Source organism: Pinus tabuliformis, chromosome X (genome assembly GCF_031772625.1).
Source record: "Pinus tabuliformis cultivar Carrire ecotype Pingquan chromosome X, CPIR1, whole genome shotgun sequence".
Lineage (NCBI taxonomy): Eukaryota > Viridiplantae > Streptophyta > Pinopsida > Pinales > Pinaceae > Pinus > Pinus tabuliformis.
The window spans coordinates 1,145,238,417-1,145,382,595 of NC_142308.1; the positions used below are offsets into that span (position 1 = coordinate 1,145,238,417).

At 34.2% G+C, this 144,179-nt stretch overlaps 1 non-coding gene across 1 annotated transcript; it reads right to left on the reverse strand.

Moving 5' to 3' along the window:
- Nucleotides 1-140,004: 140,004 nt before the first annotated feature.
- Nucleotides 140,005-140,197, reverse strand: LOC149143925 (U2 spliceosomal RNA). The gene has a single exon (XR_016265352.1). It is a non-coding gene; the product is annotated as a U2 spliceosomal RNA (small nuclear RNA).
- Between the last annotated feature and the right edge of the window lie 3,982 nt (nucleotides 140,198-144,179).

Sequence of the window (144,179 nt, forward strand, 5' to 3'; positions counted from 1 at the left end):
AACTAATATTCCAAAACCAACAACATTAAATGCACAACAACTGGCTTAGTGGAACAAATACACAACAAAAGGCAGGAGGATTATCCTTGAGGGAGTCAGAGATCATGTGGTTTCAAATTTATATGGAAAACACTCACAAATCTATTCCAAATAAATAATGACACTAGGAAGTTAGCATTGAGAGATAATATCAAGAACATTCAAATGGGAAAAAATGAAATTGTTGTTCATTACCTATCCAGATTTACTCAGGTCAGAGATGAACTTGGAGGAGTTGGAGAGAATGTGCAATCATCTGAACATGTGAGCTTATCACTCCTTGGTCTTCTGAAATCCTAGCACAACTATTAGGATTCCATTAATGGAAGAGATAAGATCCTATATTGGGGGAGACTTTGATATAACTTGGTGCAGAAGGAGATTAAAAGAAACACTAGAGATGGTGTCACATCTAGAGTTGACAAGGAAGAAAACTTTGCTTTAGAAGGCAAAGAAAAGAAAGCCAAAGGAAAGAAAGCCAAAGGAAAGAAGGCCCAAGGAAAGGTAGACTCCAGCCAAAATCATGGAAAGAAGAAATACCTCAATAAAATTAAATGCTTTCATTTCCACGAGTATGGACACTATGCAACCAAGTTTCCACATAAGAAATCGAATAAGAAGCCTATAGGAGAGGAAGGAGGGGATGCTCTCACATCAAAAATGAGTTGGATTTCACCCTCATTGCATGCATAATAAGTACTGTATGAGGTATTGTATGGTACATAGACTTTGGTGCTTCATTTCATATGAAAAGAAATAAGGAGTTCTTCTATATCTTAGAGGAGAATGACCTACAATTACACATAGAGCTTGGGATGATGGGAGGTATAGTACCAAAGGGATTGGAACTGTCACCTTCAACAGGGATCCAGACTCCCATATTCACCTATAAAATCTAATGTATGTTCCTGGTTTGAAGAAAAATCTAATTTTTGTAGCTTTTATTGAAGATAGAGGATATGATGCGGTGTTTAGTAGAGGGAAGGCATATCTGAAGCATGTTGCTACTGGACAAGTAAAAAAAATTGGTTTTCAGGTTAAAAATATCTACAAGCTATAGTTGGATCATGCACTACATTGAGTATCAAGGGAGAGAATGTTCAGGGCCCATATGTTGGAGAGCTCTGGCATAGGCGTATGGGATGCCTACAAGATGAAGCTTTGAAAATAATGTAGCAAATATACAATGGTCTTCCAAAATGAACCCTTGATCAGCATGATGTCTACAAGGGATGCACTCTTAGGAAATATGTTAAATCCTCCTTCCAGGGTCGAGATAGAAGAGTTGGATACATATTGGAGTGAGTTCACTCAGATGTGTGTGGACCATTTCCCATAGTCTCAATTATAAAGCAAATGTATTATGTGATATTCATAGATGATTTTTCTCATATATGTTGGATCTATTTTATGAAGAATAAATATGAGGTTTATTCAAAGTTTGTTGAATTTAAAGCCTTAGTTGAAAATGAGACTGGAAAGAAAATTAAATCCCCGAGAAGTGATAATGGAGGAGAATATGTGTCTAATGCCTTCACATAATTATGTGCCAAGGAGGGTATTAGAAGGGATATGATTCCACCCCACAACCCACAAAAAAATGGGGTTGCAGAGAGGAAAAATGGAAGCATTGTAGGAGTTGCATGACCAGGGATTGCCACTATCCTTGTGGGTAGAAGCTTGCAATACAACTATTTATTTGCAAAACACGAATTATCAAAAAATTCTTGGAATGGTTACACTTGAAGAGGCTTTCACTGGGAGGAAGCCAAATGTCTCCCAATTGCACATTTTTGGATCCATAATCTATTGTAATGTCTCCAAAGATAGCACACAAATGCTGGAGCCCACTGTAGAGAGGGGGATATTTGTAGGATATACTGAGACACCTCATGTTTACCAGGCGTACATTCCCTCACTCAAGATGAATGTTATGATGAGGGATTTGAGATCTGATGAGGAGGTCTTTAAAGTGAGAGTTGAGCATTCCACCAGAGGAGGAGATTATAGTTACAAAGGAGGAGCATCATTCAGATCCATAAAGTCATATCTTTCTCAAAGGAAAGAGGACATTCTAGGAGGATGATGTGGAGTAGCCACATGTGGAGGAGAAGAGAGCAGGCCAAGTGGAGGCACCCAATCATAGAGAGCCTTCCAGAGAAGGGAGGAAGAGAACTAGGGAGGTAGAAATCTTGGTGCAGGAAGCTCAAGAGCAGGTTGGAGCTCCTATCTCCTTGCATAGACATAAGAGATAACCACAAAAATATACCAGATATATGGCACTCATGCCAAAGTTGATTGATTATGATCCATCTTATTTTGAAGAGGGTGTTTCCTAGAAGGTGTGGGTAGATGCCATGGTGGAGGCATATGACTCCATAATGAAGAATGATGCTTGGGAGGTTGTGCCTAAACTTGAGGAAAAATCTGTTATTAGCTCTAGGTGGATGTGTAAGGTGAAACATGCAGTTGATGGTAGTATTGAGAAGTACAAGGCCAGATTTGTGGCAAAAGGATTCTCACAGGTGGAGGGGATTGATTATGAGGAGACATTTGCCCCTGTGGCAAGATACTCATATATAAAAACCATACGTGTATTGGAAACATAGTTTGGGTGGGGCATCCACCTAATGTATGTTAAAACTAACTTCCTCAATGGAGTGGTTGAGGAAGAAATTTACAAAGCAACCTGAGGGGTTTGAGACAATTGATATGGAGACACATGTGTGTAGACTTAAGAGAGCCCTCTATCTTATCAAGTAGGAACCTCGTGCTTTGTACACTCACATTGATTAGTATCTCAGTGGATTAGGCTTCACTAAGAGTGAAGCAGATGCAAATATCTACTACATTTTGGTTGATGGCAGTCTTCTCATCTTAATCATGTACGTAGATTATTTGAAATTGACAGGATATGAGAGGTTGATCCAATATTACAAGAGGACCTTGCAAGAGAGTTCAAGATGAAGGACATGGGTTTGATACACGACCTCCTAGGCTTGGAGGTGTGGCAGGGAGATGGAGAGATATTTGTTGGTAAGGGGAAGTACACCTCTAAAATCCTTCAGATATTTCAGATGCAGGATTACAAGTCCATGGACACTCCTATAGCTACTAACTAGAGAAAAGATGATGGTTCTATAGGAGAGGAAGTAGATGCCACTATATATAGACAATTGGTAGGGTCCTTGATGTACTTAGTGAACACACGGCCCAACATTTGTTTTACAATTAATCAACTTAGTCAGTTTATGGTGGAGCCTACCAAGATTCACTGGAAAGAAGCAAAACATGTTCTTAGAAATCTCAGAGTCACAACAAATTTTGGTTTATGTTACAAGAAAATAGATGGAGTGAAGCACCAAGGCTTCATAGATGTAGTTTGGTTAGGGAGTCCCTTAGATAGGAAGAGCACATCGAGAGAAATCTTTAGTGCTGGGTCAATAGTAGTTTCTTACTACAACATGAAATAGAGATATGTAGCACTCAGCTTAGTAGGGTCCGAGTATATGGATGCTCTTCAAGAAACATGTGAGGCCATTTGGATGAGGAAGATCCTGGTTGGTCTCTTTAGTCATGGGATGGAGCCTACTTTGATCCACTATGACAATCAAAGTTGTATCAAACTCTTTGAAAATCAATCGGCAAGTTCAGTTTCGACAGGATTAGGATAGGAGTTGTTTAGAACCCTTTTCTTACTAAGAGGGAGTATTAAATTGTAGCAAGAAAATGCTTAATTTGACTTGTAACTTAGTCAAATGGAGAAATTTGATTTTCCACATCAGGAGGATGACTTGAGTTGTAGTTAGTAGGAGTGGCATTGCCAAGTCACTTAGTTAAGTCAATCAATTTGAGTTTGTGGGTGAGAAGTAGAGTTGTGCATGAGTTGATCTCTAAGATCTAGAAATATAGAGGAGTATAGTTAGTGAAACTCATTTATCTGAGCTCTAGTCATGAATAGAGTTAGCATGATTTTAGTTGAGTAGTTGTAACTATTGCTAACTCACTAATCTCTCAGTTAACTAGTCAATTTACTAAGAATAGCCCTAGTCATGCATACAATTCAAATTGCCTAGTTGAGTGGAGGAAAAATGCATCAATGTAATTATTATTGTATACTAGTGAGTGTACAGAGTTTGCATGTAGTAGGTGAGCTAATTTCCTTGGTAATTGCACAAGGAAATAGGAGTTTCCTATTATTTAGGAGCAAGAATTGCGCAAGGAAATAAGAGGAAGTTGGAGGCCTATTTTGGCTAAGTGTTGGCCAGAGTAGGAGATCAATATTGCAATGCAAGTTGAGCTTCCATTAGGGGATTTTTGAGGTCTAAAATGGGCCTCCTAATAAAAATTTACAACCAAAATAAACTTTATAAGAACCAATAGGATTCAAGATGATGATGTCAACCATGGGGGATGATTCACCATTTTCGGAGTAAAAAAATAAAAATATTAAAAAATAATAAAATCATAAAACTACTTTTTCAATTCGCATTTTCAACTAATATCCCTAAGGTTTTACTCAAATTTTGAGTGGGAGTACTTGTTGGATGCAAATTTAATTCCTCATCCAAGGAGTACCCATGTTGCATACTTTTGATGGACCTTGCTACACGAAAAATGAGAAATACATGAAACTACGCCATTGCAATCACATTTTTCATATATTTCTAATTTTTCATGTAGCAGGGTCCATCGAAAGTATGCAACATGGGTACTCCTTGGATGAGGAATCAAATTATGCATCCAACAAGTTTTTCTGCTCGAAATTTGAGGAAACCCATGGGGAGATAAGTTGAAAACACGAGTTGAAAAAATATTTTTTTCATTTTTCCCTCCAAAATTTGATGATGTAATCTAATCTTATTTTATTATTTCCACTATTATTTTATAATATCCTTAGGAGGCCCATTTTAGACCTAAAAATTCCCCTAATGAAGGATTGAAGTTGTCATTGTAACTGATCATTGTCTTATATGTATAATATGAACAGGGGATAGGTTTTTTCCCAGTTGGGTTCCCCAATAAAAATACTATGTTCATTACGATTGAATGATTGCATGTGTTTCTATTGTATGTTTTCCCTTCCACAGATTGAGTAGAAGAAATTTGTGTCTATTGATTTCAATTTGATTCCATTAACAACTGCAAATTTCAAGTTATTTCTATATTTTTTCCATCTTATTTTGTAATTAAGTTTTTTTAAATTCACTTAGTGTATATTTAGCCTCTCTTCTACGTTCGTTTATGTACATATGATATCATATTTTTTCTTTGAAATTTTTATTATAAATAAAATGTAATAATCCAATTTAGTCCAGTTGACATCCCATTAACATCCCTTATATACCAATTAATTAAGTTAGTCATTTTACGTTATGTTAGTACAATTAAGTTCCATATGTATGTCCATTTGAATTTTCACATTAATTTACATTACTTATGTGTTAATAAAAATCTATAAGGAATTGTTGGAATACATAAATAGGTTCACTCTTCATAAATCTTATGTATTCTCGATTTTATGTATTTGGCATAAAAGAGAAAAGAAATTTATTATTGTGATTTTATAGCATGGGCTTCATGCCCTAGGTCAATTTATTTTTAGGTCAAGCACCTATTAGCATCACATTTACACTTGCATTTCAAGGCAATGTTATCAACCCATCTTTTGCAAGGTCATAACTATGTAAATGAGGTATTGTATTTTTTTTATTTTAGTAGTTAAGCATAGGAATATGTGTCATTAAACTTCTTTCACCTATCCCTAAGCTTATGCTAAATTTTTCGCAACGCTTTGCCCTATAGTAAAAGTTCAGCTGATGCTACGAAATGTTTTCGTATCATGTTTCGAAAAAATTTAAAAATCACTTTTCGACTCTTTAATCCAATTATTTTGAGTGCATAATTGTTTATTAATAAAGTATTATCCCTCCTCCATAATGATATGCAAACTGCAAAATTTTCATTTCCAATAATGTCATTAAAGAACAAACCCTAATCTGTCATGTTTTCCCTAAAACAAACTTTTCCAGCAAACCCAGATTTGCAGTTTTCATGTGTAGGAAGGTTACTGAGTGTCTTGTAGCTTTTAGTTAGAGTATTTCAAGGTTAGTGAAAGTCTTTGCAGGTATAGGAATTTTGCAAGATGGTTCAGTCTGGTCATGCAAAGAGGTTTGAACCTGATGGCATGTATTTTGAAGTATACCCCTAAATGTTGGATCTTTTCAGAAAAGCAGGTTGGGAGCCAGTATTTCAGTGTTTCAATGGGCATAATCTTAGTTGGTGCCATGATTTTATCTTCTCCTTCAATGGAAACACAACTAGAATCAGGACATTCCAATTCCTAGTCACATAGGAATCCATTGCAGAGGCCAAAAGTTTTCCAATTGAGGGTGAGAGATGGTTTAAAAAACATAAAATAGAACAAATTAAAAAAGGGAAAACAAAATATGGTAACAGAGGATGAAGAAGCAAAGATGAAACCTAGGGTTTATTGCAAAAAACCTCACAATCGCCCCAAAAATAAGCTGAGATTAAATTTCAAGGATAAAATGAAACCTATGCTAAAGGAAACAATGATTATTGATGTAGAAGAGGAGATTATGAAAAATTCAAAGAGAAGAAAGAGACAGAGGAAAACAAAGCATGTTGATAGAAAGAAGAAAAAACCCTAAAAGCTAACAAAAGTACACAAAAACTCACTAGAAGGGTGACAAGGAGACAAAACAAGCTAGACATCCTTACTCAAGTTGCAGAAGACATAGAGAAATGATCAGTTGACTTCAGGGGCAGAGTATGACATAAACCCTAATTTTGTTGCATCAAACCCTTTTTTTGCACAAACCCTAATGGTCCCTCAACATTTTGTCCTACTCAATTTAATCTTTAAGTAATAATTTTTTTTGATATACTGTGGTCATATATCAGAAGTTTTTGTGGCTGAGGAAGTGCATAGAATACAAGTCAACATAAGGAAAAACAACCTTGAAAGGGAACAAATTTACCAACTAAAGGAGAGAAGTGATTTAAGAAGAAATGACAACACTATGTTTTTTCCTGTTTTAGTTACCATGTTCAAAGAAATTTTCCAAGCAGGTGGTGATGAATTAAAACAAAAGTGTTTTTCTTGGGAACGAGCGGATTTCAAAAATCCTCTTTAATATTTTAGCAAGACATCATGGTTTAAAGACTACAGAGCAATGTTTGAGGCCTATTTTTACAGATTTTGTAATTCTATATTTTCTTGGTTTAGTCACTATTTTCAAAAGAAGTTTCTGAACACATGGAGATTAATTTTGGAAAACCACAAGAATTTTTTTGAGATAATGGATCAATTAAAAAAAACCTCACTCCATTTCCTAACATGTGTCATGGTTTGGAATATACGAATGCACCTTTGGATCCTATTTTTAGGAGTTTGCCAAATTTTTCGAAATTCTGTTTCCTATAAAAATGCCAAGTCAACAATTGAAGGCCACCTCATCAAATTCAACTTGGAGAGAAGATTAAAGATGGATCAAGAGTTTTTCAGATCCATTTATTTTGGATCTTGAGGATTATTGTAATTAATACTTTCCACAAATTGTGGATCTGAAACCTATTGTATTTTTCCTATATATTACATGAGAAATATGGAAAAAGGGTTGGTTTTTAAAAAATAAATAGTCACTGTCTGTGTGTTTTGAGAGCTTTATTCATTTCAATTTTCCAAGATCAGTAGATTATGACTAGTGATACAAATATCCATGCGATAGTAGGTTTTAGTATGTATTCTCTGTGTGTTTTTACAGTTTCCTCTATATAATCTCATGAATGTATGTCTTCTGAGTATTTGAAAAAGTAATTGATTCAGAATTCATCTCTTTTTTGATGCATGAGTTGAGTTTTTCAAATTTTCTCATTTTGATCCTATAAATATACTATTGGATTCACTGTTTATTCCCTATTGTAGTGGATTGTTCTTCTTTTTCTTCATCCATCTACAACAAATGGCAAAGGTCTATGATCTAATATCCACCTTTCCTTTATCAATCTTGATCAGACAACCAATTATCTTGGTAAATTAATCTAAACCCTAGCTATTTGACTCCATCACCCAATGAACTATTGATTTCAGGTCCAACCAAACCCTACATCAACACAACCTATCTAAAGATTTAGCCACAATGTAAAGGTTAGAGATATCCCTCTCTAGATTGAAGGGTCTAACCTTCAATCTATAAGTTGGATTACAATAGTTACATTGGAAATTTCTCTCCTACAACCAAGAGAAACTTTTTGGGTGCTAAAAACAACCATTGTGTGCTTCTAGGGTTTTTTTCATAGAGTAAAGAAGTCAAAGAGTCATTATTATATGTAATAGACCCCATTAGGAATCTTGTAAAAAGTCAAAAGAATTTATTTGAGTCAAATTTGTGTCAAAAGTCCCTCCAAGACCAAGTTGGCCTGCAAGAGAACAAGTCAACCTCATTAAAGGTAATTCATACTCCTAGAAAGCCTATTTATAATAAGAACTCAATCTCATTTGAAGATCATCCAAGAAGTTTGGTCACTAGAAGAAGAAGAAGTAGAATAACAAGAAAAGAATAACGAAGGACAAGACAAGGACTAGAAGATGACAAAATTTGAAGTTTCTGCATCAATATCTCTCACACGTGAAAATAGGAAGCTAGGGTTTCTGTAGCTACATAGGACAAAATTTTAGATCTCCAAGAAAGGTCAAAATCCATAATCAAAAGATATAAAGACGTATCATCGATTTTTTCAAGAAATAATAAGCAAGCCAAGTAAAGGAGTAAGGAGGCCTAAAATTAGCCTATTTATCCCACACATGCAAATTTGTAGCTACGGTTACAATAGATCTGAAAAGTTGCAGACCTACAGTAAAGGACAAATTGTTGCTAGAGGTCGAAGTTGCAGAAAGTTGCTAAAGTTACTTGAAGGAAAAAAATTGTTTCTCATCTATAAGGAAGGTTGACTTGGTATTGGAGGTGTATTTGTCTTGGGTCTAAAGGTCTTGGAATTCATCATTTGAAGATTCTATAAGAAGAGAAGAATTCTTGGCCTTAGATAACAACCTATATTTTGTGTCCACGTTTTCTATTGATCTTCATGCTTTGGTATCTATTTGATGATAAGACCACTATAATAATCAAGAGAAGAAGAAGCTAATTATAAATTCTACAAGTTGAAGTTAAAGAATTGTTGAAAAATGCAACTAGGTTTGGTCTTCATAATTGCATATGTAATGTTTATTTTATGTATTCAATGAAAAGAGAAAAATAATTTTATTATTATTGTTCTTGAGGCATGGGTTTCATGCTCAAGGGAAATTTATTTTTAGGTCAAGCTCCCATTGACAGTTTCTAGGATTTGTCATTGAGTCTATAAAGTCATAAGAGTCATTGTCATGTATCAATAACCCATCTTGGGCATGTTACATATTGTAAGAAAACATTATTTGAGTCAAAGACAAAGTACAATAACCCTCCAAGACTTTGTCAAATGAAAAGGATCAAGTTGGCCTACAAAAGTGCATTCAACCTCTCTAGAAGGAAAAGTCGACCTATTTGAGGGCTTAAGAAGGGCTGTATAAAGAAGAGCTCAATCTCAATGAAGACACATTCACTCAAGCACACAAGAGTTCGATCAAGGAAGATAAAGAAGCCTAATCAAGGAGAAGCAAGAGAAAATGAAGATCAAAGCAATTATAGGTCTATTTTGGGTCATTCTCCTCCACACGTGCGAAGTGTCAGGGAATCATTTATGCAGTCGTAATCATGAAGTTGTAATCATCTTCAAGAGATATATTTTTTGGACTAAGAAAAGTCTCTCTAGCAAGCCAAGTTGACAAAGAAGGGAAGCCAAGTAGATCGAAGAAGAGAAAAAGTAAATTCGTCCATTTTTCAAGCCTCTTATGTAACCTAAGGTTTATGCAGAAGAAGATGTAATTGCATATTTGCAACAACTAGCTAAGATTCTGAGGTAAGGGGTCAAAATTTGAATCAGTAGATAATTATGAACAACGTTGAATTCAAGGAAGAAAATCTCACCAAGGAGAAACTTTGACTTGGTCTTGGAGGGGGTTTTGGTCAAGGGTATAGGTCTTAGAATTCGTCGACTTAAAATTATATAAGAAGAGGAATTATGTAGGTTTTCCTCTCAATATTGGAGAGGTTTCTTCCCTGACTTATTTCTTATATATTATGTCCTTCATCTCATTGTTCTTTATGTTTTGATAACTATTTGATGAAGTGAACACTATAATAATCAAGATAAAAGAAGAACCTAATCAAGATAATTAAAAAACATTCACAAGAAGTGATCATAAGCTAGATAAATCACCTTGTCTTTCCGCCCTAGATTTATCAACATGGCATCAGAGCTAAGGTGACAAATCAAGGAAGGGTAGCTTAAGAAAGGACACTCAATCACTCAAGGATCAAATTTCTAGAAAGGTATCAAGGGCATCGAAGCATCAAAAAGATACTATCATATCCAAGGATTTTCAAAGACAAGGACTACACCATCATCTTGAAGAAAGTATCAATACCCTAGATTTTTCAAGGAAAGAGTCTATATTTAAAGCATTCTTGGGAATCTTTCTCAAATCATCATCACAAGGAAGGAGACCACAAAAGACCCTACCTCTACTCAAATTGAAGATATACATAAATCAAAGTAACTTGAAGCCTTATCATCCAAGGGAAGCAAGATCAAGGACATTGTCATCATCATCAAGGATTCAAGGTGATATCCCTCTCTTTGGATCACTTTTGAGAGAAGACACCTTCTTCAAGAAGAAATAATCTACTTCCATATCATCATCAATATCAAGAAGGAAAAAAATTGAAGATATTTTCATCAAGGAATATCTTCTCAAGTAATTATTTTTATAACCTCACATGAATCTATCAAAATGTCTTATGCAAGGACAACAACAATTTGGTTGGGTCTACAAACTTTCCTGCATGGAAAAAGAGTACTGATTTGATCCTGATATAGAATGAATTAGTAGATCATGTTAAGGGATCAATCACTAAACCTACAAAAGAAGATGCTAAAGTACTTGAAAGGTATATTAAAGGGGAATTAAGGTCTCACAATATTCTCATAAAATCCATCAATGATCCCCTCATTCCCTATGTATAAAAATTAGAAACATAAAAAGAAATATATGACAAGCTTGTAGAATTTTTCTCCATAAGCACCGCAGGAGAAGTAATCTCATTAATGAAATAACTATACAAGATGAAGATATCAAAAGAACAAGGAATATCCTCATACTTTATGAGGGTGTCTGAAATAAGGGACCAACTACAAGAGTTGGGAGAAATAATTCCTAACAAGGAGATGACTACCATAGTGCTCAATGCACTACCGAAAGAATGGGGAAACTTCACATCAAGAATCTATGGGAAGAAAGAATCTAATACATTAAATGATCTATGGTCACTATGAAAAATTGAATAAACTAGGTTGAAGGCAAAGACAAATGTAGTATCAGACGAGAAAAGCTAAGCATATGCTGCCATGGCAAAGAGGAAAGGTAAATTTGGGAAATTTGGTCCTTAGAAAAGGAAGAGGAATATAGAAAAGGTTCAATGCTATGGATGCCAGGAATATGGGCACTACAAGAGAGATTGTCCTAAGCTCAAGAAGGAAAAAAACAAAAGAGTAATGGAAGAAGCCCATATCACTGAAGAAGTGGAGGAAGATGAAAATAAGAAATCTAAGAAAGAGGAAGTAAAAGATCTCTACTATGATTGAGATAGTTTTCCACACCTAGTTCTTTTCAAGTTTTATATTGTATAACTATCATGGTAGGAATCACTAAGAAGCATGATAGGATGCATTGTGGCATCATAGAAGCATACAATTAAAAGAAATAGCTCATCACATCATCTTAGAAAAGCATGAAAGATATATGAAATAGAAGTCTATGGCAGCTACCTATAAAAGGATGTAGCTCTTGGTAACCTCAATAGAAGCATAAGTAGTACTTATGAGACTAAGAAAGTCATCTAGTATAAATCTCATCATACATCATTCAAGTGAAGAATTTGATGGATAAGGATGACCAAGATCCTCTGTTGGAATATTCATTGGAAGGTTCACCCATTGGAAGAAGCAAGTATCTAGCCAAGAATTCCATCTTGTATGGGATTCATAGAATAATGGTATTATGTCCTAAGAAGCAAATAAAGTCAAGGTGATTGAAGTTCTTTCAATCAAGGAGGCTCCTAAAGGAAGTCTAGATGGCCTAAAGGAAGAGATGAGATATGTATGCATGTATTTAATTGAGTCATGTCATATGGTTGCAGATAACATGGATGAATACTCTACCTTAAGAGCATGATAAAAAGAAATGATCTCCTCCTTTGGAAGGATGCATGAAGGTATGGTTCAGACATTGACTAGATGAAATCAACAAAATATGTCGACATATGAAATATGAGGTGGTTGAAAAAGTTGAAGGAATTATGAATGGAAGTTCCTAAGAAGAAATATGTGAATAAAGAAAGGATGATATCATGAAAAATGAAACTATGGATAAGGCTATCAACATCCACGGACTAAAATATTTGACTATGATATCTCCATGGGAAAGATATGAAGATTTAATGAATTCTGAAAAAGAAAGGGATCCTTGACATTGTATATATTTTTGGAGATGTGTCAATATGTATGCAGGTTATTGATGAAAACAAGGAGATGTCATGATGAAATACCATCACAAAGGTAATTTTTATTTAATGCTAATTTTCTATTTTTGAACAATATATGGATGGGCTAATGTAGGGCTACCAAGGGAAGAGATGTAGATGTCATCTACAACTGATACTCATGTGGTAGGATGAAATATCCCGAAGGAAACATGACATGAATAAGGTAGCAAGGTATGAAGGAAGGCCATATATGGACTAATGGACCAATTTATGATGAAATGAAGGATGACATGACTGAAATGATTCATAAATGAAAGTGATGGATGGTCTATGCCCTACAAGAAGTCCCAACAATATGTAGGCTACATAGAAAAGAAGAAATTCATGACATCGAAAGAGGGAGTCCTACAAGCAGTTTTTTGTCCCATGATCTCCACCTAGAGAACTGCATGAAGCAAGTCCCTAGTCAAGTCCCTGGTTAAGAGGGAGCTTGGGTACATTCCTTTTGTAGGAATGGGTACATTAATTCATTGGAATAGGTATATCCTCCCTCGTTGAGAGGGAGAGATACACACATCATTCTTGTCTTCATTTGTGAAGAAAGAATGTAGGCTTGAGTAAGTATTTGACATCTGATACTCTTTAAGGATGTGGTAGGGCATAGTCATAGAGGGCTAATTTTCTTTGAGGACTGGGAATCCAAGATAAGTATAGTCCTAATGGAACATACTCTAAGAGAACCCGAGTGGGGTATTTTCTAAGAGAGACAACGATGAGGGTGTCTATAAATCATTGGTCTCACCAACATTATGCTCTGATCTTGTGGAGAGATAGAGTTGTTAGTTAAGGCCTTGCTATATGAAAATGTTGGATTATATGATGCTATACAAATGGATTACCAATCCAGATCTTCTTATGAGAATTCTTCAGATTGAGAATGTCCAAGTACCTTGTATGGATTATGAATACCTCCCTAGTTAAGAGGGAGTGTTGAAAAATGTAACTAGTTTTGGTCTTCATAATGGCATATGTAATGTTGATTTTATGTATTCAATGAAAAGAGAAAAAATAATTAATTATTATTATTCTTGAAGCATGGGTTTCATGCTCAAGGGAAATTTATTTTAAGATCAAGCTCCCATTGAGAACTTCTAGAATTTTTCATTGAGTCTATAAAATCAAATGAGTCATTGTCATGTACGAATAGCCCTTCTTGGGCATGTTACATATTGTAATAAAAAAAATTGAGCCAAAGACAAACTAAAATACCCCTCCAAGACCTTGTCAAATGCAAAGGATCAAGTCGGCCTACAAAAGTGCATTCAACCTCTCTAGAAGGAAAAATCAGCCTATTTGGAGGCTCAAGAAGGGCTATATAAAGAGGAAATCGACCTCACTCAAGACACATTCAATCAAGCATACAAGAGTTCAATCAAGGAATATAAAGAAGCCTAATCAAGGAGAAGCAAGAGAACATGAAGATCGAATCAATTATAGATATGTTTTGGGTCATTCTCCTCCACATGTGCGAAGTGTCAGGGCATTGTTTCTATAGTAGTAAGGACAAAGTTGCATTCATATTCAAGAGCTATATTTTGGACTAAGAAAAGTATCTCTAGCAAGCCAAGTTGACAAATAAGGGAGCCAAGTAGAGCAAACAAGAGAAAAGGGGAATTCATCCATTTTTCAAGCCTCTTATGTAATCTAGGGTTTCTGCAGAAGAAGTTGTAATTGCAGATCTGCAACAACTTGCCTAGATTCTAATGTAAGGGGTTGAAATATGAAGTAGTAGATAAGTATGACCAACGTTGACTTCAAGGAAAAAAATCTTGTCAAGGAGAAACTTTTACTTGGTCTTGGAGGGGGTTTTGGTCAAGGGTCTAGGTCTTAGAATTCATCAATTTAAGATTCTATAAGCAGAATAATTTTGTGGGTTTTCCTCTCAATATTGGAGATGTTTTGACCCTGGCTTATTGCCTATATATTGTGTCCTTTATCTCATTGTTATTTATGTTTTGATAGTTGTTTGATGAAGTGAACACTATAATAATCAAGCTAAAAGAAGAACCTAATCAATATATGTAAAAATCATTCACAAGCAGTTATAATAAGCTAGGAAAATCACCTTCTCTTTCTGCCCTAAATTTATCAACAAGAACATCACAAGCAGTTATCAACTTAAGAGAAATATCATCTAATTTAACTGCCCGAGATTTCTCAACATGGTATCAGAGTTAAGGTAACAAGGAAACTTGAAGATAACTCAATTGAAAAATGACACATAAGGGCTTAATATAAGAGGAAGAGCATCAAGAAAGAACTAGTCATTACTTCACGAAGACTCTATCATATAGAAATAAGAAATTTTGGAAGAAGGAAAGAAGACCTCAAGTACCCCACCTCCATCTCAAAGAAGGAAGGATTTTACATATTGAAGTATCTTGGGAAGCCTCCACAGTCTACATCATCATTCAAAGGAATCCAGAATATATATTCATCATCATCAAAGGAATCAAAGTGATTTACCTCATATTGAATAAAATATCACATCTCATGCATCTTTGAAGGAATAAGAACATCTCTCCTCATCTTGAAGAAAAAGGAATCATCATTTTGAAGAAGGTAGATTATTCCTACCTCATTCTAAATCTCATAGTCTAGTTGAAGACATCATAAACAAGGAGGAATATTTATTTTTCAAGTAAGTACTTTATTTTTATGCCTCAACCTAAAAATAAAATGACTATTTTTTGCAAGGAGAACAATAAACTTGTTGGTACATCAAAGTACCTTACATGGAAGAAGGGAATATATTTTATTCTCATAGAAAACGAAGTTTTTGATTATTTCAAAGGCTTCATCACAAGCCTCCTCAAGAATAATCTCAAGCATTATAAAAATATATGAAAGGAGAAATACGCGCTCAAATAATCCTCATTGAATCTATCAAGGATTCTCTCATTGAAGACATCAAAGTGAGATCTATGACAAGTTGGTAGAGTTGTACTCTATAAGTACAACTGGGGAAATAATATCTTTAAGAACTGAATTATACAAGATGAAAGTATGAAAATAAGAAGGGATAGCTTCATATCTCATGAAGGTATCTCAAATTAGAGATCAACTACAAGAGTTATGAGAAATAATGTCAGATCTAGATTTGACCACTTGTGTACTCAATGCACTACCAGATGAATGGGGAAAATTTGTATCAAGCATCTATGGAAAGAAGGAAGGTACATCATTCAATGATTAATGGGAATGATATAAGATTGAATAAACTAGATTAAAAGAAAAGAATGCTGATGGATCAAATGAGAAAACAAAATCATTTGCAAATATGACAAGGAAGAAAGGAAAGCTTGGGAATTTCGATCCTCGAAAGAAGTTTCGAAATAAAATTGAGATGTATAAGATTTAATGGTATGAATGTAATAAATATGGTCACTTCAAAAGGAATTATCCTAAATGACACAACAAAATCGCATCTTTACATAATTCGTGTGGACCTATAGGTTATGGGCCCACGTATACATCAAAAGCATTTTTAACCAGCGGGCTTCACAACAAAACCCGAACAATCAACCAAAAAATGATCTTGATGGTTGGAACTCAACGAGGTTTTAATCCCATTGAACAAAATATTACCGCGTCCGAATCAAATATTAACCTGCGTGCAATTTCAGAAGCGATATGCATTTGATCACCCATTCAACGGACGGTCCGATCACTCAGAACTATAAACTCTTTGTAATGAGTTTATCGGGTCCGTTAGTCGAAGTAACTTGATTGTAAGTTCCCGTGCGATCATCGTGGATCTTCTCCCATCGGACGGTTATCGCATTGTCGCTTGCCAACTTTCCCGGACAATCTCTACCATCGACCTGCCCCTACTTGATCTAACGAATATCACACAATCTCGCGATCCAACTAGCATGACAGTTAATACTTTGAAAGCACACGAGAAAAGTGGTTTTCCTGTGCTACGTGTCAACCACTAAGGTTAGTCGCGTAGAATTTAGAAATACATCTTCCCACCTTTAGGGCGCGCGAGATACCACTTCCCGTCTTTGAAAACTGCCCACATGCTCAATACAGAATTTACAGAAACTCGACTTAATAAAGGGTTAGCGCTTAATCTCTGCCATTCGTCTTCCGTCATTATGATCCGTCGATCAGGCCAATCCGACGGTTTCCGTTGTGTTGTTCAATCGACTCCAGTTTCAATTGAACACCTCTCATTCGTTGATCTGTTCTCAATCCAACGACTCTCCCATTTGCTTATCGATGAAACTCGTATTACAATACACTTTATCTCTGCCATACTTTATCTAAGTCAAAGTTCATAGGAACTTCGTCCTTTACACTCACACTTGCAATTTATCAAATTATAGTAAATAACGTATATGTAAACAATACATAGACACACGAAATCTAGATAACACATATTCCAATTATATACATAATTCGATTACAGGCTAAGGCCTCACGGCCCGAACTCACAAATTGCCGTGTGGCTACATTGTGTACTCTCTATATCTCTTTCACACAACACAGACTCTCTTATAAAGGATATTACAAAGGCATGGATCATCTAGGATCCACGATTTCCTCCCACAAATCGCTCAATAAAACCCCTAAATCTCTCTATTTGCATAAATGGCAAATAATTACATTTAATCAAGCCTTCTAGAGACTTATCAATTCCATCAATTTAGCTCTGTTTAAACAAAAATTTTCCCATTTTACCATGATTATCCACATTTCCCCTTTCATAGCTTTAAATTTAAATTTGTATAAAGCATGCTCTGATGCTCCTACATCAGACTCTCGAGGTACAAAAATTTTATGACCTCCTGGTCATATGGCTTCTTCATCCCTTAACAATTCTACCCACATCCTCTGTGGAATTTCCTTTATGATTTTTCTGTGAGCTACAACAAAACCTCTACAGTAACAAGTCCTCCCTGCTACATGATACCTCACCAAGCTTCTCTCCTTTGAGCTTAGTCTTTTGTCATCTCTTTGGTTCACTCTTCTTTGGAACCATTTGAGAACTCCTAGCTCTAGGTTGCTGCAATCTTCTCACCTTCTTCTACCGTTACCTGTACGACAATATAAAGACCATAAACTCTCCAATATTCAACATAACTGTACCTACTTCTTTTTCACACAAACTCTTTCTCGCAGGAAACCTTTCTCTGCTTTGATACCACTGTGATGCAGCAAAACTGCATCTTTACATAATTCGCGTGGACCTATGGGTTATGGGCCCATGTATACATCAGAAGAATTTTTAACCAGCGAGCTTCATAACAAAACCCAACAATCAACCAACAAACGGTCTTGATGGCCGGAACTCAATGAGGTTTTAATCCCGTTGAACAAAACCTTATCGCGTCTAAATCAAATGTTAACCTACGCGCACTTTTGGAAGCGATATGCATCCGATCACCCATTCAATGGACAGTTCGATCACTCAGAACTGTAAACTCTTTTTAATGAGTTTATCGGGTCTAGTAGTCGAAGTAACTTGCTTTCAAGTCCTCGCGTGATCACCATGGATCTTCTCCCATCGGACGGTTATCGTGTCGCCGCTCACAAACTAGCCTGGACAATCTCTATCGTCGACCTGCCCCTGCTTGATCTAACATATATTGCACAATCTCGCACTCCAACTAGCACGATGGTTAATACTCCAAAAGCATGTGAGAAAAGTGGTTTTCCCATCCTACATTCAACTGCTAAGGTTAATCGTGTAGAATTTAGAAATACAACTTCCCACCTTTAGGGCGCATGAGATACCACTCCCCGTCTTTGGAAACTGCACACGTGCTCAATACAGAATTTAAAGAAACTCAGCTTAATAAAGGGTTAGTGCTTAATCTCCGCCATTCCTTCATTATTATCCGTTGATCAGGCTGATCTGACGGTTTCCACTGTGCTCTTCAATTGACTCCAGTTTCAATTGAACACCTCTCATCCATTGATCTGTTCTCAATCCAACAGCTCTCCCGTTTCCTTATCGACAAAACTCATATTACAACACACTTTATCTCTACCATACTTTATCTAAGGCGAAGTTCATAGGAACTTTGTCCCTTACACTCACACATGCAATTATCAACTTTACAATAAAGAATGTATATGTAAAAAATACACAGACGCATGAAATCCATATAACACGCATATTCCAATTATATACATAATTCAATTACAGGCTAAGGCCTCACGGCCCGAACTCACGAATTTCCCTGTGGCTACATTGTGTACTCTCTATCTCTCTTTCACACAACACAAACTCTCTTATATAGGAAATTACAAAGGTGTGGATCATCTAGGATCCACGATTTCCTCCCACAAATCGCTCAATCAAACCCCTAAATCTCTCTATTTGCATACATGGCAGATAATTACATTTAATCAAGCCTTCTAGAGACTTATCAATTCCATCAATTTAGCTCTGTTTAAACAGAATTTTCCCCGTTTTACCATGATTGTCCACATTTCCCCTTTCACAGCTTTAAATTTAAATTTTTATTAAGCGTGCTCCGATGCTCCTGCGTCAATAAACCTAAGAAGGGCAACAATAAAAGGAAGGAAATAAGTGAAGCCCATGTGACCAAAGGAGTAGAAGAACTAGAAGAGAAGAAAATAGAGAAGGAAGCAGTAAAAGACCTCTACTATTAAAGGTATCTCATATATTAATTTTATTTTCAAGAGAACAATCATGGTAGGAATTATAATATAAGATGCATTATGGTAGCAATTGAGATGACATCATACTAGAAGCATGAAAGGATAGAAGAAACAAAAATTTGCATGGTTGAAGCGAGTCATCTAGCAAGATAGGAAGATACGAGATCATCACACCTCATCATCACTAAAAATAAGCATTTACAAAATAAGTATCATCAAGATCATCCATTGGAATATTTGTTGAAAAGGTTCACCTCTACATAGATAATCTACATTCCACTTGGCATGCGATCCACAATTTATAAGGATGGAGGTATGGTGACAAAAATGTGCAACATGACAATCTAGTTGAAGCATTTTCATATTCAAGCAAGAAAAAGGAAGTTGTTGAAGGAAGCCTGGATGGTTACATGAAGGAAGATAATAAATGAAGGCATAAGTTTGGCATACTACATAATGACATGATGGAATCAACATATCATATGACCTCATAAAGAATTAGGAAACAACTGTGCCTACACAACATGAATTATGTATATATATCCTGAAGAAGCAGTATAAAGAAGAGTTCATGAAGATGTGTCTATAACTGCATAGATAGTATGGATAATCAAAATATTATGTTAAAATAGATTGGCTATGACATATTCATAAGGAAATTATGAAAAACCTGATAAGTATGAGAAAGAATGAAAACATCGGTAATGGAAGCCCTGGAGATGGATTCGTATAGAAAAGGATGTTGATGTTGCAAAAATATATGATTTGATAAATGGTCATCATAAAGAGGTAATTTTGGTTTGATATTCACTTTTGATTTTTGAATGCAAGCATATGGTTGGATTGGAACAGGGCTATCGACAGAAGATTGTAGAAATTCACTTACAAGTAGAAAACATAAATTTGGATGAATGATTTTGAGAGGAACATGACTTGGAAGAGGTAACAGTATGAAGGAAAACCAAATTATGACAATGAATGTCACTCTTTGATGATAAGGGGGATGACATGAAAAATTTCACTACTATGTTTCATTGAAGGGAAAGTGATATAGAAGATGGTCGAAGCCCTACTGAGAAGTTATGGAATAATATGGCTTCATGATGAAGAAGTTGAAGTTTGTTCATGACCTAATGATGCAAAAAGAGGAGCCCTACAAGAAGCTAATAGTACCACGATATTCACAGAAGAACAAATAACCGTTGTTGGAAACAAGTCCCTAGTTAAGAGGGAGCTTGGGTATATTTCTTTCATGTAAAGGAATGAGTATATCCTCCCTAGTTAAGAGGGAGATATAAACACATCATTCTTGTCTTCATATCATGAAGAAAGAATGGAGGATTGGTTAGGCATCTGAGAATGATATCGATACTCTTTAAGGATGAGGAAGGGCATCCAATAGGCAAGAGTAGTTGAATAGGAATTTCCTTGAGGATGTGTAAATCAAACATAGGAATGGTCCTAAAAGGAGATACCTTGTGAACATCCAGATGGGGTATGTGCCTTGAAAGACAATGATGAGGATGTTTATAAATCATTGTCTCCCCAAGATTGTGCTATAATATAGTGGAGAAATAGAGTTGTTAGTCAAGGCCTTTTTATATGACAATGTTGGTTGATATGATGAGATGTACTGATATAAGATGAAATATAGCTTATGATATGGTTTAGCAATCCGACTCTTCTTATGAGAATTTCCATTTACTTTCAATGTATTATGAATACCTCCCTAGTTAAGATGGAGTGTTGGAATATGTAACTAGGTTCCATATTCATAGTATCTTATGTAGTCTTGATTTTATGTATTTGATGTAAAAGAGAAAGAAAAATTAATATTTTAATTTTATAGCATGGGTTTCATACTCTAGGTCAATTTTTTTTTAGCTCAAGCACTCATTGTGTGCTTCTATGGTTTTGTCATAGAGTAAAGAAGTCAAAAGAGTCATTTTTATATGTAATAGACCCCATTGGATGTCTTGTAAAAAGTTAGAAGAATTTATTTGAGTCAAAAGTGTGTTAAAAGTCCCTCCAAGGCCAAGTCATTCAGCAAGAGAAAAAGTTAAACTGCAAGAGAAGAAGTTAACCCCATTAAAGGTAATTCATGCTCCTAGAAAGCCCAATTTATAAGAATAGCTCGACCTCGTTTGAAGATCATCCAAGAAGTTCGATCACTAGAAGAAGAAGTGGAAGAGAAAGAAAGAAGAGCGAAGGAAAGGGACTGGAAGATGACAAAATTTGAAGTGTTTGGGTGAATATCTCTCACATGTGTGAAGAGGAAGCTAGGGTTTCTACAACTACATAGGACAAAATTTCAGATCTCCAAGGAAGGTCAAAATCTCTGATCAAAAGACAAGACATATCATTTATCTATTCAAGAAAGAAGAAGTGAGCCAAGTAAAGGATAAAGGAGGCCTAAAATTAGCATATCTATCACAAACGTGTGAAGTTGTAGCGGCTATAGTGGGGATGAAAATTTGTAGACGTACACAAAAGGGCAAAGTTATTACTCGGGGTTGAAGTTGCAAAAAGTTGCTAAAGTTGTTGGCAAATTTGTTTCTCATCGACTAGGAAGGTTGGCTTGGTCTTGGAGAGGTCTTTGTTTTGGAATTCATCATTTGAATTTTCTATAAGAATAGAAGAATTCTTGTGGGTTTTCCTCTCTTGGAGAGGTTTTGGCCCTAGCTAGTAGCCTATATCTTGTGTCCACTTATTCTATTGATCTTCATGTTTTGGTAGTTGTTTGATGATAAAAACACTATAATAATCAAGAGAAAAATAAGCTAATTATAAATTCTACAAATTGAATTTAGTGAACATCACAAACAATTATCAAATAAAGAAAAATCTACCTTATATTTATCACCAAAAACAAATTTAAGATATCATTTTTTGTTATTAAAATATACAAACATACTAGAACATAAAATTATGTTAATACAATTATTATTATACTTTTAACCAAATAAACGAAATTCCATCTATAAATAAACTCAATAATACCATTTCAACATATATTAGAACAACCTAATAATTATTCTCTGCCTATAATAAATGATTTACGGCCAATCTAAGAAGATGAGATAAAATGTTTATATACGATAGGAATTAATCCAAAATAATAAAAATGAAAATATATGTGAAATTTTCGATCATCTAAATTTGAATGAAAATGAACATTCAAACTTATATACAATAGTATTTAAGTCAAAATGATAAAAATAAAAATATAAGTGGCATTTTCATCCTCCAAAGTTAATTGAAAATCAACATTTGTATCCATCCTCATAGTCATCACTATGAAAAATTAATGAAAAGATAAATACTTATTCTTTATGGAATTTTTGTAGAGTTTTACTTTATTTATAACCATATTATATCTGCTATCTTAGATATATTATGGTATAATGTGACCATGTTCTCCCTATTGCATTTAAGAATTTATATTACCATGTAAACATTTCTAGAATTCCCATTAAAAAGAAAATATCATATCTCCATCTTGTGTTTAGGGAAGACAAACTAATGCATTATAATGGTAAGTTGGAGGAAATAAAACTCCTAGTTTAATTTTTAGATATTTTTAAAAATCCCATTAAAATAAAAATGGAAAATCTACGCTTTTCATTAAAAGAAAAGTAATTAGTGTATAAAAAACGTAGTCTTTGCAAATATTTCATAAAATCCTTAATCATTTCTGGTAAAATACTTGGCTCTCTTAATTTGATCAATGATATTAATGATGTCGAGGAGTGGGTAATGGTTCTTTAACATTAATTTCTTCATGGCTTTATAATTTGCACAAAATTTCCATTTATGTTGTCGATTTATTTGGAATTATGAGATGGGGAATCACATGGTGAAGCATTGGTATTGACCCTTCTTCCAACAATTTATTGATATTTCTCATGATTTTTCAATCTCTACAATTGCAGTTTGTTATGGAGGACAATTTTGCAAGTGAAAACTTAGGACTAATATAATAGGGTGTTGAGTAGCTTAAAGGGTGATATCATATTGGATTATTCAAAGATATCATTATAGGTTGACTGAAGAGTGCATTGTGGCCCTTGATTTTTTTATATCACACGATTGTGTATTTGTTTAAATTATCATGTTTGATAGCTTGAGGACTAGAAAGTAAAGAGCTAATCAGGGATATTGCAAGTTTTTCTGTAATACATTCTATAATACTATATTTATACATCATTATGTTTTAAAAAATTCATAGATTATTATATGGATAAAATATTAGGCCTTATTAATAATCATGTCAAACAAATCAATTAGAGTGACATCAAATTAAACATCATCTTGGAAAAGGCTTGATGATAGTGGCTATGGCTGGACATGTTTATGAGTTTATCATTTTTTTCCCTAAATTATTAACTTATTCAAGATTTTATAACTATATATGAGATCACTTTGGTAGTAAGAGTTCCCCTACCAACCATTTAGGGCTATATGTTTTCTATATTCTATTGTCCATGGCTTGATATGCTAGTTTATAGCTAATTCGATAGTTTTATGTGAAAGGAGTTTCCTTTTAATGCTAGAATAATCATTGGCCATAAGAATTGAGTTAAGGAGCTCGTATCATTGACCTCAATTTTATATTCTCCAATCTCTTGGTTCTTATCCAGTAAGTAGTTCTTTTTCCTTTTTATCATGTATTGTACAATGATCTTCATTTGTGTAGGTAATATTGTTGTGATATTTGCAATATTTATTATTTGTGTTACCAATATAGAAGGTGGAAATATATTCCAATTCATTCTATTAATTATTCTTGGGTGGTGTAATAGGAAAGAGAAGAAGATGAAGAGGATATATTTTTTGAGAGGGATGAGTGGAATTTTATTAAGTGGTATTGTATATTGTTTAGATAATCTTCGGCGAAATCACATAACCAATCTTTTGTCGACGTGTTTCGAACCAACCAGTGTGGTTCATCGTCAGGACAAGTTGAAGAACCAATCTGGCTTAGCTTGTTTAAATAGAGTGTGCAGAGACTCCAACGGCTATATTGCCAACGACTAATTTTGACCTAATGACCCTAGTCAAACCACTAATATTCTTGTTATATTAAATTATTATTATTCTTAGAAAATAGCTAAATCACGTAAATATATTAAAAGAATTCATTTGTTAATTTAAATAAATGTATATGTATATCTAAAAACAAATAATATATAATATATTATTTTTAGAAATAAGCTAAATCAGGTAACTTATATATTAAAAGAATTCATTAGTTAATTTAACTAAATGTATTCGTTTAATAATAAAGGTATATGTATATCTAAAAATGAATAATATATAATATCTATATAATCCATATTTATTATTTAAATATAATGGTCATTGAAATTAAATCAATAAATTATAATAATTCATATTTATTGAATAATCTCTATTTATTATTATTCCAATCCTAAGGAGAGGGAAGACAGAAACCCTAAGACCTTAGAACAGGGGAATGAGGAGGCTAGGAAGACAAGGCTGGGACCCAGCAACTGCTAATCTTCCAGCCATCATCCCTATTAAGATTGTTCGGCCTTTTCTCAATCTCCAGGGCCTCTCTAAATTTGCGATGGTGAAACTGCGCAACTTTGGCAATGACTCGAGCCTCTTCTATACATACATGATGCATAGTCTTCCCCGCATGCTCAGCCAGGGCTGAGGACTTGGTCCTACCATGTCTTAAGTCAGCCGAATGCTCGCTAATCCGTTGATTGATAGAGCGACCAGTCTCACCAATATAAGGGGTCCCACAGGAACAAGGAATGATATAGACACCCTTCATGTCCTTAGGGTCAATAGGGTCTTTCACAGACCTGAGGGAGCCACGGATAGTGTTGAGAGGTCTAAAAGTTGCGGGCACATCGTACTTCCTCAGAATCCTCGCAATCCTATCCGTGGTCCCTTGGATGTAAGGAAGGTTCACACCCATGATATGATCTTTAGGAACCCTTCGGATTGAAGGCTCCTTCTTGGACTTGAGGAAGGCTTTTTGACCGAGGTGCCTATTGTAACCATTCTTCTCGAAGACATCAAGGACATGAGCTTTCTCCATTTCCAGGCTCTCCTCATAAGAAATTCTTACAACACGGGTGGCAAGCGTGCTAAGAACCCCTAACTTCTGAGCGGGGAAATGATGTGAAGAAGCATGCAAGTATTGATCAGTATGCATCTTCTTTCTAAACACCTGATGAGAAAAGGAACCATCCACCTTCTTAGAGATGAGAACATCCAAGAATGGAAGACAACCATTATCTTCTTTTTCCATCGTGAATTTAATGGCGGCGGATTGGTTATTGAGGTGACAGAAGAAACGATCCAGCTCATCAGGACCATGAGACCAGACAACACCAGTGTCATCAACGAATGGTCTTGTATATCTTTGGCTCATTATTGCATGCACATTGAAAGGCATGCTATAAAGAGGAAATGAGGAAATGAGGAATACATCTAGTTCATTTATAAGATTAGGAGACAATTACAAATAACTTGATTTTAAGACTTATTTTTGTTACTTCAATTCATGTAACTCAACTATGATGGAGAGATATATGATAACCTAGTATATTATGGTAAAATATGATTGGATGGTTTTTGTAGTTTATCTCAATAGAGGCTATTAGCTTATTTTTTGGTTAGTAGGAAAAAAATCAAAACACTTTGTGATTCATTCTCGATACATATTTGGTTTTATTATGAAAAAAATAAAATCTCAAGTCTAAAATTCCCATACTATTTAGTTTGATTATGATTCCATGTCACAATGATAACTTATTAAAAAAGGAGATCCCATCACCTCCACTTCACTAGATGCATAAGGTTATAACATTGGAGAGCATGAAAATATACTGATTTTTTTGTTTTTGTTTTGTGACACTTATGGTTTAAAGGACAAGGTTTTTACTTCTTGTGTGTCAAATCCATTACTAACTATATTGATAAGAATGAAAAATAATATGTGGTTCAATTTTCCTATTCCCCCCTATGTATTGTGAATGTGTGAAAATACCCTCTCTATGACAACATGTGTGAGAGAGGTGTGTGTAGGAGAAGCATGTGAGACAATTGTGTGTGGGATAATAGCAAGCTTGCATCTATGAGAGTGAAAAACTCATGATGAGAACATTTAGAGCTTATCAAAGCATTATCATTAGGGCTTTTCATTCAACATTAGTGCATACATAGATTGCCTAGGGCTTTTTGATAGAAATGGATGAGAATGGAATTCCATAGGCACAATAAAGACCTTCATCTATCCTTAATTTAGCTAAAATAGAGTGCAGGAGGATGGCCCACATGTAGATGCACATTATTGTTTTCATCATACTTATAGGAAAACGTTGGCATATGTCATTGATGTTGATGTTAAAATATTTCTGTTTGTATACCTAGTAATGAATACTCTTTCCCATCTTATTCTTGTAATTATGAATATTTAGATCACAAGTTGAAATACTATGAACTAGTATACAAACACATAAATATTATGTTTAACCATAGACATCTAAATTATAAATATATAATAAAATATCCATGATATTATATATATATATATATAATTTGAGAAATTATGAAAAAGAAAAAATAAGAAGAGGAGAAAATGAAAACCCAAAGTTCTCTTAGTTAAGCATGCAAAAACACAATTACTACGAGAAACACAATACATTTTTTTTTTTAAATTACTTTTTGGTATATTCCCAATTACAAAGGATTAAACATAGTTCCATTTTTATTTTCAATTTTTTTTTACTTATATACTATATTTATATATATAGAATTTTTTTTATATTATTTTCGATATCTAGGAAAAATATATAAAAAAAATATTATTATTGTTATTTTTGTTTTTTATTTTTTATTTTTTTAAACATTAGAATTATAAATATAGAACATAATTTCTTATTAAAAATTTATTGTTAATTAAATTTATCTAAAATAGATGGAGAATGGATAATTATCCGTATTTTTCTTACATAAATTCAATTTCAACTCATAATACATTAAAATCATATCTAATTTCAATAATAATCTAATCATATCTAATTTCAATAATAATCTTATTTATATTTGATAAAATAAAAATTAATATTACTTATATCTATTTAATGAGAAATTGAACAATTTTTTTGTGGGGTAAATGGATCCTTTCATTAATAAGAAGAAAATTTCATATAGCTTGGATTTCCAAACTAGGACTAAAATCTAGGAGATTATTCAGACTAGAAAGTTACCTATAAATAAAAAACAATCAGAAATTGGCTACAACAATCATGGCTACATAGAAAACTCCTTGAAGATTTGAGATTTCAAGGGGGGAATGTCTCTGACATTGGCATGATTTTCCTTGAGTTGACTAATTTTTCACCATATTCTTGGATCAATGCCTTATTTCTCTTGCAAACCTATTTTTGGCTTCTTTGTCTCGTGTGGATATCACCTTGAAAATATTCATTTGAACCTCAAGATTGAATTGTGAATAAATTGAGCCCAATTGTTTTTTTTCCTTGTTTCAAAGATATGTGTTGTACAAAATCCTATCTTGATGAGATGGCATGTCCTTCATATATTTTCCACACCATTCTTTTGCAAGGGAAATTAGTCATGGGTCATCTAGATCCATATCTTCTAGTAGGGCTTCAAATTTAAATTCTTCCAATAGGGTAATAACCATTTCCTATGGTAATGGATTTTACTGGTTATCTTCAAGTGACTTTTGCATGAACTCTATAGGAATGAACATAGAGTTATGGGATTTTTCTTCTACTGATTGCATGCTTGATTGAATGTTGTCTTGCTCTGGATACTCCTTTGGAGAGGAGAGAGATTAAAACCTATTTCTATATCTAAGGATTAGGTTAGGATTTGAGGTACACTGAGAACTCAAATTTATTCTTCTTTGTGGGACTTTTCCCAAATCATCTTTCTCTTTTTTAGAAGCATGTTCTTCAAGAAATTCCTTGGTATTCAATGGGCAATAACTAATAATAAGCCCATATTCATGATAATACCTACATCTAAAGGGGACATGTTCATAATGTAGATATTGCTTCCAAGCACTATCTTGATAATAAATATATATGGATACTGGAAGAAGTCAGGAGATATTCACGGAAACATAGATTCAAGCATATGATGCATACCTCCATCTCTTAGTAGCCTTTGATACTTTGAAAAAAATTATGTTGGAATTTTAAATACCTTCAAAGATTTCCTTCTTCTAATATTCCTTGGGAAGAGAAAAGAGGTGTACCCACATCGAGGCAACAAGGAAGTCTTCCATCTTCGGACTATGCTACTCCTTCCAAAATTGCATGAAGAGCCCTGCATTGTTAAAAATTTATGGACCTCCTTCAAAAACCCTCAATTTTTCTTCCAAGTTGGAGAAAATGAATCCGAAAAATATTTTTTCCCCTAGCTCCAATTCTATTTGACCTTGGAGGTTCCATTTGTTTTGGATCCTCCCAATCAAACACTTTTCAGGGGGCTATAATCTAATTAATTTGTAGATTAGAGTGTGATCATGCATATATTGGATATATTCTCTAAAATTTCTATATTTAACCTAATATTTTGGATATTTCATCGCTTTTGGTAGGAAACACCCTAGACTTCTAGCTTGCTAAGATGCATCCAATGAAGGTTTCACTGTAAAACTAGAAACCCCACTTCACCTAGTTACTCTATGAAAATGATATGGAAGATGAGGAGATTGAAGGGGAATACTAGTAGATCAAAAATTGTTATAAACTCCTGAAGCAATTTGGCTAGAGGGGGCAGAGGCCCCTCTCACAAAACTGAGAATGGATGGTTATGCAGAAAAAACCCTAAAATTTGTGGAAACTCAAACCAAACCTATGTTTTTTGCGAAAGTGAACATTATGAGTTTAAAAAGAATGGATTTCTCTTATATATATATATATATTCAATAACAATAAATAAATATTTGTAGATATAAGCTAAATTATAATCTAAATTATAATATATTAAATAAAATATATATATATATGTATTTATAAATTATATATGAGCATGAAAATTGTTTAATTAAGTCGGAGAATTAACATATTTATGAAGTTTGATAAATTTGTTTAATTTATCCATTTTGACAAATAAGGCATGTAAGACAAACAACTATCAAAGTCTCAAGTGAGAGACATCATTCTAATTTCATATATTTGTTATATTTATAATGCTTTGGATAATTGTTTGTCTTATGTTTCATTCTCTTGCTATAGAAAAATTCAATTTCTAATTTTCTCTAGAGATAGGAAAAAATCATGACATGTATAATTAAAATTAATGATATTTTAATCTACCACCATCTATCCATATCATGGCTAAAATATTTAACGATTATAGCACTGATTGAGTGAGGCCCTCTTTGCATTGTGTTTAATATTTGCATGGGATTTCTACCCTTGTAGCATCATGGTTTCAAACTCCAGGGTATTGCCTTGAAAATGTAGACACTAGTTATTTGAACATGTGCTTTTTTAAGTTTGGTTTGAGGCTTATAATTGGTACTTCTTACAATTGGAAGTATGTTTTAACTTGTGATATTAGGGTACCTTAGAAGTTTTTGGTTGTATTTTGGCATCTATTCATGTTTTAAAAGCATCCATACCACTCCTGGTCCAAAAAAAGGGAAATAGGAAATTTACCTCAAATCTATATCTAATGTTTGAATTTACAAGTCAAGGTCACTTTTGACTTTCTTAGGTCAAAACCTCATTTACCAAGGGAGTTGGTTCCCTAATTTAGTTTCGAAGGGAAGTTGAGTTCCCTTTGTTATTTGATTTTGTAATATTTGATATAGTCTAGAAGGAGTGAATTTTTTAGGAAGTTAGACAAATGTCGTTTAGTTCCTACATAAAAGAGGAATTGAGATATAATTGAGATTTTGTTATAAAAGATAGTAATTGGATTTGGGTTTCTAAATTAAATGAACGAAAACTATATTAGAAAAAGTATCATATGTACTTAAATAGAAATGTACTTAAATAGAAATGTACTTAAATAGAATAATAGAGAAATGAGATATAGTTAGAGAGTTTGGAGAGCCAAGAGAAAGAGGTTTGTGTATGCAAAGGGATTGTGTGTGACTATAACTATTATTTTCCCTTTTAATTCCAGGATCAATAGATCTTTGTTAATTTTATGTGTACATGTCATTCTCTGTGCATGTATTTTAGTTCTGGGTTATCGCATTCTTAATCATATGTAGTTGTTGCAGAATTTAATTGTGTTACTTGCAGTATAACTAGGTTGAAAATCTCTGTACACAACATCCAAACCGAACTATATCCATATTTAAAACAATTTGGTTTTTGATGAAGGAACTCAATGTATAAATGTTCTGAACCTTTGAACTGGAGTTGTAAATGGTTCCAAGACATATCCAGTGTGGGACCTTACAAGAATAGATCTAGGCATCCAAATCATTGTATATAATAACATTTTCAATGTCCCCTGGACCACTGAATTTAGCCATATACTTGGGCTAATCCAACTCTATGTAGGAGTGTCACTTGTCAATTTTTCTAGATCACTGAATTATCCTAGACTAGACTCATATACTTTGTGGACCCCATTGTAGTGTGGAGTAAGAGCTACATTTTATTTAATTAAATTTTGGCATTATTACCAAAATTCAAGCATATAGACATTTGACCTAAAAATTTTTTGTAGACCCCCAGAGACAACAATGTTTTAGAAAAGCATTTAGCCCCAAAAACCTGAATATAATACCAATACCTCATTGATAAAGAGAAAAATTTGTAAAAGTCTCTGGATATTAAAACAAAAATAGAGGATCCGCTTGTGTTAAACCAAAATCAAGAAAAAGGAAAGGATCTAGGCGACTGATCGACATCAAGAAATGACTAAGTATGGAAAATGGTAAAAGAATATTCTAAAATGACTTTTAGAATGATGAGTACTAATTCAGACATTCTAAGTGTTAAGGAGAAAATGACTATTGAGATGTGAGTAGGTAAAGGGATGTGGAATATTATAATGTTTCTCTGCATCCATATTCATGAAAAATGGTAAAATTCCACTAAAATGACGAAATCCATAAAAATAACTAAGTATGGGAATGTGAAAATTGAGTTACACTTGAAGGGGAAGGTAAAGTCGTAGAACATTATAATGGGAAAGGGGAAGGTAAAGTGATGATAATATTATAATGTGGGAAGGAGAAAGTAAGATGATGTAGAAAATTATAATGTGGATCATACACTAAAATTACTAAGTATAAAGTGATATTGTGGAGTGGAAAATCAGTAAAAATGGCTAGGTATAAGAGGTTGCAAATGTGTTAGATAATTTTAGTGTTGTAGAAATGCACTGTAAATTGAGTGTTGCAATAATGTGGGTGTAATTTAAGGATTGTGGAAATGTGGGTTGTAGGATACATGAAGTTCTTTTGAAGTTTAAATTCCAACAAATGAAAATTTGACTAAATATATAAAGGTGAGGAGATAAGGCGATATAGGGATAGAATAATGTGGTGAGGTGACAAGAGTTCTTTAGCATCAAGAATCTGTTAAAATGATTAAGTAAAGAATTTTAGTGAAAGAATAATTTTGTAAAAATGGCTTAGTAAATAGGTAAAGTAAATGACTTAGTAAAACGAGGTAAGGTAAGAAATATAAGGGTAGTAATTTGACATGTAATTAACACTTAGTAAAAAATGGATGGGGAAAATAGATACCCCTAAGAAAGGAATAAAATGAAATGGATAATGAGTGGAAAATAAACGATTAATAATAAATAAAATGATAATTGGAAATGGACCTATGTTTTTAATTAAGTAAAATGCTAGAAACATTTAACATGTAGGACTATACAATGAGATGATCACAACATATTTCCTTCCTATTGGTATTTTTTATTGTTATAATGTTGAAAATAAAAATTATATATGTTGGCCTCACTTCTAAATTCTTGAATACTTGTAGTGTATTCAAAGATAGAGTCATTTGGCATTGGTCAAATTTTAAAATTTGATCTCCAGTTGATCAGGTATGACTCTAAACAACTCTAGTTGATAGGTGAAAAGAAAACACATAAACCAATGCTTATTATAATGCAAAATTTTGTTGATAAAAACAACAAGACATCTATTCATATTTTATTTTTATGGAAGTCCCAATCAAATCATCCAAGTGTCCCATGCTTCTTCATTACCATCTTTACAAGCTTAACCTCTAATGCATTCATGAAGTGATGGGGTGATTGTGTTTGTTCAAAGGGATCTTGAAAAAAATGTTCATCCATACTTATTTCAAGTGACTGAATCTAAATATCATGATTAATATCCTTTTATTCATCTAGCAAGGATGCCCAAATGCTTCTTAAATTTTCATATGCTTGTGATGATGGCCCAATGGTAAAAAAATCATGAGAAAATCCATGTAAGATGATATTGTTTTAGGACCAAGCCAACTCTTTTTCCTTCCCATCTAAAGACATAATAAATAGTTTGATAAAGGCATCTTCATGCTTCATGCTAATATTCACAACATATTCCACAAATGATCAAGCATTCACCATCAAAACATAGAACTTTTATTCTCCACGCTAAAAGGATTTCATTGGGATAACCCACAATTTTACTAAAATTAAAATGAGGAAAGAGTTAATGAAACACCATTTCAGAATGAGAAGACAAGAAAGGAGTCACCAAGGTGAATTATGAAATCCTTCAATCACTACTTGTTCACCTTACAACAAAAAATTCTATAAGGAAATTAGGCCTATTCCCTTCAATGGATTTTCCAAATAAACTTGTCAAGTTTATAAAAAATAAACCAGACAAGGAAAAATGATTTTTCCATTACAATGAGAAAAATGTTGCTGCTCAAATTATTGGTGAAGGGAAATTCTAATTCAAAGGAAAAATATTGAGGGCAATTGTTAGGAGAGACACCCACTATCACCTCAGTGGCATCTCCTCTCACTTTAAAGTCTTAGGAAAGATCCTAAACCTAAGTGGGGAATTCTTAGATGCCAAACAAGTCTAGAGGTTTTTTTGGGAAATAACATAATCACCAAATTAAGGGGAACTGTAACCTCAAAGTGTGAACTCTAGTTTGAAAACCTCCATTTTTGTGCAAAATACATGAGAAGACACCCAAAAACACCTACATTTTATTTTTGAATTTTTTTTTTTTAAATCTAATTTTTTAGCAACAACATTAAAAATCATTTTTTGTGTGCAATACACATGAAAAATACCCTGAAAATGAAAAGTGTTGATGTTGCATCAACAACAACATCAACATTTTTTCTTTTCTTTTCTTCGAGTTAAAATTCCAAATTTCTTTTAACAATGGCATTAAAAGCTAAAAATATTGTGCAATAAACATGAAAAACACCCCAAAATCGAAAAGTGTTGATATTGCATCAACATTTTTGTTTGTTTGTTAAAATTTAACATTTTTAGCAATGGAATTAAAAATAAAATACCATGGCTTAAAAATACCATAAAATTCCAATTGTTTTCTATGATAATGTTAAATATAAAATATCATGACTCCAAAAATCCTTAAATTCTAGTATTTTTCAACCATCATGTTAAATATAAAATATCATGACTTTGAAAAAGCTTAAAATTATGACATTTTCAACCATAGAATTAAAACCAAATATCATGACTACAAAAAAACCTTAAATTTTCAACATATTTCAAGTCCAAATATCATGAGTAAAAAAAAACCTTAAAAATAAATACCTAAATCAAAGAGTCATTATAGAAAGAGTATTTTTTTTTTGAATGTTAAAAGTAAAGTTCTTTTAAAATCTTAGTCTAAGACAACATGACACATTGCAACGAAAACCTAAAAATAAACCATCAAATTGACATACAATGAAGGTAGACGTAACCCATTGCACTGAAAACTTAAACATCAACCAATTAACACTAGTAGGGGCGAACTTGATTCATTGTAATGAAAACTTAAAAATCAACAATCAAATTGACACATAGTAGGGTTACATTGCTAATCGAGCATCAACACAACCCATGTAGTAAAAAAAAGTAAATAAATAAATAAAAATGAGAAAACTAAACAAAATAAAATTAACTTTAAATGAAATGAAAAAAAAAAGTTAAAAAAAATTAAAAATGACCCAAAAAGAAAGATAAAAAAAAATTCAAACATAAAAATAAATAAATAAATTCAAACATAAAAATACAAAAAATTAAAAAAATAAGAAATACATTAAAAAAAGACAAAAGGAAAAAAAATGAAAAATAAATAAATGAAAAAAATATCTCATTAAAAAATACATATTTTAATTAAAAAACATAAATTAAAAACTAATTAAATATTTAACCAATAAAAAATATAAATAAATGAAACAAATTAATAAATCTAAAAAATATATTAAAAGTAACTAAAATATATAAAAAACAATTAAAAAAAATGTGAGTTGGGTCGATGTCCTTGCTCGGTTGCCACGCAAAAGAGACACAATCGAACTTAACATACTTCTCATTAAGTTAATAACTTTATTAAAATATAAGAATGCAAACACAGCTTAATTTATATGAAATCCAATCTCCACTACTCTCAAAAAAGTAAGTCTTATTAATAATCAAGACTCATTTTCACTCAACCTACCTAAGTCTTATTAATAATCAAGACTCATTTTCACTCAACCTACCTCACCAATCATATTAAAATTATACGATACATCAAGGACGAATAAAATTCAACCAACACTTATAATTAAAATTATACTATACATCAAGGACGAATAAAATTCAACCAACACAATCTCACAATTAACATGCTAGTGTCAAACTGAATCTAGCATGATGGGCAGTATAAGACCTAAGAAATGAATGATTACAACTTATGAATGAGTGACAAGTAATGGCATATATGCCCAACGACATTTACTTAACAATACTTCAATATGTGGTCGATGGAAAAAAAATAACCCTTAAAAGAAATTTGTCATAAATTATTTTGCAAGGGAGAGACATGAGCCATGCATTCGGTGAAGTTTGAGAATATTAACATTGCTCTCAAATACCATTTTACATGTGGTCATTAATTGACAACGTAATAGCATTTATAATTAATGAATGTGAAGTTCTTTTAACCATACTTCAATATGTGGACGGAGAAAAAAATAACCTTTAAAAGAAATTTGTTATAAATTATTTTGCAAGGGAGAGACATGAGCCATGCATTTGGGGAAGTTTGAGAATATTAGCATTGCCCTCCAATACCATTTTACATGTGGTTATTAATTGAGAATGTAATAGCATTTATAATTAATGAAAGTGAAGATTCTTTTAACAATACTTTAACATGTGAAAAATGATAATCCTTAAAAGAAATTTGTCATAAATTATTTTGTAAGGGAGAGACATGAACCATGCATTTGGTTAAGTTTGAGAATATTAGCATTGCCCTCAAATACCATTTCACATGTCGTCATTAATTGACAACCTAATAGCATTTATAATTAATGAAAGTGAAGATGTGAAGATTCTCTTAGAAATACTAAGGATAAAAATATATGACTAATTTAATATAATTTTTTTTTTTATATATCTCTCATATATATAGATGGATATTATGATATTAGTTTTATTTTATTATAAAAATAGTTAATTTATAAAGAGATTTTGTTATAGTATTATGGCTCGATAACATATTTTTAAAAAAACATAACTCATGTTTATATAATGTGTATATGTTATTTTCTTCAATTAAATATAGAATAATTATTTTTAAAATGAATCTCAATTTTCAATCTATGAATATTACTAAGAATATTCTAATATATTTTATGGATGTAAAATTTCCATCATTCATTTAATAATTATTTACAACTAAATTAAAATTCTGAAATCTTATTCCAAAATAGACACAACTATAATCTAATTATTCATCAAAACACATGTAATGTCATGCAACAATTAGATTCAATATTTACACTGAAAACAATTAGATTCAATATACATGTATTAGTGTATCCAAACAATAACTATTTTCAAAATATGTTAAAGCCACATTAAATGAATAGTAAACACATAATAAAAGCTTTATAACTTTCTTATAAAACATTTAAACTTAATTTGATTGTAAATTTAAAAAATATTCCACAATTTAATTAACATGTATAAAATCAATTATTTAACTTCAAATTACAAGAACCTAAAAATTGGTTAAAAATACCTTGAACCATGTTTAAAATGTGAGTGCAACATATCACTAATAATCTCTATTTTTTTAAAAGACATTAATTACATATATAACAATGATACCTCAGAAAAATTATTTCTTTTATCACGTTGACAATTTTATAACTGCAATTTTTATATATAACTGTGTATATGTGCTCAGTTACTTATGCAGTTGGAAACTCTACCAGTAAGCTTGTAAAATCATATTTTTGGCACAGTTTTTCTAATTGTAACATCTCCTTTTGTGATGCTTTATATCTATTATGAAAGTAGTCGTAAAGGACCACCGTAACATATCTCAGAAGATCAAGCACTACAAACATTGGAATACTGAATGATAGTATTGTGTGAGGAAATATAACCATGTAATCTCCTTTTTTAGTTCTATCTCGTGTTATGCGATCGATAATCAGTAGTGTGAAATGCCAAACATCAAGCCAGTCGATAGTATTTAAGCTTAGAAAGCTATCCACCAATGCATATTATATTATATTTTGTTGAGATTTGAGAAGCACAGAAAATTATAGAAACAAAGCCTTATGACTGCCCCCAACATAAAATATCTTTCCAGTATTAAGGCAACCATTATGTAAGTCAATACTCAATACATGAATGAACTTGAGCATTTAGACACTTTGGAGAACATGATAATTCTTTATAAGTTGTGGATTAAAATCAACCTTGTTATGTTATGTTGTGTGTAGCATAATATTTAAATCTCTACATTATAGAAAAACATATGATTATGGAATTGTTTATGAGTTTAGGGTTACATTTAAAATTTAAATAAAAGGGGACTTTGGCCATGTTAATTTAATTGAGTAAAACTTTGAAGAATATATCAATATGAAATAGATGTATATATTGATGAATACAATAATGGATATGATATTCAAATCTAGTGATCTAATATTATTGATGAAAATAATAAAAATGTAATACACAAAACAAATAAAGTAAAAGAGAAAGATTTTACTTATAAATATCAGCATGAAGTAGATGTATATATTGATAAGTACAACAATGAATATGATATTTAAATCTAGTGATCTAATTGTATTGATCAAAAGATACACAAAACAAACAAAGTAAAAGGGAAAGATTTTACTTATGAATATAATAAAAAACCTAGAACACATAACAAACAAAGGAAAAGGAAAAAGATTTGATGGGAAATTTTATTTTAATTTTTTTGGCTGATTGGAGATAAGATAGACTACTACATGATGATAAGGGGTCAGAGTGTTGCTAGCATTTAGAATAAAGTAGTGTTGAGGGTACAAGGAAGATTACATGTCAAACACTATTGAAGGGAGATTAATATTTTTGGGTTTAATTATGGGATGGTCTTATTTAGGATTACATCTAAGTATATTAGGGTGATATTAAAAGAGGAGAATGGAAAGAGGTAGGAGTCTCAAACATATATGTTCAATGACAGAAAGTGAACTATGTCAAGACCTTAACCTAGATTTTCTTTTAGGTGAATCAAGATGCCCTCTTTCTGTACCTTATTTGGAGTTCTTAACAAACATGTGAGGAAAAACAAATACTAACCCTTGAATAATACTAGCAACCATTTAAATAAAAAATACTTGTTCAAAATAACTTTGAGGAGTTCTTCATTATTCTCTAACAAATTGAAATGAAAAGACTTTTTCCTCTAAAATGGCAATCTTCATTTTTTTAAATAAATTAAAAAAGCCAGTTCAAAAACATAAACTACTAAACCACTATCTTTGATCCAAAAATGGATCTTGAATAAACCTCTAAGTCTAAAAGACTTCATATAAGAGGTAAAAGGTGCCAAATGGCACAAATCCTTTGTAAATCAGAGGAAAATGAAAGTTGCAGACTGCTCTCATAGATAGTCTCATAGCAGAGATCCTTTCATTCTGAATTCAACGCAACTTGAATTGGCGAAAATGGACTTCAAACGGGAAAGTTATCATAAAATGAAGCTGCCCTTTCTCAAAGGAAAAAAGGCAAAAATCCCTTGATAATGGGTCATAAAAACCACCTAAGTCTTCCAAATCTCCCAAAAGGGCAAAACCATCGCAAAAGGAGAAGTTATGGAAAATTCGGATTACATTATCGAAACCCAAAAACATGAAGACAACCATGAAATCGAGCCTATCAGAGGCTTAAGTCAACAATGAACAGGGGTCGTCGGATCTGGCCGATCAACGGTCCAGATCCAATTATCATATCGCATTGGCAGTGACAGGCGGGGCAATCAGAGGCATAACATGTGATGGAACCGGGTTGATGTGATACCACATTCGCCAATATCGGTGGATCGCAATCGACGTTGACATAGACATTGCTATATGGGAAGGCCTCGGGCTTCCGTGATCTGCGATTGCGACTTGTCGCATCGCAATATCGCGTTGATGCATTTCAGAGGAGCGGAGATATATGGGATACATGCGATGCGATAGATGGACCCGACGACAATATGAACTGGATTATATATATTTTGAAATCTGCCGAAAGGCATTTTTCATTGTAATTTCGTATATTTCATTATTAAATGAAATACAAAAGGGAAGTGCGATGTGACGAAATATAGACCCAAAAGGGTTTATTAACGCTGTTGAACACTATTTCAAGTCCGATATGGCGGATTTTCAACGTTTTTAATGCAATTCTAAAATACAAAGGGGCAGGCCCTTGCAACATGCAATGGCGACTTACGGGTGGACCCGATAGGAAAATAAAGCGCAGTCATGAATGTTTCAAGTCTGGATGAACAATGTTTTGGAGGATTTCCTGTGGTTTTGCAGTGTTTCTCTGTGTTAACAAAAAATGTTCGTTTCAAGGATTTTGAAAGCCCGATGCACTCATCCGTTACAACATAGGTGGCATTCATCCCCAAGGGCATTTAGTAATGATGGCTAATGCTCAGAGAAGGGATTTGAGTGGAATAAAATAGGAATACAGAGAGCCCGAGAGAGAAGATGAACCAACAATGTCGATTTGGCTTAAAAAGCCACACTTGACAGAGGACATATTGTTGGTTGCTGTTGTTGATTGTTGGGGGTTTTCGTTGCTGAAAGTGAAGCCAAGGCGGAAGAGGCAGTGCAGAAGCAAAAGGCAGCCAAGGGAGTCACTTGGAGTTCAAGTGAAAAGCCCAGATAGAGTTGTAACCTGATAGAAGGCAAAAAGAAGCCAGAGCAGAGAGACAAGAGCCGAGAGCTAGAGCCAAAGAGCCAGAGTCATAGCCAAGAGCCAGAACCAAGAGCCAGAACCAAGAGCCAAAGAGCCAGAGTCAGAGCCAAGAGCCAGAACCAAGAGCCAAGAGCTAGAGCCAAGAGCAGAGCTTCAAGGGCCAGGGGATAACATGGTGTATGAACCCACTGTTTTTGTATAAAACAACAGGAGTTGAGCCAAGAGCTTGAAAAAAAAAGACTTATGCCATAATCCCAGAGAGCCTAGTTGAATTAACTAGAGCTCACGGAGATGTAGCCCAAGAGTTGTGGGTGAACTCCTAATTAAATTGTTGTATCTGTGTGATTGTTTATTGTTGCTTTATTTTCTGTTACATGTATTCATACATCAGCTTTAGCACATCAACTTACAGTGCAAACAACAGATTTTAAAGCAAATAATCAGTTGAAACAAATGCAAGCATACACCCACACCTTCAAGCACATAGCTAATTCCACAATGGTTAATCATTAAGACTTGGGAAAATATTCAAGCTTTGGGAGTGGGAGAGGTTCTTTTAGATTAGACAAGAAACCTAAGAACCCCATTTTTTAACCCCACCTTCAAGGAAGGTTATATCAGAATGCTTGATTGATAGAGCAAAGACTGCTTGTCTGAAATGTGTTTGAACAACAAGAAGCTGATTGTATGCTTGTTTTGCAGACTAACTATTTTTTGAGTTTGCAGAGGTGAAGGGAAATCTATTGATAGCTCAGTCCAAGAAGGATAAGAAGGAGAAGGGCTGAAGGCACTCTTCTTATCCCAAAGAACCTCAAGGCAACCCAAAGCACAAGAGGTTTGTTGCAAGAGGTTGCTTAAATAAGCTCTTTATTTATCTTGTTGAAGTTTTTTTGTTCATTGGCATAATGCCAACTTCTACAAGTGGGTCGTCAAATTCTACTCTCTTCACAAGATTATTTGATAAAGACATGAAGCAAGAGCTGTCCACCATGATGGATATGGTGAAAGAAATGTATGAGGATGGAAGGAAGAACAACATACTTAGAGAATAGCTGAATTCCATGAAGGAAGAGAAGCAGTTGCTTGCTGACAAATTGCAAGAAATGGAGAGGCAACTTCATATTGCAAATATGAACCTAAAGAGGATGCATGAATTGGAAACACAACTCTTTGTTGCCCAAGAAGCCTTAGTTAAGTACCAGCTTGAAGAAGAGTCTTATGGAGATAGTTCCAAAGTTGCCATGAAGGCCATTAAAATAGTCCCAAGAAGGAGTTTCATTTCATGTCCTCTACCTCAGAAGTGTGAAGGTTGCATTCAAGAGGAATACAATAGCTTGAAACATCAATTGCAGGATGTAGGTGTTCAGAAGAACACACTTGAACCAGAGAGTTGGGGAGACTCCAACAACCTTGAAGATATGATTATGCTCCAAAGGGAGCTACTTATTCACTCAATTCACCTCCTCATGAAGGCAATAAAGGCGAAAGAGAAAGGTATAAATCTGGTTCTAAACATATTCCTTTTGATTTTGCAAAGCCTGGTAAATTTCCACATAAGCATGGGAAAATAATTGTATGTTCCTTTTGTGGTTTGGATAACCATGATGTTTCTAGATGTTGGAAGAGAATGGCCACATACAGGAAGTAGAAGAAGGAAAAGAAGCAAGCAGCCAAAGGTCCATTGGACAAGGCAAATCATAAGCGAGGACATCTTGCTACAAACTGTTGGACTTTGAATCGAACAATGCTTCCACTAAAGCTGAAGAAAGTGGAAAGAGAAGATGGCAGAAATGGAAGTGAAGATTCCATGAATGATGTGTCTCAGAATGATTCACATGATGATGCTGATGTGCAGACAAAGGTAGTACCTTTGAAAGGGATTGGTAAGGAATGGTTAGAGTTCTTATCCGATTGAGATTTCATGTCTATTGATGCATCTACATTATATTTCATTACAGCTTCAAAAGTACAGTGTGCTTAAGCGAAAGTTGAAAGGTGAAATGCATGCATGATCTTGAGATGCATGAACATAGGGATGTTGATGATTTCCTTGTTTTTGAACATATATGTGTAATTAACTTGCAGGGTTGATTGCTTTGACATACATGTAACGCCATGTTGACTTGGAAGAAGCTAACTTGGTCTCCAAATGGAGATAATGATGAAGTGTTTCATATTTTGAAAAAGAGGTCTAATGGTCTTTTTCTACATGCTTGACTTGAAGAGTCATTTGTTTAAAGGCATGTTTTGTAGGCTTATTATCTAGTCCATCATTTGTATGCAGATGTGAGACATGGAGGTGTTCACAAGATGTGAAAATCTGTTTCTTTTGTTGAAGCAGGAGTTTAGTCCATCCAGTTGTTGTCTGTATGCCTGTTGTTGTTAACAGTTGTTGTTGGCAACTTGTCTAATAGGTACAAATGAAAGTTTTGTGGAGCAGATGTACTTCACATTTGTTTGAGTAACCTTGGATCAATGATCAAGGCAAAGAAGTTCAAACCACCTTCTACGACCAATACATTAGAAGTTCTGCAGGAATGCAAGGAGGAAGACAGTTCTTCCCAGGAAGACCAGCCCATCCAAGAAGGGAAGTGGTTAGAAACTTTGGTTCAGAGGCACTATGCAAAGGCAAGTGTAGGGAGGCTAAAAGAAGAGGGTAAGTCACTCTCATTTACTGTTTAGATCGGTATATCAGTCTTTTGGAGACCAAAAGTTCTGTTAGTGGGCTGTCGTGATCCAAAAATGGATCCTCGATAAACCTCTAAGTCTAAAAGACTTCATATAAGAGGTAAAAGGTGCCAAATGGCACAAATCCTTTGTAAATTAGAGGAAAATAAAAGTCGCAAGCTGATCTCAGAAATAGTCTCATAGCAGAGATCCCTTCATTCTAAATCCAATGCAACTTGAATGGGTGAAAACGGACTTTAGATGGGAAAGTTATCATAAAATGAAGCTGCCCTTTTTCAAAGGAAAAAGAAGCAAAAATCCCTTGATAATGGGTCTTAAAAACCCTTTAAGTCTTCCAAATCTCCCAAAAGGGAAAAACCATCGCAAAAGGAGAAGTTATGGAAAATTTGAATTACACTATTGGAACCAAAAAACATGAAGAAAACCATGAAATCGAGCCTATCGAGACTTAAGTCAATAGTGAATAGGGGTCGTCGGATCTGGCTGATCAACAATCTAGATCCGATTGGCATGTCGCATCGGCGGTGACAGGTGGAGGCAATCAGAGGCATAATGTACGATGGGACCAGGCTGATGCGATACTGCGATCACTGATATCGGTGGATCGCAATCGGCGTTGACATAGACCCTACTATATGGGAAGGCCTCGGGCTTGTGCGATCTGTGATTGCGACTTGTCGCATCGCAATATCGCGTCGGCGCATTTCAGAGGAGCGGAGATATATGGTATATATGCGATGCGATAGCTGGACCCGACGACAATACGAACCAGATTATATATATTTTGAAATCCGCCGAAAGACATTTTTCAATGTAATTTCGTATATTTCATTATTAAACGAAATACAAAGGGGAAGCGCGATGCGATGAAATACGGACCCGAAAGGGTTTATTAACATTGTTGAACACTATTTCAAGTCCGATATGGCAAATTTTCAATGTTTTTAATGCAATTCTAAAATACAAAGGGGCAGACCCTTGTGACATGCGATGGTGACCTACGGGCGGACCCGATAGGAAAATAAAGTGCAGTCATGAATGTTTCAAGTCCGGGTGAATAGTGTTTTGGAGGATTTCCCGTGGTTTTGTAGTGTTTCTCTGTGTTAATGAAAAATGGTCATTTCAAGGATTTCGAAGACTCGATGCACTCATCCGTTACAGCATAGGTGGCATTCATCCCCGAGGGCGTTTAGAAATGATGGATAACGCTCAGAGAAGGGATTTGAGCAGCCTAAAACAGGAAGGCAAAGAGCCCGAGAGGGAAGATGAACCAACAACGCTGATTTGGCTTTAAAAGTCGTAGACTGACAGAGGACAGACTGTTGGTTACTGTTGTTTATTGTTGGGGGTTTTCATTGCTGAAAGTGAAGCCAAGGCGGAAGAGGCAGCGTAGAAGCAAAATGCAGCCAAGGGAGTCACTTGGAGTTCAAGTGAAAAGAACAGAGAGAGATGTAACCTGATAGAAGGTAGAAAGAAGCCAGAGCAGAGAGATAAGAGCCGAGAGCTAAAGCCAAAGAGCCAGAGTCAGAGCCAAGAGCCAGAACCAAGAGCCAAAGAGCAGAGTCAGAACCAAGAGCCAAGAGCCAGAGCTTCAAGGGCCAGGGGATAACATGGTGTTTGAACCCATTGTTTCTGTATAAAACAACAAGAGTTGAGCCAAGAGGTTGGAAAAAAAAGACTTATGCCATAATCCCAGAGAGCCTAGTTGAATTAACTAGAGCTCACAGAGATGTAGCCCAGGAGTTGTGGGTGAAATCCTAATTAAATTGTTGTCTCTGTGTGATTGTTTATTGCTGCTTTATTTTTTGTTACATGTATTCATACATCAGTTTCAGCACATCAACTTACAACACAGACAACAGATTTTAAAGCAAATAATCAGTTGAAACAAATGCAAGCATACACCCACACTTTCAAGCACATAGTTAATTCTGCAATGGTTAATCATTAAGACTTGGGAAAATATTCAAGCTTTGGGAGTGGGAGAGGTTCTTGTAGATTAGACAACAAACCTAAGAGCCCCATTTCAATATCAATCTCAATTCCAAAAACTAAATTACAATAATAAATAAATCACCTTTGAAATGATTAAAACCTCTACATTACTTAAAAAATTAATAATTCCAACAAAATATTGTAAATTAAATTTATTATAATTCCAATAAAAAAATTCCCATAAATAATTACAGTTTAAAAAAAAAAATTCACTTGACTTGAATACATTTCGTAGGAGAATTTGGAGTTTCACTCTATCTATATATATATATATATATATGGTCGGCAAAAACATACTACTTTGAGTTTCAATCATATGTCTCTCAATGCAAGAGATTTTTATAAGTACCAATCTCATGTTCGAGTATGATATCATATCAAGATATTTTAATGGTGAATATATATATATATATATAAAGTTTCACTCACTATATATAAAAATCATATAATCTTTAATTATATGGTCTTTATATAATTATATACTTATCACCATCTAAAGAGTTTCACTCTCTATATATAAAAGGTTAGTAAAAACATACTACTTTGGGTTTCAATCATATGTCTTTTAATAGAGGAGATTTTTATTACTACAAATCTCATGTTTGAGTATGATATTATATCAAGACATTTTAATAGTGATAAGGTGTATATATTTTGACGATATAAATATATAATTATATATAGATATATGAATTATATAATTAAAAAGTATATATTTTATAGAGTGAGAAATATAATTAGCATAGATTTATTTTAAATATGAATTTAACATAATGTAAAGATATTAATTTTTTCTAGATGTAAATAGAGTGCAATAGTTTTTTCAATAACTTTATATGGTAGATGTATAATTTTTTAAAATAATATATAAATTATTTTATCTATATATTTTTTTACTTCTAATTACTTTACATGAAATTATATAAAGCTATAAGGACAATTAATTAAATATGCATGCAATATATTTTTTTATTATAGCTAATGTTGCTTTTCTATTCTATTTTTATTTTAAAAGAGACAAATGCCAACTTCAAATTGATAATGGATATACTTATACATCCCCTTCAAATGAACCTCTAAGCTCAATTATATATGTATCCTACCTAAGTGATAGATTATTAACATGCATATACTTCATACCATCATTATTACTATAATTATGTAATTTTCAAACAAAATAATTTATTTATATAATTTGGTTTATGCTTTTATTTTAAGATAAAAACTTGATTAACAAGAGTTGGTTGAGTCATACCATGGCTTAAATCCATGAATCAATTATTGCAATAACATGGGTTGCTAGTCATTGCTTCACGAAGGACTATAACATTGGTCTTGAAGTCAAAGTGCATTAACTGCATTATTTTTGTATTTTTGTTGTTTTAATTCAAGTTTTGTGAAAATGCTTAATATTTATAATTTCTGTAAATTCAAAATAAATTTTCTAATTTTTCATTACGTGAACGAATTCTAATAAAATATAATTTCCTAATAAAAAACATTTTTGATACATAAAATTCATTAAAAATTAAAAAAACTAATTTTATAAATGATGACACTATTATGCTACTGCTTTACCCAAATTAATTGGGCAATTAATGTGATTATAAGTGATAATAAGTCCTTTACTTAAATGGAGCACGAGGCTTTTACCGTGCGAAGGAAGCATGCGAAAGCTCCTTGAGTTTTGTTCTCCAACTGCCTGGGTTGCTTAACCAAATATGGGGACTTATGCTCATGAGCAGGACTTGATACCGTACTAGGCTCGAGGCCCCTCTAGGCTAATTAAAAAATATATTAAATGAAAATGTTTTATTATAAATTGTATTGCGCAGAATCTTCAACATTTTAGTACGGAGTCTTTTTTTCAGCCATGGCGTAATATTTTAATACAAACTCTTCTTAAATACCTAACATTTTAGTCTGAAACTTCCATGCTTGCGCTTGCTTCTGCTTCGACCACTGCTGGAAGGGTTGCCCAGGTCATAACTGGACATGGATTTTAAGTCAATTTTTGTTTGAGAAATATTCATTATCATTGATATTGATAACAATAGCTTAGATTTATCCATCTATCAATATATATATATATATTTAATTAAGTATATATTAAGTTCAGTTTTTCCATAAAAATCACATAAAAGAAATCACATAAATATTTTTAATTAAGTATATATTAAGCTCAGTTTTTCCATGAAAATCACATAAAAGAAATCACATAAGTAAATATTGTAATTGCTTTATCAAATAAATATTTGATTTTAGTTCAAATTTTTTTGAAAAATATTTATATACTTTACATTTTTTTTAAAATTAAATATTTTAAAAATAAAAAAAATAATTTTTAAATTCTAAATTCTTATTTTAATGGGTTAATATATAAAATGTAACTATTTTATTTATTTAATTGTTATAAACATCTTTGTTTAATTAAAAAAATCTTCAACCGCCTAGGGTCTCAACAATTAATCACCTCATTATTAACTTTGACATGTTATGACTTTTCACCCTACAAAACATCCTTGAATTCACTATCACCATTTATTCAATTAATGACCTAATGATTTAACTTTAACATGTTAAGACTTTTCACCATGCAAAACATCCTCGACTTCATTATCACCATTTATTTTTTACCGGACCCATGAGATTTGGAATAGGGTGTGCCCATTTTAATGTTCGATACATACACATGTGGGATATGTTGCGAGTACATATTGAACATGCGCTTTGACGTGTTCATTTGTATCTGACACATTAACATAACTTTTTTGACATGTTATACATCTGGCACCAAAGAAATCCATTATTCATTTGTTTTAAACTTTGAATCTCAATTTCTGATTTTCTTTTCATCATTGTTTCACTCCTTTTTCCCTCAAAGGTATTTATAGATAAAGAGAAAACCATATTTTGTTGGCATCCATGTGAAATTGGTGCATTTGGTTATAAATTTTCTTTCTCTTCATTGGAAAGAAATTAGGGCTGATTGAACAATAGTGTTGAATTGATATTAACACACACATTTGAAAGTTAATAAATTTTGATCATACTTTATATATTGGATTCATAAGTAATCCTATATAACCTACTTACAACTTGAGAATTAAATCTGTGGCTATGGAATGAATTTACACAAACTTATAACTAATCCTATATAACCTAGTTGAGAATTAAATCTGTGGCTGTGGAATGAATTTACACAAACTTGCACCTGAACGTACAATAATTTAGCGCCAGTGTTGCTATTGCCTTATTTGTTTTTATAGTCCCCAACCACCAATATGGCGACTATAAAATTTATGGTTCAAAATTATTCACCATATTATCATTTCAAAGTTTTAACCAAAATGCCTATTTTGTGCTAAATTGGAGCTTTCAAAGCACTTCAAATCTTTTAGAACTAGATTTTGATTTCCAACTTTACACCACTTCAAAATTTTAAAAATAAAAGAGTGGATAACTTTAATTTTTTTTTTAAATTAATTCATATTTTCTTTAAAAAACAGATTATATCATATCATCATCACTAATGAGCTCAGTGCAACAAAATACATTTATTACATTTTTCTTATCAAAGTCTAGAGTTGATTATGGATTTTTCTTTTTTCTCTTTTCTTTTGTGAATATCAATCCATTCTATATAATTATCAAAATTAACTATAAATACAATATTTTTTTGAAACAATTCTATTACCAAAGGTTATGTGATATTGGACATTTCCTTATCACTATCGGATCGATCTGACTCATGGGTGGGCTTTTTCCCACTCTTGGTAGGAGCCATAATTATGGTTGAGTCTATTTCTTTTTCATTTATAGGGTAAATCTCCTTAGCTTAGCTGAAGGATTACTTGGTTCCCCTTAGGTTGCACCTAGTCTAGGGGACTTGATTTGACCATAAATGATGTTTGTTGTCGGTGGTTGTCGTGCCTTTTCCTTGAAGTATTCTTGGTCTTTTTGTTCTCTTTGATCTTGCCATCCATGGTTCATTTGGTTTGTAATTTGGATTGTAGCTTAGGGGTAAAAGGCTCTTTTCGAAAATAGGCAAGCATTTTGAAGATGCAGAGGCTTTTGACAAGTCCTCCCATGAAAAGAAGTATTTTCATAATCAAATGGTTGCAAGAAAACCATACCATCCCACTTTAGTAAGATTTAATTTGGAAACCTTTTATTGAGGTCCATTTTAACACATCTGCAGAGAAATGTGAATTTTTTTTGAAAGCCTTTAAGTATATTTTTTTATTGAGAAGCATCCTATTAAATTTCTAGCATCTTCTAATATATCAGTAAATGTCAAATGAATGGGTAAGTTAGGAAACTTTACCCAAACTAAAATTTAGAGAGGTGTCATGGAGAGAGGATTAAATTCCTTAAAACATGGTTGCATTGAGAGACCAAAATAACCCAAGAAATAAAGACCCTGGTTAAAACCTTGCCGATCATTGAGATTATTGAAAAACACCACAAAAAAATCCTTTCGAGTAAAATAACAACTCTGTATTTTGAAACCAGTCTTAATTTACTCATTCTGGGAGAGTAGATATTAAGGGAAAAATCCATTAATACAACAAATAATAGCTTGTGGTTCATAATTTAAATCTATGAGATCAGATAAATTATTCCTCCCCTCGTAAAATAGAATATTCGTTTCTGCCTGATTTACAACAAATTTTGGTTCTAAGATATCTTTTGGGTTCAGAGATTAATGTCTTGGTTTTAAAGCTTCCTTAAAAAATTTGGGTTGGGAAGATGAAAACATCCTAACCTTTAAACCACCTCTTAATCTGGTAATTACAAAAATAGAAGCATCCTTGGATATACCATATTCCCTGAGATATTTCAGGTTTTGAAGTTGCTTTCAGCCCTATAAGAGCTGGAAACTATAATAGGAAATTTATAGCCGATCTTGGATTTTGGCAGAGAGTAGAGAGACGCAATTTGAGGCTTCGACCAACATGCAAATAGAACTTCCCGAAAGAGATCATATAAAGACCAGGAAATTTGCTAGATAAGGGTAAAACACTCATCATAAATATTCAAATCTCTAACGACACTATCGATGGAGGTCGAATCTAGGTACATATAATCTCTCTCCTAAAGATTTTACTATTTTAATACGGATATTTTGGCTTTTTACATTTAGATGCTCTGAATTCACCAACAATGGAAGCAAGCAAAGTCTGGTCAGTGATGGCTATTCATGTAGCTGTTTTGGTAAAACCTAATTGGAAATTAAAGTGAGTTGTGATATTACTTTCTCGGGCTTAGTTAATTGTTAAATACTTGCTTTTCTCAATGACAATCATGGCTTTAGATGAGAGTGGTTGATACTCTAACTAACTATATACATATGAGATCTTTAACATTTATTGTTTTATATTAACTTAAATTTTCAACATATAATATGAGCCAAAATTTAATCAATCTTTTGGCACATTATTTTAGTACTTGTTTTTAGTTGACATAAGACCATGTTTTGCTTGGACTAACAAAAACATTTTTTTTTAAGATTCTATGTGATATTTTCAAATTATAATGAAATTATTAATATTATATTAAATATTTATATAAATTTTTAAAATTCATGAAAATATTAATATTATATTAAATAATTTTTTATCCCTTTTAAATTATGAAAGTTTAAAGATGCAATATTTTATTATTATATGTAACTAATTAATTTATATTATTTAAATATAATTTTCTTTATTATAAAATAAATTAATATATATATATAACACTTATTTTATCTTTTTTATATTTATTGATATTATAAAATCCAATTTAAATTTTATAATAAATTATAGGATTAATATTATAAAATAAAATAAAAAAGTTTATTTATTTTATGGTTATTTTAATTTATACCTGCAATGAAATTATATATATTTAAACCTTTAATATTTTATGTTAAAATGTTAAATTTTTTTTTATACATCAAAATATTAAAATAAGTTATTATATCAAAATATTTATTAGTTGAAATGAGTAATTAATATAAATTATTTTAAGTTTATCTTAATTTTAGAAATATCAAGTTTTTAGAAGATCAAATCTCTTTTCATTTTAAAAGAAGTTTGTATCTCAAGAGAATTGATCTCGATGAGGGCTTCATAAATCTAGAGTTAAGACGGATCTCGTCTGGTTGAAGTTCCCCCTTTAAATAGGTTATATTCCATATGAATACCATGGGTCAATACCATGATTTCTCATACCATAGTTCAATGCCATGAGTTCCCATACCATGGGTAAATATCATGAAGTTATTTTTATTTTAATGTTATTTTTTAATATTTTTATTTTATTTTGACTAAATAAAAATATTTTCACCTTATTTATTTTATTTTTATGTAATTTGACCGAGTCAAAATGGTTACACGATAGAATAAGACATTACAACATATCTTTTATATTAACACCAACATAATAAGGAGAATTTGACTATCTTTATTTCTTTATGATAAAATATATTATTTTCCATGTTAATAAAACCTAAATTAAACTTGAATGAGAGTAACAATTATCTCTCCTTCCTTTACTAAATCTAATTAAAAAATAAATGAATCACTTATTAATTATTATATTCACATATCCTATATTTTAATATAGGAAAATTAATAATAAATATAATTTCAAAAACAATTATTTATTAATAATAAATATAATTTTAGAATTCAATTACGTATTAAAAAGAGATTTACTTATAAAAAAAATTTCATATTTAAAAATGAAATTTATTTATAAAAAAATTAATTTGCATTACTACTTTTAAGAATATTTTCCAACTAATAGATAATGTGTTTAATTTTTTTTGCACCAGGCCAAAAGGGAGGAGAGGATAATGGGGCTAAACATTATTGATCAATGCATCATTACCCACCTCCTATTTGTGGATGATGTGACTATATTTTTAAATGGAGGTATCTAGGACACCACTACATTCCATGAGATCTTGCTACATTTTTCGACAACTACATGTATGGAGCCCAACAAGATGAAATCCAATATCACTTTCTTTGCTTGCTCAATACAAGAAATGCAATCAGCCTCTCAGAAATTTCCTTATCAGCACCTACAATTGGAGTCTGGACTTAAATATCTAGGCTTCCAGATCAAGCCGCATGGGTACAAGATTGTTGATTGGACATGGTTGGTTGCCAAGATTGAAAGGAGGCTTCTCAACTAGAACATAGATTCCTATCAAGGGAAGGGAGGCTAGTCCTCATCAAATCATTTTTGGAGGCAATGCCAGTGTACCGAATGTCATTAGCATGGATCCCTAAGGGCATCCTCTCCTGGATCCCTAAGAGCATCCTAGCCCAGATCCCTAAGGGCATCCTAGCCTAGATCCCTAAGAGCATCATAGCTCGGATCCAAAATTTATGCTGCAGATTCCTTTGGAGCAGACATAAGGAAGGAAAACCATTTGCATGGGTGGGATGGACACAAATCGCACTACCAAATAAGTGGGGGGGATGGGGATTAAAAGATTTATTAACCTTTGCCCATGCACTTGCTGCCAAAATGGGTTGGCTCATTCTCACATCAATAGTCTTTGGAAGGAGGTAGTGCATTACAAATACATCTGGCCATTACCAATCATGGACTGGATTCAACTTCCTACTTGGAATAAATCAGGCATATCATCAATTTGGAGAGCTGTCCTCCATGCTCTTCCCATTGTAAGAAACAGTTTAATCTGGCGCATATGTGATGGTTATTTAGTAAGGATAGGCATTGATCTGTGGACTGGCAGTGGGAATCTATATCGACTCCCTCATGATCTCATCCAGCACCTTAAACAAAATGAAATTCACAGGATTGCAGACATAGCAGACATGGAGAACTCCACCATCTTCACACAAGCATGGATATCAGTTGGGGATTTAGGCATCCCTACTCAATGGCATCAGGCATGGGATGATTATTTAAAGGCTCTGTTAGAATCCCACGTCCACATCAAAGAAGGGACAGATGAACTCATTTGGGCGCATGTTGGGCATGGTATATATACACCAAAAGATGGTTACCCTTTATTCAAGCTGCACTTACACCTCCTGTACTCACTGATTGGTGGCATCATAAATGGAAACTCAAAGCACCACCTCGTACCAGATTACTCATGTGGAACATCTTGAAGAACAAAACACCTACTGGTATCAACCTCATGCACAGGTCATACCACGGTCCTTCCAGAGGTGTTTTATGCAAATAGGCAGAAGAATCAAACAACCATATTTTCCTTCACTGTGGCTTGGTAATTGAATTATGGACTCAGGTTCTCACAACACTCGCTATTACTACCCGATGGGCCGGGACTAACGTTGTGGATGCCTGTAACCAATGGAGATCAGGGACCTCAAACAAAAAGCAACATTGTATTCCATTAATTATTTGCTGGTTTGTTTGGCTGAACCAGAATGAGATTATTTTTCGAGACAAGGCTATAAATTGGCCTCTGTCTATGGCCTGAATAATATCTTCATACCATGACATTCCGGAGGATGATAATACATCCCCTGTTCGCAATGTGAATGCCGAGGTCATAAATCGAAATATATCATGGGACTACTTTGATGGCGCTGCTCAGGAACAGGGCTGTGGTGGGGGAATTTTGTTACACCAATCTGAAAACCACACTTTCCATATACAAATGGGACTGGGCTCTGGCACAAATAATTTCGCAGAATTAATCACTCTTCGTCACCTGCTCCATTTGCACTTGCTCATGACTGCAAATAGCTACAAATCTTTGGGGATTCAAAAATAATCATAAACTGGTTCAACAATGCATCCATTTGTCATATGCATTCACTCAGAAATATTTTGGATGAGGCATTGTTTTTCAAATCCCAATTTGAATATATATCTTGCCATCATATTTACAAGGAGCACAACCAGGTTGCTGACAAATTATCCAAGGAGGCGACGCTCCAGCCCAGGGGCATCTGGATCATAAGGAACAATAGGGGGATGAGCATTTCCAGTATTATCATCGTCTGTACATAGATCAACACTATATGAGGGCAAACATGCCCTAATTTTGTAGCAAATTTTTGACACAATTTTTTGATATAGACTTATGATGTATATATGTTACAGACCTATGATGTATATATTTTAACAGCACTGATATCAGTCCACCCTATAAGAGTTTTTTGTATAGAACTGTTTTGACAGCGACGGGCCCAACTTTTACATATGCTACTTAGGCATCTACAACATATAATTTTATTTATTAATAAAAAATTGTGATTTTTCCAAAAAAAGAGAAAAATTAAATTTTTAATAATATTAATTTTCACTGATTTCTATTAGAAAATTAAATGATTTTTTTACCAAAAGTGATAATAATGTTTACTTATATATATGTTGTAGTGATGTGATTTTAGATCATTAAGAAAAGATAAATATAGTCTATATTGGAATTTTATTGTGAGATTATATTTTAATTGCTTAAGATGGTGGGTTAGGAATGTATAAGTATTGCAAATAAATAAATATTTCTGAAAACATCGACCAACAAAGCGTGGACTTTAATATGAATGATGGATGTGTGATGTAATTGTTACATTAATTTGTTTTGAATTATTTTCCCTAGATTACTTAGATATTCTAATAATTTTCATTGATGTATACTTTATGATATCTATTACAATTAAATTAAATATTACATCTATGGTTTCGGTTTAACTTAAATGATATGTTTCTAAGGCGTATTGTTCTAATTTAATATTACATCTAGGTTTCTAAGGAGTATGAAATTTTAGAACAACTTGCGGATATGTTTCTTGTTCTAATTTAATATTAGATTTCTTGTTTGTTTCAGTTTAACTTAAATGATCGGTTTCTATTTTAGAAAAACTTGTGGTTATTTTTAATTGAAGAGTATTTTTGAAAATTTAATTTGTTGTGGTGTATGAGATTTGTATTTCAATTTTTTTGAAAGCATATATTTCATACAACTTCCAGTATAGTAAGTTGAAAACATAAACCTATTTTTATAATAGTGACAAATGAAAATGTATTGAGTAGGAGAAATATAATGTTTTTTTATTATAGTGGAATTGACAACAGGGATAGCCCCGCGACTTGCATTACATGGGGTCGATTCTGACCACTACCTCTATAACCACTCGGAGCTACGCCCGCCCCTCTATACATCTCCAAGATAAGTCTGGGGATTTGAACTCGTGACCTTCAGTACAGAGCCTGCCTTTCTAACGAACTTCACCACATTGTAATTACCAACTCGCCTACCCCCTAGGGGCCAGGAGAAAACGAACTTCACCACATTATAATTACCAACTCGCCTACCCCCTAGGGGCCAGGAAAAATATAATGTTAACGTTTATAACTTCAATGAATATATTTGGAAAAACTTCAAATTACATTTTATTTTTATTTTTGGAGAAAATTTCAACTATTAGAATTACATTTTTATTTTTATTTTTTATCAATCATTTTACATTGTATATTTTACATTGTATATTGGTAGATTATGAACTTTTAATTTGAAAAACATAAGTTACATTATTAAGACATTTTTTCACAAAAAAAACACCAAGTTTCTCTTAAAAAATGAAGTAACCATCAATCTACCCAATTATAGGTTTTCTTCTAATTTTATTAGACACATGGTTTTCTTCTAATTTTATTCCACACATGGTTTACTCACTAATATGAAATTATTTGTCTCGATATTTGTGTAGCTAGTAATTTCAATTTATTAGTGTTATGACAAACACTCCAAACTAATTTCTTAGTTATTGTTTGAAGTTAGTCATTAATGCTCAAACACATAATTCTCATGGCTCTATGATTATAGTTCCAGATGTTGGTATAAATAGCAATTGGGGCAATCACCCACTTGCGCTAATTGTTTATATGTACTTTTGTGGAATTGAATGTTGGTGGATGACCTCACAACCTACTATATTCAATGTGTATAGCTAATTTATGATTGATTTTTTTTAACTTCCAACTTTTAATATATTTAATATAATTGTTTCTTTTTTCTTTTCCTTTTTAGGAAGCCAAAAGTTATTATAGTTTTTTTTAATATTTTGTTATTATAAAATTGAAAAAAGTAATGTATTGATTTTTGTCATTCAAATTAAAATATATAAAGTTGATAAAATAATAAATTAATTTAATTTAAAAATAATACAAATAAAATCATTAATTTAATTTTTTATCTATTTATAAAATTAACTAAAGGATTATTAAAAAATTATTATTATTTAATATTTTTATAAATAATTACTATCACATTAAAAATTAATACATAATAGGAAAGTATAAGAAATTTTACTATTATTTTCACTTTTTATCATATAGAAATATGTATGATAATGCATGGCTATATTTTTTTTGGAATCTTTACAATTTTGACTCGAGTAGTTTCAAAAATATAATTACCATATGCTTCAAAAATGCACAATTTTGACCCCCTTATGCCCCATTGCTCAAATGTATTTGATGCAAGCAGTGAATAAAATTTTCAGTTATATGTATTCAATGACACCTCCTTGCCTGAGATTTCAAACCAAACAATAAAACATGAAATTTTGAAATGAAATGAGATGTAATGTTGGAGGTAACTTTATAGAGGAAAACAAGCAACTGATGAATCACACATTGACAATAAATCAATGGTTTCTTATCTTGTTCTTGTCTCCTTCATCCCTTGTATACATCACAACTATTAGATGCAATTAGAGTGGAGAAACTTAATGACATTGCTAGGACCTCCTAGGACCTGATGACCTTGTTAAGAGTTTGATTCTATCACCACCTAACTTTAATTTTTTCCAAAGGTCATATGAAGCAATATTTTGTAGGCTATGTCTCATACAAAGCAATGTAGAACATGAGATGTTATGGAGATGGGTGTAGAATTGTATAATCGATACAAAGAAATGTAGAATAAGAGATGCTATGAAGATGGGTGTAAAACTATATAATTCGTTCTTTAAGGTAAGGGATGCTTGGGTCAATGGTCTAAAGGTATACATAACACAAGATGTTATGCATATGGGTGTAGAACTGTATAATTGGTTCTTTGAGGAATTGGATGCTCGGGTCAATGGGCTAAAGGTTTGCAGAACAAGGGATGTTATGTAGATGGGTATCGAACTATATAATTGGTTCTTTGAGGAAAGGGATCCTCTGGTCAATGGGATGAACTACATGTCCTATTATAGGAACTAATGGTTCCACTCATGACAATAGACTTGTCAAGCTTAATAAACAACCTAAAATTTAATTGTCAATCTGGGAGTTTGTAAACTTTGATGCACAACATTGGAAATGCCAGAGAGAGCGCCTAACAACCTGAAAATTGAATTGTAGTCTAACTGGCACACCAATCTCAACAATTAATTTAAATCTTGCACTTCAAAGACAACTTGAGAAAACATAAAAACCAATCTTGATAATTGAAAGAAAACCTTAATCTAACATTTGGAAAGCAAAAGACAAACCTACATTATTAGTAATTGCAAAATAAAACCTAACTATTGACAAAAGGTAAATCCCAACAACTTGTTTAACTCGAAGCCAAGCAATGGGCCTACCAATTCAAACTGAGCAACATAAAAAGGAAAACTATCTTACTGAGTAAATGATGAAAGGAATTAAAATTCAAGACCAATCCAAACCATTCTTCATGCAAAGCAGATTAAGAAAGAGAAACACAAAACTCTCATAACAAATCTGCACTAATTCTTCCTAACCTGTCACTGAAAATCTTAGAACTAGATTTGTCGAAAGTTGCATCAATATTCATCAAATGAGTTTACTATGTACACAAGAGTGGGAATGATATGAATTTCATATTCTCTCTCTCACTACAGTCTTGAATGAACATATAACTATCTTTTGAAATTAATAACATCTGGAAGAAACTGATAGTTATGGAGCATAATACAACGAGGAAGAAAAACATCAAACCCATGTTCATAAGTCATTCATCTTTATGCAAGAGGGATAAATTAGTGAATCCACAAGCTATCATTTATTGACAAATGTTCATGTTACTCTAGGCATCACAATCATAATGGGCCATTAACAAAAATATGTGAGTTTATGGAAAAACACGAGTATGTAGTAGTTGCACACATGGTCCAAATTTTCTAGCCTTCAATGTACTCTGGAATTGATGCAATTCATTCAAAATTCAAACAACTCTGATAGATAGAAATCACAACCAAATATATATACTTTTACTTCACATACCCTGTTCACCATCATGTAATTATTAGAAGGAAATGGATAGATCAAAGGGTATTTACGAGGTTCATGACATAAGGCTAGGAGATTAAGATCAAGCAATCGAAATAAAGCCTTCAAGAAAATGAAATACTGACCAACATAATTGATGTGATCCATGGAGGGAAAAATACCTTGTCTATCAATAGAACATATGTTGTAAGAATTCATTCCATTCTTAATAGAAATCTTTCCAGCATCACATTTAAAGAAGTTGAAAGAACATGACATTGATTAAAGAAAGATTGACAAGAAAATGTTTTGGAGAGAAAACCTTCTGATCTAGTTACACGTACACCATTCACACTGTAATTAATAGAATCAACAAATTATCTCAAAAAATCACAATTTACCCTAATCTTAAACAACTCAGAGTGGTGTCAAGCTGGTCTAGTAGCCAACCCAGCCATCTCACACCCTCTATCAATGATCTGGATCACAACATAATTGTAAACATGAAATGTATGACAAAATTAAACAGAACCTGACATGAAATCACTTTGATTAATCTTGAAGGCTCAGTATTTACATGGTAAAAGAAAATATCAGACTCCAACAACCAGAGAGGGGCAATCCCCAAATCAACTATACTAGCATGGAATTACATTGGAACCGACCAAATCAAGTACAAAGAGGGGATATCATAACATTTTTCTATTGAAAGGAAGTATTTTAAAACCATTAACCAATTGATGAGATACATATTTGATGCATATTTTCATTATTTTCCAATCTAAGCATGATCTTGAAATTCTAGAAATTTGTGTGTTTTTTACAAATCTGGCTCGAAGAACCCTGTGTATATCTCAGACCTTTGTGAATTTGGGAAAACGACTTGCACATTCCTTAATTTTCTATGCTGAGAGAAGAACCCATGTTATGGATTTTTAAGTGTCAGTCTCATATACATGAAAATCGAGGAGGAAATTGGCAGTTTGAAAACTAGCACAAATTTGGGCTTGAAGCATTAATTATTTCCTAAAGATAATTTTTACAAACTAGGTGCATTATAACTCATGTGGAAGCATGAAAAAATCATTATGAACATAAAACAAGTCTCATTTTCGTCTCGAAAGTGTGCCAATATGTCAAACCCCAAATCAGTGTAGGAACTGCTGCTGGTGTAGGAACAAGTTAGTGAAATATAAACACACCTTTGACTATTGGATAGGCTCCAAAATAGTATCTAACATGTGCTTGTACTATCAGCTAGAATTTTCCTCCATGGAAAGTTCAAATGATAAATCAATCCACACGTACTTTAACTCTGGCATGGGATCTCTATGGAGTGCAGGAACTGCATAAATTTGTATTAGTGACATGATACACATAAACTTCAAAAAACATAAATGAATGAAGGAATTTGATTAAAAATACACATTGGAATCAATCCTTCATTGTTATTTTAAAATCATAAGGCAGTGCATGATAAAAGAGTCAGAATTGGTGAAACAAGGGTGTAAAATATAATATCATGGGGCAAGAAGATGTATTGAATATAACAATTCTGAAATTGGCATCTCCCCCATGCTGATCATCTTACATGTACTCATGCAAGTGATTTATATATTGTTTTGTCACTCCCTTGAAGAAAACCAAAATTGAAACATAGATGGTCTTGCACTCACAGTAATGTTCGTACTACTTTCTATAAACAGAGGTTCCTTTACTTGATCTAGTTGTTTTGACATAAAATGCATGTTGGTTTTTTTTTTTTGTTGTATTCTTTATTCATTGAAATTGATCCAAAAAAAATATGATGCCAAGGCTGCCATAAGAATGCTAACAATGTTGTTACTACAAAGAAAGTATTGTCACTAAATAAGATATCCAACAATTAAAATTTCCACAAAGTAACTCAGGAGTAGTCTTAGGCATGTTTTTTTCACCTTAATAACCTCATGAAAAATAGAAGTGACATAATTCAAATCCATGGGATTAACGATAGATGGAAACATGGAAAAATAGATATAACATAATTATACCTTCCCAGGGTGACCATTTTAACGCTATGCAACATATAGTTGAATCTCCTCTTATTTAAGCAAAGCGAATCACCTGTGGTAAGGGCCCCACATTCATGAAAACCTTCATATTTGATCCGAATTTAAACAGGAATGCAAAAAATTATAGATATAACCATAAATATAGAGATGCAAAAGAAATAACACTTCATTTCATTAATATCAAATACTGAAGTATACTTACAAACATAATGGAAATAAGACTAGCTCGGGCGATGGGAGCTTATCTTTGAGAAGAAATGTGGCATCTACATGCCTCTGAACTATGTTACAATGAGGCTCAAAGGCCTATTTATTATTGAGAAACAATGGAAAACCCTAAACATCCAAAAACCTAACCCTAGGAGATGAGCCAAACTATGGGTCCGTTTGGGTAAATTGGTACATCAACTTCTCGGGGTCGCAACTTTGGCATACAATCTCTGTTTGATGCACCAATACCTCGTTAGAAAGATCTGTCCAAGGACTACAACTTTCAAGTAGGCAACATCAGTGTTTCGCATGTGATGGCCCCCATTTTCCCAAAAAACGCCGTTTAGGGCCTCAAAACGACTTTGAAAGTTTAGGACCCAAAAAACTCCCAAAAATAGTAAATTGTGCTACAAATAATGAAACTAAAAAACTGAAAGAAACAATCGTGGGTGTCCAAGTGGAATAGGTGGGTGGCCACCAATATCCACCTGGATCAATATTTCTGAAACAAAGAACTCCAAAGCACATTACTGATAGGATCTTAAAGCTATTCTCAGAGAGATATGATAATGAGTTTAGGGAAAGAAAAAAACAACCAAGTAAATCATAGTGTAAAATTAACTTTAATACCATAGGAATGACCCTACTACTAGTAGGTGTTTATAGCCTTGACATGGATGCCTTTTAACCCAATGAAATACATGTGTCCCATTTATTAGATATAGATTTAGAGTCATTTAAAAGCATTTACATTGATTTAGAAATTAACTGAAGGCCATTATCCTCACATGGTAACAAGAATGAACAAGCCAACTCATGATGAGACCTCTTGTCTTACAAATTTTCAACTGAAATTCATTACCTTGGCTAGGTGACCAGTAGTGGTAATGGTATTCTCGTTAAGACCCATGATCATGGTGGTTCGACTCATAATGAGACCTCCTATCCCTCAATTAATCATTTTTAGAATAAATGATTATGATTAACCTTATATAGGTTACTTAATAGGTGGGGAGGCAAATCTTATCCTTAAGAGCACGGGATGGCATGAAAAGTTTTAGTGACTCATCTTTACTAGTTGGTCCTTCTACCCTAAAGACTCATTTTAAAGAAGGAATCTCAGATAATGACTTAAATATTCTTCAAGTTAATCATGTTATGTTTCTCATTAGAGAAAAATACCATTTTATAGGAGTGATCCACAATAGGAGGATTTTCATCAATACCTTCGAAGAGAAACTTGAAAAGGTTTCTTGAACGACAGTTTGTTAGAATGAATAGGCCAAAATTAGTTTTTTAATCTTATGAATGGAAAGTATTAAACATAACAAAAAAAATACCCCTAAATAACCCAATGAATAATCTCATCCAATAATCAAAGTCACTTTATAAAATATGAAACATTAAGAGTGAATTTCTTTTGACAAGTCTTACCACAAGATGATAGAAATTTCAATAGTTGTGCCATAGGAATTGTAGTTTCAAGCGTGTTGTTGTGACAATTTTATTTTAGATGACATTTTTATTCATTTTTCTTATACTACCCTACCCTAATTTAAAGAGAGGAAGATCTCCTTCAAGTGTAGGAGTACTTCCAGTGTAGCCATGTACGTAACAGAATGTTAAATATACTCACACTCAGTTTTAAAGAATAAACTTCAACACATACTAGAGTATGAGAAACTAGCTGCTTTATTGGATATGGTATCAAGAGTTGTCAGATAATGAGGGAATAAGGTGTGCTGACAATTGTTTGAAACTAGGCTTCAATGGGATCCACATATTTATGATTTTCCAACTCATACAAATCTTCCACATCTTGATAAACACTCTCTTGGAGGCATAAGGGATCAGGTGAAAGACAAAAGAAAAACCCCTCAAGTTTGGGCTCAAATATTTTCTTTTTAGATTGACAAGAATGGTTAAGGGAAATTCTATGGTTTTGAGCTTCAACAATAGTTTTAGAATAGGTTCCAATCAAGGATTTCTCCTCTAATGGTCTTTGAATTAGATCTTCTCGGGGTGAATGTTTTGTAGTGATAGGAGATGTTTCCAAACTCACCCCTTCCCCCAACCTCAAATATATATCATTTCATTCAATAGGGGAATCAATAGGAAGAATGGGTGTTGCAAATTGCTATGCAACCTCCCGTTTGGATTAGGGTTTGGGATATGGTTTGGGCTAGGGTTTTGGTTAAGTATTGGATTAGGATTTGGATTTAGATTAGGATTTGGGTTAGGGTTTGGACTAGGGTTAGGTATAGGGTTTGAATTAGGTTTAGGGTATGGATTAGGGATAGGTATAGGGTTTGAATTAAGATATGGACTAGGGTTTGGATGAGGGCTAGGGTATGGAGTAGGATAAGGGATAAGATATAGATTAGGGTAAATATGCACATGTAGCTAGGACCATGAAATGTGATAACTTGATGATGCATTGAGTGGATATTGTGGCTGATATTGTTGTTCAAATAATTGATTTTTCATAAAAGGCCACCCTAGGGAAGAGGCTCCAAACCATTCTTGAGGCCATGAGGATATCTAACTCGAAGAAGAGGGCCAAGGAGAGGGCAACTGTGGCCATGAAGTAGGGTATTCAATTGGAGGAGGATTAATTTTTTTCCATGGAACAACAGTATTATAAATCTGTATAGGAACCTTCTCAGGATAATAACATTAGTCAAAGTATTAAATGATGATGGGTTTTGAGTTATACCTAGAGATCGATTTGATTCCTTACTTGATTTCTTGAGTACCTTTAGTAATCCTGGAAGTGATGGGAAATGTTCTGTTGAGTGACCCTCCTCACAAATTTTGTAAACATTCAGGCTGCTAAGTGGGCATTCTCCAAAGAAGTGCTTCTTTCTACAGTTGGTGCAAAACATTAGTAGTGGTTCTTCATCCTTCTTATGTTATTCCTGCAAATCATTGAACTTCGAAATCAAAACGTTGATAATATTATTTTTATGTTCAAGAAAAATATTAAATTCTGCACTTATGAGTTCTTCATTGGATGATTTGTATGTCTTTGTAGCAACATCAAAACTTCTCATTGAATGATTCCTCAAAATACCTTTTTCCTATTTTCAACAAGCCAACTGGTATATCCTTTCATCACATAGATGAGTAAATAGGGTGGTTCTTACAACATCGGAGAAATTAAAAAACTTTAAAAATTTTCACGAAAGAAACAAAAACTTGCAAGAAAAACTAGGTGAAAAATTAAACCAAATTGGAGCAGATCACCAAGGTCAATATCCTAAGCGCCTCCTTGACAACAATGTCAAAATTTTGGGCTTAATGAACAAACTAACATTTAATTTTCAATCTGGGAATTCGTAAACTTTGAGGTGCAACACTGGAAATGCCAGAGAGAGCCCCTATCAACCTGCAAATTGAATTCTAGTATAACTTGTGCATCAATCTCAACAATTAATTTAAATCTTGCACTTCAAAGACAACTTGAGAAAACATAAACACCAATCCTGACATCTAAAAGAAAACCTTAATCTAACATTTGGAAAAAAAAAGACAAACCTGCATTATTAGCAACTATGAAAGAAACCCTAACTATTGACAAAAGGTAAATCCCAACTACTTGTTTAACTGGAAGCTAAGCAATGCCTACCAATTCAAACTGATCAACATAAAAAGGAAAATTTCCTTATTGAGAAAATATTGAAATGGATTAAAATTCAAGACCAATCTAAACCATTCTTCATGAAAAATATATTAAGAAAGGGAAACACAAAACTCTCATAAATAATCTTCACTAATTCTCCTAACTTGTCACTAAAAACCTTAGAATTAGATTTGTCAAAATTTTCATAAATATTCATCAAATGCATTTACTATGCACACAGGAGTGGAAGAAACGGATAACTATGGAATAAAATAGGTGTTATTGATGCATTTGCTATGAATCAATATTCTCTCTCTCTCACACACTGCAGACTTGAATGAACATATAACTATCTTTTGAAATGAATAACATTTTGAATAAATCAATAACTATGGAGAAAAATACAATGAGGAAGCAAAACATCGAATAATTGTTTAGAAGTCATGCATCTCTATGCAAGAGGGATAAATTGGTGAATCCACAAGCTATCATTCATTGACAGATGCTCATGTTACTATAGGAATCATAATCATAATGGACCATTAACAAAAATATGTGAGTGCATATGGCAAAATGTGAGTATGCAACAATTGCAAAGACTGTCCAAATTTCCTAGCCTTCAATGTACTTTAGAATCAATGCAATTCATTTGAAATTCAAACAACTCCGATATATAGAAATTGCAACCAAATATATATACTTTTACTTGGCATACCCTATTCACCATCATGAAACTATTAGAAGGAAATGGCTAGATCAAAGGGCATTTACAAGGTTCATGACATAAGGTTGCGAGATTAAGATCAAGCAATCAAAACAACACTCAAGAAAACCAAATATCGACTAGCATAATTGATGCAATCCATGGATGGAGAAATAAATTTTCTATTAATGAAATATCAGTTGTAAGAATTCAGTCCATTCGTAATAGAAATAGTTCTAGCATCACATTTAAATCAGTTGAAAGAACATGACATTGATTAAAAAAAGACTGACAAGAAAATATTTTGGAGAGAAAACCTTCTGATCTAGTCACACACACACACACCATTCACACTGTAATTAATAGACTCACCACATTATCTCAATAATCGCAATTTACCCAATCTTAAACATGACAGAGTGGTTTCGAGCTAGTCTGGCGACCAACCTAGCTAGCTCACACCCTATATCAATGATCTGGATCACAACAAAATTGTAAACATGAAATGTATGAAAAAATTAAATAGAACCTAACATGAAATTTCTTTGATTAATATTGAAGGTTCATACTTTACATGGTATGGGAAAAGATCAGACTCTAGCAACCAGAGAGGGGTGATCCACAAATCAACTATAATAGCATGGAATTACATTGGAACCGACCAAATCAACTACAAACTAATTGAGGGGAGATCATAACAATTTTCTATTGAAAGGAAGTCTTTTAAAACCATTAAAAAATTGAGGAGATACATATTTGATGCATGATTTTCATTTCTTCCATTTTGGGCATGATCTTGAAATTCTGGAAATTTGTGTTTTTTTTACAAATATGCCTTGAAGAACCATGCATATTTCTCATACCATGGTGAATTCAGGAAAATAGCCCACATTATACTCAATTTACTATGTTGGAAGAAAAACTCATGTTCTGGAATTTTAAGATTCACTCTCATATGCACGCAAATGGAGGAGGAAATTGGCAGTTTGAAAACTAGTGCAAATTTGGGGCTAAAGCATTAATTATTCCCTAAAAATCAATCTGTACAATCTGGGTGCATTATAACTCACGTGGAAGAATGAAAAAATCATTATGAACATAAACCAAGTCTCATTTGTCTTGAAAGTGTGACAATATGTCAAACCCCAAATCAGTGTAGGAACTGCTACTGGTGCAGGAACAAGTTAGTGAAATATAAGAATTCCTTTGACTGTCAAATAAGCTCCAAAATAGTCTCTAACATGTGCTTGTACTATTAGCTAGCTTTTTCCTTCGTAGCAAGTTCAAATGATAAATCAATCCACACGTACTTTAACTCTCGTGTGGGATCTCTATGGAGTGCAGGAACTGCATAAACTTGTATTACTGACATGATACACATAAAATTCAAAAAACATAAATTAATGAAGGAATTTGATTAAAAATATACATTGGACCCAATCCTTCATTGTTGTGTCAAAATCATAAGGCAGTGCATGATAAAAGAGTCAAAATTGGTGAAACAAAGGTGTAAAATATAGTATCATGGGGCAAGAAGATGTATTAAATATAACAATTCTGAGACTTGACAAGACCATCTTATAATGATGATCAAAACCAAGGTAATGGTGATGTTTATAAGAAAAATACCAGCAAGGTTGTGTTGAATTCAACTTCCTCTGTTGAAATCAAACTTAGAAAAGGACCGAACCTCCCTTCTACTCTTCCTCATGTGCCACCTTGTGAATATTTGTGTGCTACAAAGAAGTCGATGGAAAATGGTTTCTCTCATCTAAGTGAATTGAGGGTAAAATCATATATCCATCATATGATAGAAGTGAATGAAAAAGTAAAAGTAGAAGTGCTAGATGTCCCATTTTGATTCAATCAACACACAACAAGAAATACATTGAATATGATTCCAATGTGTCAAAACAAAAAAAACTAGAGATTGTTGATTGTAAATTTTTGTTGTTAGAGTTGTTGTTGGATTGCATAGTTGGAGAGTAACCCATTGTGTACATTTTCTAATCAATGTTTCAAATCTATAACAAGATTCATCATCAGGAATGATTAGTCGAGAATAAGTTGTCAACATGAGGGAATAAGTACAAGATGATAGGGGACAAATAAAAATTCATGTTGGTTATCAAATTCTAAAACCTAAAAGGAGTTTGAGAGAAACAAATAAAATTTGGCCAAATTAATATACTACCTAATAATTAATAGCAAGTAAGAAAATAAAGTTAATTAAACTATACAATCTAAGCCATAAAGATAATTCAAAAGATGCACTTCAAGAAAAAATAATCTAGAACAAACTAAACATGTTGATGGTGTGCCCCTAATGCAGTCTAAGAAATCAAGCTGAAAGGTTCCTACTCCCACCCCCCAAACCCCCCTCTCTTATTCTTGCTAAAGTTCCTTTTCTTGACACCTTTCCGCAACCACCACTTCGTCATCCCTTTCCAAATGAAGAGAATGCCCCCTATTCCCATAATGTCTTTCAGTAGGATGTTGTTCATGAAGATCAATTTACATTCAACCCAGATGAAGTTGACTAAAAAGTTGGCCAATTCATTACCAAACTTCATGAGAAAATAAGATTTGCCAAGATGCAATCCTATAGAGATCAACTTGATGAGGGTCAATAGTTGGGGATGAAGAATGAATTGAGCTAGTAAGGTTTGCAAAAGAAGTTGCGATAGAGACATATTAAATATTTTCCTATTTTGGTAGCAAGTTGCTTCCTTGGTTGACTAATGCATGATTTCAGATGCATTTTGTTTTTTTATACTTTTTGTTTTCTTGATTGAATGTTTGTAATTTTTCTCACTGTACTTGATGTTGGCTAATATTGTGTTATTAAGGATATGAGATTGCATTTCACCACATAATTTATATACATCAAAGGCAATAATCTATATTGTTCGCAACATTAAATTGAGAAAAAAAGAAAGTAAAAAACCAATTGTTAAGAAACTAAGCTATTAGCTAGATTTCCTTTTAAAATAGTTATGGTGTGAAGTTTGATAGTATGTGTTATTTACTAGATATATGTTTTGTTTGAAGTTTGAAGTTTGTAAAACGATAACATTTTGTTAGGATTAGATAATAGTTAAATGTTTGACTTTATAAAGTTGGTAAGTTATGTGTGCTTGAATCACCAACTAATTTTTATCAAGATACTTATGTAGAAGACCACGTTGTGTGGTTAGATGAGTCAAAATAGACTTTAAAATGGCTTCAATGTGTGGGAAATTTGGACTAATTTACTTTTGTCTTGAAGTGCATCATGCTCTTAATTTATCTAACAATCTATTTTAATATAATTCCTCAAAACTGTTATATTTTAATTAAATTTCTGAATGCATTGAAGCTTTGCCAAGTGTATGTTATTGATTAAAATTTCTATAATTTTGGAAAAAAATAAATAGAGTGTCTAGTCAAAATTATCATATATTAAAGAATCTAATTTATAATTATAATTATCTCAACCAAGTTATTGTGTGTCCAAGATAGTCTATCTATCTTGAGACCACACTTCATGTATTTATATTTAACATTATTTGATTACTAAAGGGTGTGCTCAGTAAATTTATTTTGGTATTAGATCTCGTATGGACCTACTCCCCCATGAGAAGGTCCAGGATCAAGGAAAGTGGAGACTAAATCTATTTATTATGAGCGTTATGGTTTTGTATGATTTGTTTGTCCACCAAATTGTTGAAGTGCTTAATGAGGGTAGCAAGGAACCTCATAATGATGAGAAATGGTTTGAAGAACTACCAAAAGGACAAGCCTATAGTATAAAATCATTTACATTAATGCAACCTTCTTCTTATTCTTGGAAGATCCTCTACCTAAATTGAGTAGCAAACATCTGAGGATTGAAACCCACAGAGGACCAAAATTTTTAATTTTTTTTATCAATGAGCATTGTAGCCTCAGGAACCCGAGGCCTATTCTCTATCACAGTCAATTCTTCTATGTTTTGACCTAGGGAATACCTAGGGGTTTACTTCACTAGATATTGATTATTTTGATTTGAGTCAGAATACATCTTAGACACTACGACTTTATAGAAATACACAGTTTTCTTTACAAGAACGTGAATTTTCTTAACAATATCTTGGAATTTGGTTACAAAGATCCAATTTTGTGGAAAAAAACCTTACATTTGTTGTCATAATTACTGAAACTTCATCTCTTGCGAGCAATTTAGGCACAAAGATAAATGAGGTAGGATTTGGCTGAAAATGGGAACCAATAGTAGGATTTTGGTGCACCATCTTAGCGATCAACTATATGACTATAGATGGTTGAAGAAATACAAAGACAAGAAAATAATGATGAGCTCTAGGGTGGCACCATTATAACAACTACAAACCTAGTGACAATATTAGCCATCTTTCAGGAACTAGTCATAAGCATGTAACAACCAACCAGAGTTTGTTTACTATAGAATGGAGGTTTATTGAAACATTCTTTGGTTCCATGTCCACAAGTGATCCAAATTTATGAAGGAACGAAACGAAGTTGAGATTTAAAACATAAACACAAAGATACATTGAAACTAAACTTTGATTAATAAATAAATATCCTGAAACTGTTTACATGCAAAAGGAAGGAAACTAGCTTGAATGGTGGTAGCCATTACAAAAATTTTGAGGTCTAAAATGAGCCTCATAACAAAAATGTACAACAAAAATCAAATTTATAATAGCTAATAGGATTCAAGAAGATGATTTCAACCATGGGGGATGATTCACCATTTTTGGAGTAAAAAAAATATATATATATATATATATATATTTTTACATCTCGTACTTTCAACATATATTCCTTCGATTTTACTCAAATTTTGATTAGGAGCACTAATTGGATGTGGAATTTAATTCCTCATCTAAGGAGTACCATGTTGCATACTTTCGATGGACACTATTACACAAAAAATGAACAATACATGAAAATCGTGATTGCAATCACGTTTTTTCATGTATTTCTCATTTTCCATGTAGAAAGTCCATAAAATGTATGCAACATAGGTACTCCTTAGATGAGGTATTGAATTTTTCATCCAACAAGTGCTCCCACTCAAAATTTGAGTAAAACCATAGGAAGAAAAGTTGAAAATATGAGTTGAAAAAATAGTTTTTTCTTTTTTCTCTCTTTAAAATTTGATGATGTAATCTAATCTTATTTTATTATATCCACTATTATTTTATAATATTCCTTAGGAGGCCCATTTTAGACCTCAAAATTTCTCTAACGTTGTCTCTGAGAAGAGATGTGATGACTATGTGCCTTTTGAATTATGTTACAATGAGGCTCTGAGGCATTTTTATCAGGTAGAAACAATGAAAAGCCCTAAACATCCAAAACTCTAACCTGAAGAGATGAAGCATGAAAGGCTTATAGGCCTTGATGTGGCAAGTTGGAATGTCAGCTTCCCAGGGTCATAACTTTGGCATACAATCTCTCTTTGGTGTGCACAATAACCTGTCAGAAATGTCTATTCGAGGAGAAAAAATTTGGACTACAAATGTAGTCGTTGACTTTGGTTTTTCCCATTTCCCCAAAAAACATCATTTAGGGCTTTAAAACAGCTCCAAAAGTTTAGGACTTGAAAGATACCAAAAATAGAAAATTGCCAAAATAAGAAATTGTGCTGAAAAATGGGAAACTGATAGGAAACTATGTTGTGAGCCAAGTGGAATAGATGGGTGGCCACCAATATCCACTTGGATCAATCCTCGAGGAAGTAGTGGTACCCATTGCATTGAGTGCCCCCATGAGATGGGGAAACTTCTGCTGAACTTGGTCCCTAGTGAGCCACTTGCCTTGGTGCATGAACTAACCTGCTTTTTCAATCCGATACAGCTAGATCCTTTGTTGGTGTGTTCTTAATCTATGTGTCCATGATCCGATCAGTGGTGTCCTATTCAATGTAATTTGGGTTGAGCTCTATTGGTGTTAATTTATTGGTAATGTGTCCAAGAATGGTGGAAAGTATGGCTGAACAAATCCCATATTGAATGTTGGGTGCATGACAAGGAATGGGGGGATATTAAGTTCAAAAGTGTTGTAACCCACAACCTTGGTGATGGCGTAAGGTTTGTATTAGTGTGGTTGAAGCTTCCAATGGGATTTTTCAAGGTGTTCCTTTTGCAAATGCAACCAAACCTTGTCACCCACTTGAAACTTATGTGGCACCTAGTGTTGATCATGGAATTGTTTGTTCTTAGTGTTAGCCTTGTGTAGGATATCATGAATATGCTAATGACTGTGATAAATTCATTCAATAGAATTGGTGGCTTTGTTAACTTTGGATTGAACATGTGCAAATTCTACGTGTGTAGTCGCAAGGGGTAGTGTGAGATCAATGGGAAGCAATGGTTGCAATCCGATGCCTGCTTGAAAGGGGTTGTGGCTAGTTGATCAATGGAGAGTTATGTTATACATAGGGGAGACTCTCATCCCATGTTTGTGGATGCTTAGAGTTGTACATCCGCAATATGTGCATGATCATCTTGTTGATGACCTTTGTCTGGCCATCAATCTAGGGGTGGAAGATAATCAACTTGATGAGCTTGGTGTCCAATAGTGACTAGAAGCTCAACCAGAATGTACTTAGGAATCTACTATCCCCATTTGATATGATGGTCTATGGAATTCTAAAATGTATCCACACCCATTCGAAGAAGAGCTTGGCAATGGATTTTGTTATGATACTCTTCTTGTAGGAAGCTAGAATGGGCATCTAAAAAAATCTATCAATGACCACAAATACATACTCATTACCATGATTGGTATAAGGAAGGCAAAAAATATAGTGCATGAATATGGATTCCCAAGATCAGTTAGGAGTAAGAAGAGGGGTGTATAGGTCTTTCTTCTTAATGGTTGGTTTGGCAATGACACAAGCAGTTTGATATTTAATATAATTACCAACATCTCATCAAAGTTTTTTTTTCCATCTCCGTATTTACTCAAGTTCTATACTTATGCATGCATAAAAGTCAAGTATATTTATATATTATTCTTTCCTTTGTTATATTTTGGACCAAAAGACAACCAAACCTGTCATGGGTTCTGCCAAACCTCTTTATGTCCAAAAAATACCTAGAGTCTAAGACTATTTCCACCTAGGTAGGCTGATAGAATCCCTATTAACCCATTCTAGTGACAACTAAGCTGGTCTATTTTTTACGATTTACCTACTATGTACTCATAAGTTTATATGTGTGTGTGTGTGTGTATTGTATTACATACAATTTATTTACTACTATATTTCCCTTACCATTGATGATGATGACCTAAAATCTAGGTTGACAAGGTTAGCAAATATATATATATATATATATATATATATATATATATATATATATATATATAGATATATGTATTAATGTTTAGCACGCCTCCAATAAATCCCTTACCTATTTACACATATTTTTTAACAAAACCTGTGTTATAAAAATTTACCCCTCCTACTTGAAAAACTTCCAAGGGTTACCATGATTTACATGCATCTTACAGTTTATGCTTATCCTACTACAAGTTAGAAATGCACATGCCCATATTGATTCATATAAATTGTAGGTTACACAATCACAATATTATAGTTAAATATGCAAATGCAAACGCAAACATTTAATTTAATTCCCCAATATATTTTCTCTCTCTCTCTCTCTATCTGTTTCTAAATTTTCCCAATCTTTTTTTTCATAGTAACTTGAAATAGATAGATAAAGCACTTATCTAAGATTTTACTGGGAATGTATTAAGGGATATCATGGTCCTCCCAACCATAATTTGGATTTCATAGCTATATACCCCTGAGCACTACTCCTCTCTATCATAGAAACAGTCCAAGAATTTTTTTAAACTTTTTTCTAGAAACCTTTAAGTAACGTCCTTCTCTTTTCCTTGGGCTCAAACTAGTATTTATATCCCATTGGTTATTATTAGGAAAAATTATCTTTCTCTCCCACAATATTCCTACACATAATCCACTTCATGACATTTATCTCCAGTCATGTTTTTTCTTGCGATCTATTTTTGCCAGATTTCGCTGAATAATGGAAAAAGGAGAAAATTTTCCTTCTTTTAGGAGTTAAGCTCCACATGACAACCTTTAATACATTACCAAGAATGTTAACAAATAGAAATAATTTAATTTCCATTAATAAAAATAAATATTTAGATCAATCCAATCATCTATAGTCTTTTTAAATTTTTTGGCCATAATTAAATGATAATAAGTCATAAATGATTATTCAGGGGTGTGACATCTTCCCTCCCCTTAAAAGGGAGACCATCCATAGTGTTTTAGATTCCATTATTCTTTGGAATAGCATAGGGGAAGCAATCCTCATTTCTTCTTCCATTTCCTAGGTGGTCTCCTCAAGACCAAAGTGATTCCATTGCAATTTAACATGAGAAATAACTTTATTTTGATGAGTAGTTTCCCTTCGATCCAAAATTTGTAAAGGTTCAACCTAGAATTCTCCTGTTGGTTCGATTTGTACAACATTCCAATTAATTATGTGAGTAGAATTAGATATATATTTATTTAACAGAGACATATGAAATACATTATGATTTCTAATATGAGTTGGTAATACTAGTTGGGAGGCCACTAACCCTATCCTAGCCAACATCTTGAATAGCCGACAAAACCAGGAAGTCAATTTAGAAAAACTCCCAAACTTCAAGGAGATTTTCTTTGGTCTTACTTTCAAATAAACATGCTCCCACACTTGGAACTTTTTAGGGGTTCTTTTCAAATCAACATATCTTTTTATTCTATCATGTGTCTCTTTCAAGTTCTGTCTATTTTTTCTTACTATTTGCTCCATCTCTTGTAACAAGTCTGGTCCCAACACCAACCTATCCTTAATTTGATTTTTAGGTGTGAAATATATTCTTTCCACATGTAATGGGGTTTGGGGTAGCACTCCACATTTTATTTATTTATTTATTTTATGCAGAACCAATATATATATATATATATATATATATATATATTTTAAGAATTTTTTGGTAGGTAACTTATGTATAGGGTTAAAACCTACATTTGGAATCAGAGTTGTTTTGGATTCAATGGGATTCCTTTTTTTCTGTGGGGTTTTTCTCAGGCTTGTGGTAGACCCTATTATAGTGGGAGATCTGTGGGATCGATTCTTGCGGTGAAAGAAGATGGTGAACAATGGAAAGATAGAGATCAAGAAATTCAATGGACAAAGTTTTGAGTTGTGGAAGCTCAAGATGGAGGATATGTTGGTGGATAGAGATCAGTGGATCATTGTAGATCCAGGTACGACACCAACATGAGTGTCGAGAGAATAGTGGTAAAAGTTAGATCGGAAGCCAAATAACACAATATGAATATGTCTCTAAGATTTAATATTGTTGAATGTATCATGGGAAGCTGCGACGAAGGCTTTGTGGGAAAAGTTAGGGACTTTGTATCAATATAAGCATCTAGTGAATAAATTGTTCTTGTGGAAAAAGTTGTATAAATTGAGGATGAAGGATGGAGACTCGGTGACAGAGCGTTTAAACACCTTCAATATTGTGGTAAGTCAGTTGTTACCTATTGATATTACAATTTAAGATGAATACAAGTGCATCATTATGTTTTTTTCTCTACCAGACTTGTGGGATAGTATGGCTGTTACAATAGGTAGCAATACAACTACCTTGAAGTTTGATGAAATAGTCTCGTCCTTGTTGTCTAAAGAGATGAGACAAAAATACATGGAGAGACAGAATGGAGATGTCTTGTCTATGAGAGGATGATCCCAGAACATAAAAAAAAATAAGTCCTCAAGTGGGAGATCTAAATCTAGAGGGATATCTAAATATCTAGGAAAATTTGTAAAGGTATGCTGGAAATGAAAAAGATAAGGGCACTACAAAAAGGATTGTAGATCTAAAACTACTAAGAAAAGAAAGGGATCTGATGGTTCTCCTTATACAAAGATGAAAACCACCTCAGATGAAGGTGGGGAAGTGTACTTGGCTTCTTCTTCAAGTGCACATGTAGATCATGAGGTATGGTTGATTGAATTAGGTGCACCCTTTCACTTCACTCCTCATAGGGAGTGGTTCTGTGAGAACAAGAAATATGATGGTGGTGATGTCTTCCTAGGGGATGACAGGAAGGCCAGAATCACAGGACGTGGAAAATTCAAGCTGGAGTTGCAAGGTGGAAGGATTAAAACACTTCTTGCTGTTCTGCACATTCTTGCATTGACCAAAAATATGATTTTTGTAAGCAAGATGGATGATGCAGGTGTAAAAATAGTGTTTGAGAAAGATAGGTCTACAAGATGTTTCAAGGAGCACTAGTATTGATGCAGGGAGTTTGGATTGGAACTTTGTATAAGCTTCTAGGTAGCACTGTTATTGATGGGTGCAACAATTTTGTGGTTCCTGAAGGTGGAGCAAAAAATCTAGTAGTCTTTGGTGAAAAGACTATGTTATGACATTAAAGACTATGACACATTAGAGAGAAGGGCCTTTGAACACTTCATGGTAATGGTATGTTATAAGGCATGTGTTATTTATCTTTGGATCTCGATTTTTGTGAACATTGTGTATATGGGAAGAAAAATAGGGTGAGATTCCCTTCTGGTGCTAAGAGGGTGAAATTGATATTAGAGCTTGTACAGAGTGATGTGTTTGGACTTGTGTTAGTTCCATTACTGTGTAATTCTATGTACTATGTCTCATTTATAGATGAATTCTCAAGGAATACATGGATATATTTCCTTAGGAAGAAATATGAAGTCTTTGACATGTCTAAAGAATTTAAGGCTTTGGTGGAAAATCCGATAGAGAAGAAGATTAAGGTCTTGAGGAAAGATAATGGTGGAGAGTTCTACAAGAAGGAACTTGAAGAGTTCTGTAATAAGTGCAGTATATCATGAAAAAAGACTACTCCATACACACCTCATCAAAATGGAGTTACAAAAAGAATGAACAAGACATTGATGGAAAAAACTAGAAGCATGCTCAGTGGTGTTGGATTAGGGTAGCAATTCTGGGTAGAGGCAGTGGACAATTCATGTTACCTTTTTAACATATCACCTTCATCAACATTGAAGGATAAGACTCCACATGATGTATGGAATCATAAGAAACCCTCTCTTTCACATCTAAGGATATTTGGTCATGATGCATATGTACATGTTCCAAGGAAAAAAGAACCAAGTTGGATAATAAATTTGAAAGGTGCATCTTTATTGGGTATAAGGATGGTTGAAAAGGTTATAATATTTGGAAATAAACAAGGAAGGTTGTGTACAACCGATATGTGGTGTTTAGAGAGGTGAGATATGTTATTAAACATGAATTCCTACCAAAGGAGCCTAATAATATAGACTTTGAACTAAAGGAGGAAGAATTAAACTCTACAACAAAACAAGAATCAGAAGAGGAAGAGCCACACACTCTAGTTTTGAGAACATCAGTTTGAGAGAGAAGGAAACCAGAGAGGTATAGTCCATCTTCTTTATATTCAAATTTTTCTTTATCTATTACTAATGATGATCCCAGAATTGTTAGGGAGGCAGTGGTTTCAGAAGATGGAAAACTTTGGAAGAAGGCCATGGTTGATGATTTGGCATCTTTGGACAAAAATGAGGCTTGAGATTTGGTGGAGTTTCCAGTAGGAATGAAACCCATTGGTATCAAATGGGTGTTTAAGAAGAAGATGAATACAGAGGAAATGTGGATAAATACAAAGCTTAGTTGGTAAAAAAAGGTTATTCCCAGGTGTCGAGAATTGATTTTGGTGATATTTTTTCTCTTATTTCCAAATTAGGTTCTATTAGATTACTTTTATCTCTTTCCTCTTCTTTTGATTTTGAGGTAGAATAGGTGGATGTGAAGTCAACATTTCTTCACGAGGATCTGGAAGAAGAGATCTACATGAAGAAACCAGAAGGATTTGTAGTGAAGGGTAAGAAAGAACTCGTATGCAAGTTAAAAAAGTCTTTGTATGGGTTAAACAATCACCAAGGATGTGGTATCAAAAATTTGATATATATATATATATATATATATATATATATAGATATAGATATAGATATAGATATATATATATATATATATATATATATATATATATATATATATATATATATATAGATATATAGATATATCTATATATATATATATATATATATATCTATATATATATATATATATATATATATATATATATATATATATAGGGACTTGGCTTCACAAGGAGAAAAGTAGATCATTGTGTGTATTTTAAATTAATTGATGATCGTGTTATTTATTTGGTCTTATAGGATTTGAAGATCCAATTGTCCTCTAAATTTGACATGGAGGATCTTGGTGCTGTAAACTATATTTTGGGAATGGAAATTAAACAAGATTGGGAAAATAGGAAGCTCTAGTTAAAACAAAGGAAGTATGTTGAGACAATATTACAAAGGTTTAATATGCAAGATAGAAAACCGGTGAAGGTTCCTATTCCTGCATGTGTAAAGTAATCTAGCGAACAATGTCCCAAGGCACAAGAAGAGGGCATGTCCCGTGTTCCATATATGAGTGTAGTTGGTAGCTTGATGTATGAATTGTTCTATACCAAACTAGAAATTGCACATGTAGTGGGAGTATTTAGAATTTTATGTCAAAACCAGAGAAGGATCATTGGACAACATTAAAGCAAGTTTCTAAGTATTTGCGTGGCACTAGCGATTATGGTCTGTGCTACCAAGGAAGACCAGGATTGGATATAGTTTTAGACATACATGGCTTTGTTTATGTAGACTGGGATGGAGATTTGGATCAGAGAATATATATAAGTGGGTATGTATTTGACCTATTCGTAGTAGCATTTAGTTGGATGAGTAAGAGATAGTATGCAGTGACACTTTCAACTATAAAGGATGAATACATGGAAGCTGCTCATGTAAGCAAGGAAACAGTTTGGTTGTAGATATTGTGTTCAAGTGTGGGGTTGGTACAGTGAGCTATAAGGATATATTGTGACAGCCAAAGTGCAATTTTATTTGCAAAAAAAAATTCTTATCATTGAAGGACAAAGCACATTGATGTTCAGTATCACTTTGTGAAGGATATGATTGAAGATAAAAAGGTGTTTCTGGTAAAGGTGGACACCCTCGAGAATGTTATAGATGCATTAACAAAGTTTGTGAGCACTGAGAAGTTCTCTTGGTGTAGAGAAACAATGGGAATTATAGCCCTGGACTAATGGCTAAGCTATCCTGTGACCCTTGGTGTGGAAAGAAAACAACAAGTGGGAGAATGTTGGGTGTGTGTTATATTCTTTCTACACATCCTAAGGTCTAGGGCAATGACCCATAAAGTTTTTTTATTTTTTGTAGACCCAATAATAGTTGGGCAAACCCAAGGATGGGGGGAGGACCCAAAGGAGGTGGACGAAGCTACCCATGGTTTTGCACATGGTTTTTGCACATGATTTGTGGGCACAATGGTTTTTTCCCATGGTATTTGTAGATCCAGTCAAGGGAACTATGGTTATGTTCTAATCCATGGTTAGTGGATTGGGGCTTATGAATGCTTCAACATGTATTTATATGTATTGTAATAATGAAAGGAATATAATGAAAAATCAATATGGTATTCCCAGTTTTCGGATCTAGGGAAAAATCTCTATGTATATTTGTTTTATGTTTTCACCATTGTATATTTTTCTATTTTAAGAATTCATTTGCAGGTAATTTATGTATAGGGTTAAAATATACATTGAATCCATATTAGAGGAACATGATACTTCATCCCATATAAGGCCTCAAAGGGGCTCATTTTTAATGACACCTGATAACCATTATTATAAGAGAAATCTACCAAGTGTAGATAGTCGTCCTATTTTGTAGTCTAGTCCATTACATATATGTGTAACATATCCTCCAAAACTTGGTTAACTCTCTTGTTCTACCCATCACTCTACGTATGGTATGAAGTGTTGAAGCTTAGTTACGTACCCATACCAATAAATAGTGATCTCCAAAAATTTAAGGTGAACTTCATATATATATCTAATATAACTATTTTAGGTATACCAAGAAGCCTCGAAATTTCCTTCATAAATATTCTAGCTAGCCGTGTAACTTTATATGTAGATTTCATAGGAATAAAATGGGTGGAATTTGTTAGTTTATCAACTACCAACATAATGGAATCATGTTGTTTTCATGTCCAGGGAAAACCAATAATAAAATATAAGGAGATGACTTCCCACTTCCACTTTGGTATGGGTAATATGTTTAACACTCCAGCAGGGTGCTGATGTTTTGTCTTCACCTATTGACATTCTTGGAACCTAGCCAAATATTCAACAAAGTCCTTTTTCAATCCAAGTGAAAAGAACTCATTTTTAAGAGCTATAATCATCTTTTGATACCTCAAGTGACTTGAATTATTTTTCTTATGATGTTCATCCAATATCAATATTTTCATTTTTTCCTTATCTAGAATATAAAATATGTATTTATATGTTAACATCACACTTTTACTTATTTCATAATCAGTCCATTTATTTAAACTAGACATAGTTTTTAGATTCTCACATATCAGATTATAATCTTATCTGTTAATGATGCCTCATTAATTTTCTCTAAGAAATTTGTTTCAATTTGACTTATAGTTATCTCATATACTTGTTTCAAACTTAGAGTTAAGGTTTCTACCACCTTATTTTCTTTCCCCTTTATTTGTTTAATGTCTAAGTCATATTAGCTCAAGAGGCCATTGACCTAGAATTCCTGACATTTATATCGGGTTGGATGAAAGAGCATTTCAGACTTACAAGGTTAGTAATGAAGCTGAACTTTTTTCCAATTAAATGATTCCTCCTCATTTTTAAATTGTGAATCACAACTACTTATTCCAAGTTATAAACCAAAATTTTTCTCATATTCTTTTAATTTACAACTCTCATAAGTTACTACATGCCCTTCCTGCATAACATACCTCCTAGGCTTTCCAGGCATGCATCTGTACACACTTCAAAGTATTTTTGTGGATATGCTATTTTAGGCACCAAAGAAATAGTAAGTAGATGTTTCAGCCTCTCAAAGTTTTCTTGACACTGTTGTGTCCAATCAAATTTTATCCCTTTCTAATGTAAGGAAGTTATAAGATATGCTAACTTGGAGAATCCTTCAATCTACAATAGTAACCAGTAATTCCCATGAACAATCTTATATCATCTACGCCTTTTGGTATTGACCCTTCAAGAATAGTCTTTACTTTCCTAGGACCCATTGTTATCCCTTCTTTTGAAATTACATGGCTAAGATATTGTATCTTGTCCTGAAAAATGTCAGATTTAAGGAGTTTTACATATAGTTGTTGTGCCTGCAATATTTGAAGTACTATTTCCAAATGTTGTTCGTTATGTTTTAGCATATTGGAGTATATCATTATGTAATCTATGAAAATTAACACAAAATTATGTAAAATTTATTGAATGAACTGTTCATGAAGCACATGAAAGTGGTAGCTGGTAGGTGCATTCGTAAGTCCAAAGGGTAACATGGTAAATTCATAGTGGTTTGGAAAGCTATTTTTAGTATGTCTCCCCCTTTGATCCTTAACTGGTGATATCAAGATCTAAGATATATCTTGGAGAATACAGTTACACATTTGACTTGCTCAAATAAGTCATCAATACTTGGTAGAGGATACTTGTCTTTTACTATTAATTTGTTGAACTGGCAGTAATCAATGCAAAGCCTGAACGTTGCATATTTTTTCTTGACAAAAAGGATCAATGCATCTCATGGGAACAAACTAGGCTTAATATAACCCACCCTTAATAATTCTTGAAATTGAACTTTTAGCTCCATGAGTTCTGGTATATTCATCCGATATAATGCCTTGGATAACGGTGTTGCCTTCAGTATCAATTATATAGAGAAGTTTATCTCCCTCTTAGGTGGTAGTCCAAAAATATCCTCCGAGAACACATCCCGATAATTTTGTACCACATCCAATTTTTCCAAGGACCTACTTGCCTTATTTTGAGAATAATCTTCCACTGTAATAATAAAAATATGACATCCTTTTCTTACAACCTTCTTCTAATGCTTACATTTTTCGTACCGAGATTGGCTGGGGTATACCACTTATAATTTGTGTTTCACCACTATTTGTGTTACATGTAACTATTTTGTCTAGGTAGTTAATGATTTCTCTATGACTTTCCAACCAGTCCATGCATATTAAAATATCATAAGAGCCTTGTTATGTTTCCCATTCAGCACCACCGGGAAAGCCTTTACCCAGCTCGTGACTCTTCTATTTGCCCCCATATCTAACTGAAACAACTAGGGATTTTTATATTTTCAGCCATTGATTTACAATTTTCTATAACCTTATAGCTAGCATAACTTAGGCTACCATTGGGATTAATTAATACATAAACGAATTGGTCAAAGATAGTACCTTTTAGCTCCACCATGGTGGATTGGTTTTATTCTTGACACTCTTCCAAAGATAAACTAATGTGGGGGATGTGTAATGCCCCTCTATTTTAGAAACTATTTTAGTTAAGATGTTGTCATTATTTGGTAGTTGAAGTAATATTAGTAAGGGCATGATGGCCAAGATTTTCTTTGTAGAGGAAAAACTATGATAATGTAATTATTTGAATTTGAAATAATTAAATATGGCATTTGAAGAATTTACTTGGAAAGAACAAAAGAACGAATGAGATCATTATCCTAATCCATAATCCAGGGTGGATAGATTGGATAAAGGAAAAAAGTAAAAAATAAAACTTTCCCAAATCACTTCAAAAAAATCCTTGGAGTGAAATCATGTGATTTACTAGATAAGAAGAGAAAAATCTAGGAAAATCATCCAGTGCAGGGAAACAATGCTTGAATGGGTGAATAAGCACCGTAGTGGAAAAATATGGGCTTTAAAGGATGAAAAAGAATCTCTTTCAAGAAAAAAATAGGAATATCCTAGGCTATGGGGATTGACAGAACCAAGAAAAATAGGACGCCATTATAGAAAGTATTCTAGGGAAAGTGAGGCAAAAAAATTCCTTCACCAAAAAAGAAGAGGTGGTTGATTCTGGCGGGAAGGAGAGACAGACCTCGGCTCGAGGGAGAACTTGAAGAGGAGGTTCATGGTTGGGAGGAAAAATCATTCATTCCAAGATAAATTACTCATACTAAGTTGGTGGTTATATATGATAGATATTGTTATTTTGCATAATTGATTAGATATGTTTGATTTAAATGAAGTAGTACTACAACTTCGATTTTTTTTTTCCAAGGAAAAAAACGGTAACTTTTTATTAAAGAAATAATGAAAAGTTACACTAGCAGATGCATTGAAGCATTCCGTAAGCTGCCACAAGGGCTCGAGTGCTTTCGCACCCCACGCAACGTTAGAAGACTAACGTGCACAAAGAATAAGAAAAGAGAAGAGAGGAGAGAGAAAGAAAGAGGCAAAAAACTGAATTCCGGCAGTGAGTAAGACTCACGCTTCAAGTTTTTCTCCCCTTTTTCTTTTCGACCTTGCGCCACTCTCCTTGAGTGGGCTCGATCGAAGCAATGACTAACTGTGTTTCTGCATTCTGTGGGCCTGTTTCTTTGTCTGAGTCTGAAGTATCTGAGTGGTGATGCCATTTGATGCCTCTCATGCTTGGATCCACGCATGTCATCTCTGCCTTGTTGTCTGATGTGGTTTCCTTTTGATTCTCCATTTCTTGAGTTACCTCGGTCTTCTCTGCGGGTATCTCTTCCTCCTCTGCTTCTGATTCTTCGTCCTCTGAATCTGGGGTTGAAAATTGCCATCCTTTCCTCTGCTTCCCTTTCTGCTTCTTTTTACTGTTTACTTTCTTGGCTTCTGGACATGAGCTTTGCAAGTGTCCTGTCTGCCTACAGAGCCTACATCTGAAAGCGGTGTTTTCGTAATCTAGTACTTGCAACCAGTTTTGTTGTTTGTAGATCAGCCTTATATTATCTGGAAGCCCTTTATTTAAATCTACTTCCACACAAATACGTGCGAAAGTGTAGATCCTTTCATCAATCCTTTCCAGGTCTGTTTTGATATATTTCCCTATGTTGTTCCCAATGCCTTCCAAAACTCGTTCATTCCAAAAGTGCATAAGAAGATTGTATAGTCTGACCCAGACCGGAACTTTGGATACAGTCATTTTGTTTGGATCAAAATATGGAAACCATGGGGTCATAAACAGCCCCGATGTTCCCCAAAACCATGGCCCAACACTGATGACTGTATCTCTGACTTCCTTGGATGTAAATCTTACTATAAAAAACCCCTTTGAACATAGATGAATATCACATTCCATGGTCCAGCTGGTGAAGATCCAATGGAATAGATCCAAAGGTTTAGGCCAAAAGCTGTTGAAACGGCAAATTAGAGCTTGCGTTTCATAGGACTTAACGAAATCATCAAGCCCTGTAGAATCTAAGTTTAGGGCTGGGGTTTGCCCTGACTGATCTACTATGTATGGCCTGGGTATGTGCCCGCCTTGATCTGGAGAGGACCCTGAATCTCTGCTGCCCTGTAAAATGTTTTTGTAGGATAAGCCTCCCTTGGGTTGGTGCTGGGATGCTGTTTTTTTCCCCTTGTCTCCCCCTGAGGAGCTTGGCTGTCCCTGAGGCAGAGCCCCTCCTCTCAATCTAAAGTTTAAAGTAATGATTGATCCTGGCCCAATCTCATAGCTTTCCATCGATCTACAGTCCTGGAGAGACCGCCTACCACTGACCAGATGTTGGATCTGAACTGGGTATCCCATTTCTGCCCATATTTGCTGTTTCAGCTGCAAGGAGGTGCTTCCTGCATGTACCCACACTAAACGAATATTCCCCTGAGGGGGTTTAATTAGAATTTGAAAACAAGTAGTTGTTACCTGCTCTGGCTGTAGGCAATCTTCCAGATCTGGCCCTGTTTTTGTTCGTTTTTCCTTGTGCATGTCTAGATCTGCAAAGACTCTGCTCGATCTATGATTGGTGCCTTTGATCTGCTACCTGGAATCAAGCTGTACTCGGATATAGGCTAGATCGTGTAGATCCAAGCCGAATCTACAATGTTTGGGCCCATGCGTTGAAGGAGAGAACGGATCTGCATCATACAGTCCCCCCCTGCCGTTCCTCCGTGCGTTCTGGGTTTTGCGAGGCCTGTCCTCTAGACGCCATACAACACGAAAGCTTCTTTGTTCAAAAACGCCATTTGAGATCTCGATCTTCCGCAAGAAGAAACCCTCCTCGCATATCCACGCAAAGAGGTGAGCTTCCGTTGGTGCCCTCGCCTCACGGTCTCGTTGAAAACTTGTATTTCGTTCCCAGTCCAGGATCGCATGATTTCTTGTGACAGAGAACCCCACAGATGCGTAGCCGCGCGGTTCTGGGAGTATTTGAGGCGTTTGTCTGCGGGAGACAGGCCATTTCTCTGTAGGCACTTGCAGTAAAGAAAACCTTCCAGCAGCGTTCACCGTCACCCCAAACCCTGGATCGCCTTCGGCCCCTGTGGCAGGCTTGGGAACCGATGCGGCAGCAACCAGAGCTCTGCTCGAACAAACCCTAACCATCGCCATTTTTTTCTCCAACTTCATTAATATTCATACTACAACTTCGATTGTCTCCTTTATTCTGTAGAATAATTTGAAATGAATATAAGCATGGAAAATTATCAGTGTTTATTATTCGCTTCAGTAGCAGTACATGTAACAGTGATTTTGATTACAAATTTTAAAATGTTTGCCCATGAGGCAATGTGATCCAGGTGGATATTGGTGGCCACCCGCTAATTCCACTTGGATCCCCTCTAGTGCTTCTTTCAGTTTTTTCAATTTCCTTAATTATAGCACAGTTTACTATTTTTAGCAGTTTTTTTCGGGTCCTAAACTTCTGGAGCCGTTTTGAGGCCCTAAACGACTTTTTTTGGGAAATCTACCATTAGTGAATTTTTAATCAAAAAATCATCTTTTTTGTCGTAGTCCGCAGAGAGATCTTTCCAACGGGCTATCATGCGCATCAAACGGAGATAATATGACCAATTCGCGACCCTGGGAAGTTGATGTACCAACTTACCCAAAAATGGGGCCCACAATTTGACGTTTCATCTTCTAGGGTTAGGTTTTGGAATGTGAAGGGTTTTCCATTGTTTCTCAACAATAAATAGGCCTTCAAGTCTCATTGTAACACAGTTCAGAGGCAAGTAGCCACACATCTCTTCTCAGAGATAAGCTACCATCGCCCTAGCTGGTTTATTTCCATTTATGGTTGTAAGCATATTTCAGTATTTTCCATTAATGAAATGAAGTATTATTTCCACTACATCTTTGTGTATATGGTTATCTCTATAATTTGTTGCGTTCCTGTTTAAGTCTGGATCAGTGGTATCAGAGCGGTCTGCTTTTTTCTCTGTTTTTCTTTGCATGTCCCCAACGAGGTCGGGATATAAGGAGTTAGGGCTTGAACTGGTCGAACCTTTGCAAGACCAGCCTCGCAAATCCCGACAGCCTCCCATGGCAGATGAGAAGAAAGACGAGGGAGCAGGAGATCCTATCAAAATCTTATTCGAAGAAGCCCTCGAGCGACAACGAAATGCGATGATGGATAGCTTTGCCCAAATCCTTCAGCGGCTACCCAAAAGTGATGCATCAGCTTCCAGCAGCTACTCTGGAAACGCCACGCCCTTTAAGGTACAAGTTAATTTTGAAATCCCCATATTCGAGGGTAAGATAGATGCAGATGCCATAGATAAATGGTTAAATCTGCTAGAAGGTTATTTTTCTGTTCATGAATTTTTGAGTCAGGAAAAGATTGTTTTCGCTCTTCTCAAAGTAGCCCCCCACGTCAAGGACTGGTGGGAAACCTACTGCGAGTAGAAGGATGAAAGTACAGGCTCACTATTTTCAGCCGCACCCACCTGGAATTCATTCCGGGATGCCATTAAGGAGCAATACTACCCTGTTGGAAGCTATGAGGATGAATACATAAAGTGGACCACGCTGCGGCAGGGAAGGGATCAAGATGTGCCGGAGTTCACCAATCTTTTCCATACCCTTCGCACGAAGTTGGGTATCAAGGATTCGGAGTAGAATTTGATACTCAAATACCGCGGCTGCCTGCACAAGTACATCTAGGAAGAAATAGAATTCCTGAACATCTCCTCGCTCGGCATAGCATACCGATATGCTGTCAAGATCGAGAAAAAGTTTAAACAAAAGAAGCGAGACTTTGGATCTACGAATCCAAAGCAAGGGAAAGGTGCCCTTAAACCACAGAAAAAAGGACAAAGCCAAGGCGGGGCAGCCCAAGACAACCCGCCAAAGCTACAAGCAAAGAACAGTGCCGCAAAGCCGAAAAAGGACACAGGAAAATGGTGTGAGTTCCATAAGAGCTCCACTCACAACACAAGTGAGTGTCGGGCCAAGCAGTCACTGGTGGCTGAGCTAAAGGTTTCAGAATCAGATGCATGTTCCGACTTTGAGTCAGAACCCAACAAGGGGAATGACAAAGGGAAGAAGATCATTGATGCGGATCCCAACGCATCTGTTGCTACTGCCAAGATCCAGAAAAATGAACTCGAAGATCTAGAGGAGGAGGAGCATCTCTTCCACTCCCAGATGTGGGTAAGGGGCTCCCTGCTACAGTTAATTATCGATATCCGGAGCCAAAAGAACCTCATTTCAGCAGAGGTCGTGAAGTGGTTGGGCTTATCGACCACAACACATCCACAACCGTACACCATCGGGTGGCTGCACCAAGGACGAGATCTTCGCGTGAGCCAACAGTGTCGCCTTCCATACAACATCAAGCCCTTCACAGATGAGGTATTGTGTGACATTGCTCCCCTTGAAGTTTGTGATGTATTACTAGGACAACCATACTTGTGGAAGCAACATGCTGTGTATGAATCAAGCCCCCGTGCTGTTATTATTACATTGGGAAATCAGTTGTACAGGATACTAGAGGTAGCACTGCCTACTTCCATCTCTTTGATTACTGCAAAACAGTGCAGTAAGTTCATTTCCAAAACTGGAAAATTTGTTTTCCTGATGATATGCCCTCAAGGAAAGAAGAAGATGGTGGCCACAGCCTCCAAACAGGGCCCCTCTGCACGACAACTACAGATGGACAAGGTCGTGGAGGAGTAGGGGGACATCTTCACCTCCCCCGTAGGGGTTCCTCTGCACTGTCAGGTCAAGCACTCCATCGATCTGACCCCAGGTGTGCCGCTACCCAATGGACCAATTTATCGGTGCTCTGTTCTGGAGAACGATGAAATCAAGAGGCAGATTCAGGAGCTGCTGCAGAAAGGCCACATCCGTCCAAGTTCTTCGCCTTGCGGGAGCCTAATTGTGTTGGTACAGAAGAAGGATGGGACTTAGAGACTCTGTATTGACTATTGGGCACTGAACAAGATCACTACCCGTAATAGGTACCCGATCCCGTGGATTGATGACCTCTTGGACCAACTAAAGGGGGCAAAATATTTCAGCAAGATCGATCTGAAGTCAGGATATCACCAGGTACCAATCGAACCCTCTCATTTGTGGAAGACTGCCTTCAAAGCCAAGGAGGGCCTTTTCGAATGGTTGGTTATGCCTTTCGAGTTGACGAATGCTCCTGCAACCTTCATGAGGCTAATGGATGACATATTGCGACCATTCACCAACTCATTTGTAGTGGTGTACTTGGATGACATTCTCATCTTCAGCCAGAGTTGGGAAGAGCACCTCCACCACATCCGACAGGTTCTCCAAACACTGCGGCAACACAAGCTATGTGCCAATTTGGAGAAATGCACTTTTGGCACGACCCAGGTTCAGTATCTGGGATACATTATTGATGAACAGGGGGTGCATGTGGATCCAGCCAAGATCCAAGTCATTCGGGATTGGTCATCTCCAACCACTCTGACAAAGCTCCGCAGCTTTTTAGGTCTTGCCAACTTCTACCGCAGGTTCGTGTTGGGGTTTTCTTATATCACTTGGCCTTTGAGTCAAGTCACCAAGGGAGGAGCGAAAGCAAAATTCTTTTGGTCTGAATCTCAACAGAAGGCATTCACAGAGTTGAAAGCTCGCCTCTGCATGGCGCCAGTGCTCGCGTTACCAGATTTACAACAACCATTTGAGGTCGAGACAAATGCCTCTGACTATGCTATTGGGGCAGTCCTTACTCAACACGGGCATCCAGTGGCATATCACAGTGAAACACTTTCAGACATAGTCCGGAAGTATCCCACTTATGATAAAGAGATGTATTCCATTGTGCAGGCCTGCCAACAATGGAAGCATTACATTTTGGGGAAGGAAACGGTCATCCACACAGACCATCGACCCCTGCAGTTCATATAGACCCAAGGGAAATTGCAGAATGATCGCCATCAGAAGTGGTCCACATACCTGCAACAGTTCCATTTGAATATCAAGTATAAGAAGGGCAACACTAATAATGTTGTAGATTGCCTCAGTCGACCATTGATCATGGTGTTAACCACCGTGCTCAACTCTTGTGGGCACGAGACTTCTGATTGGCCACTGCTCTACAAAAGCGACCCGGAATTTGGCCACACATACCAGACCCTCTAGGAGGGTCAGCGTGTTCCAGATTTTCACCTCCAGGATGACCTGTTATGCCACCTGGGTCACCTTTGTGTTCCTTCAAGCGAGTGTGCCAAGATGATTTGGGAAGCACACTACAGTCGAGTTGTTGGGTATTTTGGGGTCAAAAAAACGTGGCAGTACTGCAGAAGTATTTCTATTAGCTGAATCTTCGACAAGATGTCGGGAAGTACATCAGATCATGCACTGCCTGCACCATTGCCAAACTGACCATCAAGAAGCAAGGCCTCTATACCCCGCTGCCTACCCCTAGTCGACCTTGGGAATCCATCTCCATGGATTACATGTCAGGCCTTCCTTCCACTAAGCATGGAAATGACTGTGTTTTTGTGGTCGTCGACAGGTTCTCAAAGATGGCCATTATGGCAGCCTGCAAGAAGAATATCACAACAGAAGCCACTACTAAACTCTTCTTTGAACGAGTGTGGGTACACTTTGGGATCCCACAGTCTATCATCTCAGATCGAGATAGCAGGTTCCTCAGTACATTTTGGTCCAGTCTTTGGTCGATGCTGGACACCAAACTCACTAAGTCCACAGCCTTCCATCCTCAAACTGATGGCCAGATAGAGGTTGTCAACAGGATGATCGTACACATTCTGCACATGTACAACTCAAAGCATCCACACACATGGGACGAGAGCCTGCCCTATGTTCAGCACAACTATAACCGAGCTCTCCACAGCTCGACTGGCCACAGCCCCTTTCAAGTGGGCTTGGGATTCTAGTCACTATGTCCCATCGATGTGGCCATGCCATTTGCAGCTACTCACGTAGATTCTGCTCATGTCCAGTCCGAAACAGATAAGGCAAACAACTTCATTGAGCACATCCAACATATTCGCCAGCAGGTCCATGACATTCTGGAGAAATCAAATGCTAAGTACAAGCAACGAAATGATCAACATCAGGTGCCACACAAGTTTCAGGTGGGTGACAAAATCTGGTTGCATTTGCAAAAGGAATGCCTTACCGGAGCCTATCAGAAACTCAGGCCACTCCGATATGGTCCTTACGCCATTACCAAGGCTGTGGGAGACAATGAATTTGAGCTCAACATTCCCCCATTCCTTGGCCTGCACCCAGTGTTCAATGTCGACCGCCTTCGGCCATACTTTCCACCATTACTAGACACGTCCGACATTGCAGAACAACTCACACCCACAGAGTTAAATCCAGCTTGCATGGAACAAGCTGCAACTAATCGGATCATGGACACATAGATCAAGCACACTTGCCAGCAGAATATCCAACTGTATCGAGTTGTCAAAGCAGGACAACTCCTTCACTAGGGCAAGTGGCTCACTAGGGACCAAGTGCAGCAGAAGTTCCCTCATCTCACAAAGGAACTCAATGCAATGGGGACCATTGCTTGCTAAGGGGGGAGGAATGATCCAGGTGGATATTGGTGGCCACTCGCTAATTCCACTTGGATCCCCTCTAGTGCTTCTTTCAGTTTTTTTCAGTTTCCTTAATTATAGCATAGTTTACTATTTTTAGCAGTTTTTTTCGGGTCCTAAACTTCCGGAGCCGTTTTGAGGCCCTAAACGACGTTTTTTGGGAAATCTACCACAAACGATATTTTTGTCAAAAAATCATCTTTTCCATCGTAGTCCTCGGAGAGATATTTCCAACGAGCTATCATGCCAGTCAAACGGAGATAATACGACCAATTCGCGACCCCGGGAAGTTGATGTACCAACTTACCCAAAAACGGGGCCCACAATTTGGCGTTTCATCTTCTAGGGTTAGGTTTTGGAATGTGAAGGGTTTTCAATTGTTTCTCAACAATAAGTAGGCCTTCGAGCCTCATTGTAACACAGTTCAGAGGTAAGTAGCCACACATCTCTTCTCAAAGATAAGCTACCATCACCCTAGCTGGTTTATTTCCATTTCTAGTTGTAAGCATATTTCAGTATTTTCCATTAATGAAATGAAGTATTATTTCTGCTACATCTTTGTGTATATGGTTATCTCTAAAATTTGTTGCGTTCTTGTTTATGTCCGGATCACAATGCGCTACCAGGATCTACTTCATTTACTTATTTATATTGAGTACATGTAACTTATTTGGTTGTACGAAAGGTAATGCTAGATATGGTCCTGGAATACACTTATTTTCATATATCCTGTTGCATGTGCTTATATAAAGGTGATTTATATTTTCTGTGCAATTTTACTGCTGATATATTTATTTGTTCTGCAAATGAAATCTAGGAAACTATAGCGATGTTTTCCACTCAAATATGCATAACTGTAAATTGGGATCTTTCAACAACAGAAGATTGTTTTTGAAAATTAACACTATTGAACCAAGCCTTGTGAAGAATGGGTAAAGTCTCCGGGGTTGGGTACTGTGTTAAATATTACTAGCATCAAACTTATGGAGGGAAAGGTTAATGAGATGGATCTGAGTAGCGTTTTTTAGGTGAATGCAAGTGAAATCCTGCATGTTGCTACTCAGAAGCATATCTTTAGGTTAGAGAGATAGATGCTAGTACAAAAGATAAAAGTTGAAACGGTATTGAGCAACTAAGCCCTCTTATCAAATTGTAAATGATATGTAAGATGAAATAACAACAAATGAAATTTTAACTGTAGCTTTAATTGAAATAACATAATGTAGTTTCCACTATGTGAAAATATAAACATAAACGTTATGATATTTGGTCGATAAAATTCCTATTATAATGGATTTACTTTACATAGACATAGTTGACAGAGAGAGAAGAAAGTAGCATTATACAATAAATATTTCAACAGAAAAGCAACAGAGACTAAAGTAGAAAGTAAAACTATACAGTAAATATTTCAAGAGAAAAGCGACAGAGACTAGATCTCAAACCTAGAAATGACAATCAAGTTCATATCTCTATCTTCACTTAGTAGTCTAATATACAACCGTTACGACAACACTAAGTCTATAGTCAGGTATCGAATATGCTAGTGACACACTAGAAATCAAGCATGATGAGAGACTATGCATATATACTCATTTATTTATTTAGCATATCACATTTATAATCTCCGGAAGCCATAATAGTAAATCACAAAAATATAAACTTTAGGCACATGGGCCAATAGGAAAATGAGTTTGTGAATATTATAGCATCAACATGAGAAGGAAATAACAAAGCATGGGGGGAAATAATATCCATTATAAATAAAATAGATAGATATTAAGATCCAATCGTGGAATGACCAAAGAAAAACCCAAGGTAGATTCTGCCTTAAAAATTTCGAACATATTAGCAAAATAGACTAATATAAATTAACCAATGTGCAATTATTTACCAACTTCCAGCAACAAAAGAAATACAAAGCATAGGAGATGGAGAATATTAAGTGTCTCAACATAATAAATTGGAGAACCATGTATAGTGGTGAAATTTGTGTTGGAGCGTAAGTTAATTGACCTCAGTAGTAGAAATACTGGACAACCTACAACCAGTGTCTTTAGCTAATAAATAAATTACAAAATTGTAAATTGCACAGCAAGATGCTTATTGAGTACCAAGGGAACAAACACTAAACATTGGAAATGATTTTCTCACAGAAATCACAGTGTCAACAATTCCTCTCTCGGAGGTAAAATAGTTAAAAGGACAATGTCTGAAAGGCTATGGAAAAACAAAGGGACTGCATCCCTTTGACGAGAGAGAGAAATAAAAAATGAGAAGGCAAGAAGGAAAAATAACACCATGGAACCCCGAACGAATCCACCCTTACACCTTAACATTCCTTTTGAGCTCACTATTGGTGGGAGGCATCATAAGGAAAAGAGATTCAAGCCTTGGAATAAACCTAGAGGAAGTTGAGAATGTGGTTAGCTTAGGTGAAGAAAAGAGGATCTATGCAAAGAATTAACAATAGGGAAAATGTACTTGTACCTATCCAAAAACTAAAGACAACATAAACATGTTAAGCATATTCCTTTTGCAGATAATAACACCCAAAACATCTAAACCACTTAAGAAAACCAGGGATGGATTTTATATGTGTCGTAGAGCATGCATTTGAGTTAGACTGGGGACAAATTGACTTGGGCATTCAAAAGCAAGAGTCAATAACATAAATGTATGTACTCAGAAACACCTTGCCAAACCACAATTGGCCAAAAAAAAAAAAAAAACACCTACTAGGGAGTTCGGTAGGAGAAGCACAACCACGCTTAGCATACTTGCCAATTCTTTCTGTTCCTTCATAAATCCTTGCCCTAAAACCTATCATTCATATCATGTTTAGAAACTTTGTGAAGAAACACCAGTAAACATGCACCAGAAAGACTAAAGCTTTAGTCTGAAATTACCTGAGTGGGTGTGAGGCACAGGCCGCACCGTAAGGTTGTTTGGCAAGAGGTAACTTGGGCTACCGATAGGGGTGTAACACCTTTCATTTCGAGGGATAGAAATGCCATAGAGGCCCAAACACACAACTGTGAGAGAGGGTGAGCACAGTGGGCAGAGATGGTGGCTACAATGGCCAAGTTCATCATAGAGGACCAATAGTATGAAAACCCCTATAGAAGGCAGGCCAACAAACTACAAAATAAAAGTGAAGGATGGAATGAGAATGCAACTAGGGTAAGGAGAAATTAGGGTTCATGTGAAGGAAGGACAACCATAGATCTAATGGTCTAGATCTGGGTCGTTGAGTTCCCATCCCACTGGCAGTAACCGACAACATGTACCCAGGTGCGATGCCTTGTGAGGCGAGTTACATGGAGAACACTAGAGGATAGATGAGAGGGCACATACTCAGTGGTCACTTAGGTCAACATCTAGAAGGAGTTGGAGAGGTATAGGTGCCTAAGGGCACACACCAATTCATTAAAGAATTTTAAAGTATCTTGTGCTGGAAACTTACAAGGGTATGGGTGGTAGCTTTAATGCTAAACCATAACAATACAAACCAAATACTAAGTGCATCTATTATAACCACATATCCCAATGCAGGTTAATAATAATAGACATCAACGAAATATAATTTTAATGCTAGTGATTCTTGGGGGGAGGGGTGAGTCACCCATAGGATAGTGTGTTTAAATAAGGGCACATAGGCATCAAATTAAACCAATAATATTGAGGATAAAGGAATCTAAGTGAAATTTTGGGCAAACTATAAATTATGAAGGAACCCAGAATACTTTTATTACCCTTGGAAGAAAAAATGGTTTTGCAAGTAGGGTTCAGGACAAGTGGCATCAGAGCCCAGATTTTTACACTAGGCATGAATAGAGGCCCATTACTAGTTACTATTCCACATAATTAACATTAGATGGGATTTATCAGATGTTTTTGCATTGGTTTGATTGATTATAGTGAAAAATGGAGGATTTTCCCCATATATTACCAGAGGGAGTGTTTTATACGTGGAACTGGGGGGAGGTGGTACCTCCATGCCCTCTCAGTTTCTAGAGATAGTAAGGAACTTACAATAGGAATTGGCACAACTACGGAGTAGAAATGAGCGATTAATAAAAGATAGTGAAGAACATGAGAAATTGATTAGAGAATGGAATGATAAATCAAGTCATAAGGGTCTTGAGTTGGAAGGGTCGAAACAGAAACTGATAGGATCGATGTCGAAAAAATATGAAAGTGATGAAGAATCTGATAAAATAGACTCTAAATACCATAAGGATATCAGGACAAAGGAATTATAGGGAGAATTATGTATCATAAAACCTCCTACCTTTGACAGGGAAAGAGAGTAGGACGCGGAAGCATGTCTGTTGAATATGATCAAATAACTTCAGGTGTATGAATATGAAAGAAACCTGAAATAAGGATTGGTTGTTTATCAGTTTCAGGGAAAATCCACCCTATGGTGGGAGGAGACGAAAATTATACACCTGTTGGATGAGAAAACTGTTTCGTGGGAGGACTTCCAAAAAAAATTTAAAGCTCGCTATCTGAGCGAGAGGTATTATGATGACCAGGAAAAATAGTTCCATGAATTGAGATTGGGACAACTTACCATGGATGAGTTTGTGACCAAGTTCACCAACTTACTTTAGTATGTGCCCTACATTAGAGAAGAAAAGGCTAAGGTGCAAAGATTTTTGAACTGTTTACTAGTTGTGTATAAAGAAAGAATCGAATTCGATAATCCCAGAACTATGGATGCAGGTGTTAGGAAGGCCATAATTTGCTACCAATAGTCCAAAAATTGAAATTAAGGTTCCAGACCCTAGTAGAGCAAGGATAAAAGAAATATGGGGATGAATGTGAGCAGGCATAAGCCTACCTTTTTAAAGAAATTTGGTAAGGACCACCAATAGAAAAATTTAACAGAGGGGAACAAGGTCAATTGGCACAATCTTACACTGACTCAAAAAATGTAGAGATGGATAGCAAGAAGGGCACATGAAGTAAGGATAGGGAGCCATTAAAATGTTGGGGTTGTGGTGTACGACATCTGTTGCAGGATTTCCCCACAACCCCGCGTCCATTCAAAATGTCCAAGTGGCACATGAGGCTTCTACGGTGAACGATGCGAGATTGGAGGACTGATAGGAAGAACATAAATTGACCATGATTGATATTGAAGTTATTATCCAAAATCAACCTGTGTCCATTTTAATCAACCCCGGAGCTAGCCTAAGCTATATTAGCCCTCAGATAGTGGAAAAGTGTAATTTAAAATCATAAAAATTTCAAATACCTTGGATGGCGTAGCTAGCCACTGGTACCAAACGAAAAGTGACCCATGTGGTAAAAAAATGTATAGTGGATTTAAATCGATACCTTACAAAAATGAAATTAAACATCCTTCCCTTATGGTCATATGACCTCTTAATTGGGATGGATTGGTTGGAACAACAAAAAGTTGTTGTAAGCTATGTAGAAAAGACTGTGAGTTGCATTAACTCATAGGGGAAATCCTTTTCGATAGGAGGAAAACCAAAACCAGTATCTATTAGACAAATAACAACATTACAATTGAAAAGAATAACAAGGAAAGGTTGTCAAGTGTATATGGTTCATGTGGAAGAAGATGGAAAGAAGATAGAAACTGAAAGGATAAACCAGTTGCCTATAATAAGAGAGTTCTAGGATGTGTGTCCTGAATAAATTTCTTGGTTACCCCCTCGGAGAAACATAGATTTCTCAATTGAATTAGTGCCAGTTCCTACACCTGTGTCCAGGGCCCCATACCAAAGGAGTACCCTAGAACTGTTAGAATTGAAAATGCAGCTACAAGGGCTGTTAGATAAAGGTTATACCTGACCGAGTGTGCCACGTGGGAAGCCTCAGTACTATTTTGTAAGATAGTTAAATAAATTAACCATAAAAAACAAAAATCCCTTACCTTGAATCGACGATATATTTGATCAAGTGAGGGGGGAAACTGTCTTTTTAAAGATTGATTTATGAACTGGATATCACGAGTTATGCATAAAGGACAAGGATATACATAAGACAACTTTTAGAATGTGATATGGTCATTACGAGTTTGTGGTATTACCTTTCGGTCTCACCAATGCACTTGCGGCTTTCATTTGTCTCATGAATAGTGTGCTGCATAAGTACCTTGACTAGTTTGTGTTAGTCTTCATTGATGAAATCTTAGTGTATTCTAAAAATGAGGAGGAACACCAAGAGCATCTTAGATTGGTGTTGCAAACACTAAGGGAGCATGAGATTTATGCAAAGAGTAGTAAGTGTGAGTTCTATAAACCTAGAATCCAGTATCATCATCTCCAAAGAGGGATTGGCGGTGGGCCCTGAGAAAGTTCAGGCCATTATGAATTGGCCAATACCAAAATATATATCAATAGTCCGTTCCTTTATTGGGATTGTTGGTTACTACCGAAGATTTGTGCAGGGGTTTTCAAAGTTGGCCTATCCCATTACTTCCCTTTAGAAGAAAGGGGTGAAGTTTGAATGGATAGACAAATGCCAAGAGAGTTTCAATAAAATGAAGAAAATTCTCACAACAACTCCTATATTAACAATAACATACCCAAATAAGAAATTTACAGTGTGCACAGATGCTTGTTTAGAGGGACTAGGGGGTGTACTATTGCAGGATAATGCAGTGATAGCATATGAGCCAAGAAAACTAAAAAAACATGAACACAATTATGTTGTTTATGATTTGGAGCTAGCTGTGGTAATCCATGCCTTGAAAATGTGGAGGCATTATTTGCTAGGAAAGAAGTTTGTGTTAGTAATTGATCATATCATCTTAAAGTATATCTTTAGTTGACCTGATCTAAATGCCAGATAGGCAAAATGGTTAGCATTCCTTAGTGAATTTGACATGGAATTCAAACACATTAAAGGAAGAGAGAACAAAATTTCTGATGCACTAAGTATATATTCTCATTCTCTTATAGCAAGTGCAGTAAGTAGTGTGAAGATAGATTTTGAAGAGAATATGCAACTGGTAGTGCAACAAGACCCAGGTTATTAATAAATGCAGTTGAAAATACAACAGGAAGAAATCTTAGGGTATCCTTTAAAATTAATAGGTTTAATTACTTATTGAAATAGGATGTATATTCCTGATGTAGCAGTGTTAAAACAAATGCTTTTGGATGAACACCATAAGAGGCCATACACCGATCATCTGGGATATTAGAAAATGATAACAACCTTAAGAAATCAATTTTTTTGGCCAAACATGAAGAAATATGTGGCAGACTATCTATCCAAATGCTTAGAGTGCCAACAAGTGAAAGTGGAAGACCAGCATCCGACAAGATTACTGAATCCGCTACCCATACCAGAATAAAAGTGGGAGGTGATCTCCATGGATTTTATAACAGGGTTACCAAGGACCAAGCATCAACATGAATACATTATGGTGGTAGTTGATACATTGACTAAAGAAACACACTTTATACCAGTACAATCCACTTCTGGGACTGTACAAATTGCTAACATCTTCATGAAGAATATCTTTAGACTGCATGGGATACCAAAGACGATAGTTCTAGATAAAGATGCAAATTTACCTCCAACTTTGGAAGGCCTTGTTCTAGGGTTTGGGAACTAATTTGAAATTCAATACTGCATACCATCTGGAGATGGAAGGGAAAACTGAAAGAACGAATCAGATTTTGGAGGATATGCTCCGAATGTATGTGATGGATAGGCCCACTAAGTGGGAATATTTTCTGCATCTAGTTGAGTTTTCCTATAATAAAAACTACCAAACTACTATCAAGATGAGCCCCTTTGAAGCCTTGTATGGTAGGAAATGCCATACCCCACTCAGTTGGAGCCAACTTGAGGATAGGTTGATTCTTGGACCTGAGGTTTTGTAGGAAATGGAGCAGACAATGCGGAAAATTGAACAGAATATTAAAACTTCCCAAGACCGACAAAAATTTATGCGGACAGAAAGAAGACACATAAGGAGTTTAAAGTGGGAGAGCATGTATATCTGAGGGGTAAGTCTTAGAAAAGTATTCTCAGAACTGGAGGGTTTGCTAAATTAGAACCACGATTATGTGGGCCATTTGAAATTTTGGATTGAGTGGATCCAGTAGCATATAGTTGGCTCTACCTGGTCATGTTAAAGTTGATAATGTATTTTATATATTGTTACTGAAAAAATATGTTCATGATCCTTCTCATATAGTTGACTGGAATGTGTTATAGGTGGAGCCTGAAGTAGACTTTCTACCAGAGCCACTCCTTGGGTGTGGCTCGGGTGGTGTGGCTTGGGTTAAAGTGTAGTGGAGACACTTTACTCTTGAGGAGGCCACTTGGGAACTAGTAGACAACATGAAACTTTAGTTATCTAGCTTTGTTTAACAAAGAAATGACTGAGTAATAAACACTAAGGATGTTATTCTTTTATTTTTGGGGGGAAGATTTAATGCCCCACTATTTCAGAAACTATTATAGTTAGGATGTTGTTATTATTTAGTAGTTGAAGTACTGTTAGTAAGGGCATGATGGCCAAGATTTTATTTGTGGAGGAAAAACTATGATAATGTAATTATTTGAATTTGACATAATTAAATATGGTATTTGAAAAATTTACATGGAAAGAACAAAGGAAGGAATCAGATCGTTATCCTAATCCATAATCCAGGGTGGATAGATAAATGAAAAATAAAATAAAATAAAACTTTCCCAAATCACTTCAAAAAAATCTGTGGAGTGAAATCATGTGATTTACTAGATAATAAGAGAAAAATCTAGGAAACTCATCGAGTGTGAGCGAAACAACACTAGAATGGGTGAATAAGAACCGTAGCAGAAAAAGATGGGCTTTAAAGGATGAAAAATAATCCTTTTCAAGAAAAAATATGAAAAACCTAAGCTATGGGGATTAGTAGAACCCTTAAAACCGGGACGTCGTTATACAAAGTCTACTAGGGAAAGTGAGGCGTAAAAATTCCTTCACCAGAATAGTAGAGGTTATTGATTCTGGGGGAAGGAGACACAGATCTCAGCTCAGGGGAGAACCTGAAAAGGAGGTTCATGGTTGGGAGGCAAAATCGTTCATTCCAAGTCAAATTCTTCCTACTAAGTTGCTAGTTAGAGGTGATAGATAGTGTTATTTTGTATAATTGATAGGGTAGGTTTGATTTAAATGAAGTAGTAATACAACTTAGGTTGTCTCCTTTATTTTGTCTCAGTGTTAACTATTTGCTTCAGTATCAGTACATGTACTAGTGATTTTGATTACAAATTTTAAAATGTTTGCCCATGAGGCAATGCCCTACTAGGATGTACTTCATTTACTCACTTATATTCAATACATGTAACTTATCTAGTTGTATGAAGGTAATGCTAGATATGGTCCTGGAATACACTTATTTTCATATATCCTGCTGCATGCACTTAAACAAAGGTGATTTATATCTTTTGTGAAGTTGTATTGACGATATATCTATTTTTTCTGCAAGTGAAATCTAGAAAACTATAGCAATGTTTTCCACTCAGATATCCATAACCATAAATTGGGGTCTTTCAACAACAAAATATTTTGAAAATTAACATTGTTGAACCAAGCCTTGGGATGACTGGATAAAGTTTCTAGGGTTGGATATTGTGTTAAACATTATCAACATCAAACATATGGAGGGAAAGGTCAATGAGGTATATTTTAGTAGCATTTTGTAGGTGAATGCAAGCAAAATCTTGCATGTCGCTTCTCAGAAACATCTCTTTAGTTTAGAGAGAGATTCTAGAAAAAAAAATGATAAAAGTTGAAACGGTATTGAACAATTGAGTCCTCTTATCAAACTGTAAATCATATGCAAGATGAAATAACAATAGATGAATTCGAACTGTAGCTTTAATTGAAATAGGATAATATAGTTTCCACTACGTGAAAATCTAAACATAAACATTATGATATTTGGTCGACATAATTCCTATTATAAAGAATTTACTTTACATAGACACAGTTGACAGAGGGAGCATAATATAAAAATTTATAGTAAATGTTTCAATAGAAAAGAAACATAAAGTAAAGTAGAAAGTAAAACTATACAATAAATATTTCAATAGAAATGTGACAAAGACTAGCTCTCAAACCAAAAAATGACAATCAAGTTCATCTCTCTGCTTCACTTAGTTCTCTAATATACAACTGTTACGACAACACTAAGTCTATAGTTAGGTATCGAATAAGCCAGTGACACACTGGAAATCACGCATGACAGAGAGATTGTGCATACATACTTATTTATTTATTTAACATGTCATATTTATAATCTCTGGAAGCCATAATAGTAAATCACAGAAATATAAACTTTAGGCACAGGGACTAATAGGCAAACGAGTCTACGAATATTATAGCGTTGACATGAGTAGGAAATGAAAGAGCATGGGGGGAAATAATATCCATTATAAATCAAATACACATATATTGAGATCTGATCATGGAATTAACAAAAGAAAAACCCCTCATAGAGTCTGACTTAAAATTTCAAACATATCAGCAAAATAGACTAATATAAATTAACCAGTGCACGACTGTTTATATACTTCTAGCAAGAAAAGAAATATAGAAAATAAGTGATGGATAATATTAAGTGTCTCAGCATAATAAACCGGAGAACCATGTACAATGGTGAAATTACTATTGGAGCGTAAGTTAACCGACCTCAGTAGTAGAAATATAGGACAATCTAGAACCGACGTATGTAGCTAATACATAAATTAAAAAATTGTAAATTATGCACCAAGTTTCTTACTAAGTACCAAGGGAACAAACACTAAACGCTGGAAACTATTTTCTCACAGAGTCATATTCTCGACAACTCCTCTCTGGGAGGCCAATAAGTTTAAGGAACAATCTTAGTACTGAAAGGCTAAGGAAAAAAAAAATGGAATACATCTCTCTGACACCAGAGACAAATACAAAAAGAGTAGGTAGCAAGGAAAAATAACACCATGGAACCCCAAACAAATCCACCCTTACACATTAACATTTCTTTCGAGCTCATTGTTGTTGGGAGGCATCATAAGGAAAAAAGTTTCGAGCCTCGGAATGAACTTGGAGGAAGCCAAGAATTTGGTTAGCTTAGGTGAAGCAAAGAGGATTTGTGCAAATAAGAAATGATAGGGAAAATGTACTTGTACTTGTCCAAAAAATAGAGACATCGTAAACATGTTAAGCATATTCCTTTTGCAGACAATAACACCCAAAACATCTAAACCAGCCAAGAAAGCCAGGGATGGATTTTATACCTATCGTAGAGCATGCATTTGAGTTGGACTGGGGACAAATTGGCCCGGGCATTCAAATACTAGAGTCATCAACATAAATAGATGTACTTAGAAACACCATCCCAAACCATAGTTGGAAAAAAAAAGCAAAAACACCTACTAGGGAGTTTGGCGAGAGAAACACAACCACGTTCAACATATTTTCTAATTATTTCTGTACCTTCATAAAAACCTTACTCCGAAACCTACCATTCATATCATGGTTAGAAATGCTATGAAGACACACTGTAAACATGCACCAGAAAGACTAAATTTTTAGTCCGAAATTTCTTGAGTGGGTGTGAGTCACAGACTGCGCCACAAGGTTGTCTAGTGGGAGGTAACCTGGGCCACAAATAGGTGTGCCACACCATTCATTTCACGGGATAGAAACGTCATAGAGGCCCAAACAAACAATTGTGAGTGAGGGTGATTACAATGGGAATATATGGTGGCTACAATGGCCAAGTTTGTCAAAGAGGAACCTCGTAGTATGAAAACTCCTATAGCAGGCACGCCAACAGACTACAAAATCAAAGTGAATGACAAAATGAGAGTGTAGGTAGGGTAAGGCAGAATTAGGTTTTGTGTGAAGGAAGGGAAGTCATAGATATGGTGGTCTATATCTGGGCGATCGAGGTCCCATCCCAGTAGTAGTAACTGACGTCATGTACCCACGTGTGATGCTATGTGAAGCGAGTTACGTGGAGAACACTGCAGGATGGATGAGAGGGCATGTACTCAATGGTTAGCTAGGGTGACATCCAGAAGGGATTGGAGACATATAGGTTCCTTAAGGCATACACCAATTCATTAAAGAAGGTTAAAGTATCTTGTGTTGTAACCTTACAAGGGTATGGGTGGTAGCTTTAATTCTAAACCATAACGATATAAACCAAATACTAAGTGCATCTGTTAGAACCAAAAATCCCAATGCAAGTAAAAAATAATAAACATCAACGAAATACAATTTTAATGGTAGTGATTCAAGGGGGGTGAGTCACTTATAGGACAGCGTGTTTAAATAAGGGTGCACAGGCATCAAATTAAACCAATCATCTTGAGGATAAAATAATCTAAGTGAAACTTTGGGCAGAGTATAAATTAAGAAGGAGCCCATAATACTTTTATTACCCTTAGAAAAAAAAAAAAATTGGTTGTGCAAGTAGGGTTCATGACATGATGTTTCTAGCTACATCACAGATAGTGGAGTTCTCTTGGACATTTTGAATATGTGACACTAATCTTGTATTATAGGGATAGTTATGCACAACGTGTGGGGTTCATGGAAACCCCAACACTTCAAAGCTCTTTATCCTTCCCTTTAAGTCTCTTATTAGATTTAGTTTGTTTGGACCCCACCTCGGTTTACACTTGATTTTTCTGTGAGTGATTATTATTTTTGTTAAAACTGTGATTCTGACCTCCTTTATCAAGTTGTTTAAACTATCCACATTTTCCTCCCTTACCATTGTGTGCAACATAATCCTTCTTTTTGTTAAGCCGATATATTAAATTTTCACTTTTTTTCTTGGTTTGTTGGTAACCAATTCTTGCCTTCTAGATAACCTCATCCATAGTCTTGGGGTTATCATATTCAATATTCTCCTTGAAGGAGAGTAGGAGACAATTTATAAACCGATGAATTTTTTCTTTTTCTTCTTTTATATAGGGTACACAACATAACAAGTGCGTGAATTTAGTTATCAACTCGTCCATGGACATATGTCCTAGTTTTGTATCATGAAATTATTTCACCTTATCATCAAAATTCCACTCTTTTAGGTACTTCTCCTTGAATAGTCATTGGAATTCCTCCCAATTAACCTCTTTTCCTTCTAGATTATGAACTATTCTAACCTCTTCCCACCATAGGGAAGCTTTTCCTTGCAATTGATACGTGGCCAATTTGGCCTTTAGTTCAGTGGATTAATTGTAAGCTTGGTAATATCAGTTAATGTTGAGAAACCATGATTTTTTTCCTCCTAAGCTTCCCTGTCATATGTTGGGGGTCTGATTTTCCTCAATTCTCCATGTAACTCCACCTTGGGTTTCTTCCTAGATTTGAATTGAATTTTGGATGAGTTGTGTTCCTCCTCTTCATATTTTCCTTCTTGACTGTCAACCACTTCTTTCATTTTTTGTTTTCTTTTTAAGTTTCTCCCTTATATTTTTCTTCCTTCACTGCCTCTATAGTCTTAGAATTTGATTTGTCTATCAAATTCTTGATTAATTGTTCTAGTTCCAAACTTGCCTTTAATAGGCATTCATGTCCAACAGGGAGGTTTATTACTTAAATTTGCATATATTTCATTATGTTTAATAGTTCTCTGGTAGGGACTTGAGCCTATTGTACCAAGTGTACATAAATCTCTTCTTTGCCTATGTGATTATCATTAGGAGGCTTTGCAATGGTGCTTTTTATTTACCTTCTCTTCTACTTTTTTTATCTTTGCAAGGTCAAAAAATTGCACTGCTAGATGGAATTCATGGTCGGCACAAAGGCCTCATTTTTTGAATCTGGTTTTTTCTTTGATAACACATCTAATATCCCTCATATATTATTCCTATTTTTGTATAAAATAGAAAAAAGAAAAGGCACTTTTTTTTTACCATTACAATCTTATCAATAAACATGTACACATGTAATAATTGAATCCTTTTCAGAATCATAATACTTTTTCTTTAAAGGAATAAAGGACTGATAATTTTTCTTTTATTCCCTTGCTTCTCCAATAGTAAGACTAAGTTCAATTCTCTTTACTATGAATTTACACCAAGATTACTATCCGGGTTAAATTACCACCACTGCATATAAGACATTTTCTCTCTGCCTTTATTTTATTTATCTTTTATCACTTCATGGGAATGGTTTCTATGGTAACATTAACATCATTTTGTTCTTTCTACACACACACACACATATTTACTATGTGAGTATCACTATGAGGCTTTGCAATGATGTTTTTTATTTATCTTCTCTTCTACTTTATTATCTCTGCAAGGTCAAAAAATTGCACTGTTAGATGGAATTCATGGTCAACAAAAGGGCCTCATTCTTTTAATATGGTTTTTTCTTTGATACCACATGTAATATCCCTCATATATTCTTCCTATTTTTGTATAAAATAGCAAAAATAAAAAGTACATTTTTTTTTTTTATCATTACAATCTTATCAATAAACATGTACACATATAATACTTGAATATTTTTTAGAATCATAATACCTTTTTCTTTAAAGGAACAAGGAACTAATAATTTTTCTTATATTCCCTTGCTTTTGCAATAGTAACACTAGTTTCAATTCTCTTTACTATGAATTTACACCAAGATTACTATCTAGGTTAAATTACCACCACCCCATATAAGACATTTTCCGTTTGAATTTATTATATTTATCTTTTGTCACTTCATGGGAATAGTTTCTATGGTAACATTTACATCATTTTGTTCTTTCTACACACACATTTACATAAAAGAGTCTCATTGCAATAATAGGAAATGAATGCAACATATATGGTTCATCCTCTATATCCCAAGACTCGATTATATTTCCTTATGGTGTTGGAGTTCCTATCTTTTTGTTCAATGGTTTCAATTGCAATATTTAAAATTACCATGGTACTAACATACTATGGTTTCTGCCCCTCAGCAAGGCTTATCACGTTATATAAAAAGAGTGCATATAGGGTTATAGAAATTGATATGTTATATTGAAAATGTTTCCCATCCAGATGTGTTGCTATTAATCATTGGGATATCCGCCTTGGAAGCTTCTAGCTATATCGTATGGTTGACATGGAGGTTTTCTTCAACAAGGCATTGCATGGACCTTGAGCCACATGACTATCATATGATAATACATGAAACTAACTATCACATGCATTGTGATGTTTTTTAAGCACGATGGTACATTTTTTTAAGGTTTTTTATTGACAATGAGGGAAATATAGGGTTAGTTGGAGTAACTACCCATGGCCTCGCATCATTCAATTACTCATTCTTACTTCTCACAACTCAAGATAGAGCTTTGCGATTTAGAGTTTTGGCGTTATCATGCCTACGATGAATCCTTATCCATTTGAAATTTGAATCCTTAAAATTTTGATGGCTCTAAGCATTAGTAGTGCTTGTGGGAACTTTGATTATGGTTGCATGAAGAATTGGGATCCTCGGGTTAATTTCTTCATATCTTACAGGTAAATAATATCAATGGAAGCATCTTTAAAGCTTGCGTTCTGTATAATTTCCTTCAACAACACTTTTATAGATTAATTTTAGTGTAAGCATTAACTTATTTAATTGTTATGTGGTTAGCATGGCTACAATGAATCCTTAGCCATTTGAAATTTGAATCCTTAAAATTTTGATGCTCCAATCTCTAGTAGTGCATGTGGAAACTATGATGATGGTTTCATGAAGAATTGGGATCTTGAGTTAATTTAGTTAATTTATTTGTATCTTACAAGTAAATAATATCAATGAAATAATCTTTAAAGCTTGGGTTATGTATAATTTCCTTCAACAACAATTTTATAGATTACTTTTAGTGTAAGGATTAACTTTTTGATGTTGTTATCATGCCTACAATGAATCCTTAGCCATTTGAAATTTGAATCCTTAAAATTTTGATGGATCTAGGCTTTAGTAGTGCTTGTGGGAAGAATGATTATGGTTGCATGAAGAATTGGGATCCTTGGGTTAATTTCTTCGTATCTTACAGGTAAAGAATATCAATGAAATCATCTTTAAAGCTTGAGTTTTGTATAATTTCCTTCAACAACACTTTTATAGATTACTTTTAGTGTAAGGATTAACTTCTTTAATCGTTTCCCAAGTAATCACCATGACACATGGGTCTTTCAGTACAACTTTTCTTTTGTGTGCACAACAAACATGAGTAGCCAACCTTGTGCATAAGTAACTTTGGTTCTATAAATAAACTAAAAAGAAACCTAGGTCAAAATTCTTCTCATGGATAATATTCTAATCATTGTTAATTTATGAGCCCAGGGGTAGGTTGTTGTGCCTTGAACTGCATTGTAAAAGGTAAGAACCCATATTAAATTCCGATTTTTTTCTATTGATTAATGTTTCTATCTGAGGATTCTAATTTCTTGTCTATCCTTCTAGGTATACTCTATCGTGATGAGGTACCCTTGGCAACTATATTTTATATGGGATTTCTCGTTGGTTTTTCTCAGAACTCTGCAACTCACCTGGGTTCTAACATATATTTGTACTCTCCTCCAGGGTGTTCGACCATGGTGGTGATACTCTTATAGGATCCTTTTCATGGTTAGGGTTTTTAATTAAAGGAAATATAAATCAATTTACGAGCTATATGATCCTCTTAATTTCTTAAGAATCACATTATGTTTTCTCAAATTATTGTTACTAGTATATAAGGCAAATTGACCTTGGTTCAAATAGTCTTTGTATATTCTTTTTGAAAGAATAGTATTTGTGAGTCTTTTCTCATATTTCTCTACTACTATGAGTTCTAGTACTTTATGGAAATTTCATTAATTTGCTTCTTGGCTTCAAATTCCAACTACAATTATTTATTAGAGGAATGCCCATGGGGATTAAAATAGAGAACTATTTTTTTTTTTTTTGTTATCACTATTAAAAATTATAATTATATAACGAAGAGTTACTTCTTTTATATATATATATATATATATATATATATATATATATATATATATATATATATATATATATATATATATATATATATATATATATATATATATATATATATATATATATATATATATATATATATAACTTCCTTTTTACTACTTTTCCTTCTTCTAAATATGCACAAGATTAATGACAAGATTACTATCATTATTAGCTTAGCAAATGGTTATGAGATACAATCATTTTATTCTTGGCTTAATTTTGATAATTGTTGTATATCTTCCTCTTAATTTAAAGAATTAATTATTTATTTATTTAATTTTTACGTTACTTGTATTGGTAAAATAATAGAGTTTGCAGTTGGGGATTCTTTTATTCAAGGTGATGATAACACTTGTCTCAGTCTCTTGCTATTTTGTTTCCAATTTCTGTATTACTTCCCTTTATATAATTATGCATACCTAAATGTCAAGTATATCTATATGTTATGCTTTCCTTTGTAATATTTTATACCAAAAGACTTAGCGGGACCTGTCATGGGTTCTCCCAAATATTTGTGTTGTAAAACTACCTAGAGTCCAAGATCACTACCACCTAGGTAGGTTGACAAAACCCTTGTTAACCCATTCTTGTAACAACTAACCTGGTCTCATTTTTTTTTATGATTTACCTACTATATATATATATATATATATATATATATATATATATATATATATATATATATATATATATATATATATATATATATATATATATATATCTATATATATATATATATATATATATATATATATATATATATATATATATATATATATTTCTTTACTACTATACTACCCACCGTTAACATTGATGACGATGACCCAAAATCTAAGTTAACAAGGTTAGCCAAAAACATTTATATTTAGCACATCTCCATTAAAGTCCTTACTTGCATACACATTTTTTTTGTAGATCCTCTACTATAAGCATTAAACTTGGCTACTTGAACAACTTCTAGGGGTTACCATGAGCTACCTGCAACTTGCAATTGCTGCTTATCTTGCTACAAGTTAGGAATGCATATATGAATATTCATTCATAGAAAATGTAGGTTACATAGTCACAATACTATTGTTAAATATTCAAGAACAAACCCAAACATTTTAGTCTACTTCCTCAATATATATCTATATATATATATATATATATATATATATATATATATATATATATATATATATATATATATATATATATATATATATATATATATATATTTTCTAAGTTTTCCCATCATTTTTTTAAACAATAAATTAAAATAGATAAACAAAGCACTTATCTAATATTTTCCTGGGAATGTATGAAGGGATATCATGGTCCTCCCAACCATAAGTTGGCTTTCACAACTAGCTATCCCTATTCTCTACTCTTCCCTATTAGAGAAACAATGTAGGAAAATTTTCAAACTTTTCTCTAGAACCCTTTAAGAAACATCATGCTCTTTTTCTTGGGTTCAAACCAATCTTTCTCTCCCACTAGTTATGCTTAGGAACAACTGTATTTCTCTTCCACTTGTTATGCTTAGGGACAATTGTCTTTCTCTCCCTGAGTTTTCCTACATAGAATTCACTTCATGAAATTTATCTCCAATTGTGTTTCTTCCAGATTCAGGTGAATAATGAAAAAGGAGACAATGTTCCTTCTTTTGTTCCTACCCTCTTCTTGGGCATAACTAATTCCAATTGTTTCCCTCACAATTAGGAGTTAAGTTCCACATGAAAACCCTTAACACATTACCAAGAATGTTAACAAAGAAAAATAATTTATTTTCCATTAATAAAAAAAAAGATTTACATCAATCCAATCATCTCTGGTCTTTTTAGCTTTCCAAATTATAATTAAACAATAAAAAGACATAAATAATTATTCAGGGGTGTTACAATTCTATTAAGCACCTCTCTCTGTAATAATGTAAAATGTAAATTTTTTAATGTTTAAAACCTTTTATTTATTTATTTATATCTATATCTTAATTTAAAATTGTATTATATGTATTGGTCATTGTCATTTTAAATTATGATGAAAATATAAAAATTAGATGTGTAGATTTTCCACGATCTCGCCGATCTACAACTTCCCGCCGATCTGCATCCTCAACCCTTCTCCTGACGATCTGCAGCTAGACAGGCAATCTACAGCTTCTCCTGGGATGGTTCCAGGCTTCCAGCTAAGGTGATCCTCACTGGTTTTTGCTTAGATTTTCCACAGTCCCGCTAATCTGCAGCTTCCTTAATGATTTGCAGCTAGATGGGCAATCTATAGCCTCCTCGGATCTCCTCTCATTGCTCTCGCTGCTGGTGTTGGGCATCTTCTGATACAAACATCTGCCCCAGATTTAACATTTATTTATTTATTTACCACTGGTTTTTGCTTCTCAGATTTTCCACTGTAAGAAAGTAGGAACGTCCTGAGTAACCGCTTCTCTCGCTGATCTACAGCTTCTCGGGCAATCTATAGCTTCTCCCAGGATCGTTCCAGGCTTCCAGCTAAGGCGACCCTCACTGGTTTTTGCTCAGATTTTCCACGGTAAGAAAGTAGGGACGTCCTGAGTGACCGCTTCTCTTGCTGATCTACAGCTTCCCTGACAATCTGCAGCTAGACGGGCGATCTACAGCTTCTCCCGGGATCTCCTCTCATTGCTCTCGCTGTTGGCGTTGGGCGTCTTCTGATACGAACATCTGCCCAGATCTTCAACTGGCTGACGCTAGCCTGGTTGGGTATGCTCACAACCCTGGTGCTCCTGCTCACCCCGGTGCTCCTACTCACGGGGTATAAGGAGATCATCTTCCGCTCACTTGTAGTGGGGTCTGCGATCGTTGTCCTCGACGCAGCATCTCTGCCGCTGGGTTCTAGATCTAATCTTCTGTGGCTAGATCTAGATCTAATCTTTAAAATATGGCTCCCAGCTTCGCGAAAATAGTTGCTGGCTCAGTTCCGTCTGCTTCTGGAGGGCAAGCTCCTGCCCATATCGTCAGTGAAGCCCCATCTCCCACTGTCCAGGTGGTCCAGGCCTCACTCGATGAGGCTTTGAAGTTTTCTGAAAGTGCCCTAATCTACAGGTTCAATGGTTTTTGGCCACGGCTAACAACTCTCCACAAATGGATCTCGGAGGTATGGAAGCCTGTCATCTCTGATGAAATTAATATCTACCCCTGTGCTAGGGGTTTCTTTATAGTAGATTTTGAAAATCCTGAAAGCAGACAATGCATTCTAGATTCAGGCCCTTGGTTTTGGGAAAACTCAGGCCTATTCATGAAACCATGGAACCCATCATTCGATCCCTCAACAGCAATAATAACCTCAGTACCAGTTTGGGTTAGATTGCCAAGCCTACCCTTGCATCTTTGGAATCTCTCCTCGGTACAAGCCATTGGAGATGCAATTGGGAAATTTTACTCCAAGTGCTTAGAAACAGAGGAATATGCTAGAACCACCTATGCACACATCTGTGTGGAAAAGGACTTCAGCACCGGATTTCCAGTTGAAATAAACTTAACAAGTAAAGACTATGTGTGGAACCAGAAACTCGATTATGAAAGTCTCCTCTTCCAATGTTGATCTTGCTTTGAAACATGCCATCTAGCCAAAATTTTCCCAAAAGCATCCCATAAAAATTTTGCTAGAAAAAACCACCATAGATCTACATGGTGGGAAGGAGCACAAAAATAACACTACACTGTCATCAAAGAATAATACTCTAGATAAAACTCTAAATCACAAGAAATCGAGCAAGAGAGAAGCAACTCTCAAGACAAGTAGGGAGAAAGCCCTGCCCAACAACAAAAAAGTCAACTCGACAACCCATCAAGCAACAATTATGAGGATTTGAATACCGCACAAAATAAATCTTCATTTAACAGCAAAGGATATCTCCTAGACCAAACTTCTTCTCTGACTATCTTCAAAAGGACAAACACAATAAATTGCGAAGCTAAAGAACCATAAGAGATGAAAGAGATGAAAAATAAGGGAAGTTGGAAGACCGTAGAGAAAAAAGGAAAGCTACAACACCAATCTCACTAAGAAAGACGAGGAGCCAGACAATTAAAAACTAAGAAAATTATAGGTCCAATAGACCAATTTGGTCTCAGTGGACGTTAACCACTATCATCATCATCATATATGTTTGAGTCAAGAGATGTTCTCTAGCCTAGTGTGATAGAGACATTGTAATGTTTTGTAAACATTTTCACTATGTCAAATTACATGGAAATAAAAAATAAAATAAAAATAAACATAAGATTATTAAGTATAATTATAATTAATAATTAAACCAACCTAGATCCATCTTACCTCCAAATCTTCCAAGCATCAAAGAGGACCAAACCTATTTTCACTTTAAAAGAGGTTTGCATGTCAAAAAATAAATCTAGGCTAGTTATATTGTTAGAGTTCTTTATCAATTGTTTTCTTAGCTAATAAGTTTTGAAATAATTTTGTTTAGTCTATATTATAATTCATTGTTATTTATTTTATTAAAATAATATTAAACATTAATTTTTATGTTTATATAATTAATTATATTAATTTCTAATCTTATATTTGTTAAACATCATGAACTATTTTTTCACAATATTTTTTTATTTAATATTAAATTTACCAAACAAAAAAAGGGAAACTTGTTCTAGCTTCTTATGTTTGTAGTTACCATTATCAGGTAGATTTGACTCTTAAACCTCTTCACACATAACACTTCATTTGTATGGCCATTACCAATTAAACTGCCCCAAAACTTAAAATATTAATTTATTATTAATGAAATGATACTAAATTTTAATATATTATTTATATTCTTTCTTATATTATAAATATTTATCTTTACAAAAACAAAACTTAATCTATATATATATATATGTAAGTAATTTTATTAACTTTTTATTAAAAAATTTAAGTAATTTACAACTGATATTTTATATTAACATAAAATCAAATTATTAATTTTTATAAATATAAATTCAAATTATATATATAGATTTTTTATTTAAAATTCATTTTCTTTTAAATATTATAAATTTATATATAAATATAAAAGTTATTTTTTATGAACTTATATAAATATATGTAAAACTTTAATTATCGTTAGTATTTTTTAGGGGCAATTCAACTTGCCCCTGCGGGTATTTAAACCTTTTCTGACTAGCGATTCGCCTAAAATAAATTGACATGCAACCACACACAAAATTCGATTATGACTTAATTTGAATCAACTTGACTCAGTTCACTGACTCTTTAATTTTAGTCAACTTCTTTATGCGGGAGTAATTAGCTATTTTAACACTCCCATTAATTACGACTCCTAAACTGGGACATGACTCATGACAACTCAAACCTGTCTGCTGGTCTATGTCTCAGCTAAGCTTACAATACCCAAGTTCACCCAAGTTTCCTTTGTGAAACTCAAATACATATTTTTCTAATGACTTAGTGAATATATTAACCAATTAGTCACTTGATTTATAAGGCTTCAAGTGGGCTTCTCCATTGCTCATAAGTTCTCTAATAAAGTGATATCTAGTATCAATATGCTTTCCCTTTTGATGAAACACACTAAACATAGTTACCAATCAAACGGGAACTATTACTTCAAAACAAGTACTCGAATCCAAAAATCCCCAAAAATCCCCAAAAAACAACCCAAAAGCAAAAAACTTAAAAATCAACTATCAAATTGACACGCAGTGTGAGCTCAACCCATTGTAATGAAAACTTAAAGACCAACCATGAAATTAATACATTGTTGGGCAAACTCGATTCATTATAACGAAAAATTTAAAATCAGCTATCAATTTGACATAATGGGATCAGGTTGCTAGACAAGCATTGACACAACCCTACTATATATATATATATATAAACAAAAATACAAATATTGAAAAAAATAAAAATAAAAAATAATAACAAGTAAAAAAAAATGAAAAAAAAAAATCAAATATAAAAAATATATAGTAATGACATTAAAAAATCTATAAAATGTAAAAAAAATTAACCATACCATGTAAAATTTAAAAAAGAAAAAAGAAAAAAAAAGAGTAAAATAAAATAAAAAGAAAATAAAAATTACAAATTACAAAAATAAAATACAACATTAAAAAAAATAAAAAACTAAGAAAAAAAAAGAAATCCCCATGGCAAGAGGACGATTCATGACAAAAAATAAATTAAATTTCATAAAATATATAAAAAAAAATAAAAAAAACAAAAATAGACCATAAAAAGTGTTAAAAAAAAATCGGAATTAACTTGTAAAAATGAAAAATTTAAATAAAAAATAAATAAATAAAACAAAAAATAAATAAATTAAAAAAACATAAAAAAACAAAATAAAAAATATATATAATATAAGAAAAAATAAATAAAATATAAAAAATGTTAAATGATTACCCAAAAAAATTAAATATAATTAACTAAAATTAAAAATAAAAAGAAATTCAAAACAATTAAAAAAAATTAAAATTAAAACCATAAAAATAACTAAATTATAAAAGAGATAAAAATAAAAATATTTAAATTTAAGAATTAAATAAAAAAATTAAATTATCAAAATTAAAAAAAAGGAGCTTTAAAGATGATTTTAAAGTATTTAAATTATTTTTAAATCATTTTAAGAACTTTTAGAAGCATTTTAAAGCATTTTAAAAACATTTTAAAGCATTTTAAAAGCATTTAAAAGCATTTAAATCATTTTAAATTGTTTTTAAAGCATTTAAAATGGTTTTTAATGCATTTTAAATTGTTTTTAAAGAATTTTAAATTCTTATTAAAACATTTTAAAAGGGTTTTAAAGCATTTTAAAACATTTTAAGATGTTTTTAAAAGCATTTTAAAGTATTCTAAAATATTTTTAATGGTTTTTAAAGCATTTTTAATTGTTCTTAAAACATTTTAAATTATTTTTAAAGCATTTTAGATTGTTCTTAAAGCACTTTAACTTATTTTTAAAGCATTTTAAATCATTTGAAATTGTTTTTAAAGTATTTTAAAATCATTTAGAACTGTTCTTAAAGCAATTTAAATTATTCTTAAAGTATTTTAAATTGTTTTTAAAACATTTTAAATTGTTTTTAAAACATTTTAAAATAATTTACAATTGTTCTTAAAGCAATTTAAACTATTTTTAAAGTATTTTAAATTGTTTTTAAAGCATTGTAAACTATTTTTAAAGCATTTTAAATTGTTTTAAACATTTTAAATTGTTTTAAAGACATTTTAAATTGTTTTTAAAGCATTTTAAAATGATTCTAAAACATTTTAAATTGTTTTAAAACCATTTTAAAACAAATTAAAATTTTTCTTAAATCAGTTTAAATTATTTTTAAAGCATTTTAAACTATTTTTAAAGATTAAAAAAACAATTAATTAAAAAAAATTAGAAAAGAAACAATTAAAACCCCACCCTTGTCCTTCCCTCGCCCCTCTCCCTAACCCCCTTCCTCTCCCCACCCTCGGCACTCCCCTCTCCCTCCCCCTCTCCTCTCCCCAGCGGAGCCCCTCCCTGCTCTTGGTTGTTGGCTGGGGCCCAGGTGGGTAGGGGAGGGGGGTGCACGGGGGTCAGGCGGCTAGGGGGAGGAGAGGGGAGAGGTGAGGGAAAAGGGGAAGGGGAATGGGTAGGTGAGGCGAGAGGGGAGAGGAGGTAGAGATGAGGGCCGAGGGCGGAGAGAGGAGGGGGCTGAGGGGGGACGAGGGGTGACTTTTAATTGTTTTTTTTTTATTTTTTATTTATTTTTAATTGTTTTTATTTTAAATTATTTATTTTTTAATTGTTTTTTTAAATTGTTATTTTTTATTGTTTTTAAATTTTTTTTTTTTTTATGTTTTGAATTATTAATTTTTTTTTTTAATTTTTAAATTTTTTTTGTTATTTTAATTTTAATTTTTTCATGTTATTTTTTTTTTTTTTAATTTTTATAATTTTAATTTGAAAAATTAATTTTTAAATTTTTATTTTAGTTTCTTTTTTAATTTTAAGTTTGTTTATTTAAACTATTTAATTTAAATATTATTTAATTTTTTATTTTCATTATTTAATTTTTTAATTTTAAGTTTTTAATTTTTTTGGTAATTATTTTAAGTTTTATTTATTTTATTTATTTATTTATTTTTAACTAAAAAAATGTTCTTAGATGTTTTTTTTTTCAAATGGTTTTCTTTAAATTATATATATATATATATATATATATATATATATATATATATATATATATATATATATATAAAAGAATTCATTTTATTTATTTGTTCATTAATTTTTTATTCAATTTTTTTTTGAGATAATTTTGTTTTTTTTTTACATTTTTTAGGTTTTTTTTATTTTTTTCCTTTTTTTAATATATTTTTTTATTTGATTTTTTTGTCATGTTTTTATTTTTATGTTTTAATACTAACATGTTTTATGTCTAATGTTTTATGTTTTATGTTTTTTTTGTCATGTTTTTTTAATTTTAATTTTAATGTCTTATGTTTTTTATATTTTTATACATTTTTATGTTTCATTACTAACATGTTTTTATTATTTTTTTTGTCATGTTTCTTTTATTTTATTATATTTTTATTTTTATGTTTTATTACTAACATGAAAACCACCAACATTTAAAAAAAATTATCTACAGTTAATTGATTAGAAAATTTAAAGTGTAAAAACTATGCCCTTTAAACAAAAATGGTTGATGCTTATTAGCACTTTTGAAAATCAAGATGAAAATCACTACAAAAAAAAAAGTTCACACTTGATACATACAAAAATTTAAAGTGTAAAAAATAAGTCCTCTAAAAAAATGCGTTAATGTTGCATCAACACTTTTCAAAAACAGTATGAAAATCACTAACATTTAAAAAAATTGTTCACACTTGATACATAAAAAATATTGAAGTGGCCAAAATATGCTAAAAAAAAAGTGTATTCTAAATCACCATTTTTCAAAATCAAGTGATTTTTTGCTACCTCAAAAAATGGGTACTAGGTCATTTTCTCGTTTGATTGGTAACTATGTTACTATTCTTGGATAATGCAATCGATGAGGTGTTGTCACAATATAGTGTTGTTGATCCTTGTTGTTTCTGCTTGAGTCCATTTAATACTCTTCTTAACCACAAGGCTTGGCATGTTGATGATGTTGTTGCTACATATTCTCCTTCTGCTGATGAAAGTGTCACAATAGGCTGCTTTTTAGATGCCCATGAAATCACACATGAACAAAGATGGAACACATAACCAGAAGTTCTCTTCCTATAATCCAAACTGCCTATCAAATCACTATCTATATATCCAATCAAATCCTTCTTCTCTGTGTTTGCATACATTATTCCACAATCTCTTGTTCTTGCTATGTATCTCAAAATTCTTTTTTTCTACTCTCCAATGTGTGTATTTTAGAGTTTCCATAAATATAGAAATCAAACTCATTCCTTGCATAATATTCGGTCTTGTAGCTATGAGATACATGAGGATGCCAACCAATCTTTTGAATAGAGTTGGATTCACATCTGATCCTTTCATCTTCCTTAACTTTGTACATGTTGCAACTAGCGTAGGGATAGGTTTACAATTTTCCATCCTGAATATTTTTAGCAAGTCTCTAGCATATTTATTTTGACAAATAAAAATTCATTTTTCATATTTCTCAATTTCTTTTCCAAGAAAATATTTCATGAGACCAAGATTTTTCATCTCAAATTCTTTCTTCATGGCTGCTTTAAATTCATCCAATTCAAAATCACTTGTATAAATCATGTAATCAACATATAATAAAACAATCAAAATTTGTCCATGCTCATTTACCTTTGTGTACAAGGTAGGCTCAATGCTGCTTCTGCAAAATCCATTCTTGATCATGTAGCTATCAATTCAACTATACTAAGCTTTAGGAGCTTGCTTGCATCCATAGAACACTTTCTTCAACCTATAAACCTTGTCTTCTATACCTTCAACTTCTTCTTCTAGAATTCCATTCAAGAAGGCTGATTTCACATCCATCTAATATATTTTCCACTTGTTATGAGTTGTTGTGGCTAGAACTACTCTTATAGTATCCAATCTGGCTACAGAGTAAATGTTTCCGCAAAATCTATTCCCGGTTGCTATGAGAATCCTTTTGCTACAAGTCTTGCTTTAAATCTATCAATTTCACCTTTCTCATTCAACTTTGTCTTATACACCCATTTTATACCAATGATATTTTTGTGCTTTGGAAAATCAACCAAATCCCATGTATCATTCTTTTCAATATCTTCAATTTATTCATCCATGGTTTGCACCCAATTTTCATCTCTGATTACTTCTTCAAACGAAGAAGGTTGGAATGAAAACAATGCAAAGCTTGAACTAACATCTAAATCGTCATCAATATATTTAAAACTTCTCATTTTTCTCTTACCATTGCTTGATTCATCACCTGATTAACTACGAGGAGAATTCTAATCAACTGATCTACTTGGAGATCCATGTTGCTCAGAACATCTTGGAGTCCTTGCTGGTGTGAATTTGTTTGGTGTCTTCTCTTTTGATCCATGCTACTAATTTTCTGCTACATCATCCTCTTCCATTAGTGGTGCTTGTGCATCAACTGTTTTGTCTATAGTCCCATTCCATGACTCTTGTTATTTGAACACAACATTTTTGTTGATTATGGTCTTCTTGCTAACAGGGTTATACAGTTTGTAAGCTTTTGATTGCTCAGTATAACCAATAAATATGGCGTTTTCACTTTTATCATCCAACTTGCCTCTTAGCTCCTTAGGCACGTGCATAAGCTACACATATAGACACTTTGAGATGAGATACGCTGCAAGACATAACTGACCATGCTTCTTCTCGTACTCTGTCCATCACACACTTTGTGGGGGATCTTTTTATCACATAAAAAACACATGCAACTGCTTCTGCCCAATACTCATTAGACAAGTTCTTCTTTTCAACATGCTTCTTGCCATGTTCATAATTGTCCTGTTCTTTCTCTCTGCTACACCATTCTGCAACGATGTGTATCTGGTTGTAAATTGTCTTTTGATTCCATGTTGTTTGCAGTAATCATGGCATGCCTTCGAATCATAATGTCCACCATGATCTCACCTCAATACCTTGAACTGCTAATCACTTTGGTTCTCTGTTAGGATTTTGAATTCTTTGAAGTTTGCCAAATTTTCAAACTTCTTCTTCAAGAAGTAAACCCAAGTCTTTAGGCTGTAATCATCAATTAAAGTGAGGAAGTAACAACTTCCACCATTTGATTGTGTCCTCATAGGTCCACACAAGTCTGTATACACTAGCTCAAGAGGTTTCTTTACTCTATATGCAACTCCCTTTAGAAAATCTTCACAGTGTTGCTTTCCTAAGATGCAACACTCAAAAGTACTAGCGGGTTCTTTTATAGGAGGTAATCCTCTGACCATCTATGTTTACTGCAACAATCTTAAACTAGAAAATTGCAAGCGTCCAAACCGAAAGTGCCATAACCAATAATCATTAGAACATGAATCTCTAAATGAACTGACCTGATCACTGTAATTCATGATTAGAGGAAAGATTTTGTTCTGTGTCATTTGCACCTTTTCTATCAGCTGTTTTTCTTAGGGCTTGTCATATATAACACATTCTTGTCCTTGAAAAGTAACTTTGTATCCTTTCTGCGTCAATTGACCAACACTTATTAAATTATGTTTGAGTCCAGAGATATAGTATACCTCTGAGATTGTCTTTGAATCCCCCCGCTTGGTCCGAATGTTGACCACTCCTTTGCCATCTACATCCAAAATCTTGTCAGTCCCCAACATTACTTTTGGCTTCACAGATTGATCTAAATTTGCAACTAAATTCTTGTTTCCTGTCATGTGGTTATTGCAACCATTGTCTAATAGCCAAACTTTATCAAAAGGTTCATGCATGGTATGACAAGCTAGAAACATGGAGTTAGTACTCTTTGTAGTGACATTAGCTCTCTTGTTTCCTTAATCAACTATCATCTTCCTGCAATCACGGGCATAATGACCATATTTATTGCAATAATAAAATCTCACGTTGGATTTATCGACTCATTGATTATTGTTGAAGCTTATGTTGTTGCTGCCATTTTCATGTTCATGCTCTTCTCAGCCATCTCTCTGACCACCTCATCTTTTGCCTCGTCCTTTGCCTCTCGATCTACTTCTACCTCAAACTCTATCTCTTGAAATAGAAACTTGACTTTTTAAAGCGGTTTCTAAAGTGGAATCCTTATTTCTGTCTACCCTTGCTTCATGTGATAGAAGTGATCCCATCAACTCATCAACTGGCAATGATTCCAAATCCTTGGCTTGCTCTATGGTTGCTACCACAACATCAAATTTGCTAGACAAACATATGAAGACCTTCCCAACCACTGTTTGATATTTAATATCTCCACCATAAATTTTTCACTGATTTACGATAACCATGCCTTGATTCATGAATGAATCGATGTCCTTTATCTCCTTCATCTACATAATTTCAAAACCTCTCCTAGTATTTTACAACTTAACAATATTGAATTTGGCCACACCTTTATAGATTGTCACCAAGGTCTCCCATGCTATCTTTGCTAAAGTCGTGATCATAATTTTCTGGAACACTGCTCGGTCTACTCCCTGTTGGATAAGTTGCAACGCTTGTGCATTCTTCCTTTTGTTTTTCTTCCATAGATTCCTATCTGCATTAGTGAGAGCTCATTCTTCTACTTCATCCTTAAGTTCTGAAAACCCAAACTTGACATGACCCCAAATATCATGAGCCTTTAACGTGGTCTCAAAAATCTTTCTAATAAAACTCTCTCAAAAACAAAACAAGCTTCAAGACTTAGACTTTTAAAAAAGCTTTATTTTCAAACTTTGAGTTTTTCTTAAGAAAACTTCAAAAAAAATACTTTATATTAAAAAAAACACACCTTTTAAAAAACACTCCAAAAAACCTTTCAAAAAAAACTTTATGAAACGTTTCAACAAATTACTTTATAAAAACAGTGAGAGATGTATCCATTTACAATATTATTTTATAAAAACGAAAATGATTAAAAGCAATTATCTTATTACCAATATCGTATTTTACAGGTCACAGTCCGAAGAAAAGGAGAAAATGATTTGTAATGATTTCAATGTCTTTTCGGAAAGTAATTCAGGAGAATAGAGGAGTAACAGTAATATAAGGATGGTTTACTTTTAATATGAAAAAATAGTTTATTTTATTGGTTGAATTTCATGTTCGCGTTGATTAAAAATTGTAATGATTTCAAAAACTTTTTTACCATATAAAAAGGAACGCAATGACTGGTAAGAAAGGCAGGAAAACATTGTAAACCACTGAAACAATAATATCCATAGCCTAATCGGTGGGAGGAATTGCTTGAAAAGTTATGGAAATTTTTGTTATATTTAGAAAAAATCTAGCAAGGATTTTTGTAAATCCAAGTTATAGTTGTTAAATTTTAAAATCTTAAGTGTCCTAGACGTTTTTAATGATGGTGCTGAATTCATTTCCATCATCAAAAACACGATTCAAACACAGTCTTTAGAAGATTTTTTAAAATTTTTTTACTTAAATTCCAACTATTTTTGACTGACCAAAATAATATATTGTAACATATTTTTGATTGAATTAGAAATATGGTAGAAAATGAAAACTGTGCTGCCCAGCAGTGCTTCCTAGAGTCCCTCGGTCGTCCAGAGATAAAGACAAGCGAGCCCAAAGAGTGGGAAATAACTGGATAATCACCAGGTTGAACACTCACTTATCATGGAGGAAGGAAGCAAGCGGCTTTCAGTCAGATTTATTTCTCTGAACAGTGATTCTATTCCTCAGCTCCTTGTCACGGAGGGAGGAGACCAGGAATAAATGAATGCCAATATCGCTAGACCCCGCCTTCACTATCCCCTCATTTTTTAACAGATCAAACGTACTATATAAGAACGAACAAATTAAGATATAATTTTGTTCCCCGCAAAAGAAAAGAATGAATCAATAGCGACTGAATTAAGAATATCAAGATTAATAGGTTTAGTTTTTTTAGTTTTAATAAACGAAAGAATTTCAATTATGGTCTAATTTCATATCACTATTATATCAGAGATATTTTTTAAAACAAAAGAAATAGTTTGTTATAAAAAATCACTTAAACAAAATTTTATATTTAAGACAAAAACCATTTAAGGCAAAAATATTTTAGGACAAAATTTTAAATTTAAGACAAAACCGTTTGAGACAAAACTTTATATTTAAAACAAAAATAGTTTAAGACAAATATTTTAAGACAATCTTTATATTTAAAACAAAAACAATTTGAAACAAAAATATTTTAAGACAAAACCTTATATTTAAGACAAAATTTTGGTGAACAATGAAAACTTTATAAAAAAATTTCAAAATATAGTTTTAGGAGATCTCAACTTAAGCCAAACCCTAAATCTATAAGCTCTTCAATTTAACATTGATATTCTCATATACGTATATTAATAATGTTAATGCATAATAAAATTCATAGCCGAGATTAAATATTCATTTTGAAAATTTGTACAGTGTATTTTTTATTTTTTATCAATAAAATATAATTTATGTATTTAAAATAAAGATTAAAATAAAACAATGTAATAACACAACATAATTTAAGATTCATTTTTCAATGAAATTTGGAACTCTCCATTTTCTATCCCTCCATCAATGCCAAAACGACAAGCATAAAATATTTGATTAAAAAGACTTGGAAAAGTGTAGATTTCTTTCTAATAAGCTATCAAACACTGACAAATATATTAATTTGTACTTCTTGAGTTCTACTATCCAATGAAAAAGTATCTCTATCCAATGCAAAAGTATCTCTCTCGCTCGATGCTTGACCCCAAAGTAAGAGGTCTTTGATAAAATTTTGAGCTTCAAAAAGGCAAGGTTCTAGGTTTTAGTTGTGCTCCTGAATCATCACAAATTCGTTTAAGTTCCAAATGGTGCAGGAACTAAGAAAATAAATCACAGGGGTTTTCTTTGGCGAGGCCCGTAGATCATCTCAGGATGTGTTATCTAGTCTGCACTTGTGCCTTCTTCGCACGTTGGGACTTAGGGTTTGGGGAAATCCCCTATATGTTTCTAATAGCCCAATAATTATCTATAATATTGGTGGGTTCATGATGTTTTGAATTCTACGGGGTTAAGTTGCAGAGGGAGGTGATATGAGCAAAGTTTGAAGTTTCAGAAACAATATACATAATTTACAACATAGAACACAATCTGAATTCTGATGATTCAAGAGAGGAACCTAAATCCTTACCAGAGTTCGAAACTCGGGAACATCTATAATGCCAAAAATCATGACGAAATGGGTACTCATTCCACCATGTTACACAAACCCAACAATAGGTTCAGTTGGAATCCAAGAAATGGAAAACACACAAGGATGTTAGTCCAGGGTTACCCTGAGACCTCCAACCACATGGGAGGTTTCCAGGCCATGCACACCCAAAATCGTCTCAAGGTCAGAAGGGTTTTCCAGCAGAGGAAATTCAGAGCCCCCGCACCCTATGCTCCGCGCAATACTACTTCCTTCATTATAATGGCCAAGAAGGCATGCAATATTTCTTCCCTGGTTTCGTCGTGTCCCCTCATCATGACAACCTTTGCCAAGTTGGAAAATGTTGTCAATCGGGTTGAAGGTATTTATCATTCACAGAGATTTCTCATTATATGGTTTTTTTTCAAACATTTATTAAAATTGTATTATTTTATAGGCTTCAACAACTAGTCTGATAAAATCGTGTATATGAATTTTCTTGTAGTTTTGAAATTATAGGAAATTTGCATGTAGACAGGGTCCTAAGATTAAGAAGGGTTTGTGCTCCTTTGTCCTACATAAGTGACTGATTTTGTTTCTTTGAAAACTCATATTAAAGCCTAGAATCTCCCATGATTGTTTCCTCAGAATAACCACAGATTAGACCTCTAGGCCAAGGGCTTACCTTAGGGACCGAAATTTCAAAAACTTGTAATGTTTTCATTGTGACAGATCTGAATTCTAATTGTGAGGAGGACCCGAGTTTAGTTCTTCCTAGGGATCAATGAACTGTTACAAGAATTCTATCAAAATCCAATGCAATGGATTCAGTTGTAGGTTTGGTTGTCATGAAGATGCCAAAATTTGTGAGGTTTATTCTAGCAGCTAGTGAGGACAATGACAATTGTTCTTCATTGAGGAAGAGTAGATTAGACGCATCTTCTTTTGCGATAGCTATACACAACAAGGGGGCACTGACAAATGCATTTGTGTCTTTCGATGACACCATCGAAAATATTTTCTCCTCAATGGGTTGTTGTGTTGGCTAGCTAGTGCTGGGGCATAATATGATGGAGACTAATGGGGATGGGATTCACCGGTGTGAAGGATGTCATGATTCCATGGAACCTGCGATCCTTTTTCTCTTCTTATCTGCTAGAGCGGTTTGTTGGCTTGCATTGGGGAGGCCATGGTTGGGGCTTTGTGATTGTTTTGGTTGCTATTAGATTCGCTCTGGGTTATTCGATTGCGGCTCTATTGGTGGCCTTGCGGCTTGATGCCTATGTTTGGGCATTTGAGAGATGCACCCTTTTCTAAGGCATCTTTTATCTAGGCCTACATGCCTAGTTTGCTAGATTGATAAGTGGTTTCCCATTGTTTAGGAATTTGACAGATGCACCCTTTTCTAAGGGTTCCTTTATGAAGGATTGCATGTCTGGTTTTCTCGATTGATGAAATATTATTGATATAATGGAAGCATTGAAAAATAGAAGGAGTCCAACATTGAAATTGATATTGGAAGCATTGAAAAATAGAAGGCCACCTATCCCACCATAAGGTAGGGTGCCTTGGTGGGCTATATCAAAGAAACCCCAAATATCAGTTTTGGAAATGGAATTGTGTCATAAAATCCTTTGCGGAGAGATCTTGGAGATAGTTTTGAGGCAATATAAAAGTGATTTGGCCTAAACTACACATTGAAAAGGAGACACAAGTCTCTCTTAAAAATATGTAGCATTCCTATTAAGGCTACTCTTAATGGTAGGGATTTAAATTCCTTTAGATTCCATTTTGTTAAATGATCCTCTACAAAAGCCCCTTGCTAGCTATCCTTTGTTCTAGGGAGAAGGCCCATGTCAGTTTACATAGTCCTTGCATAAGAGCAAGTAATTGAAAGGTGAACAATAGTTTTAAGAGATTCTTTGCACAAAGGAAGTCTACCCAAACAATGTTTGTTCCTTCTTTGAATGGGGAAGGCATGCGAAGAAGATCAAGACATTGATTGAATTCTATTATTTCAAAAATCAACCTTAAAATTTTTGGTATACCTTGGAAGACAAGGATGATATATTGGTAAAAGCTCTAAAGGAAAATTAGTTTAGTTTAGTTGACAAGAAAAAAAGTTGCAGTTTCCTTTCCTAAATTGTATCTTGAGCTTAATTTGGAGGACTTAGTAACTCTATGTGGGTGGAGGCTCATCTCTCATCGCTCCTCATCCCTTTATCCTTTAATATTCCCTTTCATACATCCTTTCCACACATTTAGTGGGATCAAGGTGGTATTTCTCAACAATTGGAACATGTTTCTATTGAAAGGTTTTGTTGTGGCTCAACATGGAATCTAATTCAGATGGGAAGGTTCAATATGGGTTGTATTATTTTTATCTCTTTAGCTCATTGAATTCTTTGTATGTTCATGCTATTTTTTGTTCTCAACATTCCTTCTCCAAGGGGTTGAGACTATTTGCTTCATTTATTTTACATGGCCAGAGTGAAAAAAGAATAATGGAGCTTGTCTCCACAACTTTTCCATTTCACTAAGTTACAAATAAAAAGAGTCCAATTCTATAGCCAATAGAATTTTAACCTCTTGATACACCTTTAGTGAGATATGCATATCTCTCACCTATCATTGTAGCTCAATGAAATGGCATCTAACAGCTATAGTGGAAAAGAGTCCAATTTTATGCCCAAGACACCAATAGAAATGGAGTAGTTCTGAAGGCAACGATCCCCATTAGGGATTTCCATTTTTGCTACAACAGACAAGAAGAATCTTGGTGTTGGAGGAAGAGATAAAAGATCTCTGCCAAAAACACAATATCATTGCTCTCCTGGTACCATTAATTTTTGTTAACTCATTCGAATGCAGGTAATGCATAAGGATTCATTAGTATCTATGGATTTTTCTCTCTTTCCAACAACAAAATAGGTTCATCCTAATATTAATATATAAAATAAGATTCATTAATATGTATGGTTCAAATTTTTTTTTATGATCCTATTTCTCCAAAGGATATCTATTTTTTGAATTTTGTTTGGTATAAGATATGGTGATACCTTTAAATATGAGGTAATTTTGGGTAAAATTAGAAGTGGAACAACAAGTTGGGGTTTAAATTTCCTTTGTAGTAGTAGGATACATGAAATATAAGCAGAATGTAGGGTTGGGAGTACATAGGATCAAATATCACGCCTTCCCCTCTGGTTTAGACCTTAAAGGTCTGGGTTTTGGTTTTCTTTAATCGTGGCATTTAATCGATGACTTAAAGGGAGTGCATTGGGTTTCTTCTTCACATCGATAACAGTGAATGTCCTTGAAAGGAATAGGTCATGGTTTATGAGTGGAGAGAGTGATATCCGGAAAATAGACAAGGATCTGGAGGTTCTTTCTTCATTCAAGGCCTAGACAACAGAACAAGGTGAGAAAAATTAGTTTCTTTCTTGTGCTTACAATTGATTAAAGTAATATATACAAGCCCATGTAAAGATTTGATATGCACTGAGAGATTGCTAGGGTTGAGCAGTTAAGGGATCAATTTATAATGTGGTGGGTATATTTATTAGATTCTCTTTTTCCTCTATCTTTTGAACCCATTTTATCTGACTAGATCTCTCATGAAAACTTTTTTTTTCTAGAACTTCTACCTGTTTTGGAATAGAGTATCTCCCTACCTTCTATCATTTGGAAGGTGGATCTTTTACATTCACATTAGTGTTGAAAATGGACCATATTTGAAAATTTCCTTTCTCAGCTACAGGTAAACCAAGTATGTGATATGAACAGCCGGGTTGATGTGCTCCAGCTGCAAGGTACTCACAGCAAATTTGGTTTCCATCACCTTGATTTCCTTTAGGGCACCAATCCAATTCCCAGAGAGATCCACCCACATTTAGCACAAAGTCATTCTGAGCTATGTGAATTGTTTCCTTGGTTTCCCACTCCTAGACTCCTGCAAACAACTATAACCTAAAAAGCTCCAATTTTGTTTGAAGTGTGAGAAAATATATTTTGAATCCAAGTTTCTTCTACATTTTCTTCCTATTATTTTCCCTGTCGAGGCTAGGTTGTCCTGGACTTGAACCACTAGTGATGATATGTCCTGCGTAACATTAGCATATCGTCTTAATGAGAAAGGTTTATTTGAGAGAGAGCTTGGCTGAGTTGAATCTCGTATATGCTATTCAATGAAAGTTGAAGGTTGGGTTGTCTTGTTTTCTAGCAAATACAATGACAAGCCATTAATTGGTAACATATCTATGAGAGTGAGTCTGTGTTTTTTCTATGTGGGGCTATGCATATTTGGAACATGTTGAAAGTTTTGGAATAGTTCCTACTCACAAGTTTTTAAGTTCGTACAGTGGTCAACTAGAGTGCTAGAGAAATGACATGAGAGATCTCAGTGAATTTTAAAGAATATGCATCTTGGCCATAGGTATAGACAATTACCATTAAGGTATTAGAGGTTATAAATTGATATACTGAGTGATTATCTATAGCAATTAGATTCAGTTCCAAAGACAACAATGTGTCATGACAATCTTCTAACTAATCAAAATTTACCTAACATTCCAGTAGATAGTCCTTAGGCTGACCCCTCAAATTGTAGGCTGAGTTGCAAGCACTGATTCACTTTTATATACAATGACCAAATACATGCTTCTTGCATGGGATTCTCCCTTAATTGAATGACATGGCGCATTAAAGTACAAGAAGGTGTTTCTCTTATAAATGTTGTCCAATTCATTACTTCGCAATTGTTATTTCAGGGAGCCTCTTCCTATGTATGGTCAGAAACAAATGTTCACTGGAACCATGTTTGACTTTACTTATTCTACAAATTTTGCCCCTGGAATTGCCACTAGACAAGTACTTTTTCCTCAAAGTTCCTAGAATTATCCTTGGATATTGTTGCTGCTAGGATCTGTTGGAACTTCTCCAACTGCCAAAAGGTTCATTCCATGAGCTATGTGATGATGTTCTCAATGCAAGATTGTCATTTATAATATCAACATGGACAATTTTGTAGGTATTTTCAAGAGCTTTCAAGACATGTCACATGGTTGGCCTCTTGGATGGTCGAGGATTGAGACAAACCTTGGCTATTACAGCCACAACCTAGACTTCCTCTAGCAAATCTTCATCTAAAATGAGATAAGAGTCAATGATTCAGGGAAGATTATCCTTGTCATAAATGTCGATCAGTTGCAAGGCATGGTCTAGCCACGAAGAGTCACCTGATCACATGTCATTGTATTCAATGTTGGTAATGTTCCATGAAATGATCTGCAGTAGGAATGTTCCAAAATAGTAAACATCATGTGCACATGTAGTGGGTGGTGAACCTAAGTCTCCTTGGTCCTATGTAGTGCATTTATGCACCTCAAAAACATTATAAAATTATTAAAACCCCAATTCCTATATCTACAACACAATGAAATTTGTGTATTCTATGATTACAAACCCATATTATGGAAATAACAGAGCTTATATATATTGAATTCTTCATAAATATAAAGTAAAGTCAGCCAAATATTGTTGAAAAAGTCAAGAAATGATTGGAGATGGATAAAAGATGATGCGAGAGTTTGGGGTTTGGGGTCCAGGGGATGCTAAGCCATAACTAACATTTTTTGAACAAAGAAAAAAGAACACATGAAAATTCTGAATATATCATACCAAAGGCCATGGGATACATACTGGGAAATGGCCAAGAGCCATGCAACCAAGCAAGGTTGAGAGTCTCCATCTTGACTGCCTACAAAACTTAAGCTACTAAGACGTACTTCAAATTATATCCATCATGTGATATAATGATGGAATGGAGTGGGACATCTATATATTTATAGTTAAGATGAATGTGTGCTAGTGCCATAGAAGTATTATATCGTCCAATGAATTCCTCTCTTCAATTTCATATCATTTCCTCATTTAAAGATGCATGTGTCCCCACCTTTGAAATGAGATGAGGGAAATGAGTAGCAAATTCATCTTATAGAAACCTATTATCTTGGGTGGGGATTTTACCCTTGTTTTCCATTATGTAAATAGTGATAATGCCATGATGAATTGATCCAGGGAACACCTTTAAGAAGGTATCATTATCAAATGAGGGCTAGAAATATAAAAAGTTATCCATTTGAATGATATATAGGATTATATTTGTCTAGATGGGAAGGTTGATTTTATATTATGATGTTGTTTTCATCATATTTCTTGATAGATTAGAGGAACCCACGAATATTTTTAACCCCAAACCCATTCTTATGGGTTGAGTTAGTGAGTAAAGGAGCACTACTGGAATGGATGAGTTCTAAATGTGGAATAGAAGGAAAGTTCTATGATTTTCCTTGTTGGTCGAGTTTTATCTAGGAAGGATGAGTTACATTGTTATTCACTACTTGGTATTTTAGATAAGTGGGTTGAGTTCCTCATTCCCTACACTGGCTGAGTTCATTGTGTGTATTGGACCAAGTTTCTCTTTCTTTCTCAGCTGATCATGACTCCTATTTTTGGCTGTCGATTTTTTTCCTAAGCTGGGAATATTTTTTGTATTGTGACAGTGCATTTACCTCCATATATTAAGCTTCTATGGGAGCACGTAGAGGCTGTACTATTATCATCTTAGAGGAAACATTGAGAGAGACATATTAGACTTCAGAAGGGGTCGTATTCCATTCATATAGGTGAGCATTATCTTAAGGATGAGTTGCTGATATGTTGTGGTTGTTTACTTCTAGTAGCTAATTTTGAGTTCACTATACATTGGCATTTTTGTGGCAGTGTATATATCTATATACATCAGGTTCTATTTCCTTGTATTCCATGTATCTTTCATGCTGATATTAATATTGTTAATGTTAGAACTATCATATAATTTCTCGGTTTGCAATGTAATAGAAAAATAGAATTTTATCAGCTGTCATTATGACTATCATCTAGTTCTGTATTGGCTGAGTAAGAATTAAAGTTATTTCTTTGTTCAGAAGTGTTTTTATGGGCATATATTTTTATTATCATATGTTATTTTAACCAAAACCCAATAAATTCACCTACAATAGTATCGTCAGTAAACTAATTGACAAAAGGCTTCACTGGGAAATTTATAACAAACTCGAGAAATACAGTACTTAAATTGGGAGATTGCCAAGAGGGACTCTTACATCCCTCTGAATTCTTTGATCACAATGTTAATTGTTCTGATTATTCAAATAATGAATTTAGTTACTATGAGGCATTAAATTGTGAGGGTGAGAATGGTTGCTCATCCTGACCTGACTATGACTTTTGTATGTTTAGAATGTTTGTGAAGATCATCTTATTGTTCATGTTTTCTCTCTGTAATAGGTCCACTAAAGCTTTGAACATCTCCCTGGCTATCATATTGTTTACCAAGTGAGGTATCAAGTGATTATTCACGCATCCATGATGACCCCCTGAGCTCATATGTCCTTTTTCATGGGCTTCCAACTGCATTGCATCTGTTGGTTGTTGAATCTCCTAATCAAAAATCTCCTAAATGCCATTCTCTTTCAGCAGCAAGGTAACCCTTTCCTTTCAGGGCAGGAAGTTAGATGCTTCATCCAACGTATCCTCAAATCTGCCATCTCTTGATCTAATTAAAAAATATATCATGTGCTAAGTACTTCTAGCCATAAGAATAAAAAATATGCTGTGTGATAAGTCCTTCAACACCCATGAAAAATGATTCATCTTTGCCAAACCCCTGATTAGTACAGTCTCCCTCTAAAAAATGATTTCCACCAATTACTGCTAACTGATCTGGAAAATTTTTGTTCTATACAACCTATTGGCTCCCATACACTGTGACTATTGCATGCAACCTGTGCCTCCCCTGCACTCTGTTGTACGACTCATCTGTCACCTGCGCCCTTACATAGACTTGGTGGTTGCACCTTGTGCCCTGTAATCCTATGTTTGCTGCAAAGTGTTGTGGCACTGTTGCTAGTGAATGGGACCACTGGTAAAAATGAGTAAGCTGATTCCTCCAAAATTTTCACTCTAAAATCATTGATATGGATGAAAAATAATATATTGATCCAATGCAGATCACAACATGGTCCTCTGTAAGAGGATTCCAATGGTGTAAAATCATAAAGTAAAGTCTGGTGGTGAAAAACTATGGGAATAAAGACACTATGGTTAAGTAGATGGCTAATATAAAAAAATAGACTGAACACATGTTAAAGAAAAAAAAATTAAAGGTTGACTGAATCATGAGTTTCTACAAGATTTATGAACTATAATAAAATTATAGAGTGATGCTAGTGCTTCTTTTCAGTCAGAACCTTGTTGTTTGACCATAGCGTTATTCTATTGTTTTCTTCTACAACAAAATTATATACACTACTAATCAAAGTATGGAACCTCAAACCATCTTTGGTTTGGAAGGATGGCTAGTGGGTTGAATGGAGAAATTCAAACGAGAAAAGGTAGCACATGAGGTAGGGGTTGCCAGTTAGCTATCTTTTCCTGTTTTTCCTTTTTGTTGTCCCACAATAACTAACTGTTTGTTTTCTATTCTGGATGAAAGCTAACTTTAATTAGTTTCATTTGTCAAGGATGATGTTCTTTTGGGGAAGCAACAAAATGTTGACAAAGAAGACACATTCGGGGAGGATAAAAGTAATGACAATTTTCACATAGTTCCAAATGTAGAGGAAGGTAATAGAGATCAAGAGCTGAGTGTAGTGATATACTCTACAAATAGCCTCAATTATTCGGTAGTTAAGATCTCCAGAGAAGGCATAAGTGCAATGAATAGAAAATTACACCATGTAAAACAAAGTGAAGCCTCTAGGTTTCATGGGCTTCCCAAGCCAACAAAGAAGAAGAAATTTATGGATGTGAGTGCACATTACTCTGCAGATAAGATGGTAAATAACTCTCCTAAAGTTAAGCATACAAATAAAATGGATAAATACAAGACAATGCTAGCTCATAGCTAGAGTGGATTGGAGACCAACAAATTTGATGTATGAAGGCAAACAAATCCACACTCCTAAAGCCTAAAGAGTAGAGATATGGAAACGGAGCCCAAAATAAGGCACAACCTAAAAAATATAAGACTTATGTTGTCAACAAGACATGTATAAGGAATACCACTTCTAGTCATGAATTTGTCATGGGTCACAATCGGGCATCAACATTGATGGAGAAAGGGCGGGTAGAAAAGTTGTAGGAAGTGATGCTTCATCTTTATTTTCTTTTGTAGAGGTGTCTCATAATCCCTCACCTTTCACTTGAGGGAAAACTTTTTCTGCAGTAAATGCAGACTAGGGATTAAAATAAAAATCATCCAGATTAAAGAGCTCAAGTCAAAATTAAGAAAACAACATTTTTCGACAGGAGAAGACATCGAAAGGAAGAAGTCCCTTGAAGATAGATCTAGACCACATACAACCACATAGATCTAATTGTAGATTTCAGCCTTCTTCCAAGGTATGCAAGCTTTGTTCTCTGCTCGATGAGGTTACTTCTGAAAGGTATTTCTCTTTATCTTGGGAAAACAAGTGGGATTGAATGTTTTGAATCGATATAACTTGAGCTTGTAGGCATTAATTATGGGAGAGTCCCCTATTGTAGAGGAAGCTCTAATTTGAAGGAATTCTTACCAATCTATTGTAGAATCTAATATATGTAACAAAGGAGTGGGTAGAGGGGCTTCACCTTGTTGACCAATATATTACCATGTTCATTCATAAAGGGACTTTTAAAATTATAAAGAAAAAAGTCAATGCATTATAAGTACTATGGGGAGTTGTAGGGTACCAAATGGTTTACAGGTATTGAGGGGAATTTAAAGTATAGCTAGTAAAAATAAAGGCTTGCTTTATGGCAATATGTATTGGGAGGGGGGTTTGAAAAAAGGATTTTTGGAGGTATTTATCAATACCTAGTGAAGTTAAAGGTATTCTTTAATATTCCATAATGCAGGTGCTATGTCACAATTCACTAGGTGAAGGCTCGATGGGGTGGATGAAGCCTATGATGTTTAACACAATGAAAGTGTTGTTTCTAAGGATATAGTCATACTTTATCACTAACCTATAAGGATCTAGGGCTACGATAGTGATCACAAAACATATGGATGTGTGTTAGGTTACACTAAAGAGCATAATTGTAGATGATATGTCCATATGTTTCAGAAATGCAATAAGAAACTTATAGGAATTGATCTAGAATTCCTTCCTTGTTAAACATAGAGATGACAAATGGCATCTATATATTCAAAGTTAATGTGGATCCATGTTAGCGCCATATAAATACTATTATATCCTCCAATTTCTTCCTCTCTTGAAATCCATGTTATTTCCTCCTTATTTGAAGATGCAAGTGTCCCTACTTGTGAAATGGGATGAGGGAAATGTGTAGAAAAATCATATTCTAGAAACCATTTATCTTTGGTTGGGAGTTTACCCATATTGCCCATGATGTAAATAGTTATAATGTCATGTTGAGTAGATTTTTGGCACACCTTTAAGAAGGTATCATTATCGAATGGGGGCTAGAAATATAAAATGTTATCCTTTAAATTAGATATAGGATTATATTTGTCTATATGGGAAGGTTGATATAGCTTGAGCTTGTAGGAATTAATTATTGGAGAATACCCTATTGCAGAGGAAGCTTTGGGTTGAATGAAATTTCATGAACCTAATGTAGAATCTGCGAGCTAAATTTTTTATTTTTAATATATTTTTGCCTTATACTATTTCTTATGATGGATGGCATATGATATGTAGGAAGATTTTCACACTATAGAAGATATTCATGGCCTTGTGTATGGTCAAGAAGATTCCTAAACCTCAAAAGACAACAATTTGCTATCCAAAGTTAATAAAGATATTTTGGATATTAGAAATTCATTTGTATCATGCTTATGCATGGTACAAGCTCTATATCCTCCAGAAAAGCTATAATAAATACTTAGCATAGAAGGATTTGGAACTAATGGCATCATCTGGATTGTTGGCTTCCATTTCTATTATGCCCTATGACCACAAGAATGGGGCTCACCATTTAGAGTTGGAGAATGAGAAGGAAAGAAGTTCAGGAATGGTCAATCTTTTAATTTTTTGGATTTAGTTTGAATTCTAAAATGGATACCAGAGAAGTGGTAAGTTATTACAAAATCATGCTTATTTTGTACTGAAGAAAGTTATTTTAATGAAAATGCTTAAGTTAATCTGCCACTATTTGATATGTTTGCATTTGTATATGTTTTTCTAGTATAAGTATTATATTTTATGCTTAGTTCAAGGAGTTTTCTTCCAATATGTCTAATAATAATATGTTTTTTTGGCTGTTGTCATGCTCAACACTTCTATCTGAAGTGGTAAGTAATAGGTATAGAGCTCATTAAAGCATTTATTTTTTAGACTAAGTCTTTCCTTGATGTTGCTGAAAAGTGATCACACAATGTATATTCTTCTAACCACTTTTTATGTGTATATAGGTTTTTTTTTTAGCAAGCTACATGGTTTCGATTATAATTGGATAGAATGTGGTGCAATATTAGGACAAATTTTACTATGCATACTTATATTTATAGCTTATATTAAAGTTTTGTACCATATAATCATAATTGGCTTCATTTTTTAATAATTCAAAAGCGTCTTCACTTTAAACTAGTTGGTTCTAAGTATCTCCATTATTATTTATAAAAAGATGGTTTATGTTAACTCTTACCTTCAAAAATAAGTTAATATTTGAGGATATGTGAATATAAGTTAATTTACTAACTTTAAAGGCTCTTTGGGTTGATGAAAATAAAGTGGAAACATCTACTTATATGGGTAGCTTGTGTATTTATTATGTTTTAGGTTTCCAAAGGTGTCATGACATGTGTTCCGCAAGAAGTGAAAATTTTGTATCATCTATTGGAAAATGATTTCCACCCTTTAGGTATTGCTGATAGAGTTTAATCACTAATAGGCACGCTCTCTAAGATTAGTGGCAAATTTTCTTCATCTTCTCCGGTCCCATAAGTGCAATTGGAGCAACACATTCCTTCTTTAGAAAGGCTAAATACTTTGAGAGTGTTACAACAGGTGATGGGATTTAATTCCTATTTTTGTTTCATTATTTCTATTATTCTGTGGTGTGACTACTTGTGATTTGTAATTGTGACCTACTTTTAGAGTTACACAACTTACAAAATATGATGGGGAATTTAATTATTACTTTGTTCAGTTCATTTGTCTCTACTATTTTATGCCATGTAGTGTGACAATCTTGGGTTTGGTATATTTCTTACACTTTGGTGTTAAAGTGTTCTCTTGTGTATTCTAAAAGTACAATTCTTGAGGTTTTCTAAAGTTAACCCTTGCATGTTTCTAGGTATCACAAGTGTATCAAACAATGAAAATCACGGTCCTGTCAAGGATGATACCATTTTCTGATTTTTCTATTATAAAGAGGCTTAGTGCAGATGATATGAAGTACAATTTTGTATGGTTGAAGATTAACCATTCAAAAGGAATTGTACAGTTTGATAGTAAGGTGAAGTGTTAGGATGGGGTCCCCTGGGTCTTTTTTGGGGTTAAAATTCCAACTTTTGATGTACATTTTGATAAAAATATGTAAAGTATCCGCTATTTATGGATGCGGAGTGCGTAGGTAATTAGGAGTAAAGGGGATTTTAGCCCCTTGTCTATGTAAAGTTGAGTCAGTCTTGAGTTCCACCCTTGGTTCGTGGACCATGGGAATGTATAAATAGGTGTGTATTAGAAAGCCTAAGGCAATAATATGATGATGATGGATGTAATGGGTCGGTAGAAGATAATGCAGAGAAGTGAGTCATAGATGAGGCAAAGGCTCTGCAGTTGAGTGTGTAGAGGCCTAGAGTAGAGTCTGCAGTTGAGTGCGCGGACCCCTGTAGCTGAGTGTGCAGGGCAGTTTGAGTCTGTAATACCATATTGAAGATCAATAAAGAAGAATATTGAATAATTCATGTGTTTATTTGTTTACTTCTATTATTTATGTCTGTGATATAGATTGTGATTGAATAATGTCATTATGAAATAATGATCTATTGATGCACGAATCTATGGGATACATCTTGATAACTGTATGCAAATAATGTTAAACACTTTCGCAAAGATTATAATACATTTTGTTATGTTTATTAAATACTTAAGTAGATATGTGTGAGCTTAAATATAGGGTTATTTTATGGTGTGTGTAAGTAGATGATTCATTTGTTAAGGGTCCGCAAAGACCTATCGTAGATATTTGTGAAGGTCTAGAGGCCGGTTACAGGAAGTGCAGTACCAAGCCCTAAGGGCTTATAGATCTACGCGAAGAAAGATCTAGGGCAATAAAAGACATCACACTGATCTCTGGATGCGGAAACATGGTTCCAACACTGCCCCATACTACTTCGAGTGAGACTTTAACCTGCTCTACGCGGGTTGATGCCAAAAGAGCCAGTAGTGTAGGGTTTTGTTTAGTGCAATTAACTATGAACCTGGGTCAGGACCCACTAAGCCAAAAAATGGTTCCATTATCAGGACCACGATCTGCCTAAGGAGATGTGTGATGTCGCATCACTGGAATACGACCAGGAAGGAAATTGAGAAGTGGTTGTATAAGAAGATTCATGAATTCGTGGTGCAAGAGAATAGGAATCCACACATGTCAAAGGAGCAATGGTTGGACAGATACTTGTATACAGAAATACATGAAATTTTCTACTGCACCTTCTTGATTGAACTATACTAGTGGATAACCAAGTTGAAAGACGACCAAGGAAGGTGGAGGCTTGACGGTCCAATAGTGTGGACTCTAGAGTTGGTATGCCAATTAGAAGCCTCTGAAGACAACATTGTGCGTTGTCTTAACCATTGGCTCGATCGGATTATAGGAGGATTTTTTACAGAATTCGCGGTTGATACCTCAGTCAGCTACAACGAAGCAGAGCATCACTTCTTCAAGGGACCGCAAGGTAAGTATCTGAGATCTTTGAATACTTGGATCAAGATGCTCTTGTGTGAGAAACAAGTTATCCCATTGCCTTTATGTTTGGAGCTATGCAAAGTAGGAAACTCTTTTAGGAATCGAGAGAAAGCAGGTCCTAAATATAGCTCGTTGATTGGACCTCCTTCGAGCGATGACGAGGGAACGATAGAGGCCACACTATGGAGTGTTGTTCAGCTGATAAGACATGGTTTTCCATGGATACATCATCCATCCACTCCACCTCCACCTTCACCTCCATAACATACACCTTCGCCCACACCTTTGCCAACACCATTGCCGTTCAAGATGTCGAACTCAATAAAGATGCCAATTTTCAAAGGTATAGGGAGAAAAGATACAGATCAGTTCTGGTTTGTTGTGAATGCTATGTGGAACGCGTAACAGATCACAAACGACAACATAAAGAAGGTGCAATTAGTTACTGCTCTGCAGGATTGCGCACTGACATGGTATATTAAGTATTGTGTTGATAATCCTGTAGCAACACTAGCAGAGACTAAGGATGCTTTAAACAAAGAGTTTAGTAAGCCTAAGTCTGACTCATAGTTAGTGGTTGGAATTAAAGAAATCATGATGAGGGTTAATGAAATTCCTTGGGAGTTAGATCAAATGTTGAAGTGTGTGGTTCACGAAGCTAATATGCAACTCACAGATGGTTAGCACTGTGAGTGGTTTATAGCCTCACTTCTGCCCTACCTTAGGATTGCTTTGTCATAGCAGAAGATAGGAACTTAGGCAGAAGCCCTGGAAATCGAGATGAGATTGCACGCAAAACCTGTTTAGGATGCAACTTTGGGAGTCCAACAGATTCACTCACAGTTGCAGAACCTTTTCTTAGAATTGCAGAGCTTGAAAAAAGAAAAGGAAGCTAGGCCAGAGGTGCATGAGGAAGTCTAGTGCCTAAAGTGTAAAAGCTAGGGGCATGATAAAGACCACTGCCCTGTCTTCGAAAATTATATTACAGGAGGGGGACCAATTCCATTAAGGCCAAAAGCGCTTATAGGACCGAGTGTGGGCCTACACTATGGTGCACTATTTTTCTGGTGGATGGAAAACACGTAACAGATAAATGTCATTTGCTGCAAAAGTTCATTCAGGCACCGCAACAGTTATTCTGCAACTTCTGCAAATCAGTGGGCCACGATGAGCCCCACTGTCATAGCTATGAGTTGATGGTGGAAAGAACGCATAGCTACCGAATGCAATTAGAAACTAGGCCTCCAAAGCATGGCACTAGAGGAGTGCGTAGAGGATATCAGGGATGAGGACGAGGCTGAGGTAGATGAGGACTTGGCAGAGACCGTGAACAATTTATTTTCTATAACTATGGGAAATGAGGGCACTATGCACGGGAGTGTTAGAATCAGACACGCCCATCATGTCAATAATGTAGCCAGTTTGACCATACTATAGAAGAATGCCCTATGTTGATAGCTAAAATGCAAGAGAAGAAGACATAGCCTCAACAACCTATGGAGAACTTACAAATGATGAGAGCTGAGCCCAGGAAGAAGATCAAAATGTGAATATAGTGCTAAGGAGCGGAATAAAGATTGGCGATGATAAGGGAAGACAACCTGAAGAGGACAGATGGGTCCGTAAGGCCCCAGAAAAGGAAGTTGGTTTTGATTTGGCGTGCACAAAGGAAATTTTTATGGAAGCCAAGAAAAGCTTCGCTCAAGCATCTACCTCAGGAATTTATAACAAAGTACCAGAAACCAGCACGCCTACAGAGGTTGATCCCTTTGTACTTACCACGTTCTTAGAAACCTACATGAAACTATTGTGCGATAGCAATGCTATGAAAGGCCTATTGGAATTGATAAACAAGTGTGCTAGTAAAATAATTGTCCTAATGGACACCACGTAGTAAGAAAAATTGGCAAACATAAGGTAAGAACAAGGCGTGAGATGAGGATCACCACGCAGATAGGAGATTATGAAATGGACCAGGTCATTTTAGATCTAGGGTTTGACACAAACATTTTGTCTAAAAAACATGGGAAAGAATGGGGAGACCTGCAATGCAGTGGTCTCTAATCCAACTTAGAATGGAAAACTAACAAAAGATCATTCTTATGGGACAACTACATGGAGTAACAGTGGATATAGAAGGTGCGAGTGTGCTGGTTGATTTTGAAGTAATAAAGATCGTTGACGACAAAAATCCATACCTCACGCTACTTGGAATTGAATGGGCCATAGATATGAATGGAGTCATCAACTTGAAAAAGAGGACAATGTTGTTTGAGAGGAAATCACTTCGGGTGGTAGTACCATTGGACCCCGCAGAAGGACTGCGCTATACTGAACCGGTCTACGACTACAAAGAAAGTGATGATGACTTGGATCAGATCTACAAAATAACTATGCGAGATCAAGACTGGATTAATTCAACAGCTGATGGATGGATTGCATGGGACCAAGAAAGTTCATGTACCTTAGATTCAGATGAAGAATTCGAGTAATGGCAGAATAAGCTAAATCACTGTGCTATTTGTCATTGGAGGTAAGAAATTTATCCTATTATGATGGTTTAACTGATGTAGATAAGTTTTTGGATGCCTTTTAACGAGAAGTAATGTACTAAATCACTGTGCTATTTGTCATTGGAGGTAAGAAATTTATCCTATTATGATGGTTTAACTGATGTAGATAAGTTTTTGGATGCCTTTTAACGAGAAGTACCTAAGGATCATCAATTCCAAGCACTAGATTTGGCGCTGCACACTATGCTCGTGGGATGGTGGGGTACGCACAAGGACAACTTTAATGAATGGCGAAATTACAGGAGGATGATGAGGTTGCGATTTGGTCGCCTTAAGGTTCGAATGATTGAGAAATATGATGGGAAAAATCATTTGATCCAAAATCTTTTGCTTATAGATGTGTTAAAGAATTACTTACATAAATTGTAGCTTAACATAGAAAACTTAATGTGCACATGAGAGAAGAGGAGAAACAAATAAAGCATAAAAGAAGACAACAAGACTTGATAATGGAGTTCGTCTGACTTGGACTACGTCTTCGGGCCCTGCTTGATCAATGGGGAGGCCTTCATTCATTAAGTGGCATGAGAAAGAAGAGTACAAGCATCAGTTACAAAAAGGAGTTTTATACCTCCATACTGAAAAATGGTCGAAAAATGCAGAACTCTGATGGAGAAATGGACAACGCCATTGCGTTCGTGGCATCGAGAAGTGCTGAAACCATATAAAATTTGTCAAAATCTGACAAAGTGAAATTTCGGCCCTCCTGCAAAATTCTGCCTCGAACTGCGTGCACTGCCTCCTCTCCATAGGCGCACTGATAAACTACGTTTAAATATAAATTTGCTGCAAATTTTCTAAAGTTGATGGTTGGCTGAGTTGGTTAAGGATTTGGTTAATATGGAGGAGGTTGGGTGGTCAAACCCTACCTCCTCCCTTTTTTACACAACCCAATGTTTAAAATTAAAATTAGTTTGGGTTGGGCCCGCCTTGGGCGGCCGACCGACCCCACCTCCACTGGCTCTGTGCAATTAAGGTTGGTGGTGGTTGCGTGTCTTGGGGTTGGGTCCGTGCCCCAAGGACAGGCCCACCCAACTCCGTCGCTTGTTTTAACAGCCCCGTGGTTCTGTTATGAGGATTGTGGGGTGCTGGGGTCATGTTCGCCCACCCCGTTTGTTGTTGTGTTCCATGGGATGGGCCGGGGGTCTTGGCCCACCCCTCCACCATATATATAATATGGTTACATGTATGGGTTGGGGTAGCGGGGTTGGTGGCCCACCACTACCCTTTTTCATATTTTTTTTGTTGAAATAAAACAAAGTGTGCAATTTTGAAAATTAGGTTTTTGATCGACGGAGTCATTTTATCCAGGCGACAATTTCACCCAGGATCTGGCCGGAGTTGGTCACGAGCTTATTGCGAAATTTTGAATTTTTAATACTCAAGGGGCTTGCACCACTGGACACTTATACGCTGCGCAATTTCAAGTTTTTGTGCTAACGAAGTGTAGATTTAGTATTATTTGTGCACTCGTTATTTTTTAATAGTGCGATGATTTTGTAATATAAATAAAGAAAAACATTGTTAGCCTTTTTTTCCTTGACCCTCGCTATACTAGCTCTCAGGCACTATGGATCTGAATTTTTTCATGGGTTTCTGTTATTAATTTGTTCACACAAATTTGATTTATTATAATGAATCTGATAATAAGTATTTAAATTTTTTATCAATAGCAACCACATATTAAATTTGACTATGAATTAACTCAATTAACTATTCTCTAATTTTAATTTTAACTAACTTGTTCATGTGGTAATAATTAACTATTTTAACACCACCATCATGACTTCTTATTTAAGAAATAAATAAATTTCAATATCATCATATAACTTTTTAATTTAAAATATTACTTAAATTAATTTAAAATATTACTTAAAGAAAAATGGAAATGGTGCCGTTGCTGGTGCTGTAATACAACGCACAAGCCACTTCCGAAAGCCCAATAGAAAGCTATTGTAAACGAGCCCTCTCCCTAGGAAAATTCATTTAATATCATGTGGTTCTATGAAGACCTATCACATCTTAAATCGATAAGAACAGATACTACACTTAAACTTAGTCAAAACGCTGAGAGATGTATCCATTTATAATATTACTTTATAAAAACGAAAATGATTAAAAGCAATTATCTTATTACCAATATTGTATTTTACAGGTCATAGTCCGAAGAAAAGGAGAAAATGATTTTAACAGCCAATCGTGTAATGATTCCAATGCCTTGTCGGAAAACAATTCAGGAGAACGGAGTAGTAACAATAATATAAGGATGGTTTACTTTTAATATGAAAAGTAGTTTATTTTATTCGTTGAATTTTATGTTCGCGTTGTTTCAAAAGTATGCTTAATTAAAAATTGTAATCATTTCAAAAACTTTTTCTCTAGATACCATATAAAAAGGAACGCAACGACGGATAAGAACCAGGGAGGAAAACATGGTAAACGAATGAAATAATAAGAGCAATAGGTTAATTAGTGGAGGAATTGCCTCGAAAGTTATGAAAATTTTGGTAATATTTAGAGAAAATCTAGTTATCTCGCAAGGATTTTTGTAAATCTATAGTTATTAAATTTCAAAATTCCAAGTGTCTTAGACATTTTTTATGATGGTGTTGAATCCATTTCCATCATCAAAACCACGATTCAAACACTGTATCTACAAGATTTTTTGAAATTTTTTAACATAAATTCCAGCTACTTTAACATCCTAAATAATATATTATGTTATAACATATTTTTAATTGAGTTGGAAATGTGATAGAAAATGAGAGAATTCAGGGGGAGAGTGGGAAGCACTGTGCTGCCCAGCAGTGCTTCTTAGAGTCCCTTGGTCGTCCAGAGATAAAGACAAGCGAGACCGAAAGGTGGGAAATAACTAGATAATCTCCAGTTTGAACACTCACTTATCATGAAGGAAGGAAGCAAGCAGCTTTCAGTCAGATTTATTTGTCTGAACAATGATTCTATTTTTTAGTTCCTTGTCTGGGAGGGAGGAGACCAGGAATAAATGAATGCCAATATCGCTACACCCTGCCTTCACTATCCCCTCATTTTTTAACAGATCAAACGTACACTATAAGAACGAACAAATTAAGATATAATTTTGTTCCCCGCAAAAGAAAACAATGAATCAATAGCGATTGAATTAAGAATGCCAAGATTAATAGGTTTAGCCTTTTTTTTAGTTTTAATAAATGAAAGAATTTCAATCATGGTATATTTAGATAAAATTTATATTTAAGACAAAAATATTTTAGGATAAAATTTTAGATTTAAGACGAAATGGTTTGAGACAAAAATATTTGAAAACAAAATTTTATATTTACGGACATAAAATATTTTAAGACAATCTTTATATTTAAAACAAAAATAATTTGAAACAAAAATATTTGAAGGCAAAAACAATTTAAGACAAAACTTTATATTTAAGACAAAAATTTGGTGAACAATGAAAACTTTATAAAAAAAATTAAAAATATAGCTTTACTAAATCTCAACTTAAGCCAAACCCTAAATCTATAAACTCTTCAATTTAACATTGATATTCTCATATAAGTATATTAATAATATTAATGCATAATAAAATTCATAGCCAAGATTAAATATTCATTTTGAAAATTTGTACGATGTATCTTTTATTTTTATTAATAAAATATAATTTATGTATTTAAAATAAAGATTAAAATAAAACAACGTAATAACACAACACAATTTAAGATTGATTTTCCAATGAAATTTGGAACTCTCCATTTTCTATCCCTCCATCAATGCCAAAAGGACAAGCACAAAATATTTGATTAAAAAGACTTGGAAAAGTGTAGATTTCCTTCTAATAAGCTACCAAATACTGACAAATATATTCATTTGTACTTTTTTAGTTCTATTATCCAATGAAAAGTATCTCTGTCCAATGCAAAAGTATCTCTCTCGCTCGATGCTTGACCCCAAAGTAAGAGGTCTTTGATAAAATTTTGAGCTTCAGAAAGGCAAGGTTGTAGGTTTTAGTTATGCTCCTGAATTGTCACAGATTCATTTAAGTTTCAAATGGTGCAGGACCTAAAAAAAAATCACAGGTGTTTTCTTTGGCGAGGCTCGTAGATCGTCTCAGGATGCATTATCTAGTTTGCACTTGTGCCTTCTTCGCACGTTGGGACTTAGGGTTTGGGGAAATCCCCTATATGTTTCTAATAGCCCAACAATCTTCTATAACATTTGTGGGTTCATGATGTTTTGAATTCTATGGGGTTAAGTTGCAGAGGGAGGTGATATGAGCAATGTTTGAAGCTTCAGAAACAATATACATAATTTACAACATAGAACATAATCTGAATTCTAATGATTCAAGAGAGGAACCTAAATCCTTACCAGAGTTTGAAACTCGGGAACACCTATAATGCCAGAAATCACGACGAAATGGGTACTCATTCTGCCATGTGAAACAAACCCAACAACAAGTTCAGTTGGAATCCAAGAAATGAAAAACACATAAGGATGTTATTCCAAGGTTACCTTGAGACCTCTAGCCGCATGGGAGGCTTACAGGCCATGCACACCCAAAATCGTCTCAAGGGCAGAAGGGTTTTCCAGCAGAGGAAATTCAGAGCCCCCACACCCTACACTCCGCGCAATACTACTTCCTTCATTATAAGGGCCAAGAAGGCATGCGATATTTCTTCCCTAGTTTTTTCGTGTCCCCTCATCATGACAACCTTTGCCAAGTTGGAAAATGCTCTCAGTCGGGTTGAAGGTATTTATCATTCATAGATATTTCTCGTTATATGGTTTTTTTTTTCAAACATTTGTTAAATTTGTATTATTTTATAAGCTTCAACAATTAGTCTGATAAAATCGTGTATATGAATTTTCTTGTAGTGTTGAAATTATAGGAAATTTGCATCTAGACGGGGTCCTGAGATTAAGAAGGGTTTGTGATTCTTTGTACTAGCTGGGTTCATCAAGTCCTAGGGTTGGGTTTTGAAATTGCCTATCTTTATTTCTAAAATTCTGATTATTTCTCCAAAAACCACACATCTAATCCATGTTTAAGATGTGGATGTAATAGATATGCTAATGGGCACTGAAGATTCAGAGTATCTTCTACAAAGGTTCACCAATGCATTGTTTTCATTTTTGTCTTTATACTTGATCTTGACTTTTTGGTATTTTAAAGTTTTCACTATAGAAATTGCTTTGAACCCTTCATATTCGTAGCAAGCCCTTGTTGCCAGATTTTTTGTAAGGACCATTTTAGGGTAGTATGTATAGGCATTCATTTTCTATAGCCTTGTCTATATCTTTGAGGCCACCTTTTTAGGTCATGCCAATTTCGACATACTAAAAATCCTGTGTATTTAGGACTTGATGGGCATATCTAGTTTATTTTTCCCTTTTATACTAAAAAATTGAGCTTTTGAATCAAATTTAATGTTGTTGGCATCAAAGTGAATTATTTTACTTGTTTCTATCGATACTTTGCACTTATTGATTTGTGTGTCTAATGTTCCCATGGTTTAAAATAGTTTTCTCCTTTTTATGCTAGAAGAGTGGATCAAGGACTCACTCTTCTTTAGCTCAGTGCAAGAGGCACCATCACTAAGTTCTTTCTACAGGGCTCTTTTGATGGGCTACTAATTCAATAAGGCTCATATTTTTAAAAAGGGTTCTTCTTTCAACCAAGATATATGAACAACCAGGGGAGCTGGCTCTACTTGAATGACCAACCAACACTGTGTTGGTTATGCCTGTCTTTGTTGAGTGAGGCTCTGTCCCTTGCAGACAATTAACGTGACAAGGTTGGGTTGGATTCCTTCCTAGGTTTCTTCACAACTTGGCTAGGATGGATAGGCACCTTCAGTGGATCGACCAGTTACATTTGTTTCTCAGCCTTTTCACCCCCAGTTATCTGCTTTCGGCTTGTTAACAGCAACAACTAGTCACTAGTTAGTTCAGAACCTTACCTATAGTTTAGATAGTTACCGGCTCATAATACATGCTCAATTTAGCTTAGTGTTGACAGAGTTCATGTATATGTTTTTTAAAGAACCATCGGAGGGTGGTGCTAAATT